Source organism: Haemaphysalis longicornis, unplaced genomic scaffold (assembly GCF_048455015.1).
Source record: "Haemaphysalis longicornis isolate Haplotype H1 unplaced genomic scaffold, Haemaphysalis longicornis Haplotype H1 scaffold_1, whole genome shotgun sequence".
Lineage (NCBI taxonomy): Eukaryota > Metazoa > Arthropoda > Arachnida > Ixodida > Ixodidae > Haemaphysalis > Haemaphysalis longicornis.
This window is the reverse complement of record NW_027526203.1, coordinates 131,351,372-131,495,550: the sequence shown is the minus strand read 5'-3', so window position 1 is coordinate 131,495,550 and position 144,179 is coordinate 131,351,372. Positions and strand designations below refer to the sequence as shown.

Sequence of the window (144,179 nt, the reverse complement as noted above, 5' to 3'; positions counted from 1 at the left end):
AAAGCAAATGGGAGAATGCTGTAGGTCATTGAAACAGATAAAGAATTTGGAAAGACAGAAAGAAAGTGGACAATTTTTTCTACATCCTCAACTTTCTGTCTGGCTTATCGGCGAACGGTGTGTTTCACTTTTCTGGAGAGGATAAATTACGGGGAAGCTATAAGCGGACAAGAAGGAGAAGGAAGACGAGCAACTTTCGGGCGCTATCTTAGCAGTACAAAGAAATTCAGTCTAATGTAAACACAGTTATTCGTTCCTTCCGACGGTTTCGTACTCCTCTCTTCCCCACGGTGCCCCTCGGACTCTACGCCGGCAAGCGTCGCACTTCGCCATTCATGACGGTTTGCTGTTTCGTCGCACCTACCAACCCGAACGTCGCAAGTGGCTCCTGGTAATTCCGCGCCACCTACGCGCAGAGATATGTGTCTATTTTCATGAAGACCCGCATTGCGCCCAGGCTGGTGTACCCAAAACCTACCAACGCTTGCGCGTGCGATACTACTGGCGCGGCATGTACCGTTTCGTTCGTCAGTTCGTTCGTTCCTGTGTTCACTGCCAACGCCGCAAATTTCCTCCCTGGCAAGGAATCGGAAGTAGGTAGCCGCGGTTACGACGCATCACCTGGACCTTTCAACACGGTAACACCATGACTGTGCCTCTGGGACGTTAGGTAGGACAACTCCGTTCAAGCAGCAAACACGTACTGTGTCCTTTCCCTTCATTTCGGGACTGCGACTCTTTCCCGTGTGTCCGCACTCTCAACCGAACTCTCAACTCTCAACCGTTGTCGCTATGTCGCAGTTTTTTTATTGTTCTTTAGTTCCCCAGTGTTCTTTGGTTTTTTTGCTTCATGTTGTTTGGGGTTTGAGGTGACATAAACGCAACGCCTTGTCCACTCAGCTTCTTGTGATAATTATTATTGTCCCCGAACCTGGCAGTATGTATATATGTATGTGTACGTGTTTATGCCTTGTGCATATATATCAATGTGGCTTTACAAGCTGTATATCACGATATGTGTTTTCCTCAGTAGGATATGAAATGTTAAGTATTACCAAGTGATCGTTTAGAATGTAAGCGTATGCAGATGCCTGTACTTTATCACGATTCCCTGTCTCTGTGCGTGCCGATATACCTGACCGTAATATTCATATCTTATAGTGTGTAATTTTTGTGTATGTGTGTATATTTATGTGTGTGCATGTGTGTGTGTGTGTGCGCGCGTGCTCGTGTGGTGGCGCTACACTGCAATTCGTGAGTTATTGTGCTCCAGAACTGAGTACTTATATTTCATTGTTGTTTTTGTCTGTCGTTTTGTACTGTTATAGTGCACCACCAAACAAAGCCTAGTGCTGTTGGTGGACACTTCCAAATGAATATTTTCCGCACTACTACTGTCTTTGCTCTGCTTCTGCTCTGCTTCTACTGTCTCCCGAGCTTTCGGACCTCCCCCAATTGCAGTAAAACACCGCTATAACGTTCCTCAGTGTGCGTTTCCTTGGCTGTTACGTCATCTTTGGCCGGTCCCGGCAAAGCTCCCATATAATCCCAATGTATGAGATCTCCGCCACTGCGACGCAACCACTGGAGTGTTCTCGTGCGATACGTCGCAGTATGGCACCCCGAGCCCGGAGGAGCAACAAGCGCCTACCGCCATTTCGAATTTTCACAAGCCTTGGCCTGGCTTGACTAAGGAACTGGCTGCACGGAGCCGCGTTGGTATTAGAGTCGTCGTCGCATCCCTCTGCATGAAGACCTTGGTGGCTCACGGGTCCACGTGTTTTTGTGCGAGGGGTTACGTGAAGGGAGGGTTTGAACACTCCCGGGGTTCTTCAATATACACCAGTTGCAAATGTTCACTTTTGAATACGGACCGTTGGAGAACCCCTGCTCCGTTGTATCTGAAGAGAAAGAGTGTTGAAACGGCACCAAGGTAACAAAAACTGAGCTTTCCTAAACATTTCTTTTCAATAACAAAAGAAGTAAAGCTTCCTTTTCAAATTAGCAAGCATTAAGTTATGTAATGTTTACTAATGTTTTGCGCAATTTTTTTCTGACTTACGACGCTACAGAGGGCCACCTCAAGCTCGCACTAAATGCCATCTTGAGGAAATCCTCGATTCGCCACGAGCAAGCCTACTAAACTGACTCCAACGGACGGAGTGTTCTTAGCGAACTGGGCTTTCTTTCACATCATAACACCAAACGCACTAACCTTAATTCCATGCAACGTTCCCACCAGCATAACAATCAGCCCCTTTCCAAGGCTTCCATCCAGAATACCACAAAGGAACAGTACAAGCAAGAACAAGATACTTGAGTAGGAAATTCACCAACTACACAGATGGTATTACAAAGACGCCGCGAAAAATCCCGACAACCAGACCCACTTTGCGGTGGTGGTAGGCTCTGGTGGCACGACTATCGCAGGACAGCTGCAGCAGTCAGAACAATAGACACTCATGGCGCAGAAGAGGTAGCCCTGGCAGCCACTACACCAGACAGGACATTATTACAGTCATCACCGAGTCCCAGCCATTATGCTTGGAGTATCTATCGGGAAAAATATTTCTACATGCACCCCCTCTACCACTACGTGTCAAATTCGACCAAAAGTTCACAATGTCTGGACTCCTAGCCATACCTCCCTCCCTAGATTGACGCGGCTTGCTCATTCCAAACAGTGTTTGGCGACACACCTGCAGCCTCCTCCACCAGCCAATCAGTTCTACGAGCGCACACGGACATCGTACGCCAGAAGGCGGGAACGGCGGTAGCCCCACCCCCTCGCCCTTCACTCAACATACGAGACACACGAATCTGGTGCCGAATTCAAATACCCACATGCACAACATGAGACTTCTACATATGATGTCCCCACACTGCGCTGCGCAACTTGTCACACACCGAACACCCTATCACCTCATGGGGGAGCGCGTTAACGTCCCATGCCACTTCTATCACCCACCTTGGCGCAGTGGGGGCATAGGCTGACCAGCTCTCAGCTCCATGATGCGGCATGGACTGAGGCCGAAACCTGCTTTCCTCTCCCCTCCCTTTTCCCCTTGAACAAAAAAATGGATGGTGTTTCTCCGCAGCAGTGGGGATTGAAGAAGCACATTGGTGTCCTTGTGGCCACAAAAACGCCGTTTTTCCCGTCGTCCTTGCTGCTTTACTTACTGACGCCAAAACAATTCCCCCGTTGACCATTTTATTATTACCAATGCCAAATGCACGGTGTAATGAGCCAAAAAGTGACCTCAGGTTGCCCAAAGAAACATTTTTATTCCTAATGAGAAAACCACTATGACACATAGTCGAGAAAACTTCTTTTGGAACCAAGTGAACAGAGTTTTAACAGCTAAGCTGATCTTAGTCGAGGCTTTCATGGTACGAAAAGTGGTAACGTGGTCACAGCGATGTGGAGAGGGCATAGCCTAGTGAGGGGGAGAGCAATCACCAAGCACACGTGCAGCAAGTTAAAAGAAGGCTTTAACGAGACGCTTATATAGGCAAAGCTTTACTGAACTACCGAATCTGACGGCAGTGTTTATACTTTGTCAACACTGTTGCTCAAAAAGAAAGCGTTAAGCATATTTGAGGCTAGACATGAATACATGTAGTATTTACATTGTTCGTCTAATTAAAAATACATGGCTGCTCGATCTTAGCAAAAGAAAATAAAAAATACGCCTGGAAAAAAAAACAAAAAGCGCTCGCGGAGCCCCTTGTGGCAGTGTTTCAAGTTCAAAAGCAACAAAATGTTCCAGTAGATGGCGCGAGCACAGGAACCAGGCAAAAATGAATTGGCACCATGGAGGAAACAAATCTTTCCTCCATGATTGGCACGAACGGAAGTCGATCTACTAGGAAGTTCTACGAAGCTTAGCCAATTGCGAACGCCAGGCAGCTTCAATGTTAACATCAGGGTTCGCGGCGTTAAATAATTTTCCCCCCGCTTCACCGCAACAGGCCTAGTGCCGTCCTATTCATAATAAATTTTACTACAACAACAACAACCCCCGCTTCAAAGTGTGTGTTCTGTATGCACCACCAGGTCGGTGGTGTTACTAAGACCAGGGCCATTTTCTTTCGCTTCTTTTTACTGCGTAATGAATTGGGGTGTGCCGTTTTTTCTGATAGATACGAAACACCAATTCACCCGCAATGTTTCAAAGTGCAAGGTTTCACAGTGTTGACCTCTACACTACGACACGCGCATCATAGCCGAGGTGTAATTGATAACAGCACGAGACACGTAAATCCAGTACACTACAAGTGCATAGATAACTCGCTAAAAATGCAATGTACGGCGTGTTTTATCCTCCACACCCAGATGAAATTTTTGCTGCTAGGAGATTATTTATTTGGCTGCAAATTTCGGGTCCGTTCTCATTTGATTGAGAAGAAAAATTGTTCAGGCGGGCTCGAGGACTTCGCGGGTTGAGACTGGAACAGCTGGGGAGCGCACGCATCTCCGGGGGGGTCGCATAACCGGCCTTCTGCATGACTATCCGCACACGCTGCGTCGCGCTCGCATGACCCCATTTCTTGGTTTCCACGGCGTTCGTTCATTGAGGTTGTCTACACACGGCCACGAGGAGAGCATCCCGAGGAGGGAGACTCCTTCCTGTAAACGCTATAGTGGCAAGGACGAGCGCGTGGGGGTTCCTGGCGCGAACGCTTGAAAGCCGAGTGCCTCTTGGCCGCAGCACCGCGTATCAAACATCATGCACACTAAATTGCACGAGCGTCTCCAAAGCTAGAGAGAGTGAATCCGCGATGCGTCGGCAGGAGTCGCTGTCATCGCTAACTGCACTTGCAACGCTTACAAGCGACGCCGCCTGGATAAGGGGCCGGTAGCCGCGTAGCTCTGTGGCCCTTTCGCATCTCCCGGACTGGAGGAGTGCGTCGATCGATTATTCTCTACTAACTCTTTTCCGGGACCACGGCGAGAGATCGGAGTACTGCCTGCTGTTCGACCGCTGATTGGCCTAGCGGCGATGACGTCATGGGGTACCGGGCATTATCGATTGGTGACGCAGGTGGGAACCCATATAGGGCACGTCCCTGGGCCTGGGCTCCACAGCTGACGAGAGACATGCCTGCCTCGGACTCTGCCTTGCCGCGACAGGTGAGTCCGGCTTGTTTTGGGAGCGAATTTCATAGCCATCCGTGCGTAGAAAATATTTCAACTGCAGCAAGTTATGGCCTTCGGCAGGTGGTCTCAGAACTGTTGCTAAGAGTAAAACAGCAGGAAAAAGGCGTAGGAAACACGAGTTCTGGCGAGCCGTTAAATGTTTTAACATTGTCCCATAATTCGAACAGATCTCGCAAATGTTGCCTGGTTTCCTATTTTGGCCAGATCCTTAAACATCAGCGTGGCTTTCCAGAAGAATGTGACAGCTAACAGTTGAGCGCACGAGGGGATCACTTGTAACGCAGTTCGGATATTCACGTCACATCTGGCGCCGTCCCTGAGGGTACATGGCTTCGCATTCTCAGGGCTGACGCTGCACGATGGTTGTATGTGCTGTGAATGCAGGCGGTTCATCGCCGTATACACCGCACCGATGAAATTTGTAGAACATGCGCCGCCAGAAGACAACGTGCTCATTGTATGCACGGTTATCACGTCGTGCCTAGAGTGGCACGCGTCCAGTGTTGCGCGTCTCTCTTTATCATCATCATCATCCTTTTCACCCTGGGACGTTTTCTTCCTGCTTCGGTTTCCATGACTGAGAGGTTTGACTAATCACCCTTGCTGGCCCCACATGCGTATACGCTGTGAGCGGGAGCGTGTTTTGCTGCTCACGTAATGGCTACTACTCGTGTAATTACCATGCTCAAACTTCTGTCTCTAACGCCTGCTTCCAATCGCAAGGCCACAACACATTCTCTAGGTCCCTCTTTATTCAGCTAGAATCATCTGAGTGATGTGATTAAGGGAATCTGTGCTTGTCCAGTATTCTGGAGGACTCTGGTGCGAATCCCACTCCGCGTAAAATTTACCTCATTTCCTTTTCAACTCACCTAGTAGATGGAACGTCATTTCCGTCATTCGTCGACTTTTTTTGCCGTCTCTGGGCCATTTTTCGTGCCGTGCACACGGATTTTTCGGCCAACGTCACTAACTAATGCTTTCGCATTAAAGTTGTGTTGTGCGGTCATTTAAGCACTGCTCATTGTGTAGTGAATGCGAACCTGTCTTCTCATATCATTATCTTCCTTTGTAATACCCGCTTATCCCACTCCCCCTTCCTTATATAAAAAGTTTATTCAAATCACTTAAAGTTTCCCTCGTTCCCACTGCTCGCACGCCATCTGTTATTGTAGGGCACGTCATTTTCTTTATCCGTTGTTTTCGCTTGTTTTGGAGCACATTGAGCTGGTATCTTAAGTTCTGGTGTGGGCTAACAACACACCTCTATTGTACCCCGTCTATAAAAGTTGCTTCCATTTCGGTAAAAACCAGCATAACGGGTATAACTAGTTAAAAGGACACTGGTACCTTAGGTAGTTTTGCTTGAAATATGCCTAAAGTGCTGATCGGGCTGAAGAGTGTTGACATGCAAGCAATTTCAGTAGTTAGGAATGGTGTAACCGACATCTACGTTGTGTTCAGGCACCTGTTTTTTTTTTTTTTTCTTTGATCATCCGTTGGTCATGCTGTGGCCGACTTGGCCGACCTGCCAAGTTGTCTTTCCAATTAATACTTCTCCCTCGCTCTCATTCGTTTCCTGCAGACGCCAAAAAAGATGTCTTCAAGCTGCATAACCAGTGAACCTCGCCGGGAGAACCTCGAGAAGTTGCACAAGAACTGTTTGTAAGTTTTGCTGCAAAGTATTGCAGGGGCGCCGTCCCGTGCCTCTAACGTACCTTTCCCTCGACGTTTTATGGATACGCACACATTTTAGTGTCATCACTCTATCCAGCCACTATGAGGAATTGTTTGAATACGTGTCGCCTGGTAGTTACTTATTTTTAACTGCAGTTGAACCTCGTTATGACGAACACTGATATAGCGAATTATCGGCTATAGTGAACAAATTGGTTGGTCGCGCTTCATCTATAACGAAAGTGAAACTGTGAAAGCCGGGCGCCCTGTCGGATATAACGAAGAAGTATTTGACCAGTAGGCTGAGAAGCTACTTTCAAAGACTCCCGACGTCCGAAACTGCAGAAGTAGGAAAGGCCCCTTTGTCCGTGGGCACTGTGTAAAACTTCATCCTGCTCAGTGCTTGGAATAGCCAACAGACAAAGATCACATCCTTCCTCGAAAAAATAGGAGCGCAGGCATGTTTTGTCAAATAAACTTTCTTCTCTGTTATAATTTCCCGTTTCATTTTCTGGTTCATTGAGCTTGAAATTCAACAAGGAGGAAGATAAGGGTCACCTTGTTTATAGTAGGCTCGAATATTAAAATAAGGCGTTTTTGTATCGAGGATTATTGCGGGAGACAGATTACCGATTGGTTTGGACCGATTTTTAGCTCTAGTGTTACAACGAATATCGGATATAATGAACCAAATTATTGTCCCGATACGAGGTTCGACAGTACTTCCAATTGGCGTGAACCTTTACTTTGAATATTTGCTGCAACGACATTGTTTTTTCTGTTCAGCAGAAAGTCCCGCAAAAGTAAAAAAGCGCGTATGTCGCGCTTCAACCATGTGCACCCTACTGAAACACTTGCAGCATACAGCTCGGCTGTCGCCTACCATTAGGCTCATTTTTTGGTTTGCATCGCAAGGCCGAGTCTGTATGAGCAGCGTACTATTGTGCTGCAAAACAAGAAACACCTTTTCCTCCTGTTTCGTTTTTCCTGTGTTCTATGGCGCTCTATTTAATGAGAAGGCATCACGTGCCTCATGAACATCACAAACCAGCGTCGTTTTGACCGTCCTTAGTGAATGGTATTTAGAAAGAATTTCATGTTATCGAGATCTCATTTGCCATCAGCAGTATTACTGCTGATAAAGCAGGCACCGGTATTTAGGTGGCCCACTCCCGAAATTCACTTAGCCTATTCCTCAAGCTTGGGTACACCGCAAGACTGACTTAGCACCTCCGAAATTCCGGTGGTTCACACCCGAAGTTAGCTTGGAGAGCGAGATAATTCTTTGATGCTAACTGGAGAGGTCAGCTCTGCTGGCGGCAGTGCTTGCTACGCCGGTGGATTCTTTCGAGTTGAAAGCAGGGAAGTAAAGTTAGGTGCCCGATGAATGTACATCATGAAGTAACTGTAGCCACCGCAGCTTTTATTGTGTCAGGTTTGGGGAGCTGCTTTGCGGAAACATTGAAGCAAAAAGATGTCCCTTCATGGGATTTTGTTAACGTTGCCATACAGCGCCGCAAAAGTGCGTGCTGCCAACCGTTGTGTCCCGTTCTCCGTTGATGATCGCAGAATCGAACTGCTTCCGGTGAACCTTTTGAGGAAGCGACCAACTCCATCGGTGCGGCCAACCCCCGAAGAAGCCAAAGAGTGGGCGAGGTCCTTCTGGCACCTCACGCAATCCAAATGTAAGCGACGATTTCGGCTGCGCACAAACTCACGCTAGCTGCTCAAAACCGCCAGACGGCGCAAAGCTGTTGGGCCCCGTGTACGTGCGGCGGGAACGAACAAGGGTGGTGGGATTAGTTCATCGACAAGCCGGTGCTTCGTCGGAAAGTGCTGCTGGCAGGTCGTACTTAGGGTGGTAGACACACGAGTAAATTCGGGCATAAATAAGAAATAAAGCACTTCCACTCAACGTAAAAGTTGTCAAGTACGGAGCAGTGATTCGCCATATACAGGGTGGCGCCTTAAGAGAGAGGGTGGCGCCCTCTTTGGACTAGTTTCAATATTAGCCTGGCGTTCATACCGAAAGTAGCCCAGAGACGGTGCCGCAGCCCCTTAAAAGGCCTATAAAGAGACACTGGATTGGGTTTTCAATAATTTGAGGTAATTAACGCGTTAATTTATGATGTTTTCTTTATTTTATATTGTTCTGTACTTATTCGAGGCTTAGCAAGGACAGCCTCCGTGCCAGCGGCGCAGCTCAAAGATCACTGCCATGGCATTGCAAATGAGTAACGTGTGCCCCTGCGACGCAACGGAATAGGCATCATCTTGGTAATGCGAGGGACCCAGGTTCGATGCCGACCAAGGAAAGCTGTGATCTTTTCGACGCCTCTGTTTGGCTGCCTTACGCCGTGGCTACAGTGGCTAGATTCCGTGACCCTGGATGAGCTACGACGACAAACCGGGCCCCTAAAGTGCGCCGCACTTTAGGGTGTATTTTAAGGTTCGGTGAATTGATTTACAAGACTGCTTTTGGACTTGGGGCCGCAAGGGGCAGCGTAATATTGGTAAAAATAAAGATAAAGATAAAGTTAATTTCCCCGTTTATACATTGATTACATGAAAAGGGCTGAAGAAAAGAAGCTGTCAAAGCAGCTTCACGGTCCCACCAGCCCCTCGGATACATGGCAGCAGTGGGCAATTAAGCAGAACATGTAGTTTCAGGCAACTGTAGCAGCCTTGCTACACACACACATACAAAAAAATTGAGTTTGAGCGACATCGCCGCCGTACATTGCAGCCTGAAAAAAAAGAAAAATAGGTGGGAGGGGTACACAAATATCGCAAGAAACAAAGCTCGCTTGGCAGGCTGTGTCGATAATATAGGTCGTATATACTGAAAAATAAAGAAACCGCCGTAGAAACTCTTATCTTTCCGCTGAGCGGCCTGTGTCAGGCCTATTCTGGCACAGCATGATTTAAAGTGCAACATTTACAATTTGTAGAGTATAGAAACTACAAAAACAAGAATCCGTATATGTAAAAACGGTGAATACGAGAAGAAAAAGACACCAAATGATAAGTACTAACATGGGCATATATTCTAAGCTCTCCTAGGAAAATTTTATTTCTGATCACCATTTTGGGCATGAAATTTACTTAAAAGACGCGGCAACATGTTCGATACACTTTGCGAACCGTAATCCGTACGATAAGTAGGCACCTGCCAGTGTTCCGAGTTTCAGCTGGCATAAGCAGGTTCATTAATACATAGGCCGGCAAGTGTGCATACATTATGATACCCTTTTTTATCTTTTTTGTACGCGTCAATCAGCCTCACGTGGTACATGTCAAATTTTTTTGTAGTGTTGTGCATTTCGAATAAGTGAGCCGTGTGCACCGTATAACCAAGATTGTGAATTGAGCGGAGCACCCTGTTTCGCAAAACAAATATTTTATGCTTTTTTACCATAGTTGGTGTTACTGATACTGCATGATACTGCAGGATAATGCTGCAGGGTGCAGTATCGCGTGATACTGCAGGGTGCATGTAATCGTTTCGCAGATGGCCTGGCGCTCTTCCACGTGTTCCTTTCGAGGGAGTACAGCGAAGAGAACATCGAGTTTTGGCTCGCCTGCGAGGAACTCAAGACCTGTCGGCACAACAAGCTCTCCATCAAAGCACAGCGAATCTTCGATGAATTCATAGCGCCGGATTCACCGAAAGAGGTAAGGCTCACTTTGTAAGCCCGCGCAAGGCAGGGTGAACCGCCAGTGTAAAATGAACCTACTGCGAGTCTGTGCTGAAGTGTTGGCCATTGCTAGCGTCTTTTTTGGTTTTCGCAATTACGTGGCTATGCTGGAATGGTGACCTTGGAGACGTACATGTACACTGGCGATTTAACTGCATTATAAATGGCGATGGGCCTTTCCTGCGAAAGTCGCCGAAAACAGGCTTTGTGACGTCAGGGGTTTACGCTAGGCAACGAACTACAAGATCACGCGTGTTTGGCTAAGGCATACGCTCGTCGACGTATAAAATCGGAGCACTCAGACGCCCAAAAGCACTCTCCATTCAGAAACTGTGCAACCTGCGGAGCGGAATTGTAGTGATGAAAACTCATGCACCACGCGCCAGCAAGCAGGAACGGTGGCTGTCGCTTAGTTTGACAGCCGCTTGTATACAGAGGGTTGCTTTTCGGCGTCTAGCCTGTAATCTGAAATAAACTCTTCCGGACTCGAACCAAGCCAGTGCAGCTGATCCAAAGATGCCGCGTGCACTGCAGCTGATTAATTAAGTTCAGGCCCGTCAATGCACCTGGCTTTTCAGCAGTCACTTCAAACGCGCGGCTGTTCCGTTCAATGTGTGTAGTTAAAATCCGATCTAGCGACGGAACTGCCAAATATTTCGTTAAATGGGGCTGCCATTTTACGAGCAGTTGATTCCATGAATTCGATGTCTAGAGGCAGGTAGCTGCATGCCAGCAGTTACCATGACATCGTCATTGCGGCGGCCGCAGCGCTCGCTTGCCAATAATTTGGCAATGTGCTAAAAGTCCGCGGTGAAAATAATTACAATAAAACGCTAGGAATCCAGCGGGAAAAGAATTTATTTCCTGACAAAAATGCCTGCGACCTTCGCCTGCATCCGCTTTGTTAGCATTGGGTGGACAGACTTTTCGTAGCATGCAAACGAATTCAACGCGTCCTCGGATCCTTCGTGAGCCTCAGCAAAGCGCCTGAGCCAGTCAATAACATGCGTACATCACCTGGCCTAGAGCGGGCACAGGAGCTTCAGCAGTTTCTGGGTCGTCAGCATCCTTTTGTGCGACGGAAACCAACTGCATATGAATTCTTCAACGTTCAAAACATACTCAGTGTCGGCGTCTGCGACTGCGTCGACGCTCAGAAAATTAGCAGGGAAAGCTCAGACCTGCTGCCACCTCGTTACGACGACCATGCTGTTCCCAGGAACTGGGCGGGATTTATTCTTCTTGCTCGTGTTGAGGACTTGCAGAACTCGAAATATTTTGTTAAATCGGTAATGGCGCTGAATATTTGGTTACTTCGTCTTCATAAAAGCACTGAGCCGTGTAGACACCAGCGGGTGAATTTGCATTTAACAGTTAGATCGGGAAATTCGTAAGATCGGGTTTCGTTAGATCGGGGTTTGACTGTATTTCTTAAGACAAAAAGCAATGCTGCGATTGCAGGTACTGCCTTTCTGAGATTTTGTACGAAATGCTCTTTTCGCCATTTGTGACTTTTCCATTGAAGCCATTTTCTTCTCTTCTCCCTTTGGGAGCCATATTTTTTATGATGATATATTCAAAACGGCTGTGTCCCTCCTAAACTTAGTGTCGACCATGTCGCCCAAAAATGGGTTCATTGGGTGCAGCGTGCGCGAAGCATTGCTTGCCTTTGAACGGCAAGCGAGTGAACTCTTGGGTTGCTCGCAGGTGAACCTGGACGCCCCCACACGCGCAGAGGTGTCAGCGAGCATCGCCAAGAGGCCCGACCGTGACTGCCTCGCCCTGGCCCAGCGGCGGGTCCAGGGACTGCTGGAGAGGGACGCGTACCTGCGCTTCCTCCAGTGCGAGCTGTATCTGGAGCTGTGCAGACCTTAGCAGGCCTCCTTTTCCCGTCGCTCTCCACTTGTGCCTTCTTCTCCCCCCAATAAAATTCCCTGTGGCCTGTCAGTGGTGCTGCGTACCGCTTTCCTTGAATGACTGGCTACCCACCTCTGCGTCCCAGTGGCAGTCGTCCGTGCCACCGCCGGCTACTAATGGCGGCGAGTACGTGTGAAAGAAGACGCCATCTCTCGATTGCTCCCAAAAGAGTCATTGCCCTCAGGTGAAGGAAGCAGTGACAGCATACGCACGGCGTACCTAAAGGTACTCTGAAATACTTCCGTTGAACACTGTCCCCCTTTCCTTCGCGTCCGGAAGCATTGTGGAAGCTACACTTACCTCCGGCACGCGCCGTCAATGCCTGATTTGCTCCTCGCAGGAGATACGTCTTACGTTTCTGCTTTGCTTTTGTGGCGATTTTTTTTAAGGTAGCTACCGAATGCTTTTACTGCTGCAACTGGAAGGAAGCCGGCCAATAGTCGCTGCACCACTGGAACGGCGTCATTCGAGCGCTCGAAGAACGCCAAGACATGGAAAGAAAGAAAAATCTTCTGTGCTAGTTTCTAAGTTATCTCATGGGCTAGAGCAGAAATTTTTGGCTGAGGTACTTCGTGACCTCCTATTCTAAGTGCTGGATGTGTTTGTCGACTACGTTCTGACGCATTTAAGATTTAGAAACAAGTTGAAGTATGTGTTTCAGGGTCCCTTTAAAAAAACGAGCAGAAATTCGGGGCCCTTCCACTCTGTAAAGAAGGATGACCAGCGAAGCTGGGCCCAGGCCAAGGAGTGCGCGAAGCAAAAACACGTTTGCCTTAAATGCCGTAAGGTGACCCAGCCGCAAGGATATCGCAAAATGTTGTCAAAAGGTACGTGTAAGACAGGCAATAAACACAGATATTTCGAACAGTGCTTGACGACTCCCAGAAAACTGCGAAGAGGCCGCTTAATTCTGTCCCTAGAATTCATTGCAAAGTCACAATATGTCTTTCAGCATGTGCGTTCTTGTAGACGATAATCAAATGACTTCAAAGGTTCACAATTATTTTGTCAACCCACTTCCTCAGAAAGGCGAAGCGTAAACGTACAGGTCCTCTATCCGCTCTCGTATCCGCATTTTCTACATCTCTACCTTTAGGCTGTAATGTCGTAGATGAATAGCCATTATGAGCTGGCTTTGCAAATGGACCGGACTGTCTTTACGTAAAAAGCGCAAAGCTCACCCACGTAAGTAAACGGCAATCTCAGATAAGGAATTTTTTCATCAACTCAAGAAACTACGCGATAAGCAGAGATTATATTTAGCAGACGCACCTGCCGTAAACAAAAAATGTAATTGGTATAAAATACGAATTTCTATAGCTCACTACTACTTGCTTTCACAAACCAGAGCGCGCACTTTGGTCTGAAGGGGGCGTCTTATTCCCGCGGTTTTCCTCCAATCATACGTTCGCAGTCACTGCCATGTTGGCGGAATGCTCCGTCTACTGTTTTTTGTCATGGCGCCCCTCAGTCAACATACCTGCAGTGTTCGGTCGTAGAAGTTACGCGTCGAATGGTTGTGCTGCATGCGACGACAAGGCTTCGTTCCTGCTTGCCGCTAACGGGTAATAATTTCAAGAGATCTTCGAAAATTTTTGTGCGCGCTTCGGAATCGGCACACTAGAGTATAGGAGGGGTCATTTGGGAGAGTTCATAGCATTTCAGTTTAAGGAGCGCAAATGAACAACGTATGAAGTTGGTGTTGTGAAGAACTGCGATGAAACACACAAAAACATTGGTTCTGATTAAAGCGAAGCTGTCTATAGCTAGGACCCAGGAGATCATCTCTAGAGACATACCGAGCCTAGACCAACAATTTTGGCGCGTAGAAAAATTCGTGAAAAATGAGAAAGGTCCTGCAGGGCCCTCTTTTTTATATGAGATGGCTAATATTGCCTCTGGAAAAATGTCTTCCAAGCAATGCTTTACGTTCATAGGCGAAGCAGGCTTTACGAGGAGCGGTGTAACCTTGGTCTTCGTAATTCAGCTGGTTTTCCCACATTGTGTTTCACAGTGGAGCATGGCCGTCTACTGAGGGAGTATGGTTACAGCCCCACTCTATCCTCCTCTCCAGTGTCACCGCCTCTTCCCTGAGTTCTGTATGCTCCGCGGAGTCTCCCTCTTTCCCGACATTGCGCAATGTCGCGCGCTCTTGTCGGGACACTAGCTACGCCGGAACGGGGTGTCCGGGCTCTGATGTTTCGTTAAATTCCCGCGTATACCTGCTTGCTAAACTGCAAATGTCGTTGAAATACAATAGTCTTTTGCCGCCACTGCCACTCAATTTTCCACTCCCGCCCTTTCGCTCTTCCGCTCCCAGTCTCATTCCTCTCACGGTGAATCCCATGGAAATTCGCTTAATGCAGTTCAGTTATCCCGCCTTCGCACTGCTCGCGCGCCACCTGTTGGGTTAGTGCTCATCTTTTTCTTTAACTTTTGTTTCTTGTTTCGCCTGCAACAGCGCGATCTCTATCGTGTTCTTTTAACAGCAAAGCTGTTGTGGGTCGACGGTTTCATGGGACGAGGTGTGGGAACGCGGGCGCAGGGATGTGTAGAGGAGGAGAGCAGGCGCCAAGCACACGTACAGCGTGCTTGGCGCTGCGTAAGCACAGGTGCAGCTAGCTTAGCTGCGGCAGTTGTACCTCCATGTGACTTTCTGCAACCAAAACCGCTACAATACAACTGTGCACCGCAGCTGACGACTGGAGCATTAATGCTTTCCGATAGTCAGTGCGCGGCAGAACAGCCTCCTGCCGCGGGGCTCCTTTGACGTGTTCCAAGAATGTTTTTGAGGATGCTTTATGTCAGCCACATACCGAGGAAAGCTCATTCATTTTTGTTTTCGAGGTCCGCGCACGCCAAGCGGTGCCTCAGGCAGCGTGTATACGCTGCCTTGGTTTCCTTGCGTCGCCCGGAGACAGTGGAGCACGCACAATGTTATGTCGAGGAGGAAAAGGAAAGCATGAAAGGAAGAAGTAAAATAAACAGCAACAAAACCAAAATTTAAAAAGCCAAAGGCAAAAATTATTTCAATAAATAATTATCCGGAAAAAATAACAAAAATCGGAGAGCGTCGTGCAACCTGACCTGCAGTACCTGCAGCGGGCGTCACCTCACTGAGCTGTGTGACTTGCTCCGGCCGGCTGACCACACCACGCCCAGATCAACGCCACAGGTAAAGCTGGAGAAGGGGCACCGCCAACTGTGGTGACGGCTTCGAGCGGGCACCTTGGAGCAACGTCAGTACTACTGCAGACGGCTCGAGCCTGGGCAGAGGGTGCTCGGCGACGTTTAGTGCGAGTACTTCTAGACACCGGAAGCCAACGGACGTTCATTCGTCAAGATGTGGCTAAGGCCCTCAAATGCACTGCTGTCGGCACTGTGGAGCTGGCGCTGGTCACGTTCGGCAGGGCGAAGGCTCGCAAGATTTTACCGTGCCGACCAGTGAGGGTGACGCTATACATGGACAATCTTGTAGAGGACTGGTCACTTTGGAAGCCTTGGAGGTCCCCGAGATATGTTTCCTGACCATTCCTCAGCTAGATAGCGCGTCTACAATCATCCTGGATGGAAATCGGTATGACATGGCTGGCTGACACCTTCCAGGCTGCAGTGGAAACCAGGAAAGATCAGCATTCTGGTTGAATCCGACACCTATTGGAAGGTGGCCACAGGTAAAATAGACAGAATCAACAAAGATCTTAGAGCTGTAGAAACTGTTCTAGTTTGGACGGTTCAGGGGATGCTCGAATCTCCGGAGTGCAGGTTAGCTAGCGCCATATGTGCCTGTCGGGTGGCACACGGAGGCATTTCGACTTCGAAGCATCTACTGTATGGTGGCGGAAGAGCTGTTGCTGATCATCGACGGAAATTGAAAACCCTAAGCCCCGTCCGAGCACTCGTAAGAAGACAAGCGCCAAGCAAGAAGTTGAAGGCGTAATGACCAACGAAGAGGCGCAGGTAACCTGTAGTGCTAGCCAGCTGACATCCGAGGGCGCAGCTACCCAGAAGACAATCAACTCGAAGGTCGCATCGTGGAAACGGGAATACACCGATATCGCTACTTCGGCGCGTGGACGTCAACCCAAGCGATATTCATCGGCGGGAAGTTCAAGAAAAGGGGAAGCGCCTAAGAAAAGTCATGCAGGTACCGGCGCTGCCTGTGCCGGCGCAGCCACCGAAAGAATGCCAGAGAAGCCGATCCGTTGAACAAGGCCCAAGAAAATATGAACCTGACGATTCTACGCCGAACCGAAGCGCAGCATCAAAAGCGACCGCCGCAAATGGGCAATCGAATTCGGTTAGTTCTGGGATCCCGCCCAAGGGGGAGGCGCAGACGGGATGTACACCCAACAAGTGCAGGTGGGTCACCAGTACGAGAAGGAATACTGAGGTCTACGCGGAACCAAATTCGGGCAGCACTTGAAAACAAAATGACCGGCTTACCAAGAGGGCCCTATGCACTGCCTCAAGCTTCAGGATAAGCCAAGAGAGCGCGAGGAAATTTGCGTCAGTGAAGCGGAAACCTCTTCAAGTGGCTCAACTGACAGCGGAATGCCGATTGCGACAGATAGACAATGTTCCCACCGTTGACTGGACGACATCGCTATCGTGATCCTGGGCGACAACGCACTGCGATTGCAATGGGATTTTGCCAAGTGTCACTGCCGCATGACAAGTTTCATGTGCAATCTTCCAGTGCAAAAACTGCACCTTTTTGAACTCGCCGTCTGACCATCTTGGGCCCGCGGGAAGATGTAGAAAAGGAAGAAGACGAGGAAGCGGGCGTTAGCACGCGCCACGATCATCATGAGAAGTTGTGGTTCGATCACATCTAATAAAGAAGCACGGGTCGCTCTGTCTATGGCTCTGGGTCGTGACTCGCGGTGGCTTCCGCGACACCGGCTACGGATGAAGATGGCTGATCCGAGCGCTTCGAAGCTGGCGCCACGGAAGCGTTCTTCCCTATTGGCGCAAAGGTCAAGTCCCGCCCACACGCCGTGTGCGGATTGGCGCATCGCGCGCTAGCCTCGTTCGCATTAGCCTAGCGTGCCTCGAAAAGGGCGCCTTTGATAAGTGCGCCTTAAGGAAGGTTCGTGAAGCGCAAAGCGGCCTTTTCTCATTCTGGTCCTTTTCCAGCACTTACGAAAGGCTTCCTTATGGTATAAGTTAAGTATGCTTTCTCATTCAAAAAGCATACGACGGCCAAGCTCCGCCTACTACAGCCGCTACCGTTCAGCGGGGTAAGTCGGTGGTCGGCAGGCATCGAATTGCTCCTCGCGCCGGCCGTGCCCGCGTCGCCACGTGCGCTTGAAGGGCAGATAGGGGGGTTCCACACACAACATGCTCGCTCACGACAATAATTAAAGATTGCCACCGACGACTAGCAACCCGCAAGCATTTCTGCGTGCGACGCTGCCGCGGCGAACTGGCCCGTCCGAGGTCGGAGAAAAGGCTTAGCATCGCCGCAGTTATTCAGACATCGCTTTGCGAGGCCGCGCCGACGATGATCCCCAGCGCAATCTGTACGGCCACGGACTACAGCACCGAGAACAAGTGGACGAGCGCTCTCTCGAGCAACGATCCGCACAAGCAACTCCTGACTGTCCAGAGGGCCGGCGAGAGGGCGGAAGACCAAGGTCTCTCACATATCCTACGCGGGTGTGGCCAGCGACAACCTGATGAGGACCCTTTTCGGCCATCCAGAATAGTCCCTCAGGACCTTTAATAAAGTTATCTGTCTGTCTGTCTGTCTGTCTGTCACTGCACTATCACACCCTTTCACGCATTTATAAACTGATTTTTAGCAAATTATTGTTCCGTTCTGGCGCCAGGCTCAAACGAGTTTTCACGGCCGGCGTGAGGCACGCACGCGTACTGGGCCGTGGACAGGGTTCAAGACGTTCTCGTTCACGTGGACGCTTTCTGAGCAGCAAGAAAATATGCTGAAAATATGCTGATTACCCGCGTAACAGGGACGCTTCGAATAAAAATTAGTGTAGAAAACGAAATTCAACCGCATCATTCGCACTATTTTTTATCTTGATGCGGAACTGCTATAAAAACACGTCGTTTTTTGCGATTGCCCCTGGCGTGTAATGCTGCGCACGTTAGCGGTTAAACTTCCAACTCCAACACCTTCATGCCCGGGATTTGCCAATGGGCTTTGCGCCACCCGCTAAGCCCGGGCTGCCAAGCAACCCTTCTTCCGACCCATTCCAGATGGTCCTCACGCGGCTGCGTGTGGCCGAATAGACTGCTACCCAAAATGGTTCTCACGCGGCTGCGTGTGGCCGATTAGGTTGCTACCCAACGGGCTTTGCGCCATCCGTGAAGCCCAAGCAGCAAAAGCACTCTTCCTCTTGTTGTGGTCAGAAGATGCCCACACGGCTGCGTGTGGCCGTCTAGGGTGCTACTGCTGCAAAACCATAATCACCAAAATCAAAGATCTTACTCACCGCCCCGCAATGGGGACAGTTACATTGCGTTGTACTGTGCTCGATGCTGCGTGGTCGTGCGCAGGGTGCCCTGCGGGAAGTAATGTAGAGAAAAGACAGTTGTGGGGTTTTAAGTGCGAATGCACTTTATAAGCGACCCTGAATTCCGGTGACCGCCGTCCGTCCACATAGCAACAGCTGCGGGTGCGCGCGCTCCTCGTCTTCCTTGGCAACGGGGGGAGATGGGCGCGCGCTGCCTGGCCGCTGACATGGCACATACCCACGTGGGGGATTGGCCAGGAATCTCCTCGTCTTCCTTGGCAACGGGGGGAGATGGGCGCGCGCTGCCTGGCCGCTGACATGGCACATACCCACGTGGGGGATTGGCCAGGAATCGGGCGTGAGAAGGGCTAATGCACCCGCTTAAAGGAGTACTGACACGAAATTTCAAAGCTGAGATCCGCTCTAGCAATCAAGTACAACGACAACACAAATAGGTGTCTGTGCATGGCACATACCCACGTGGGGGATTGGCCAGGAATCGGGCGTGAGAAGGGCTAATGCACCCGCTTAAAGGAGAACTGACACGAAATTTCAAAGCTGAGATCAGCTCTAGCAATCAAGTACAACGACAACACAAATAGGTGTCTGTGAATAAATGCATATTTCTTTCTTTGTAGTTGTGTGTGTGTGTGTGATCTCTCTTTCGCGAACATTACCGAACCGCGCAAATTCAACTCATGCATTCGCACTTTCACATTCTTCCCCTCGGGGAAATGCGGGGAAATTTTCCGAGAGAAAAAGAGCGGGAACTTTATTTTTGCCCAAACTGGGCAGGTAAGGGGGCGACAAGGAGGAAGTCACCTGGCCGTCGCCGTTATATGTTGGCCCGGGGCCCTAGCGGCATCTTCCGCCAGTTGCATAAGTAGTTGCACAGCCGCTGGATGAAAGGCGCACTGACGTGAATCGGCCGCGGAATGTGAGCTGCAGGGGGGGGGGGGGGGGGGGGGGGAGGGGGGGGGGGTAAATAGAATTTATTATAATCACATATCAGGGCGCAGCGACTAGTGGTAACAGCGCTGCCCTATAAGAACAGAAAATTATTCAATTAGTTTTCTTGTAACATGGCCATTCTACACACCGCACAAAGATGTTTGAGCCGGCAAAAAGCCCTACAAATCAAGTCACACAAAGTTCACCAGCGTTCAAAGAAAGAGTTCATAAACGATACTGAACGCAGTACATTGAAACGCTCAGGATGTTGCTCCTGACCACTATAAAGCGCGTAGACTAACGCAAAAGGAAGGCTTCTTCTCCTAGAGCTGCCAACTCGTGCTCCAAATGACTTATCAGAATCGACCGGACACGCCACAGCAGTGGGAACATCACCCGTTGCGGCAGGCTTCGAAGACATGCGGCACCACGATTTCTCCACAAAACAAAAGCACCAGCACACATCAGAAAGTTGACCAACACATCATTTGAACGTGTGTTCATTCGAAGGGTGAGTCCCAACAGCCTGCTTGATTTGATTGATTGTGGGGGTTTAACGCGCCGACGCAACGCAGGCGATGAGGCGCGCCGTAGTGGAGGGCTCCGGATTAATTTTGACCACCTGGGGATCTTTAACGTGCGCCGAAATCTCGTACACACGGGCGTTTTTGCTTTTCGCCTCCATCAGAAAAGCGGCCGCCGCGGCCGGGAATCGAACCCGCGACCTCGTGCTCAGCAGCGCAACGCCTTAGCCACTGAGCCACCGCGGCGGGTCCAACAGCCTGCTTAATACAGTCCAAAATGTTGCCGCTACACGACACTGAAACAAGGCATGTTCTCAGGGTGGCCGCAGTGCGGATACCGTGCGGAACGTACAACGCCAAATCTCGCCAGACGGTCACACGTCGGGAGAAATTCCCTGCCCCGTAACCATCTGAAATCCCGAACATCAGCCGGAAGTGCCGCCGAAGTCAGCTGATGCCAACGGACACCGCGTAATCTTCCTATCTATTGATTGTCTAATTGGGTTATTGCCAATTTTTCGCACACTTCGCTTGCCGAACTTTCCCTGAAACTTAGGCTGGGCAAGGAAGACGTTTTCTCAGTGTTTTGAAAACATAGACATAAAATTGGGGTGACTTCTCGGCAGAGGGACTGGCAATGCGTTCGTCATAAACCAATGAAGGGGAAGTTCCCAGAAAGTACTGTAGCAACGCCTTCCCTGGGTACTCGTCCGAGTCTACAAGGTCGATCACTGCGCGTACCGCCAGCACGCTACACAAGGTTTGCAAACAAGGCAGACTAAAACCACCCTTTGACTTGGGCAGCCTCAGCAGCGCTCGCGACATTGTTTCTGTTTTGCCCGCCCAAAAGAACGACCCAGACTTCGTGGCGAGCTGACAGGTGAAATGGCGCGGCGGTTTCGCTACGCGTGCTACATAAAAAAGCACCGCCGAGAGAGAGAGAGAAAAGACTTTATTGAACGAAACCGGCGTGCAGGGTTACACCGGCCACGCAGGGCTCGGTTTCACCCCTGTCGTAGACTTAGGTAAGAGTCCTAATGTCTTGGACGTATACCTCGGAGACTTGGGCCCGGCTTAGCTCCGGCTACTTGGGTTCCTCCGTCCTTCCCACCGTCCCTGGCATCGCTGCCGGGAGGGGTAGGCGGATTGGAGATCCCCTTTCGCCTTTGCTTCGCCAGGGCGTCTTCGAGCCGCTGGATCGCCCGTCGCTGTTCTTGGAGTTCCACGGAACCCACGCACACGCGCACTTCCGGAGGGTATGTGTCCATCGGGCACAGCACATTGCCCCCCCCCCATCGCGCACAGCACTGTTGCATCCCCACATTATATAGGCGAGCGTCGCTGTCTCCAGTTCACAGACGCTACACGTAGCACTCTCATAGAGTTCCGGGCACACGTGACGCGCAAGCGCCGGCGTGAGCACGGTCTCCGTTTGCAGTTGCCGGAACTTCGTTGCCTCGGCCCGGGATAATTCCCTATGCGGAGGTGGGAAAGTTCTTCTTTGGTCGCGGTGCCAGCGGAGCACCCCGCCGTAGTCGACGAGGGGCTCCGCTTCTTCTTCTTCGTCTTCCTCACCGTCGTCGACGAGGTGTGAGACGGACGACTTAATTATGTAGCTTCGCTCTGCGAGGGAAAGCCTGAACTTTGCTGCAACTGCAAGACGCTGCTCCGCGGTCTCAAGGAGGCGCTTCCACGTACTACGCGCCACTTCACCCGAGGAATGGAAAACCACAGCAAGTACTCGAACACCCGTAACCAATTATATATCGCCCACCAAGCCAGACGCAAATGTGCCGAAGCGCACCGCCATACTTTGCCCCTGTTCAGACGAGCTCCAGACAGCTCACCGTACTCATCAGCCGCATAAACGCTTGATAGCTCTCCACGTCCCGAATGAACAGGGACACATCGTCCGCATATGCGGACACCTTGACTTGGCCTATGCCTGGCAACGGAAAGCCGCGGATGGCGGTGTTTGCATCAATACGGCGAAGCAGCGGGTCGATACAAATGACGAAGAGCAGAAGCGACAAGGGGCAGCCCTGCCTTATCCTGCGGATGACAGAGAACGGACTACTTATTAGCCCGTTGACGAAGAGTTGAACACTCAGCTTCGAGTACAGCAGCTCGAGCATTGTAACAAAGTAAGCCTGGGCTTTAAGGGTGTCGCGAAGCCCATTGGAAAATCCCTGGCAAGAAGGATTTTAAAGCAAAGCTTTTTACCTCTACCCACAAGGGGTCTTTCGCGACCGTTGGTGTAAACAGAATCCCTGGTAGCACAGAATGTTGCCCGAACATTTCCACAACGTTTCCCCTTAACGTTGCCAAAACGTGGCTAATGTCCGCTTTTTTTAACGTTAGTGCAATGTTTCCCAGAAACATTGCGTCAACATGATATTAGCATTGCTCCAACATGGGGGCAACGTTTTAAGGGTGTTGTTTTGATGTTTGGATAACGTTGTTTCTGACGTTCGTCAACGTTGCTACACTCTTGGAGCAACCTTTCAGCCACGTGCGAGACACATTTGAACAACGTTATGAGATGTTTTCTGATGACATTGCAGCAACTTTTCAGCTACATTTTCGCAACGTGCATACCACATTTAAGCATATCCCTGTACCATTCGGACGTCGTGATAACATTGCTACAATCTTGCAGCAACTTTAGATCCACACTTTTAACATGAAGTTAGCATACAAAGAACGTTGCTGCAATGTTCAAGCAATGTTTTTATGAAGTTGCAATAACATTCCCACAATTTTGTGGTAACTTTCCAGCTATATTTTTCCAACGTGCGGGTAACATTTAGAAAACGTCGCTATCATGTTCAAGCGATGCTTCCTACAACGTTACCGCGACTTTACAGATACGTTTTTTTCCCCACGAGGGCCGCATCCGCGCACTGTTGATATGACGTTCAAGCAATGTTTCTCTTACGAAGCGATAATATTGCAGCAATGTACAGGTAACTTACAGTTACATGTATCTAATATACATGCAACAATAACTAGATGAAAATATTATAAGTTAACTTTTTCCTAGATAGACGATTGTTGACTGCATGATAAGCGAGCACTTCAAACCTCGTCCGCATAAACTCCTGAAAGGTATAAACTGGAATTTTAATGTTCATACATTTGATCCCTACACTGACCAACACACACAATTAAGGCAGTCCGGCAAAATAACAAACTAAGAAATGGCGGAATTTTAAAGCAAGGAATTCATGCCAGCTAGCGTAAATAACAACACTGACACTCTTTAAGATGAAAGAACATGTGCGTTTTATTTTACCATTAACAATCGATCCGAATACGTATGTGTTAAAGCAATTGAATTTCGCAAGTACGCTGTTTCAGCCGTTGTCTTCGTTTTTCTCCTCCTGGGCTTGCTTGTTCTTCTGCCTTGACAAGTCAGTTTGATGACATACTTGACGGCCATGAACCCAGTAACATGGGGTTGTTACTGCCACGCTTCTGCGAAATGAAAAAAAGCTGTAGTTTAGGAGAAGTTGCAAAGTTGTTACAGCATAGACAATGTCTGACCTCTCAGAACACCAGGACTTTTGGCATACAATATGGCCTCATCAATTTTCTTGTACTGGCACTTCAAATGAGGTTTGACTGCCATTCCTGGAAAACAAACAAAAGGGCATTGCTCTAACATACAGGGTGCTCAGAAGCTCACCTGCAGTTTAGATGACGCTTGCTGCCAGATGAGCTTATTCGTGTGTCAATGTTGTGGTGCTGGTAAATAATAAGGTATTTCTGAAACAAAACAGAGTGTATAGAAGTGGTTCAGAAAACTGAAGTGAAGCAAATTTTAGCTAATAGAGAAAACCTTACCTTTAGGAAGGAATATTATAGCAAAACAGGCCTCTTCCCTTTTCACTTTGTCTTGCTTGTTTAACTTTTTCTAATGCCCGTGCCAACTTTATGACGCACATCGCTTGAGTTGGTTTCTCAAGCATCCCTGGAAAACAGAAAAGGACAAAATACTGAATTATATAAAATACCTTACAGCTTTCTTTCCAGGCCATTGAGTAATTAAGTGAAAAGTCTTCAGACAGCTTGCCAGAGAATTTTCAATTAACAAGAGAAGCCGACCAACTGATGACGACGTGGTACGTCGGCAATCATTGAAAGAGGACGATAATTACCTCAATGCCCATAAACATAAAAACGCAACGAACAAAAATTAGTAAACAGGCAATTGTAAAGAAGGGAGACATATTACATGTACAACTAGATGAAATTACAACCGTGTATTTTCTTGGTTGCCTAATTGTACCTTTTGTTCTCGAATAATGTGCTAAAAACTGGCTTGAGCTGTTTTATTTTCTTATTTTTATTTATTTTTGATCATTGTATTTATTTATTTTTATTTGTCCTTTATTTTCTTTATATAGTTATAAGCATCCGACGTAGACCAGCCTTTCACATGGAGAATATGTGAATACTACAAAGACGTCAGGCGTTGTTTTACATCGTAAGATGGTTCGCATAAGCAGCTGATAACATATGGCTTAACTGCAACGCTAAATTGTGTTCTGTTACAGCATGCCGCCGAAACTCACGTGAAATTAAACATAACAAAGTTATATTTATTAGTTGTATTTTTCGCGTTCGTGAGCAGCTGCGGCGAGAAGTAAATTAAAAGCCAAACGTACATATCAAGGTTCTTGCAGAACATATATACACTCGATTTCAGCATCATAACAAAAAATCTACTACTGAGCGCCCACCTAATTTCTCATTATACTCTTTCCATAAAATTTAAACGAATACGTGTTCCCCTTTTACAACCGTACGCATTCACAAAAGCAAGGATATGCTTAGAAGTTAGAAATGGGAGGGCAATCTTTTTCCCGCTCTTTTACGAAGTAAACTGCATTCGAAAGAACGAGGCGAGCTCAGAAAATCGAGCGCTTACCTTCACTGGTCGGTTGCTATGAACTTTCCGGCCCGCAAATATTCGCCGTAACATGCGGCCACACAACAATATTTCGTATGACATGGTTCCTTCTCCATTCCGTTTGATTGTGAGGATGGCTGCTCCGTTCTGAAAAAAGCGCGCGCATTTCGTCCACTCTTCCCAACCCATCGCCGGCTGCCAGGCGCAAAGGAACAGGAGGGAGGACCCCTCTGCGAGGGGCGCGCACGTGTGCGCGTGTGAGAGGAGGGTATGACGCTGGCCAAGGACGAAAGCCTTTTCTTTCGGTCTTTTTTTTTTTTTTAATGCAGAGCTTTCTTAGCCTCGCCTCTTCCTGCGTCGGACGGCGTCCAGAGCTCCGCGTTCGCAGCAGGTGCGCCTCTCCTCCTTCCCTCCTCTCTCTCAACAGCAGCTGGCGCGAGCATGCGTCGTAGTCAGCCCGTTCGCTCCGTCGCGGTCTCGGCGTAACAGGTGCGTGATAGCAGCGCGGTGGGGCGTGGAAGGGCGCTCGCTGCTTGCGCATGCGCGCTCTCCCTCCCGTACTGCTCTCCCTCTACTGCGCGCGCTGTAAATATAAAGCGGCTAGCGGTCGCTCGTGCTTCAGTCACTGCGTTGCTCCTTCCTTCCTTGGTTGACGCTCGTTCCCACGTTTACTCGTGTCTGCTACTCCAGCATCACGGAAGAAGCGATGGAAGCAACACTGCCTTCAACCAGTACTGATGCCCCAATGCTCTGCATTTACTCGTGTTCCCCTCGCGGGAAGGCGCGGGAATTTTTTTTTTTTCGGCCATCCCCAACTTCGCGCTCGGCTGCTGAAACTTCCTTCGCGACACACAGAAGGGACGGAGCGTCGACGAAAACAAAAAATAAGGCATGCAGGAAGAAAGGAATGCGCGAGACAGCGTGCCTGATTCCCAGCACCCCGCCTTTTTCCGAGAACGCCTGGCGCCCTGTATATCGTTTCGCGCCAAGCAGAACGCGACAAGTGTTCGATGCATTGGAACCTCTTACGAATAAAAATTACACCAGGAAAAATCTGAAGATAGTGTGTGCAATGTTATAGGAAGGGAACAAAAGCAAAAATTTTCAGGTTACTTGGAAGGTTCGTTTGTATAATGAGAAAAGATCCTTGAAATAGGCCAATGAGCTTTCGTACAGGCAGTATCTCCTGGAAAATGGGTGTCACACCAGGGTTAGGTCTTTGTTTTGTTTTATTGTTTCATATATGTTACGACATCATCGTGCTCTGACTTTGGCGCTTGAGGTAGGTGAAATGTCTATGGGGAAGTTGAAATATAAAACAGCCCACTTCATGTTGTCTATTTCAAACAAAGGTGCAAGGTGTGGACTAGTTGGAACGTTCGCTGATCAGAGGGGCTATAACAGTGACTAAATGTCACAAGAAGGGGTCAATTTAAAGTACATGAACTTTGGGCTTGAATCCATTTCATAAAACAACCGTAATTACTGCGGCAATGTATATATGAAGGGAAAACACACGATTGTAATTAGCTGGCGACATGTATACGGCTAGCACACCCATATGATGCACAGAAATTTATATAGCTTGCATATAAGATTTCTCCAGTTAATTAATTTTTTCGAGCAATTATGAGGATCCAGCAACAAGGCAATGTTTGAGCCTTCTATCTAGATATTAATTTTGTCTAAGGACATACAGGCGGCAACATAAAACCACCCGGCCATGCATGCTTTAAAGGAGCCATAAATAGGCTTCCGAAGGTCGCCATTGTAATCGCGCAATCGCTAGAATACCCATTCACGGCAACATTTACCAAATATTACACCTATTACACCTAACGAATAAAAACATGAAGCAAAAATTTGGTGTCAGTACTCCTTTAAGAGAGAAAGTTAACAGTGCGAGTCGCTTGTGAAAACTTAGCAAAATGGAACTGGAAATTTTCCTTGTCGATGCACGATTACCTTTTTATAATGCAACCGTCTACTACCAAAGGAAGGCGCGCAATGTTTTAACAATAGGAAAGGAAAGTTGGGAAGTCATTTCTGGATGCTGTTTTCAGGCAGTTATGAAAGAAATGTGCGCGAACTTCTTAAAGATACGGCCAACACGTCGAATGAAAAGCACGGCGTATACCCGATCACTTTGTCTTTCCATATGGTGCACGTTTCCCAAAAGAACACATCTCCATTGTAAAGAGGCCGCGTTAAATTTCGGTATGATGTCATGGTGAAGTGAGCGGCTATGGAACGTAAAGGAAGCCAAGTCGGAGTAGATACCATTTGACGATGGCATAAAAAGCTATTTTCTTGTTTAAATTCCAGTTTATTTATTTATTCAGCAAATAATGATTGCGAAATAACACACGGCAATGAAACCCAAGTTCTCATTCGTGCCTCACGACGTCGAAATGCTGCGCCGTCCGTTTCACGCGCGCGTTGGGTTAATTAGCAGGCGCTGTGCATTTGGTCCGTTTCCTGGATATATGCGGCATGCACATGGACAAAAACGCACCCGAGTGGCATTTGTAAAAGACTCACGAAAACAGCCCGATAATGGCCATACGTGACAACGCACAGTTGAGGGTGAAAGCTGCGCGGCTTTATCGGTGCTCAGCAGCTGTGTTTTGCTCTTTAAGTTTAATGATGTGTTAAAATCGCCCTAAAATATCTGATTTGACTAATTATGAGGTTTCACGCGCCGACAATACACAGGCGATGAGGCGCGCCGTAGTAGAGGGCTCCGGATTAATTTTGACCACCTGGGGATCTAATTAACGAGCACCGAAATCCCGAACACACGGGCATTTCCGCTTCTCGCCTCCACACACACACACAAAAAGCGGCTGCCGCGGCCTGCAATCGAACCCGCGTCCTCGGGCTCAATCCTTGGACTCAGCGCTAGCACAACAGCCACCGTGCAGTTTCTAGAATAACTAAATCACACTATAAGATGAGACAATCGGTATACCAATTGCATGAACGACACGGCCTGCAGGGGCTGGTGCGAACCGTTGAGCGCACGGATGTTCCAAGAGCGCATTCGCAAAATGGCGAAGTTGGTTTCGTACATCAGTGAAATTCTGCTTAAAACACGCCATTATTTGGGTGTCATTTACACGGATGTCAGTTGATTTACACTGCAGGTATTGATTTTTCAGAGCGTGACTGTCGTGCCTATATAATTTGATTGGCTTTTTACTAGGTGTGGCACAGCGACGCTTCATTGCACACGTTCACAAATTTCGCGGGGACTGGACTTCACGGAAACGCGTCCATAGCCAACAAAAGCGGCCGCTTAGAGTTATTGTAAGTCCAATCTGTCCTCAAGAAACTCATGTGTCAGATGCACGCCGCCAAGAAATTTTTGCGTGTATACGTCGTATGCGTATATACCTTTAGGAAAAGTGAATGAAAAAAAAACGGGTATAGAAATAAGGTGCTTCGTTGTTGAGTCATATCTTCAAATTATTGTGAGCACCTCACCGTAAAAAAGTACAAATTTGTTCAGCAACTCCATAACAAAAGTGCGACTAGCACGACGAGTATAGAAAAGTCATGATTGCTTATGAAAGTGACTGTTTTTGAGCGATATTACGAAGGCTGAAGTTCAAACGGGACATATAAATGGAGCAGGGATAAGCAACAAGTAGGGGGCGATGGGGAACACAAACTTCTCGTTATTGTTTACTGATGAAAACAAATAACGCGCTGCAAAGATTGGCTTAAACTGAGCTTGCTATTCCGTAAAACTAAGAAGAAACATGTAGAATACAGATACAGTAATCCCTCGTTATAGCGAAGTCAGCAAGACGGCGAAAAATTTCGTTATAAGCGGTATATTGATTAAGCAACCACTCGAGAAAAGCTAAACCTGTTTAGCTTATTATACGCCACAGCTGCGAGGAATCAAACCATAATGTATTCACTGAAGCAAAACGTTATTCAGAGTAAGCTGTGGTGGCTGTTTTATGTTCTTGCCAGGCGAGAGCAACCCCTGCTACAATTTGACCATTTGACCAAGCAATGCAGGAGGCTATGGTCGCCGCCCACAAAAATTGGCAGCGGCAGTGCCCCTTTTATAGGGGGGCGTGCGGGCGTCACGAAACGCTATACGAGAGTTTTGCGCTGAAAAGCGACGCAGATGCCGTGGCTCGAGACGGAGGTTGTTTGTTGAGCTCAAAAAATAAATAAATAGTAATAATAAAAAGATTAACCGCTCATTGGGCGTACAAAGCACAATCATGAAAACTGGTCGGTTTCGCATTAGGGGCATTGCATGATCACTGGGAATTGTTTTCCCGAGTTGTGCAGCCGTGAAGTTTGCAACACAAGAGTTCTTCGGTGCCTCGTTGCCGGCGACACTGCCAATTCTACGGTTCGATTGCCAGTGTTCGTGCACCGTCGTGTCCACGCCCTTGACCAATGTGTTGCGACGAAGTTCAATGGCCCTACCACGCATTTGGACCATTTGCCCAAAATGGGGATCACCCGAATCGAGCATGACCGGCTCGAGAAAACCGCCGGCGAAGTACCAGCTTGTGTTGAACTGCCATGTTGACAGCCTGACTCGCCGCTGGGTCACCGCGGCACGGCGACGCCTCCGCTCGCCACTTAATTCGCTCTAAGCGGGTCAAGCTCTTCTGGCGCTTCGAGTAATGTGGCCTAAAATGCATCCGTTTGGGTTGGGACCAGAATAAATTTCGAATAAAGCGATGTTTCCAATAAAGCGATTTCGTTATAACGAGTGACTACTGTATTTATATTTATTGGACGTAGTTTTTCGATGATTATAATAATTACGCCTGCGTGACTAATAATAGAAGTTCGATTTCTTACACGTGGAGGAAATCGCCGCGGGCCCGTGTGCAACACGAAGAAATGCCACTGCCAACACGATCATTGCGGATGACGCGAGCTCAGGCACGACACTGATAACTTAGTGAGGCTAGAAAGTATTGGCTATGATCGGGAATCTGCCTGCCTGACCTGTTAAAATTCTGTTCTCCAACGTAAACGAAGCCTGTTTGTGTATTTTTTTAGCTTTAAAAAATGATACAGCAATAAATGAGTGTTTTTGTAAGTTTTTCCTGAACAAAAAAAATATTTTGTTCGCGCTCAACTTTCAATCGAAGGTGCCATATTCGTGGTATATTTTCATTAACACCAAGAACGGCGATGAGATTTACCCGCTTACTAAAAAAATGAAATAAAAACGAATTTCATTCATGGAACAGCCAGCGGGCATCTTGAAAAAATCACCGTCTTAGAACGGTGCAGCACCTGGCTTTAAAGTAATGCACGATGCGCGGAGTGGCGGTATTATTTTATTCGAGGCTGCATCCACTCTAAGATAATATTGTGTGATCATCCAACAAATGAGGGACTAAAATAAACGGATCTGCCGCCGAGTTTGGCTACGCCATCCGTCGGACCGGCACCACGCGTTTCTTTCGTTTTGAGAAACGTTCAAACGTTCACGGTTCCTTTTATATTTCATGGGGGAATCTACACGCTCAGCGTGACACTTCTCCACATGCATTTCTGCAGTTTTTCGAGAGCTGTGTTTCTAAATGATCCCACATCGATGTAGGGTTTTTGCGGTCTGCCTCTGAACCCCATAGGATATTCACAAATGGTCACAATATCCAATGTCATTTCAGGACATTCATTTGATGTCCATACAATGTTTCACCCAAGATCATCTGCTTGTGGACATCCATGCGATATCACTGCAGCTGTGTTATAACATCATTACGCGATATCGCTAGGACGTCCACAAATTTACATTTTTCCTTACACTGAGAATTCGCATTCATAGCGTGGTGTACATATAGGGGCCCCAGCCACACAAAGCGTGTCTTAGTTCAAATCTCCCCTCGTCCCCGTCTTTCCAGCTCCAAAATATTTTCTGGCCTGTTTCTAACTCATATTTTAAATGAAGAGCGGGTAGTTATTTGATTTGGAATTTGAGCGAAATCTGGTTTTCCTTTATGTTTGATTCGCGAATTGGATTCTATATTTTAGGCTGCTTGATTTATGTGGATGAAGAACAAGTGGGACTGTTGAGCTCATTCAGTTGTAGGTGAGCACTGGTACGGAGGCTGCAGTACGGAGCCAGTTACGGAGCCTGCTGAGTAGGCAGGGTTCTTGTCACTCAAATTTGATGCTTGGGATGCGAGCGGGGGCATTGCATGATGCAACCCACGCGTATGGGTATTGCTTGTTTGGTTCTTGCGCGATGGAGTGGCGGGCCTCGTCCAGTCTTGTAACGTCGGGGGAGATGAGGGTGACGGCCGAGCAATTTTGCAGCGTTTTACTGCATCGTGAATAGCCTCGTGGAGTAAGCGGTCGAAGGCTTTGCGAATGTTCAAAAGGACGACAAAGGCCACGGTTTTTGGTAGCCTTCGCGTTATCTAGTGCAGAGACAAGGTCGGCAATTGAATCCAATGGCACTGCGCTGGCGAGGAAAACCCGTCTGCTGCTCAGGGTTCAAGTTGCAGATTCGTGCATACTTGTAATTCGAGTCGTGCGAGCGCCATGGATTCGAGAATTTTGGAGGCAACGCTCGCGAGTGAAATAGGACGAAAAGAGGAGAAAAGTTTGGGAGATTTGTTCTTTTTTAGGATGGGAGGGACAAGTTGGAGGCCAAATTGAGCAGGGAGGGTGCCGGAAGACAAGTGGAAGTTGCAAAGTCAAGAAGGCGCGAGTGCTGCCTCTCAGCTACGGGCGCACTTTTCCTTTTCGCATTTTGAATGGCCCGCACGAGCTCGGCCTCCATGAAAGGAGCTTCAAAAGCCGTGCTCAGGGCGAAGGAGAGAGCCGGGGCGGGGGCGTCAGATTCTTCGTTTTGGGCTGCGGCAGGGTTTGCGCGAGAAGAGAAAGCTCGGCCACGTTTTTTCCCCTTGCGATGGAGCGGGCGAAGAGAGGGGGGGGGGGGGGGGGGGGAGGTTGTATGTCGGGGTCGCGGAGATGGCGCGAAGCAAGTGCCGTGCATGGAGGAAAGAATACTTTTCTTTCCTCCATGGGTGAGGCCTTCGTCCTGCAGTAGACAGGCTGACGATGGGGATTTCATTTGTGTGCGTGCGTGTGCGTGTGAGTGCCGTATTATATGCAGCTAAAGTACACGAGGCGATGGTACAGTGAACCAACGTTTTCTAAACCAACCTAATCTGAACCAACCTAATCTAAAAACATTGCAGTGAACTGTGGCTAAGACGTCCATTGGGCATAACCATTTGAACTTTTATAGGCGACGTAATTTCTCCAAAACATGGGTTAGTGTGGTGTTTCACATAATAAATAAGTGGAAAGCTGCTATATATACATTCAACATTCCTCAATATTGCGGCAACCTAGATAAACATGTACCCAGGCAATGTTAATTTGAAGGTTTTTCGTGAGCATTGCTAAATATGTAGAAACTGTACGTACGCGTTGATCACATTTAACCGCACTCCCGAAATTGATTGATTGATTGATTGATTGATTGATTGATTGATTGATTGATTGATTGATTGATTGATTGATTGATTGATTGATTGATTGATTGATTGATTGATTGATTGATTGATTGATTGATTGATTGATTGATTGTAGGGTTTAACGCTCCGGCCGACGCAACGCAGGCGATGAGGCGCGCCGTAGTGGAGGGCTCCGGATTAATTTTGACCACCTGGGGATATTTAACGTGCGCCGAAATCTCGTACACACGGGCGTTTTTGCTTTTCGCCTCCATCAGAAAAGCGGCCGCCGCTGCCGGGAATCGAACCCGTGACCCACTCCCGAAATTAACGTATCCTGACGTTACATGTACTATATCGCAAACATTCAAGTGTGCTGTACGGGATCATTTGAATTTTTAGGCAGTTTATGTAACTCCACGTGAAATCGTTTATCATCATAAATATGACATTTGCCAACATTCGGCAACATTGCTGCAACGCGAAAAAAGCGTGTAAATGGCAAAGTTTTTCACGCGTTGTTTTTAAACGTTGCATGAAAGTATCCAACGTTGGCCCACATTTGGCAACATTGCTGCAACGCAAGAAAATGTGCATGTGGGCAACATTGCCTCTGCGTTAAACGTTGCGTGAATGTTGTTGGATGCGTCCAACACTGATTGTACGTTGGCCCACATTTGGCAACATTGCTGGAACGTGAAAAAACGTTCATACGGGCAACGTTGCCCATCCGTTGTTTGTAAACGTTGCATGAATGTTTTTGTATAGGTCCAACGTTGGCCCACATTTGGCAACATTGCTGAAACGTTAAAAAATGTGCATACGGGCAACGTTGCGCATCCGTTGTTTGTAAACGTTGCGTGCATGTTGTTGAATGTCTCCAAAGTTGGCCCACATTTGGCAACATTGCTGTAACGTGAAAAAACGTGCATACCGGCAACATTGCCTATACGTTGTTTGTAAACGTTGCGTGCATATATTGTTGAATGTCTCCAACGTTGGCCCACATGTGGCAACATTGCTGCAACGTGAAAAATGTGCATACGGGCAACGTTGCCTATACGTTGTTTGTAAATGTTGCGGGAATGTTGCTGAATGTGTCCAATGTTGGCCCACATTCGGCAACATTGTCACCACGTTGTGTAACGTTGCCTAACGTTACACAACATTGGCAACACGGCAGAAACGTTGCGGCAACAATTTGTGTTACTATGGATGCTCCCGCTAACAAGTAAAAGAATTTACTGGCACCGCCAGGAACCGAACCTGGAACTAATAGAGTAATGAAACCCGTTGTCTTACCGATTTAGCTACAAGCCCAGGCGGAGACGGGAAAGACAAGTGGTGGTCTCACCAAACACATCTACGGGTTTACCCCCTGCATTCTCGCTGAATGCCACGTGATAGTGTCACGCAACCTCACGCGCTGCTTTGCGCTACGTCCACGGCACGTCTAGTGGCCCTGTGCGCGCCTTGCGCGTGTGCTAGGAGTTACAAAAATTAAAGGAAGCTCACACCAACGCATGACATCTCACTTCTAGTACACCAGTGTGCTAAAGCCTGTGGCCTCCAGTGTTAACGCAAAAAATCACAGCTCCTTGTCGTCCGCCCTCACGCCAAACGACACATCAAGGAACACATTCAAATACTCCTTGATGGCCAGGCCATCCCTCCAAGCCCCAGCATCAAGAACCTGGGACTACATCTCCAGGCCAAACACCAAGAGTTGCAGCGCCTCAAACACAGCATCAATCAAATCATACACATGAACAGGCGAGTTGCCACCAAGAAGCGAGGCCTCGAGGAAGCCGATACTTTTCGATTAATTCAAGCCTTTGTCCTCTCGGGATTCACTTACACCAACCCCCTCCCCTGTCTTCTTCTCGGCAAGGAGGACATAAAAATGCTTTATATAATGATTAGAAAGGCGGTTGAGCAAGCCATTGGTCTTCCCATGAGTGCGTCCACAGAGAGGCTGCTTAGCACGGGTACAGTGCTCTAGAAGGTTGTAGTGGGTTCACTGCCCCACCCCTCCCATACGGCTCGCTGTCCCCGCTGATGTTGATGGCGGCGGCGGAGCCGCTAGAGGCGCTGCAGTGTAATCCTCCTGACGACTCTCCCGCCTCCTCCAGCCCCGCTCTGCCTCTGTTTTCCTGCGCTCGAGTCGCTCGGCTGTTCGCAGCAAAAAAAAACGCGTTTTTATTAACCAGTGCAGTGGTTTGCAGTCCTTCGTGGTTCGCCCAACATGCGTGTCTGACAGATAAGAATGCCGAACCGTCGCCGGAACTTCTGTTTCGCGCCTGGGTGCCGGACAGGATACAGCCGTGTAAAAGATGCGCCGAAGGCGTCTCTCTTCAATGTCCCGCGAGACGAAGAAAGAAGAAAACAGTGGGAAAGAAACCTGCACCGTGCGGATAAAGTTTTGGACGAGACGTGCGCAGTCTGCGAACTGCATTTTGAGCCACGGTATGTAATTAAGGATTACGTACATGTAATCAATGGCTCAGAGGTGCGTATTCCGCGAGGTAAGGCCAAACTATCGGATGATGCCGTTCCCACGATTCTTCCGAATCTTCCCGCCTACCTGACAAAAACAACCCCAAAACCAAGAAGGAAGAGAAGGTGTTCGGGAAGTGAAGCAACGACGAGCAGTGAAAAGAGACGGAAGACGATGGACTCTGATCCGTCGGGGCCGTCGACCGCTGGCGCCAGCGCCCATTCCACCGACGAAGCAAGTGAAGCAGCAGCTGGATTTGAGGGGGAGCCGCATCATTTGTCGTTCTTATTTCACCTCAAAACTCCTTCCAAATACTGGTCTACCCATTACTTCCCGGACTTGGATGGTGTACTGTATTGTACCTCGGTTTTGGAGCAGGATGCGGTCGTCACTTCTGAAAAGGTTGTGATGTTCGTCTGCGACAAGCCACCTGATGCCCACTGTAAGGTGTACCTGAGAGGGCGACTGGTACATGAATGCTTCCCGAGATCCCAAGCAGAAGCAGAAAGCCTATTAGAAAAGGTGGAAGCCTTTGAACTCTGTGTTGGAGCACTGAATGCCCGAGACTACAGCCCAGCCTTCCTAACTAAAGGAATCCAGAACCAGTTGACACTCAGCCAAGGCACGTACTACAACAAAAACTGCCTGAGAAAAGTAGAAAGCAAAGGTTAGTACCATCACAAGTGCGTTATTTCTTCAGATCAATGAGAGTATTTGTCTATCATTTTGATCCCTTACTACAAATTTTGAGTTTAATTCACATGTCATTTTGTTTACAGGTGGACAGTGTATCAGCTGCAAGTACCTCCGTAAGGTTCTTCTGACTCGACAGTCCAGGATCAAGCGAGCACCTGCCAGGACTTTACAAACCGTTTCCCAAAGGCTGAGATGTGCAGTCCGAAGAAACAGGCGTCTTTCATCACGAATTGCCACTATGAATGATGATATCAAGAAGATGCAAGCACAAAATGCTCTGGTTGCGGAAGAAGTTCTCGACGAGTACATTTCAAAACTTCCGGAGAAGCAACAGGAGAGTGTGAAGCAATGCTTCGCAGCGGCAAGAGTGAAGAAAAGGGGCTTCCGCTATAGCAAAATGTGGATTCTAGAGTGCATAATTATGAAGATGAAGAGTGCCCGCCTCTACGACCACATCAGAGACAATAACATACTTGCTCTTCCAAGCAAGTCCACGCTGAAGCGGTACATGGCTGTCTACAGGAGTGCATTTGGCTTTAGCAAAAAAGTTTTGGAGCAACTCAAGCAGAAGACACAAGATATGGACTCGTTTAAGAAACATGGTGGCCTGCTTGTTGACGAGTTAAAGGGACACTGAAGTGAATTTGTCAAGCTCCCGTTTTTGCTTGCACTGCGTAGACTGGCTCAAATTAGCACACTTTTCATCGTTTATCCGGTTGACAAATCGGTAATTATTTTACAAAGCGCGAAAGAAGAAAAACTACCATGCGCGGTTTGCGGTGGCCGCACCAACTAAAGGCTGTGACGTCAGGAGGGGGGGCACCGTGATTGGACGATGCCCACGGTTAGCAATCAAAAGTTTGGGTTTCGGTTTCGGTTCTGTAAAACATAACCAATGGCTTTGTTGGATGGGCATTCTCAATATTTCAGTAATCATCGTACCGCGCTTCTGCCATGTTGTCGGCTGTAAAATGCACAAGATAAGCCTCCCAGGACGGCTTGTAGTCGTAGCATTCACTAGCCGAGACCTACGCAGTGCATAACGCCCTCCGCGTACCCGCAGACGCCCAAATGTCATGCGCTTTTCCCCCATATTTGGAGCTTGCCTCCCTCATGCCTGTATCGTAAAAAGCGTGTTCGCACCAGGCCAAGGGTCTGTTCATTCTGTCCTGTGCCCACTGCCTGCAAGCAGTCGGTGCTTATGGCAACAGCACGCCAACGAGAACTCGCTAACGCGCCACTGCCAGCCTGCGCGCGTTTTGTGAACTAGTTCGTGTAGCCATGAACGTTGCGGCCCCAAAAAAGGTGAACTCAATATAGAAAACATCGGCGGAAAACAAAGAAGTTAACTTACAAAAAAAAAAAAAAGCACGTACCCGCGGGGATTCGAACTCATGACTCGCAAAACATTTGCCGTGAATTCCTAGCGCCTCAGACCGCTAGGCCACGGAGAGGGGCGGCAGTGCTTTGCTAATATAGGGTATATATTGTACAACCAGTTTACACTTTTATTTAGTTTTGGCATTTCAAGCCGCTTAGGTGACTATTTGTTGTACTGCGATCGTGCAGTAAGCGTCGCCCGAGTTTCCACAGTAGCTCACGTCTAGCAATTGCATTTCGTAGACGGAAAAGCGTTCGCAGATGCGTAGTCGTGCTGCTGACCGCTGTGCTTGTTCGCCCAGCGCAAAAACGTGCTTCCCGCGCCCTAGTTTTACGCTGTACGGTAAAAATATCAGTTGATTTTATTTGCTTAGTACCTATATTGACTTCGCTGACTCTTCTCCCGCCTTCAAGAGGCCTTATATTTTCCTACTGGCGTACCAGTCAGCGAAGCGTCGCATGTGCAGCGCTTGTGTGAAGCGACCTTGACTTGGAGCTAGATACAGTGTGCAAACAAACCAAGTAAAGAAAGGCACATTCTTCCATTCACAAACGTGTCCTGGCTTCGTTTCAACTAAGCGAACGAATTGCGACCAAGCAATTTTTTTTAACCTCCTTGATTGCGACGACCCGCCGGCGGCCGGCGGACGAAACGCTGGGCCGACTGGCTCTGTCGGCCGGGGAGCCGTGCAGTAGCGCAGCCGTGGCGCAGCCAATTGCCAGCTCATCCCCTCCTGACGTCACACGAAAACGCCACAGAAAATGGGCGAGCGTAAAGAGAGGAGGACAGCGTTTTTGAATTAGTTTTTCTACTCAATAAAATCGCGTAAACGCGCCTAGAGTGGTCGAAACATGGCCTGGGGACTCCGGACTACAATTTGCGCTAGTAATCCCGCAATGTTTACATATCACTTCAGTGTCCCTTTAAAGCTGTCAGAGCACTTGTGCGTGAAGCAATCCGGCCACATAGAAGGCTTTGTAGATTTAGGAGATTATACTTCAGCTGGAGACAAGCAAGTGCCATCAGACCATGGGATGGTAATACTGTTTGTGCCATTTGTCGGCAAATGGAGCCAGGTCATTGGCACGTTCGCTACACATGGAAATGTTAAAGGAGACTTGTTGGCACAGATCATGGTAGAAGCCACAATCTTGGCCGAGAACAGTGGTCTTTTTGTGGATTTTATAACTTGTGATGGCGCCACATGGAATCGTCGGATGTGGAAAGTATTGGGGGTTCAAGGCACAGCAGGCGACGTGAAGTGCAAGGTAGAACATCCTGTTGATGCCACCCGGTGCCTACACTTCATATCAGACTTTCCGCACCTCATCAAGTGTATGAGAAATGGCCTGCTGGACTGTCGATTCAAGACTCCTGACGGGCACGTAAGGACATTTTTCTTTACTGTTGTAAAAAATTGAGACTATAGTTGAACTCTTTGCATGTGAAGTTTCTTTATTCGTGTTCATTAATAGCAGAAATATTTATTTTTTCAGGTAAAAATTCAGCACGTCAGAGAAGCGTTCAATATTGATTCAAAAAGTGTCACGCTCAAGGCTATGCCAGGCATCACTAAGTGTCATCTGCAGCCAAACGCATTTGAAAAAATGAGGGTTGGCTATGCATTCCAACTGTTTGGCGACAAAGTACTTCAAGGCCTCCATCTCTACAAAGCTGAAATTGAGGCACAAGTTAAAGACACAATTGGTGGCACACAAGATTTTTTCAGGTAAGAGGTTAGCTTACCTAACATAGCCAAAAGGTAACAATATATTCTGAAGTCGTCGTGCACTGTACTCTTTTCCCACTTTGCGAGGAAGGCATGTTGTGTTTGTTTGAAAGCTGCATGGACGGAAGAGTTCATGTACCTCAGTTAATGAATACATTTCGTAGCCCAGTTATCAGTGTATACCTTGCATACCTTACTTGTGCTGTCACAGGTACGCTTTTGGCCTTTAATCGTTTAATGTGAAGGCCGGGGTGTGCACCTAGCTGATAGAAATACTAGCCAGGGAAAAGCTGTCGGCCCTTTTGCGCCAGCGCTCAGAGTTGCGTTTAGTTGGTTGATTTTTATTAGTGGTGTGCTTTAGCTTTGGCAGCCACGTGGCAGCAACGGCAGTGCACATATTTGTGTTTCCTATAAATATCTGTTTATAGCGAGAAATACTGTGATAGCGCGTTTACCATTAAAAACTGACACAGTACACAATATTTTATATTGCAGGAGAATCAATGACATCATCAAGGTTATGACGTCCATGTTCCCGGCTGAAGCTTTGCGACCAAACTCTGCTGGCAGTACTGCCCTCTCGGACTTCCTGGAGTACCTGACAGCCTGGGAGCAGCATGCAGGTGGAGACGGATTCCTCAGCGATTCTACAGCTACAGGCCTTCGGGTCACTCTGTCGAGCACACTCGAGCTCCTGTCGTACCTTACCTCACTAGGGTATAAGTTTATAATGACGTCGCGATTGAGCCAGGACCCCCTGGAAAACGTGTTTGGCATTGTGCGACAGTCCTCGGGCTGTAACGACCACCCGACACCAAGCCAATTCCTTGTTACGATGAACTGTTTGTCTTTTTACAGTTTGGTGAAGACTGTAAGATATGGCAATGCGGATCCATGTGCTATCACAGCATTGTTGGATGTTGAGGGGGGTACCAGTGCTCCTCCTAGAAGCAGCTTGTACGACCAGGTAGATGATCTAATTGAATCCGGTGACTTGTCTGCAGCAGAAACAATTTTGTCATGTTCACTGGACCATGACCAACATGTCGAAAGAAGCGACGCACGCCTGATCCACTACATAGCTGGTTATGTTGCGCGGAAATGTGTGATGAAAATGAAGTGCGAGCATTGCATGCAGCTTTTGACGTCATCCACTAACAACGACAAGCTAGAACTCGCCAGGCTTACGCTTCATAAGGATAAAGGAGGCCTTCTCTATCCTCACGGTGTCCTTTTTCGGTTTGTCCGAACACTAGAAAATTTGTTCACTGAGTGCTTCAGCAAGACAAGACTGCACGCTGAAAGTATGCTTGATATACTCACCCTAGTGAAGGCAAGGTGCACCCTCAGCGTTGGCTGCAGTAAGCATGCAGCTCTCCTGACGAAGGAAGTGATCAGCTTTTATATCACAACACGGCTTCACTTCTTCGTCAAGGGATTGAACTCGGATAACAAAACGAGGAGAGAAAGGGCCAAACGCAGAAAAATGACCAAGACCTCGTGAGGCAAGCTTGCAAGGAACCAGACTTTTTCCCTGCCCTTCATTCTGGGTAGTGCCAAAAAAGCACCCACTTGTATATATTTTATCGCTGTAAATAAACTGTTTGTATTCTTAAGCATTGCAGACTATGTGGTTTCTATTACTCAAGGCGCACCGCTATGGGTAGTTGATTGGTTTAGGCATAAAAGAAGACTAATATAAAAAGAAAAGTACCCGTGGTGATTGAAAATACCTAAAGAAGCACCATCCCACAACGGGCCCTAGATAGGAAACGAAATAGGTTATGCCATATTTTACAAACGAAATGCACTGAGACAGCTGTTATTCCTCAACGCGGGCATGCCCGCGCACACCCAGACAGGCGCGCGCGCACAAGCGAACTGGTCTGGCAGCTTGTTGACCGACGTGTGCTGTCGTACTTGGCCACAGCACAAACGGTTCACAAACGTAATATTTGCACGGATTATCGATGTAGTAACTGTCCCCGGATGATCATGCTATGGACAAATACGACAAAAAGCATACCGGGCGCAACTTTCCAGGTAATTAACTACAGCGCCCACGCACAAAAAAAAAAAAGTCAGTTGCGTCAAAAAAAAAAAAACGACCAGCTAGCGTCGCTGCGTAGGGGTTAAAACATTGAAAAGAACCACAGCTGAAGATAATACAACGACCTTCGCATTACAACAGAATTTTCGATATCCAAAATGTTATTCAACGAATTTTCTCACTGCTCGTGTATGAAAACTCCAGCCGCTTCAGCCTTGGCAAGCTGCGATCGTTCAGGAGGATGGCCCTCTCGCGCCACCTGCCGGCGTCGACATGAAGTGCGTCAGCAAGAGACGGCCCGTGAACACACTATAAACTTCTAGAAAACTTCTAGAGCACTGTAGCACGGGACTCTACAATATGGCGGAAGAGCTGATAGAGGGCCGTCTTTCTAACCAGAAGCTCCGAATGAGCAGAACTGCAGCGGGTCGCCGCATCCTTCCCCAGATTGGCTGGGCAGCACACAATGTCACTCCGCTTGAAGTACTCCTGGACTTTTGGCGCCAAGAACTAAAGATGCTCCCTTCGCTTAGAAATATGAACCCCCCACACGACGAGGCTCGCCCACAAGCACGGGCTCAAGCGCTCAGCACCACCGTAGGTGGGGATCATGCAGTTATCCACACAGACGCCTCCCAACATCGAGGGCAGCAGTACGCCATCATCGTGGCTACCTCCAGAACCAACCTTCTTGCTTGTTCCTCCCTGAAGACCAAAGACATGACGGCAAGAGAAGAGGCAGCCATCGCCTTGGCTCAACCAGGGGTTCGTAAGTTAGTCACCGATACCCAACAAGCCTACTGGAATTACCAGTCGGGTTTGGTGTCCCGACCTGCACTGCGTGTGCTAAAAAACTACTCCCCAAATTGTTCCATTCAGCTCATCTGGACACCCGCTCACGCTTCCATGGAGGGCAACAAATACGTCCACCAAGCCTGCGCTTTTACCCCCCGTGCTATGGAGCTGCATGAGGACAGTCAGCCGCTTGTCTCGTTCAGGGACATAACCCAGCAGTACGCCTTCTGAGACAGACCCTACCTTCGCCTTACCCTGTTCCATAGAACAACAAACTACCCTGCGGCTCATGCAATCCGGCTCCTTCCCACACCCGACGCGTCTTATTAATGCACCCGAATCGCTACGACGCTCAATGTAAATGTTGCTCAGAAGTAGGAACACTATGCCACATAATCGGGGTGTGCGACTTTAGCCCTTAGCATCCTCCTCCCTCTCCGTGAACTACCGAACAAGAGCAATGGGACATGCTGCTGTCCAGCCCCTCTCTGCCTGCCCAGCTTCAGCTAGTGGACAGTGCACAGGCGGCGCGGACTGAATATGGGCTACAGTGAAGAAGGAAGCCCTCCCCTGAGCCGCACTCTGGGCCGTTCAGAAATCTGAATAGAAGTATTTTGTCGTCGTCTCCCCCCCCCCCCTCCTCCTCCTGCTCCTCCTCCGTCTCTGCCGCTGATCTCGTCGCCTCTGTCCGCGACAGCAGACACGGAGAAGTGAGATCGTCTAACACCGGGTTTGAGCTTTAATTCTATAAAAAAAGAGTTTCCACTCATGTGCTACACCAATACAACTCAGCCAACCACCGTTCATTCATCTAACCTTATCAAGAATATTTCTTTGAAGTAATAGAGGCTGTGGTTAAGTGCATTTCACTTCTCTCTGCTTTCACTATTTGTAGAGCGACGTGAGTGAATTTAAGTGACGTCGCATGGGTAACCGTTGTGGGTGCCGTTTACGCAAAGAGAATTTATTAAAAACTAGTTACAGCTAGGACCCTCTGTAGTTAGCTACTACACTGGTCGACGGGGCACAGGATATCCGCAATGTGCCACAGAGAAAAGGAAGTGAACATCACACAAGTTCACAAAAAAAACTAGGTCCGCCGCACCGAAGGTTCTTTACAATAATGTCCGTGGCACGAGGTTCAGACACCATAGTTCACGCGAGGTTGTCAACATAAAAACCACAACAGTTCACACACATATGTTCTACTCAGTGCTCATATCTATGACCGTACAGAGAGGCAAGCTCAGCCAGGCTGCCTAAACTGCGCCTTGGCCTCTAACCTACAACTCCCTTCAGCACGCAAAAAAAGTGTTACACCTTATTAATAAGGCACGATACACCATTGCACGGTGTTATTGGCGACCTTGATGAAGCGAGTCGACCAACGCATGAGAAAAGATTCTTCACCCAGCGCCACCAGCTCATGCTGCAGGTGCTCTATGGCCATTTTCCGAACGCGCCCCTCCGAACGCGCCACAACAGGGGATACAGGGCACGCTGTGGTCGTGCCTGCAAGGCGGCTACACCTCGCTGGCGCCACACAACAAAGGCGCCCACACGTAGCAGAAAGCTGACAAATGGATCTTTCGATTTCGTGTGGGCTCCCAGCCTAAGCTCAAACATTCTGCTGATTAAACCCAGCATGTGGCGGCCACACGACACTCAAATAGCATGCTCTAGCGTCTCAGTGCGTCCGCATTGCGGGCACCGGGCAGAGCGAACCACACCAAATGCTGCAAGGCGGTCACACGTTGGCAGGGCTCTCCAGCCAAGCAGCCACCCGAAATCAGGAACGTCTGCACGAACTGTTGCCAGCGGGTCCTGCGAGACCTCTTTTTGCCAATCATTCAACACTTCCTCCACACTTTTCGCAATGCATTGGGATGCTAGGGGCCTCTCCTGAGTATTCTTCCCTCCATGGTGGCTGCATTGGGGCAGCATTTGGTAGCGAAAACAGCCGGACTTGGAAACATTAAACGAGCCACTGGGGTGGGGGAGGGGGGTAAAATATGACACGGCACGAAGTCGACATGTTCCTATTATGAGCCTGAAGCCATACACAGAACGTTACGTTGTTGGCGGATGAAACGGATGGATGGAGATTGGTATGAAAGGGGAAGGCAAGGGGGCGAACAGGTTTCCTAGCGGGGAAACCCACCCCCAGGGCCCCCCGAGCTCTGGATCCGTCAGTGCCGCCGCATGAGCCGCGCTCGTAGAGCGATATCACAGAACAGGGAGGATTGGCGATATCTCCCTCTGGCTGCGCTTGTGGCGGGCTGTGTTCTCTTTATTCAATACACTCCCGTGGCCCTCAAATTGATCAGGGGCTTGTTTCAAGATAACACAGACGCTGCGCTGGACGCCGTATTTCCCGTCCCGATTACAGGTGGAGGGAACACGATCGTACAACTCTAGCTGTCGCGTCCGGAAAACAGCTGAAGTAATGTTCACCCAAGTTGCCAGATGGCAGGGGGCGAATTGTCGTGTACAAGCACTTGGGGCCTGGGGGATCGAAGCAGCATTATCTGCTCCCGTTTCCGACGGTGACAAAGACGCTCTGTAACGGCTTGACGGTGCCGTGCCCGTATGCGCAGCTCGAGGGCCGAGTTTCTGCCGCAGGCACGTGTTGCTTTTGCCTAGCCAGAAACGCGCCGGTTTTATCTGGCATGGCTCAGCTCTTAGCCACAGGCGTTCTAGATACTAAGGTCCGCGCTATGCTGTCGTCAGAGCGTTCCCGTTACATGCTGAACACTTTGAAAGGAGGCTTAGTATGGTCGCGAAAGAACGATAAGTTGGGGATGTCAAGTTCAGGCTCTTTGATTGAGGAGGAACACTTCATCCCGGTGTTTTCGTTTGTGAACCCCCTGTTCGAACTGGTGGACAGCGCAGTGGCATAGCCAGGGGGGGAAGGAGGGGGGGTGTTTGGGTGGTTCAAACCCCCCCCCCCCCCCCCCCCCCAGAAATTTTCACTGCACCCCCCCCTCCTCACTCCGTAGTTTTTAAGGAACCATATTATGCCCACAGCGCCACGCATAGTGCCTCGCTTTCACCAAATTGGCGAACTTGCCAGGCTCACAGCAAGAGAAAATTATGAATGACGGCGATTTTCTTGCGACTTTCGGTAAGATCTCAATCAAGGTTTGGGTTCTAGTCGCTGTTGTGATCTCCCGGCTCGTCTAGTTCACCTCCCTCACGCGGGTTCCTCTATCCGTCCGTCGCAAGTTCCAGTGGTGTAGCCGGGGAGGGGCTTCAGCCCCTTCAGCACACAGGGGCTTCAGCACACAGGGGGAGGGGCTTCAGCCCCTCCTCCCCCCGAAATTTTGCCGGCCGACGCCATGCTGCCTGCTATGCGGCCATGGTACGTCGCCTGTGAACAAAGGCGCATATCCTTCGTATGTGCCACTATTAAAAATATTCACAACCCAATGCCTGTCCCAACGCATTGGTGCTTGCATAAAACGAAGCGCCCGGTTCAGGATAATCGGGTTGGAGGGGTGCAGCTCCAAAAGCGATGGCAGCTGTCTGGTACGCTCAGCGCACGGGACGCCAAAGGCGTGCGTTGTGTCCCTTTGTGTGTGGAATGTGGCCACACAGGGAATAATTGGCCGGCTGAGTCGTTCTCCGCAGAGGAGATCGACTGGTCACGGAATAACCGGGAAAGCAAGGATTGGTCCGCACTGACGTACTCGCGGCGGAAAAAAAGAGAGACCGCCCGCCATTGATGGGTGAATACTGTTACGATAAAGGGCCAAAGGGAAAGGACGATCTTTGTATGTGTAAACATGCAGAACCACGAGCAAGCGGCGGTGGTAGAGAGTCCTGCAAGTAAACTGAAGAAAGCGATGGGTCTGCGTGTTGAGCAAAACATGTGCTTTAGCTGGATGAATGTCGTGGTTGGGCAGAGGGCCTTTGTGGATGAGGCGCATAGCAAAGTATGCTCCTCTTCTGGGCGTCACCCCTTCATTCTTTTTCATGTTTCTGTGGAGCCGGGAGGGTGTTTTCGTAGGATTATTGAATGGGCTCAGCTTGCGCGCACTGCGTGTCCCCTTCAGAAAGTGGTGTTGCAGACAGTCCTTTTCCCCTCCGCGATTAGGCAGATTTTCCCACACACAGAATAGCTGGCCAGATATACTACCGTCAGGCCGACCTTTCTGTGTTTATTTCATTTCAATAAAATTCCTCCTCGTTCGGCGGTATTTTTTGCTAACCTACGAAACTGGGGAACAGGGAGTTGACGAAAAGGGCACACTGCGGCTTGCGGAGCGAGTTCCGGACTTTATCATACACGTGAAGGCTTGACGGTCACCAGCCCTAGCATGAGCAGACGGCGCTCGCGAAATACCCGATGGTCATCGTCGACCTCAGTCACAACTAAAGCCCCTCCATTGCGTCCACAGCCGCTCTTTGCCTGGGCGGCGGCTGCCCACAGCAGTGTATATTCAGGGGCCTGAGTCACAACAACGCCGACATGATAGAACGGTGCAAGAGAAGGGCCGAAGCGCCCATGGCTTTGGGAAGCTCACACTCGAAGTGCCATGCAACACACAAAAGAGGCCGCAATTGTAAGTCATTTTCTTCCCCTGACCCCTCATTTATCCTTACGTGATCACTGTGTCTTTTAATATTTAAATAATCGCTTCCTAATATTTATCACAGTACCTTTATGTTTGCGAGCCAAAAAATTTGTATCGTTTTATTTATAATGTAATATTTGCGTTTCAAATGGCTGTTGAAAGGAGTGCCAGCTATGAAGCGGGTAGGTAACTTGGAAAGAGGGAAAACGTAAATTCTACTCATATAAACGCCTAAATATCCTATGATGCACAAGGGTTATCCTATATCCTATGATGCACGAACAGGGTTACTCAAAGCGGATATCGGGACAATGTTAAAGGAGCCATGAAGAGAAAATACAACTTCGTTTAATTTGAAAGAACTAGGATTCAGTATCTCACTCAGTTCCACAGCCACAAAAGATGTTTTCTTAACGAAAAAAAAAGCAAGTATTTAAAAACTTTCAAATTTTGCGCCACAGTGACGTGTTATGAGCAGAGTGACGTCATACGGGCCAACAATAAAATATAATTTTCAGTGCGTTAACTGCACGTTAGCATTCATGTGATGCGGTCAAATGGAACTAGAGGCCCCATTACAGACGTCCGTGTCGTCGCGACAGGTCAGTTAGGCGGCCGCCAATCGCACAAACAAGGTTCCGTGACGTCATAGAAAGTTGAGGGAAATTGGCTAGGGGTTCGCGTCAGTTTCATACGTTTTCTTTAATATCTCCGTTATTTGTTCGAAGATTGCGATTTTAATAAACCCAACTTGTATTTTGTCTTCTTGACTCCTTTAAGTACATGGAGAGTTACCGCTGTCCGTGAATTACGTGAACAGTACTTGAAGAGTAAAAATATATTTGTTCTCGCTGCAGTTTTAGTAGTTTGCTTCATCTACAGGCACGCAACTCCAAGTGAGGTAGCGGCTGTCGCATAGTGCATGTGACCGTTATCCCGTTATCGTGACTTTTGTTATCCCATTTCACACCACGCGATGGGGCGTAGAATGCTTATCAGCAAAAAAAAAATTTTTCTTCTGCGTTTTGAACAACAGCAACTAAATAATAAAATTTTATTCTTACGGCCTACGCAATTTTATTGCGGATATGTCACACTCATCATACCACACACGTTGAAATAAAGAAAGTAATCACATGAAACTGTGCTCATTTAATGCAATGCTTGTACAAGGTGACTGTGCGTGCAGTATACGTACCGTATCACGGGCGAAGGTTTGCACCACGTGATCTGCGGATTTTTTCCAGTTTGAAACTTCATCTGGCACTAAACAGGGCCAATCGAAGGTCGATAAATGCAAAGTTATCAAACGGTTTTGTTTTTCAAACCAGCACCTTGCAAGGGGCGCGCAGTGGTGGGCCCCAAGATCGGTAATGGTGTGCCCCACGTACGTTTCCTTCAAGCCGGTTCCCAGACAGTTTATCAAACGCCGTTTTATCGAACGCCGTTTTATCGACAAAATGCCCGTTTTATCGAACGCCATTTTATCGAATGCCGTTTTATCGAACCCCCTAGTCCGTTTTATCGAAAGTGTGGTTTTGCGGTTCTCGTTGTAATTGTTTTCGTTGTGATTTGCGGAGTATATTTTGTTTAACTGGCTATCGCACTAATCTAATCTGCAGATAGCTTAATTCTACGTTGTCTCTGCCGCGCATTACATTCAAAAACCTGCCTATACTGTTGACGCGTCTTTCACGTGTTTTCGATTACGTTTGTACCATTAGCATTTCTTTTAATTTTTTTTAAGTCTTCATTGATTTCCCTTAAGCATCTATGTCCCCCTTGTTTATACCACAGAATCTGCCACTATAGAAGCAACCCTAACCCCGTGTGCAGTATTCCTTAGATCAGTGTATTTAGACTAGTGTTGCCAAGTATATCCTTTGCGCCAAGGTTCATCGTTACGTGATCCATAGTCTTGTCCTCCCCCAATTTTTCCAGTCACGTGGTTTGCTGGTGACCCCCGCTTGGACCATGTGGTCACATTCTTTGCATCTGGAGAAATATTGTGCCCAGAACTTGGGAAAGACTAGGGCTATATGAATGGAACAGGTAGGGGGGTGTCGACAGTGAAAGTGAGGCCCCAACAGAGGTGGTGTAGTCTAGCACAGCTCATCACAAGTGAACCCCTCACAGCCAACTCGCCATAGGTGAACTCGTCACGTATGACATGTCGTCGTACGTCATGGACAACTGGACAACCATGGACAACCATGGACCATGGACATGACATGTCGTACGTCATGGGCAACCTAGGACAACTGGACGACCCGCCGCGGTGGCTCAGTGGCTAAGGCGTTGCGCTGCTGAGCACAAGGTCGCGGGTTCGATTCCCGGCCGCGGCGGCCGCTTTTCTGATGGAGGCGAAAAGCAAAAACGCCCGTGTGTACGAGATTTCGGCGCACGATAAAGATCCCCAGGTGGTCAAAATTAATCCGGAGCCCTCCACTACGGCGCGCCTCATCGCCTGCGTTGCGTCGGCGCGTTAAACCCTACAATCAATCAATCAAGGACAACTGGACGATCGCCCATCCATTCACAATTTACGCTTTTCCTTAATCATGCTCAAACAAACAAGAAATAGAGGATTTCGTACAATTCCCTACTTATGCATCAACACTCTCACGCCGCGCGCTCCTACAATTCACCAACCTTGAGGTTCTTTGGTGGCCTTGGAGGAACACGCCAGACCAGACAGCGTATTTTTTGTGTGTGCATTGTTCAGCTAATCGCACAGGCCATATCAGATTTTGTTTGCTCGTTCCTTTTTTTTTTCAATTTCGCATTTTGCTTTCCAGGTAATCGGTCGACGGCGCTGTATTGAGTAGACCTCCACGATTTCTTTATTTTTGGTGTTTACTACTTTTATCTTGGTGTTTTTTATGTTGATAAATAGGTAAAAGATTCCGGCTAAAAACCTCATACATGCTGGGTGTAATGGGGGGGGGGGTGAGGGGGGAGAGATGAAAACGAACCAATCTGTAGTATGGTGACTAATTTTGTAACTAACTTTTTTTTCGTCAGTTCTGACCAAGGCTTCGAGAGCAGTAGGACAAGGCTTGGAAACCTCTTAGTAACTGAACTCAGTGCCCATTAATAATTAGGAATGCAGAAATCAGGAGAGACTTTTGCTAGCGTTCCAGTTAGGTTTTTGACATTGGACTCACAAGCACCAAGAAGTGCCTTAATTATGTAGAACATACGCGGCGAAATAATTAAATTAGATTAGATACAAAAGCGGCGTGTACAAAAAAGTACGAAGGATATCGAGGCATCCTAGTCCATACGCCACAATGCCGTGATATGCTTCGGATCAGAGGGTGAAATAGAGATACAAGAGGATTCCTTACCGTACAGTATTACCAGCGCAATGAACAGAACAAAATTTGTGGAGACAAATTTCGCGCATCACAAAGGAAGGAAATAAAAGACTACAAATTCAGTTACATAGACTCGCGGTGGAAAGATTTGCAAATTACATAGCGAAGAGGAAACTAAAAATGTACTGCAAGTTTTGTTACACAACAATGCCGGGAAAAACACTTTCGATAAAACGGCTTCGATAAAACGTCCGTCGATAAAAGGGCATTCGATAAAACGGCTTCGAAAAAACGGCGTTCGATAAAACGGCGTTCGATAAACTGTCCGGATCCCCTTGCCCATTTGAAGACAAAATACAACCTTGTTGAATCTGAAGGAACTAGCCTTTGGTAACTCACTCAACTACATTCCAACCCCAGAAGACGTTTTTCAACTGGAGCAATGCAACAATTAAATATCAAAAATTTTCAAATTTCGCGCTGCAGTGACGTAATATGGGAAGGAGTGATTTAGTACAGGCCAGCACTAAAATGTAGTAGTGAGTGTACGTGTTAGCAGCACGTAACAATTGAAATGATGGCATCATTGGAACTAGATGATCTCTACAATTGCACAGCCATGTTGATTGGCTGTGTCTTAGGTCGTTTGACGCCAATCGTAAAAAGATCCTGTGATGTCATAGAGAAATTGCCGGAAAGTGGGTGGGGAGTGGCCGCTGCTTCATGTTTTATTTCATATCTCGATTATTCGTTTGAAGTTTGCGATAAGATTGGTATCATTGTTATCGGGAAAACCAAACACGTATTTCGTCTTCATAGCCTTTAAGGGCGCCTGCAAACTACCTCGCTTTTTCTCTGTCGGGGGGGAGTGGGGGACTTGAAAACAACTTTAGCCCCCCCCCCCCGCCCCCCCCCCCCCCCCCGGAAAAAAAAAATCCTAGCTATGCGCCTGGGACGGCGGCATTGTTCAACCCGGAGTTTACCCCCGTTCCCTGGATTCTCCAGCCGCCACAGGGACGATAGCTCAACGTCTGCAGTGGTGTCCCCGAGTGAGTGGCCGAGTGGCCTCGGCTGTCAGGTTGGGCACCGTGTATGGTCCAACCCAGACCTGTCTCCATGGCTGTGAGAGAGAGAGACAAATTCGTCCCGCTGCTACCTTATATCCGACCCGATCAGCACGCTAACATGATGCTCCTAGCTGAAATGTGGCCGCAAACCGAGCATCAGCAGCAATTTCACACTTAGCAGCCATTGTCTGAAGGAGTTCTTCGCTTACAGGCGGGCTTGTGACGTCACAGATGTCAGGGACTTCGAGGCCCTCAATCCTGACGTGCTGGTCATTGTGCTGACATTTAAGTGTCAAGGAGACTCATTTGCACGCAACAGGTGTTATCGGGCGAGTGCTTCCGAACGTAGCAAGACATTCCACACCTTCGACGGGACAAGACAGTGCTCGGGACACATCACGTCGGGTTAAAGTCGCTGACTCCCAGTATCCACCAAAAAGTGAACAAGCAGCTGGCGGCTCTTGCCGAGGCCGCGTGCATAGCCTGTCTGCAGGAGTACTGGCATAAGTGCTGCACCACTGGTCGATGTTGATGTCACCGCGCTGGCTGCATCGCACCTTTGCTGCGATGTAGACCCGAGACTTGGCTAGCAGAAGAGAGACCTTCCACTGGGAGCTGGATGTCAGAGACATAAGGTGCTGACGTGAACTGTGCCTGCAGACCAGACTGTTTGGCAGATCTGCAGTGTCATTCGAAGTGGTTGCACTTTCCACCATAGAGTTTCTTGGTAAGTATACTAGAGAGGAAACTGCACCTGGGAATCCATGTCGTCGTCGGGTGTTATGGGAAGACCACCGTTTCTGGCTTGGGCTTGGCATGAGAATCAGATTCTTATTAAGCGGTTTTTGGGATTTGCTTTCACTATGCATTAACACGTCTACAAGGTAGCCTGTTGTGTGGTAGCCATAAGCCGTGGCAACTGCGTGTTTGGTGAAAGAGCAGGCAGTACTTTATCGTACCTAACCAACTTGGTCATGCTGCAGTTGAAGGAATGTGACTGAGCGGGTAATATGCCACCGTAGAAGTTGTAGCTAATGCAGAAAATAAAACATCCTTCGACAAAGACCAGATACAACAGATGCGGGCGTCTCCATCCGTCCCATCTTGTCTTCGCTTGCGACAGTTTAACGCCACGTCTTCCTTTTTCTTCAAGTATGTACCAACTCGCTTAGAAACAAGTTGTGTTGAACTGTAGCTGACAGTCGGTGCACCGGTGCGCCACAAAGGCAACATTTTCACAGGCACGCTCAAAAACATTTACAAGCTCTTCAAACAACTGATTATTTGAAATAATGGTAAAATTAATAAAATACAAGTCTCTAAGAAGTCTACCCAAAAATATTAGCATTATTGTTAACTACCAGCCATTTTTACTACAGTATTCTAGCTACTGTATTTTTTCTACCAGCTTGGTCTGCAGAATAGTACACACAACCGTTCCTGCAAAAATTTGCTTTATTTCCTTTTTTCTTAGCTTTAAAACAGCCTGTTTTATTTTCCACATATATAACAACACACCATTTTTGCGTTTTTGTGCACTATACGGCCACTAAAACGTTTCAATCCAAGCCAATGATGAAACGAAGGCGAGCGCATGGTATAATGGCGGCCCATGACGACACAGACAACCTTGATGTGACCCGCATAGAAGCAAGCGCGAGATTCCTCTTTACTGTAGATAGTAAGAAACTATGCTACAAGCCTTCAAAAACATTACATTTGCAAGCTGACCCAGTCTTAATGATTGACTTTATCCAAGTTTTCTCAATCCAAGCGAAGAACAACGCTTGCTCACCGCTCTATGAAACTTAGAGGCATCTGGCCTCCACCATTTCCTTTAGTTTCGTACCCCATTGGATGTATCAATTTTTTTTCCAATTCCAATTGTCTAATCCCCCTCCCCTAGACACCAAAATTTGCTAAAGTGTAACATGGCGTCTTTGTATCCCTTGTAAATAGAATGCGTGTTACTACCACCACCACCACAGCACCTGCTTGCCAGCAGTCGTTTTCGCTTCTCCACTGCTGTGCAGTGGGCAATAACATGGTCCAAGTTGCAAAGATGACAATTAGCAGTCCCGCAGGCAGGGATTGGGCACCGAGAGTGATCGCCATTGGAGGACTGACGAGTAGAAGCGAGGACCGAGCCTCCTGGACGCAGCGTGTGAACGGCTCGGGACGATCCGATCGATTCTTTTCAACCTGGGTGTGCAGGAAGTCGAGGATCACTTTGATTCCCCGGGACCCGGTGGAAGGAGACCTGGAGACCACAAATGTGTCCTGTTGCGACCCTTTCAGCTTTTGCCGGTACAGGAGGCCCAGATCGTGTGGCAAGGTCCATAGTAGGACGCAATGGAGTGCAATGGAGTATTGGTCTGGGGAGATCCCTAGGCCCTCCAACGCGTTGATGTGAAACATGGCTGTCGTAGAGGACCCGCTAGTTTCCGGCATTGGCGGAACTCTGTATTGGCTCCAGGGCAAGCATTTGTCCAGGTGGTTGTCCACAAGATTTTTATGCCCAAATCAGTTGGTGATTGCCTCGACGGTGAAATCATCAGCCAGTCTGATGACATCGATGGCGTCCTTTGCGGGACCGGTAAGGTACGCGAGCAAATACTGAAACTTCTCAAGGTGTGGCAAGGTTACGTTTGAGTGCAGTTGGGTTCGAGCAGCTGGTGGCACTTGGTGCGTACAGGAAGTGGTGGCCTTGCACCCACTACAGAGGAACGGAACCTCACCTCCCTTCTTGCTTCACGCTGGTTGCGACATCTCATTCACGCCCTTCTTCACAGGTGTCGCAAGTACAGAAATTTTTTTCCGTGCAGTCGCACTGCCACCACTTGGAAGGTGAGGGTGCATACTAAGACAAGGAATAAGTGCGCTTAAAAAGTTGCTACAAACGACGCTGGGGCTCCCCTATTGTCAGTTCAGGCAGAGGAGGATTCTGAACATTGCTGTGATTTTTTCTTGCTTCCAGCCGCTGCGGCATCGCTTCCACGCCCTTCTTGACAGGTATTCTAATCAAGTGAATTCCTTTATCCATGGGCCACACTGGCGCAACTTGTAAGACTAGAACGCATACCCAGCTTCATAGAACTGCAGCAGACAATAAAAGTTTTAAGCAGTGTCAGCACTGCCCCTACCTGCGCCAAGAATGACCCCGAAAATTGCGGCACTCTTTTGGGGCTCATTACAACCACAGCATTCACTGAAAAGAGTAGTGGGACCATGTCCGCTTGAACTAAAATGTGATTTCATTTTCTGCCAGTGGAAAAACCCAGACAGGCATCCAAGAACAGAGCAGTGTACGGCAAGGCCGCAGTGTTTTATTGCAAACCGTTGTCAAACCAGGCAGGGCTGTCACGCTGTCTCTTCCTCCAGGCACGTGAGGGTGTCACCTTGCTCAGTCCCGTGCCTGCACATACACACACACACACCTTTCAGTGCTGCTGGTGACACCTCTCTGGTCACTCCCAGCTTGAGCAGTTACGCTCGCCTGTCCTGTTTCGCCGCTGGCAACAAGCTGAGCTAGCTCTTACCTTGGAGAATATTCCCGTATGAACCGAAACGTTTTTATTTATTCTTCACAGTGGTGGCCCTGTTTCCATTTCTAAGACAATGAATCAATGTCGTGAGCTTAGACCTCGTCCAAGACAAATTTAATTACAACAAGCACGGGGTTACCAGATAAGACATCCTGCAATGTGTCTTATTATGCACATTTCTGCAAAGTGTGCACCCTTTTTTGTTCCACAGCTGAGCACTCAACCAAGACATGCACGACCACAAGGTGTGCTGCACATCTGGCGCAGAATGCACCACTGAGAAAGAGGTGAGGAAGCGTGCCCAGTGTAAGGCCAATTTTTAGGGCCCTTTTATTCTTCCTCCTAGCTGTTCTTCCAATTCTAGATTGTTGGTAGTCTACTTGTTGCATTTTGAATGTGTTCAAGGGGGTCAGCCAACAACAGCTTGCCATCATAGTAGCTAAATTCATGAACATGCAGTGCTTTACAAGGCCCACTGCTGGTACTAAATAATGCTGTACCAAAATGCTGACAAAAAAATTCCTTTTCATTTCTGCCATAAAATGAAACTTCACAACTGGTGCTGCTTTACTGAGCGAGCTATCTAACAGCGGTGGATAACAATGGTGCCCTGTGACTTTAATGTGATTGCTACTGATTTCAGTGATAAGGGCCATAGTTACATGTTATAAGATCAGATTGCAACATTGAACACAAGTTTAAAAACCGAAGGTGTCTTCTATTGACGTGGAACGCCAGAAGCTGTTCACTTGCCAGTTGGTTTATCTTGAACAGCACTACCAGGACAAAGGGCGGCCAAAAGATTGTAACTGCCAACTGACATACGGAGTTATCATGCATAACCAGATGTATGGGTAGCTTGTCCGAAATAAACTTCCACTGATAGTCTTGTCCTCCTTCCTGTGTCCCCGTCTTGTTAGCGCTGTTCGAAATGCAACCTTATGAACGAGCTTCCCTTCCAATACTACTGCAGTTTGCTTTTGATGGCGAGGGATCAATTAACTGTGTATTTTTGGAGGTCTAGGAATGTTTAGTAGCAAAAACATACAGCACTACTACACAGCTACTGAGATGTCTTTGTTGAGTAAAAGCTACGTCACAAAAGCTTGCCCATCTTGATTCTTGGATTTCTGCACATGACTAGTAATCGGGTGCGAGCATGCTAGAATGTAACCATTACAAGCGAGAAGGTGGCACCCTCACAGCAAGCGTGAAGCCCAAAGCAACGTCGCTATGCTCATGGTGATGATGGTTGGTGTTCAATAGCACAAGGCCAACTAGAGCAAACAGGTCCAAATCAAAAGTTATTTAATGAGTCATGTAAATGGAAATACTAAGATAAGTCAGTAAAAGTAAGCATGAAATGAAACAAAAGCCAAAAAAGATATGGCCAGGATGATTATGCGCGATATAAAAGGAGCTGTAAAAATCTGACCTCTGCTAAAAACTTGACAACACATTTAATAGAAAACATTGGGTCGTCTGCTAAAAATAATAACGAATGCAGTGGAAAGTGTCATCTGCATAGTTCAGGGAAATGTTTGTGTAGTGTTGTGTCAAGTGCCTTGCGTGCAATTAGGATGTGAACTACGATAGGCCCTCCCCACACCGCTTACACAGCGGTCTTGAAGACCCGGTGAGCAAGTGTGAGTACGTCGTGTGTGTGTGAGCCTGCTAAGGCAACTTCCATGTGCCTGTTGTGTGAGTCGGCTGTGTATCGTTCCAAGTGTGGTCCTATTACGCGTAGTCTGTAGTCTGCCTGTTTGCGCCTGTCTGTCTGCCATGTTTTATGAAGGTGTTGTCTGATGTGTGGCTTGATGTCAGCTTAGGGTACTGTTGCTACGTCTACTCTATTCCAGCGTGTAGCAGCTGCAGCCTTTTCAGCTGCCACCTCGTTTCGGCTACGTTAGAGTAACGTCGCAACACTAACTACGCGCAATCGACAGAGCCGCAATGAGCCATGCAATTTCTATGGGCCTGTAAATGCAGTGTGAGGCCACCTCTGACAACGAAACAGACACAAAATAAGGCCAGTGTGCCCACACTGACAGCGGATGCAAGGGGGAAACAAGCTAGGCTGACCCCCAGCTCTGCTGTTCCTCCAGCCTTGCACCACTAGTGCAAGGCCTGCCTTTTTTTTTTTCTGTTTTAGTAGCCCACAACGATGACGCGCATACGCATGCGCCCTTTGTTCCCACATTCCAGCAGTCGCGAAAGTCGGCTTCACTGTTATAATACCCTATCTGCAGTGGTGCACCCTTTACAGGCGGCACAGTTTTTTTCTTTGTATTTTTTTCTGCTAACGCCACCAAACCGAGCTCAAGCTTCAAGAGCTCTGCTGGTAATAAATTATGCCAATTCATATTGTTTTAAAGATTGTGAGGTACAAAACATCTCCCTGCATGTAGATTCAAGTCGATCCGTGTAAACGGGTAGAAAACACTATGAAAGCTGGAGATCTTTAACGCTCCTTTCCTTAAATTGAGGTCTTTTGCACCCTTCTCCTCAGTTGGAGGTCTTTCATACCCTTCTTAGTTCCCAACACCCTAACTTGTAGCTTTACACCCATGTGGCAAAACGGGCGTTGAAATAACGACCACCTTTCTTGGAAGGTGTCAAAAGGGTGTGAAATATGTTTGGCGTTTATTGAAATTTTATTACTTATTGAGCATAATAAACACCTAACGATTCAAAAGTTCTTGCAAATCTGCATGCTGACTTGCACATGTTCACATTAAAATGTGTAATTCCAAAATTAGCACTAAAATATCTGATTTTTGTGAGAAGCCCACCGACTCCATCACAGGACTTTCCTCTGGTGGCTAAAAAGCAAGAACAGCAGATGTATTTCTACACAAGTATGTTCCCACTTTCCTGTTGGTTTTCTTGCTAATTCATTTGCGGTCCAATTGTGACGTTACAGATGGCTGGCGTTGTGCTCATTTTATCGTAAAATAAATGTTAAAGCCCCGCCCCACTAAGCGACAATTTCGCTGAAGCGAAGCCAAACCGGACAAATGGTTTGTTGTGGCGAGGACTTTGCTGCATTGACTCCTATGGCTAGCTGACAAGGAATTGGAATCATTCCTTTGAAGCAGAAATTTCGTTGAAGCGGACTGTGTTTTCGTGGGGTTCAACTGTGTTAACTTAAAATTCAAGGTGACATTTCTCTATCAGAACCACATGGGAAGCACCTTCATATGCAGACCAGCCAGAAACGTGTGATAACATTTTTTTGCACACAGCGATTTATTTTTTGTAGGAAGAATTACAGAACTTTTTTTGTTATCATTTCCCACAAAAATTTATTCTGGCCCATTCTTTGTGCGTATTGCAGCAACTGATACACTGGAAACAGCAGTCAACCGCCTACTGTTCAGGATGCTGCAGCATGTGCTAGAGCGTTGTTTAGCAGCTTTCTTGGGGTCCTAGGGGCGGGGAAGCAGCCCCAGTCGTCGTGGTACTTGCCTGTCGCAGCGCTGAGTGATGAGCTGGGCGAGCTCATGGATGCGCGGGTAAGGCCCAGGGTTCTGCACCAACTCTTCCAGCATCTCCAGGCCGCCTTCTTCCCGCACCAGAGGGCAGTACTTGTCCGCTGCATGCATAAATTCACTCCATTGGAACGGCACTCGCTGCCCCATCCCATTGGCACTCAAGTTCAGAACACAGAACACGACAATAAAGGTTGGCTCTGCTGCGCACGACACCTACTTTCAAGCTTCACCGCACGGAATGCCTGCTCGGCTTGGCTTTCCCACGTAACACCGAAGCTGTGCAAGAGAGCCTGACATGCGCAGGTGTTGCGCAAAACAAGAGCACAATGCTAACTCCCGTGGGTGTTAGGTGAAGACAAGTTTCACTCAGTTTACTTGAATGAAAGAAATTTTGCGTCCCCAACGAATGCACACCCACACTGCCGACTCCAAGAATTGCTGATGGCATGAATAGATGGCTGTAAAAAGCCTTTGGCCAAACTTACGGTAGACGTGAGTGAGATTGGCCAGGGCCCAGACGGCCCAATGTTGAGCCTCTGGCGTGTGTTCACATCGCAGTAGCCTCAGGATGGGCTCAAAGGACCTGCACACAAGTGGCCGCCCAGGCAACTGTCACTGGGGGGTGTGTGGGGTACTGGGGTGTACGCTCTGCGATAAACCTCAGGGGAGTTTCTTATTTCAATACTGTTGGTAAAGCAATCATCTTAACAATACAGCACAACAGAACTTAACAGAACGCAACAGAAGTGCGAGGGAGGTAGTAATCAATTTGGATTTTGTTTTTAATCTCGTGTTCTTTGGTACAGTAGTTATCAATTAATTATCGGGTCAACTGTTTTTATCGTAAGCGTGTGTATGCCTGTTTACAAATATGACGTTTCTGTAATAAAGGTTCAGTTGGAAATCGGCGATCGTCCTGTGTGCCTCTGCGTAATTCCTTGTTTCTGTTGTGTTTTATTGTTAAGATGAATCACCAACTCACCCAATACTGCACTCTGCCAAACAATTAATCTTTGGCACTGTGTGCGCCCGAAAGGCACGAAGGGGAAATCGTTGAAAGGTGATTCGTCAGCAAAGCTTCGTTACCGCTCTCGAGAAAGAATATTGAACCGCCAAGATGAAATATGCCTAAGTGCACGCGCAGGGACATTTAAATGAAACCTTCCCTTATTTTTTTTTCCCAATCAATTTTTGTGCGTTTATATGTCCTTCTGCGATCAGTCTAGCATACATCCTGCCTGCCTCTCTCTTCCATCTTGTCTACCCCACAGTGTTTCATACTAATACATACATGAGAGGAAAAACTGTCGCCGCAGATGTGTGCCATCATGGGAACCACCTTAAAATGGCCACTTAGACAAAGTACAACTTCGTTCAATTTGAAAAAAAAAAATTAGCCTTTGATAAATAACTCAGCTCTATTTCAGCCACAAAACCGGTGTTTTAACTGAAAAAACTTTACATTTTAGGTCGGTGGCCGCACGAAAAAGATCCTGTGACAACCCAGAAAGATTGCCCTAAAGTGTCTGGGGAGTCACTTTTGATTGATTGGTTGTAGGGTTTAATGTGGCGACGCAACGCAGGCGATGAAGCATGCCGTAGTGGAGGGCTCCGGATTAATTTTCACCACCTGTTGGGGATCTCTAACGTGCGCTGAAATCTCGTACACACGGGTGTTTTTGCTTTTCGCCTCCATCATAGGGAGTCGCCACTGCTTCATCTGGTTTCCTTATATCTCAATGATTTGTTTGAAGTTTGAGTAAAAAATGGTGTCAGTCTTATTCTGACGAGGCAATCTTTCGAATGAACCAAACTTGTACTTCGTCTTCACGGCGCCTGACAGTGTTTCGTTCTTGCTTTGCCTGGATAGCAATGCGACAACAAATGCAACAATGAGGGCAACACTTTTTTTTGCTCGTGTTGCATGCTCCCACAAAATAAGCCTTTCATCAGCTGTACTTGTCAGCCCTTTTGCCGCCCCAGGAAACCCTGGAGTGGGCGACCCATGGAGGAGCCACACTGACCGGTAGTTGATGTTGCGCTTGGTGGCCAGGGGCCAGCGGTCGATGGCGCGGCGCATGCGCACCAGCGTGCCCTCGCGGCAAATCGCCCGGATGCCATCCCAGCAGGCCTCCCCGTCCGACAGGATGTGCGCCAGGATGCCCGCCGCATTGTAGCTCACCTCGATGCCGTCGCTCTCGCTGTCCAGCAGCTCGCTGCAGGAGGGCAGACAGAACAAGTATACTACCCTCCTCTTCACAGAGCGCTTTGGGAGAGAGCCCCGGCCCGAGCTCAGGGCATCCTGCAATGAAGCCTTTCCTCGTCATTAAAGCCTCCCAAACTTGGTTTGCCTGCCCAATCTATCTAAACATGAAATAAAATCGGACACTTGAAGTAAAAGTAACCTGAAGGCTGGTGTGTAAGCCCAAGTTAGGATTGTGCATAATACAGTAAAAGCTCGTTAATTTGAACTGCAAGGGGATGCCATTTCTGAATTAATGACACTTTCAACTAATGAACGTCAACAGTAACAACAGTACACTGCCAATGGGAAGCCGTAGGGCGTGTGATGCCTGACACGCCCTACTCATGCCTGACAAGAACGTCAGACTTCTCACCAATTTGATTGATTTACGATTGCCAGCTTCACGGCGAAAGGAAAATTTGGCCGCTTCGCAATAGCCAGAGCCACTAAGTACGCCTTTGTTTAAAGACACTAGCGCTAGCCACTACAGCTACACTTCAGAACAACCCTACAACGCATGAACGACACAAACAATGCAAACACAATGGACGGGGGGGTGTCGATGGCTCGCCCAGCATGGCGTGAAGGCCCAATCACGATAGGGAGAGCGAGGTGAGAAAAGGGAAAAAGCTGCCCGCTGCCCGTGAGTGGCCAGGCTAACCCACTTTGAGGGGTGTGGTGCCGGCGGAATTTCTCCTCTGCCCCGAGGGAGACCCACTTTAGGGGGGGGAGGGGGGGGAGGCACTTTGGCGGCATTTTGCGTTCGATATTATCGGTTGTCGCTGGTATTTTTGTTCGATATATGAGTGTAGCTTTTGCTATATATTCTCCTTGTAAATGCACCATGTCCAGAAATAGTTTGATATAAAGGATAAAGGATATAAAAGATATAGTTCATGATTTCGACTCGGACCAGAACGAGGGGTGGAGTGGGATATGTTGTCTGTAGAGTTGGGGAAAATTTTTGTCATGCTGTGTCTAGTCCTTGCATTGAATTACAAGGTGATTAACAGATAGGTGCTCTTCACACCTGCTGCACAGGAGTCTTGATGAGCCAGTGAGCAGGTGTGAGTGTGTCACGTGTGTGGCCTATCCGTAATCTAGCCAAGGCGACTTCTGTGCATCTGTTGTGCGAGTCAGCAGTATTTGTCCGAAATGTGGTTTTATTACCTATAGTTTGTTTGCCATGTTTTACCACATCATTGTTTGATGTATGGCTTCAGACCGGTGTAGGGTGCTGTTATTATGTCCGCTGCATCTGTGAGCGCAGCAGCAGCAGCGGCCCTTGCCTCTGCCACCTCATTTCCAGCGATCCCAGAGTGGCCTGGGGCCCAACTCGGTCACATCAAGATTTCATTCATATGCTGACATAATGGTCCCAAGAATAAGATTCATGATGTGGTTTTTAGAAGTCTTTCAGGGTGATAACGCACACACAATGCCAAGTGAATCAGTGTAAATGACAGATTTCAGAATATGATATTCAACAATGTGATTTACAACAAGTAAGATTCCATATGCCCCTCCACTTTGAAAATGTTGCTACAGTGGCACCCTGACAATGCGTCCCCCGGTTTTATGACGACCCGCTTCTTATGACGGATCACCGCAGTCCCGGCAAACTCCCAATAGAAACAACGCATTAAAAACCCTGATTATACCATGCTCCAGTTCACGCAGTCTGCTTCATACGACGGATGCTGGCAGGGATAAACCGGCGTTTTTCCCACCTTTTTCGCCACCTCGTCTCAAACTTATTTCATAAGCCCCGTTTGGCGCTGCTTGAGGAGCAAAAGTAAACAGTGCACAGCGGGCTCCTCCACTTGCTGAACAGACTCAAGCACGCAGGTGAGAACTGGTGGATGAGAGCCTTTGAAGGTCCATGCGGCCTTCGCAGGCTCCCGTCGCGAATATCAGACATGCATCAGAGTAGAGGGAGTGTTAGGTTCGAGTAACTACGGCCCACATGCATGGTAGACATGTGTGCCGTACCTGGCCATCAGCGTAATTGGCTGAACCGTAACTGGCCTGGACCTGCCGGGAGTGCAGGCCAGTTACCAAACCTCACTACAGCTGTTGCTCACGGTGGAAATCGACTGCTCTGGTCAATCGCTAAGTCACACATGTGCTTAACTTGAATATCTGTCACTGTGGCCACAGGGAATTCCCTCACCAACACCAACGGAATACGCAAGCAGAGCCGCTGAAACGGCGCCGGCATCCACACTGGGGTCAGAGGAAAGAGGCGGGCATGCGAGGGGCATGCCCTCTGGTATCTTCATTTTCAAAGTATCGCAGGAATGCTGCTGGCCAAGATGGCCACCCCACAACTGGCCAGGCCCTGCACATGCCCCCACAGTGTGCACTTCAATGTGGCGTCTCATTAGTTTCCCCTCCCCCGATCTTTCCTGAAGGTATAAGAAGCTACGCTCACGACAATGAACCCCTGGCCGTTAGTCGGCGCTATTCTCTCTTCCTTTGTGCCACCCTTGTTCATATTGCGCTTCCTAGCACAACCTGGCCTGTGGCCACGCATGCCAGGTGCTAGCGATACCACAGCTGGAGCCGTGATCACCAAACCAACAAAGGCACACTGCTTTGACTGTCACGGGTTGGCAAGTTTGCCCCACAGTTGGTGCAAACACCCACTGTCTCTGGTAAGGACAGGAAAAAGAGAGAGCACGGGGACCGCACACCATCCCAGAGTGTACTCAGTGCCCAGATGCAATGACGAGTGCCTTCCACTGGACGCGCGTTCTGCACCGCACTGCCGATCGACTGCCCTTGGGACTCACCTGAACACCTTCAGGTACTCGTCTCGCATCAGGCGTGGCCGAAGGTCCCGCACCTCAGCCACATTGCCCTGCACAGTGATGGCACGCCGCAGGTAAGAAGCACTGCCCACCCGTCTAACAAAGGCCTTCCCTAGTGGGTCTCTTTGCAGGGAGCTACACACAAGAGAAGACCCATTTTCGGCCCTGATGAGCTCCTGTTTGCAATTCCAGGGGACCAGAGCAAAATGCGTGCCACAAGCTGTGATGGGCGTACGCTGAAATGGCTATGCTGCTGCTGCTAGTGGAAGCCCGATTATACGTCCACCGGTTTTACGATGGATCACCGCAGTCCCAGCAAACTCCCCATACAAACAATGCATTAACTCTTTCGCTACCGCTGGAAAATTGACTAATTTTAGGGGTCCAAGAAAACATTTTTTTTCCTGCTAAAAAATTGGTTAGGCACTAATTGCATGACCACAAATGCAGATTATTTAACGGCATGTCCAATAATACCAGTTTTTTAAATGTTTTTATATATCATAGTTGTAAAAAACAATATCAAACGCAAATGTTTTGTCAAGTTGTCGAAAAAAAAATGATAAAAAAGGAGTTGTGTATATCAAACCACCGGTAGTAGAAAAAAATTAGAATATACATTTTGTAGGAAAACATTTCAAAAACACGCCCTAGAAAAAATGTCGACTTGCGCGGAACAGTTTGTCAGATATAAAAAAAAAATGTTAGCATGCACGGTGCTCGTGTCATGCAGTGAAGCCCAACCTCCAATTCAAAATGTGCATTTTCGCGTGGTTTCCTGGAATAAATCTGGCGGTTTGTCATTATCAGAGGCACCAATTTGCCCCCACATAACGTAAAAACATCTTGTCAATAGCTGACTTCGCATTTACAGCGAGCACAATATTTGGGACAAGCACGCGATGCGGAAAAAAACATGCATGAAGTTGAAAACGGAACGCCGTGGCTGATGCTTGTTGTCGTTCACGGTCAGTTATCTCTCAAAACATAAAGCTGAGCTTTATTACCATCTTCTTACTTGCAATTGTAGCCTTGCTCGCAAAAATGAGGTACGATGAGCTAGAATCGTGCCCTGCGATCTTTGGCCGAGTAGCAGTTGCGCGCTGAAAAAGATCAGCACAACGAGCCTCCTCTATTGCAGTGCCACCTAACATTTTTCAAATGAAACAGTACAAAAACTTATCAGAGACTCCATCCGAATAGACAGTTCAACTAAGCAGCAACATTAGACACCTGGATATACCCTCGCATGGAAACAAAACTGGAAGGCGAGCAGCTGGCACTGTAAGGCCGGTTTGAAGTGCTGTGCTCGGCGGAACAGATATCTGGCGACTGGGTGTGACCTTTTGACTTGCACCTGAAGTTCTTATCGCAGAAATCGGGTTACGGTGGAGGGAAATCAGGAGCGCCGTGCTTTGTTCGAGGATCAGTCGCGGACGCTTCGGGCGCCATGGCAGGTACCCTTGAAGTTGGGTAACTGCGTAGTAGCGCTAAATATGAATTTCGCGATGCAGAAACGAAACCGAAACTGTTGTAAACTGTTTGCGAATGGTCCTGGGGTAAGTAGAACTACCACAGTACCTAGAACAACGTGCGCAAAGGCAATAAAACTGCCTAAAATCATAAAGTAGCTTTGCAACCAGGCACTGCTTGACATTTTCAGCCGATTTCTGGGATTATTACTGTCATAGCGCGAACCTGACGATTGAAAATCGTTTCCTAGTTCCCCATTCACGCCCTGATAGCAAAAAACAAGCGCTGGTGCAGAGTAATTACGAGTTGCACGCATTCTTCATTGGTAGCCGTGGCGCGCGATGACCACGCCCCTTTTCCACACCCAGGTGATTCAAAAGTGTGTCAAAAATCACGTTTCCGTTGCGAAAACGAAAACAAAACTGATTTTGAAAGGCCATTTTCTGATCTAACTCCGAACAGCTTTACTTGTTCGAAAAACACCTGGAACGTTATGAAAAAGCGCTCCCAAAAGTATCGATCAAATTGATCGATTTTGATAGGTGCGGTAGCGAAAGAGTTAAGCGCACGAAGCAGACCATGTGCACCAGAGCGTTATATCATCAGGGTTGGTGATTCAACGCTGGAGTGCATGCGCTCCGCTTCGTACGATGGACCCTGGTGAGGATAAGCATGTTTTCCCCACTTTTTATGTCGCCTCATCCCAACCTTTGTTTCTTAACCCTTGTTTGGCGCTGCTTGATGGGCACAGGTAAACAGTCTGCAACAGTCTGCCCAACCCCTCGCTGAACAGGCACGCAGGTGGGTACTGGCAGGCCCGCCTTCGACAGCCCTACGCGAGAGCCGAAAACCAGTGCGCCAACTACAAAAGTCAAAGTCCAGGTACAGAATATCCGTTTTTGAGCAAAAACATATTCCACGCTTTTTAGGGGTGCAGCACCTTGGGGGGCCCAGGACGTTGGCATCTCCTGTCACTGTCTCATGTTGTCACGGTAAATCAAGCTGCCAACTGATGGTCAAAAAACAAGTGTATAATAAATAAAACCAGTTCAAAATAAACTAACACGATTTGAACTCAGTTAAAATACAGGAGTAATCAGGAATTAATTGCATTCATAACAGAAATTTGTTAAACTCCCTCTCTAAATTGGTTTTGAACACCTGGTTTTCTCCCGTAAAGCATACGTCTTAGCACGCTGCGGAGTGTGACACGAGGATAACTCATGGCCAGTCTGCCTCTTTAATTGCTTAAATCCAGTTCAATGCAAGAGAGGGAGCCGCCGCCTAAGCAAGCTCACGATTGCTCCTCCCACCGGCACTTCTCCGGCGCTCGACAAGCGCGCCGTGTGGCGAGAGAGAGAGAGACTTAGAACCTTTGAATGCACTTATACATTGCATGCTTTGCCCCTCCCCAGGTTTCACGATAGTGGAGATGGCCCGGGATTTTTTCGAATTGTTTCCACTGCTCTTAGGTTACGCCTACCTATTCCTGTAACTGAGCACTCCTTCTGAAAGCGGTCACGAATAAAAACTTCTAATGCTCCACAATGGTGAGGGGAAGCTCAGCGCCATCAGGTCCATCCAAAGGCAAAAAGAAGGGCATCAAAATCTTTATGCTGGAGCAAAAAGCAAGGACATGGAAATTCATGCGGCCCAATGCAAGAGGTGCGTAAATATGGCACATAGCACAGAGAGACCATCCAGCCATGCCACCAGTACACCACCCATGTTGCCAGGCCGGCACGCTGCACTGATGGTAGCCCCAAGTGCGCGGGGCTTGGTATGGGCAGACCCGGCAGCAGCTGGCTCAAAATGGCTGGGCTCAACCACAGAAGGGACACAAAGCATCGTCAGTACCCCAACACGAAACGCTCAAGGAATGTCCTCCCTTTTTCCGCCAGTCACAAGAAATGAAAAGTGACCCGTGTGGCACTCACCAGCAGTCCCATCATGTTCCGTAAGAGTTCAGGCTTGTCCGGGAAGCTCTGCAGGAAAGAAGAGAGCAGCTCTACTTTCGGGGGAACTCGAGCCACAGCACCAAAACCCACCATGTGGTCACGGCTCGAGATTTACACAGCTCTTGACATGGTCTAAAACCACAGGCCAGCCTTGACAGCGTCTCATGGTGGCAAACCACAACCAGGGGTGCACGAGAATTTCATTCGGGGGCGGACACCTCGGCTCGCTGCGGCAAAGAGTGCAGGTGCAGCGAGCAGGAGCTCACATGCGCAGGGACTACAGCGTACGGGAACGCTCAGAGGAAGTGCATTTGTTGTTGCCACTGATGCCAGTTTTTGTGCTCAGCTTTTTTGAGTGAATCCTATAGCCATTTTTGACATTCCATCCATGGGAAGTGCATTCGTTACACAGTCAGGGCCACTTCAAGAAACTTGATCATCAAACTGAATTGCTTAGTTACATTTGCACGTTGCAATAAGTAGAATTTTCAGAATAAGAACTCAAGACAATTTTCTAGTTAGCATATCAAAAGCTCAAAGTAAGTCGAATCTGATTAGTAACGAATAAAAATTCAGCAAAAGGCAAGTCATGGTTTATAAAAAAAAAGTGTGTGATAAACATTTTCGGCAAGAGCGGAAGTAGTCATGGAGTTTTCCAACTCATTCAGCTGGATCTGCCCTCGACGCTTCAGCTCGGCGACAAGCACACTGCGAGCTACCCACGATAGCAACAAAAATGGCACGTCAATGCCAAAAGAGCACGACTTCGTGCACCTTAACAAATGCATAGGAGCATGTGAAACACTACACATTTCGAGCCTTGCAGCCTTTAACCAACAACTTTTTCCCTTTTCCTCCGTACCAAACAAAAATGGAAGTGGGAGTTTACACGGTTCTACCTTAGGTTTTAAGGTCTCCCCTTTCGTCGTGCCTCCCTTTCTCTCCATGCAAGGGACACGGTGTAACACATCTCGTACCCATGGCAGCAACTGAGCTATTTTTGGCTAGCACAACCTAGTCCACTCATAACAATATTTAAGTGCCAAGGAAATTCCATCGTTTTAAACGATAATTGTTATGAGCAGCACCCATCCTGAACGTTTTTGTGTCACGCCTGCGTGGCGAAGCTGACGACTGGTGCCGGGGAGTGCCACAAGGTCCCCTGTCTGAGCGCTGAAACAAGGACGACTTTCTCCGGTTTCCTACTTTGGGGCTCACCTGGTGTGCCCCTCTTATCTGAATCCTTTCCTTCAATTATGGCCGTCCTGGATTGTTTATCTGCCTTCGCATTCCCCTTTTCATCAGTCCCCTCACCTGCCACGTAAACTGCCCCATAAACTCGCTCCCATGCCCTGTTGGCCCCTGGCACTGGACCTGGGAACGCGTCCCAACCTTCGGGCATCACCCAGGGTCTGAGCTTTTCCCCCCAAGCAGAGTGCAGGTCTTTTGGGAACTGTCCAGAGGAGATGACTGATGCAGCCTATGCCGTTGAAAAAAAAAAACACCCTCACCCGCAGACACTCGAGGAACAGGGCCATGCCCCCACCATCCAAGAACCTGGCACAGTTGATGGGCGTCTCGTCTGGAAAACAAGCGCAGCAGCATAAGTGCCATTAAAGAACACACAGACTTCCCACTGAATTTTGCCCCCAGGGTGGGGCACAGAATAGCAATCGATTAACACAAGTGGCCCCCACAGAACTGCGCAGTCTGCAGGCACACACCCATTCCTTTGCCCCCATGAAGGCCAGCACCTTTGTGGTCAGAGGGAGGGAGGCCATGCCGACACCACTGCACCACAGTTCTGCACGCGTGCACTCACATCAGTGTCCAACAACACTTCCATCTTGTGCTACACACGGACGATACTTTAACGAGACTATCAACCTGAACAGCAGTATTTTTATGACAGCCTTTTTCTTGTTGTCAATCACATTGTCAGGGGTGAGACAGCCCAAACAGATTTGGGAGCAGATTTCGGAGCAGCAAAATTTCGGTTTTGGAGCAGAAGAATCTTGATTTGGAGCAGTTAGGTAGATTTAATACACCGTCGTGTGAGCTTAAAAAATCATTATTTCAGCTATTTGCAGGGTCAAGTGCACATTTTAATCAGTTTTGAATACACAGAACACTGAAAGAGCATTGCCTGAAAGAGTTTTTAAGAGTATCACAAAGTACTAACTGCACTACCTTTTTCCTAACTGGTGATATTGTGTTGCGGCTGCACGCAACACTGACAACAAAACTGCCGTTAACATTAGAGAGTTTTAGCAGTCCGTCTGTTCTGTTGGTTACTTTGTTACCGGGTTTACCGGAACCGGTCTGCACCTGTGCGCGCGGAAGGGCGAGGAGGCGCGGACAAGGCGAAGGCAGGCCCGCGGAACTAATCCCCCTACCGCTACGAATGCCCAAGTGCCCAGACGAGTCCCCGTCAGCACGGTAACTACGTACACGACGGAACAGACGGACTGCTAAAACTCTTCTCAAATTTAAGGGCTCCGCAATTGTGGTGTTTTTTTGCCGTTTTAATGCTAAAATTATTATTTTTGTAATCCCAGGCTGCGTTGTACGAACGACTGTAGTCACGGCAACAGTTGAGCTACTTCGAGCTAACGGTCGCATAGCCCAACCAGCCTACCTGTTTCAGTCACCGGGGCGCAGGTTCACCCTATGGTCATTTGAGTAGCGTTACTGTTTAGCCACCTAGATTTTGGCATTAAATTTACTTTGCATACATCAAGTGTTATAGTCGCATTCTATGGCAACAGTGTAGTCCTGCAGCTATTGGGCGCTGCCTGAACAGGTCGCGGCGCCGCAGCACAGCCCGCAACTTTCGTGTCAGCCGTTCCATCCCCGAGGCTCGCGATCGCGCTTCGAAGCACAGCAACACCTCAGCATTTTGTAACACTACAACGAGCCAAAAAATTCACTTCACGAACCCGATTATAGACGCGCCCACCGCGTTTTGCAACTCAAGGACAAACCATGCCGAAGTCGTAGGCCCCACATTTCAATGAACTTTTTTTCGAGCCGCGCAACTTCCCGTAATCTGGCACCAATCTCAAACCATATCCCCGCGTTAACGTCACTGTTCAGAGCCACAACAGATAGGATGAATAGACTGGAACCCAGCTGATAGCACAAAATAAACCAGGGAAAATATCGGCGATGCGCAATGAGCGCGTTGGTAGCAGCCAGATCAGGCGGCGGCCATGTTTGTTGCCACAGCGATGCCTAATCGAGAAGGCCGTTTCAGCGAACCCGGACGGAAATCGAATCGAGTTTTAGAAGCTATCGCTTGCTTCGTTTCAGTCTTTCTGTTTGTGCCATTTCTGTGTTTGCGATTGACCGACGATAAAAGCGGTGACCGGGATGCTGGAGGCTTTCGTCCCCGCCGAAACTGACATGAGCATCAAAATGCGTGCCGTTGAGGCTCTTCTGGAGCAGTTCGGCACAATTTTCGCCATTTTCGTGCTTTTGGAGCAGCTTGGCGCAGGAAAATGGAATTGTATCAGAAAGGCGCAAAATGCGCAGCTGTCTCACCCCTGCATTGTTCAACATCAGATTCCCAAGTCCATCATCAGCAGATTCCTTGAGTGTGGTGTGTGCACAATATCACCCACAGAGTCATCCAAAAAGCCCGTCATCAATCTCATTTTTAATGCCATTACGCCCACTCAAGCCTAAACTGCATGCTGGCTTCCCAGCCACTGTGTAAGCACTGGAAACTGGGTGGTGGATGAACAAGCTGCTACGGCTGCTCTTAACTCTTTCGGGACCGCCGGAAAAAGTGATGAAAAAGGGAGGTCTCGATACAAATTTTTTATTACATAAAGCAAAGGCACCATCCTGCCTTAGCATATACCCAAATGCAGCTAATTATATGTTCTTTGACATACAATACCAAGTTTTACTTCAAAACTGACGATAGAACCATGAAAAAATCTTAAAGTAAGAACTTCGTAAAAAAAACTACAGAAAAAGATAGAAAAAAGCGTAAATATAAAAATATTAAAAAAGAATAGAATTATTTCAGGATATGCAAAATCTAACACAATGCTTTGTTTCTTCATTGCGAAAGTTTGATGCGGCTAGCTGTAACTGGTTTTTTGATTTGTGTGTGATCTCTTTGGCACTAGGGCCATGGCTACGTCGTTGCCCAGGTACACGCCGGGCTCTCCTCTCGGCGAAAACTTGATCCGTTTCTGCGCTGGTGGCAGGAGATCACCACCCTAGCGAACAAATATAAACCAGCCAGAACATATTTCGAGCGCACATACCTACTCCAGAGCCAATTGAAACCGAAACCAACACCCACCTTTGAGCGCGATTTGATGTTCCAGGCTGATCGACACCTGAATCCTCACTCGAGCTGAAATTCGATCTCTAAAGCCGCATTCTGACTCTTCACTGCCACTCTCATCGTTAAAATCCACAGTAGAAGGCGAAGATATGCCAGACGAGACGAGGCGGATTTCTTATCGCGCGAGTATGACGCCATGTTTGTTTACATTCGAAACCACTGCCCGTCAGAATAAAATATCTGACGCGTTGCCGCCTGGTGATAAAAAAAGAAACTTCACAAAAGAGAAAACTCCAGTTTTCAAACTATCTTCTAGATGTCGCTAGGTGTTCCATCGAGCGAAAATTTGTATTCTGCAGGCTCGCGAAACCATCGATCATATGTGATCGATGGCCTATGGAGCGGTCCCGAAAGAGTTAAAGGGACACTGAAGCGCATGTCAATGTCAAACTTCTGTTTTAGTTTGCATTGCATAGACTGGCTCAAATAAACACTTTTCATCGTTTGTCCGGTTGATAGATCAGCATTGAAATTTTAAAGCCTGAAAGAAGAAAAATTACCACGTGACATTTGTGGCAGCCGCAACAACTCACAGCACTGAAGCGCATTCGAGTTGCGATGTGATTGGGCGATGTCCAGGATTGGAATTCAATTCAAACCAGTTTCGGTTTCGGTTCTGTGCAACAACATGCTTGGCATCCGTCGTTATAGCTGGCTGGGCATTCTCGATATCTCGGGAATCGGCATACGGCGCTTCTGCCATGTTGTCGGCAGTAGAATGCGTCAGATAAGCCTACCAGCACTGCTTAGAATCGTAACGGTCACTAACCGAAGCGTACGCAGTGGCTGAATACCCTCCACATCATTCAAGGTGCTCAAGTGTGAGCGTTTCACCCCCACCTTTGGAGCTTGCCTGGCTAATCCCTGTGTCGTAAGAGCCGTGTTCGCACCAGGCCAAGAGTCGGCTGATTCGGCACTGTGCCCGCAAGCAGTTGGTGCTCATGTCAATGCCACGCCAACGAGAACTCGCCAGTGCATCAGTGTCAGTCTGCACATTCTGCCAAGTGGCTTGTGGAGCAATGAAGGTTGCAGCGCAAAATGGTGAATTCAATATAGAAAACATTACCCAGTACAAAATATCAACACTGAAAAAAAAAAAAGATAAAACAAGTCCTATTGGGGATTTAATCACAAAACAATGTACACAGTGCTTCAGCCCACTCAGCCATTGCCACAGCACTGCTAGGGACAAAAATATAGTAGTATAAAGCAAACTGGAACCCCACTGATTTGTCCCCATCTTACGACGACCCACTTCTTACGACGGAACGCTGCAGTCCCGACAAACTCCACATAGAAAATAGCATTAAAAGCCCCGAGGATATGACACTCGGGTGCACGCGGTCCCGCTTCATACGACGGACCCTGGCGGGGGATAAACTGACATTTTTCTCATCTTCTACACAACTTCACCACCTCGTCCCGACTTTTCTTTATTCTTAACCTTCGTTTGATGCTGCTTTGATGTGCAAAAGCTCGCTGGCAGGCAGGAGTTAACCAGCCCGCCAACCGCGAAAAGTCAAAGTCCAGACAAGTGGCCCGCGGGACTACCAATTCAAAGCTACCATCGAGCCGATGAATGTAAAAACACATACGACTAGGCTTGTGCGAATATTGGGGGCTTCGAATATTCGAACGAATATTTTAGTATTCGAGGCGAACGAGTATCAAAACTGCGTCCAAGTTTCGGTTTCGTTAGGAAAGCCGCAGTGCCACTGACATCAGGTCTACATCTTGACTACATGTGGAGCCAAGACAAGCTAAGCCACATTCAAAACATTGTAGCCTTCTAAAGCATAAACTGCATGGGGCGTTTTCTGCTTGCGGAAATGCGCCGCGCACGTCACAGGCACGCTCACGCTGCCGCGGAACCACTAGCACGCTGCGCGCGGTGCAGCCAGCGGCCGCCGCGAAGTGGTGTTGGGAGCTCGAGCGAACGCTTCTAAGCACTCTCCAAAATGCCGCTCAAGGCACGCGCAAAGTTGCTTGTGCGGTAAAGGAGCTTATAATGTGGGCAAAAACTGTACTATCAAGCGTGACCCGCATGGCGCGTTTTTGCACGCAATTCGGGCGCAACAGCGTTGTGCGTGCGAGTTTTTGACGCCCGCGTCAACGATTCTGCGCGCGCAGCACCTTCTGCCTCACTCAGAAAATGACGCGCGTTGCATGCGGCAGAGGGAGGAGCTTGACGACATGTGCCAATGGGGAGAGAGAGAGAGAGAGAAGAAACTTTAATGAGCAAAGATAAATTGTGGGGTGGCTTCCTAGTCCGGAATCCCATGGGCCGTCCTGGCTCTGTCCGCTCGGTCAACCAAGATCATCTGGTCGTCAAGGCTCGAGCTGGACAACATGCTCTCCCACTGCTCCCGGGAAGGGTTGGGAATAGGGGGAAGGTCGGGGTTTCGGTCGCACTCCCAGACGATGTGGTAGAGGGTGCCTGAATTGCCGCAAAAAGCACACTCCGGGGAGTATTGTGTGGGGAATAGATGATTTAATCGTACTGGATTTGGGAACGTGTTTGTTTGAATTCATCTTAATGTGTTTTCCTGCATTTTTGACAAACTGCGTTGGGCGGGGGGAAAGGTCCTTCTACCTAATTTATAATATGCGGTTATTTCCTGGAAAGTCTCAATCGGCGTTGGACTCTGCTCCTCCTCTGGGGCCCGGTTGGTGAGCGCGCAGGCCAATGCATGGGCTGTGTCGTTGCCCGGGAGATAGGAGTGGGCAGGGGTCCAGACGATTCTGACCGTGCGAGAGGGAGGGGTTTTGCTCAGGAGGCGCAGTGCTGTTGAAGAAACTGCTCCAGCCGCGTAGCTTCTGCATGCCGCTTGACAATCAGTGATTATCGTAATCGCCGTGGTTTCCGTTATGGCCAAGGCAATCGCCCCTTCTTCCGCTTCCTGGATAGAAGGCACGTGCGTCACGGCGGCAGTTTCGAAGCGCTCGAGACAGCCGTCTGGCTCCGCCAGAGATGTTTAGGTTTACCACACCAGCAGATATTGCATGGGCGCTTTTACTAGCGGCGCGGATAATGTTTTATAGTACCATTTTTGCCCACATTATAAGCTCCTTTACCTCACAAGCAAGTTCGTGCGTGCCTCGTGCGGCATTTTAGAGAGCGCTTAGAAGCAGTCGCTCGACCTCCCGACACCACTTTGCGGCCGATGCCGTCACCATGTTGCCGCCGCCTGCCGTGCCGCGCGCAGCGTGCAGGTGGTTCCGCGGCAGCGTCAGAGTGCCTGTGACGTGCGCGGCGCGTTTTCGCGAGCAGAAAACAGCAGCCCGGGCGTTCCTGAAGAAAGAGCAACAAAGAGGGGAGAGAGCCCGTACGTCGCCGTCGCTTGCTCGCTCGGCGGTCGGGCGCCTCGCCGGCTCGGTCGTATCATCCGCCGGGCCGCGCAAGTCCGTTCGTAAGAGCCGAAATTTTTCCCATTGCAAACAATGTAATTTCGCCGGGACTTATCAGAAATTTCTATTATCCTGCAATTCGTATCACCCAGAAACCTATCATCAAGATTCCACTGTATAGAACTTATTTAATGAAGGTCCCGCCAGGCCCGGAAGCTCAGTGTCTCACAGGAAGCTCAGTGACACCTGACAGCTATTCGAATTCGCTTCGAAAGTATTCGACCCCAAGGACTCTTCGCTTCGAATTTGCTTCGAACAAAAATACCACTATTCGCACAAGCCTACATACGACGCACCCCAACATCCGCTTTCTTCGCCCACTCATTCAAGTTTCTTTCACAACGCTCTCTCGCCCCCTTTCTCTGCTCTCTGCTCATCAGTGTCTCAAAGCCGCGTTGTCGCTCCGCTCCTCTCTTTGCCACCTTTTTTCCATCGCCGTCTCGTACTATCGTTCGTTTTGCTTGGCCTTGGCAGTTTCACACTCTCCCCTTTCCCTATCTCAGTTTGCTCAACCACGTCAGCCTTACCTCACGTGCAGTGCGCGAGGCTCAGGGCTGGCGGGCTATAAATAGTGTAGGATGGCACGGGGGTTGCGTAGCACGCGGTGCATGGCTGGCGGGCTAGCGCAGACACTGTGTAGGGGAGGGGGGCACCAAATAGGCGTTTTTTTTTTAAACTTTGAATTTCAGTTAGGCGTTCGCTAATTACGCGATAATGCACTAAATATAGTTGTTTAAATAAGTCCTTAGCCCAACTGTCGCGCGAAGCCGTCTATTAGCACGACATTTACCCATACCCTGATCTACGATACCTCGGTCATACAACACTTTCGCGCGGTCCCTTGAAAGTCGTATTATCGGGGTTCCATTGTATATATTGTACAGCCTGCGTTTTTTTCACATTCCCAGCAGCTTAGATGACTCTTTCTTAAATGACGCTTGTGCAGCAAGCGTACCCCAAATACCGACGAATATCTTATCTCTAATGACTGTATTCCTTAGGCAGAAAAGTGTTCGCAGATGTGTGGTCGTGCTGCTGACTGCTGCGCTAGTTCACCCAGCGCAAAAAAATGCTTCCCGCACCTTGGTTTTACGCTTTACAATAACAGCTTCGTTTTTTTTATTTCCTTAGTACTTATATTACCTTGGCTGAATCTTATCCCACCTTTAACTGGACTTAGATTTTGTTCTAGCATACCACTGATTGAAGCGTCGCATGTGTGCTTGTGTGGAGCTACTTTGACTTTATAGACTTCACTAAGCTTGATACAGTTTACAGACTAACAACTAAAGGCCCATTCTTCCAGGCAAAAATTGTGTTGTCGCTTAATTTCAACTGAGCGAACCAATTGCGATGACCTGTTGGTGGCCGCCCGACTGACTCCGTTAGAGAGTCGGTCAGCGTCGCGCAAAATGTCATAGGAAATCCGCAAGGAGGATACAGAGAGAGTGGACAGCACTTTCTAATTATTTATTCTACTTTATAAAGTCACGTAAATGCACCCAGGGTGGCCGAAACATGGCCTAGGGACTCCAGACTACAATTTGCGCGAGTAACCATAACCACGCAATGTTTACAAATCACTTCAGTGTCCCTTTAAAGGAACGCCCAAGTAATTTGCATTGTGGGATTGCTGGAGCAAATTAAGTATGGAGCCTCTAGGCCATGTTTCGACCGCTCTGGGTGCATTTACATGACTTTATTTAGCGCAGCAATCAATTGCACTGCTGTGAGCAGGAATGATTCGCCACTTGACGAGCCCACTTGACGTGTTCACTCGAAAAAAGGACAGTAGCTGGCATTAGTGTGCCGACTACCAGTGGCTGAATGCGGTCATTGAGACAGTTGTGTGCCCCTTCCCAAGCATAGATGACATCGTGCTGAATCTCGGTGGCGCTAAATACCATATTTACTCGATTCTAATGCGCACTACAGCCTGGGTCCTGTCGTTCCAGGACCACCTACTATCTGCTGGTGGGGCGGCCAGCAACAACCCTGGCAATCACCCCATCGCTTCACAATGCAGCATAGAAACCATCCCTGACACGAGTCCTCATATGAATGGGTAAAGCGGGTCCAATGCCACAGCAGAATCTAGACCAATCGATGGGCAGTCAGTTGTCCACCCTTTTAAAGGTGCACCACCCTTTTAAGGGGCCCACCTGTCCCACCTTGGTCATGCCCCCAGAGGAGTGGCCTGACTCGGCTGCCCCAACCCAGGCCTGCCGTGCGCAGACTGAGGACACCAGGCAAATCCCCACCCTCGCCTATACATACCAGTGACGTTCCACATGGTGCTCCAGGCCGTCTCCATCACCTCATCCGACGTGCTGGTCCTCAGGCGGCCCTCGATCAGTTGCAGCATAATCTGCGACACAAAGCCCGCTTGCTAGTGCACTCGCTCTTCGGGACACAAGGCTTGCACGAAGCAAAGACTACGATTACGCTGCTTCAGAGTAACTAGTTCCTGTGCCTACTTCAAGGCCACCCCATCCTTCAAGCCCCTTCCGGTAGCATGAAAGAATCATCTGCCCACCCATCCTTTTCCTTTTTATTACGAGGTCCCTAAAAGGGAAAAGTGGTCCCTATTGGTAGACTGCAGCGCCACAAATAGAACCACACCACTCCGGGCAGCAGCAGCAGTTGCTTAAAAACCCAGGCAATGGCAAAAGTGCGAAAACAGGCATCGCTGCTTTATACACTTTCTCCCCACACTAAAGATTCTGAATGGTGAAACGCAATTGGTGGAGCTTAGCGCTGTGGATACTGTGATTTCCGTGGTGCACGCATGACAAGTGTGCAAATGCGGAAGCAGGCATGTGGACTGTGCGAGGTTCTCCCGCGCATGAATCAGCAGGAACGCAGGAGCTCAGCAGGAGTGCTTGGTAAGACTGTGCGTGTCAGACGGACGCACATGCACACTCACTGCCATGGGAACAGAAACTAGAGCTGCAACGAGATATGCGTGGACATCACCTGCCTCCAGAATGGGAGAGAGCGCTTGTGCGGCCCCTGCAACGTTCGCGGCACAGGACTCCGCCCCCACTTCTGTCGCCGGCAACGCAAGTGAACCCAACACCCCCGAGGTTGGCTGTTCTAGTCTGGCCTTGAGATGCGCCGAATGGGATATACGTGGCTCTCAGATAAGCCGATAAAAGTTCCAAGAAAATACCGGCTGGTAAACCTGCAGTGTTTTGAAAAGCAATGCACCGAAACTTGTCGATACATTCTTCAATACAACTAAGAAGCAAGTTATGAGGCAGCGATTAGTACAGGTCTTTTACATCAATGGAAAAGGAGTACACATGCTTTGATGAGAACGTGGGGAAACAAAATCTAGAACATCATGTGAATTTTTCACAAGAAACAGATCATCTACAGTCAAAAGGCCAAGTTTAATTCGCAAAAAACGATGCTATGCACTTCCGCCAAGTGCCGTTTTCTGAAATAATCACTCAAAAGGGTTTTAGAGGCTTGTGGGTTTTTGCACTGAAGAATACTTTTTCCTTTTCAATTCAAGAGCAAGTGAAGCTGTTTATTCAGCATTCAGACGTCATAAGAATGCTGTAATTTCAAAGGTTAAATCTGAGGTGAAAAAACTGTGCTTAACCTCACTAGGGTGGTTAGCAGCATGGCTAACTCTAAAAAGGGACTTTCTAGAGTCTGGGCAAAAACCCAGAAGCCTGAAAAACCCTTTCAGGTTATTTGAGAAACCAGCCCTTGGCATAAGTGCATAGTGTTTTTTTTTTTTTTGAAGCGGATGATCCATTTCTTGTTATAAATTCACATGAGGCTCCCGAATGGCCCCTTGAGGCTCACAGAGGGGGACTCCTTAACAGAGCCTCATGTGAGCCAGCCTTGACAAGCTCAGTGATGGAAGCGGCATTTTACTTCTCGGAGCAGCTGTTGGAGCAGGCAAAATTCCAGTTTGCAGCAGCCACAAGCCACTTTGGAGCAGATGACGAAATACTATGCTTCTATACAGTTATAAGGGTGGATATAATTCACAAGAAAACTGCTAAAGTTTCCAAATATTTATTACGCACCATACTGCATGTAAAAACCAACGATCAAATGCAGTAGGCACATTCATTTCAAAAACCAGAACAAGATCTCTGTTGCCTTCAAATTTCGGATAAAAATACTTGAGGTACATCACTAAACTGTCCTCGTTTTAAAACATACATTTTCACTCGCAGCCAAAAACTAAAACAGGGTAAACATAATTAGACCAAAAGGCACAAAACCACAGTCATCTTTACGTCATGTTTTAAAAAAATTGAACATTTTAACTTCCGGGTTTGTCTGTATATGTAGTTCGGGTACACAACAACGTTGGAGTTGGACCGATGCAGCATGTAATTGAAAATGATTGCAGAAAAAAGTCTTCAAAAATATAAAGCCGAATAAGACTAACTCTACAATGTTAACAACACTAGTGTACGCCACAAAGAACTGTTCATATATTCTTTGTGACAAACGTGGCAATGCCCCAGGGCGGCCGTAAAGCCATAAAAAAAGCCATGGACGATCACAGATAAAGAAGGCCATGCCTACAGATGCGCAGACACATCGCAGCAAACTCGGTTTACAAGCAGGTTTGACTTGGATGTTTGAATAAAGGTGACACTGTTCACAAGTTTACTTTCAGTTTCGGTTTTGCACCAGAGAGTTAGAAGTGCTACCACACACTTTCGAAATGTCCTTTCGGCGCATGTTTGGAGCAAAAATCTCTTAATTAAAACGACAATTTGGAGCAGCATGGAGCAGAAGTTTCGTCTTGGAGCAGTTTGGAGCAATTGGAGCAGCACTTCCATCACTGCAAGCTTGCTACACTACCAGCTATCTCAACGAGCCTCACAGACTGCCCGACAGGCTTGGTGCAAATGCAGGGACTGCCTGCACCTCTTCATGCCCAAACCATTTTCACGTGAACACCACATTATCACACTGCTGAAGGCCCAACGGGCAGCGGTGCCTTGGGTCCTGCCCGTCGCACTCAAAGGTGCCGGCTGGCATTGCCTTGGACACCCGCTTGCAGATTGAGTTCCTGCCCCCAGATTACGCCGCTGGAGGATACAGGCCAAGGGGAGCACATTCCGTCTTGGCAAGGGCTTCACAATCGGGCTGATCCAAATGCCTCGAATGTCCAAAAAGTGTTCCCATGAGTTGGAACTGATTCCCCTGGGACACTTCGCGCACACAATCTGATTCCCGATAGCAAGTACCTGGCCAAACTAAAGTGCATTGGCAAAAGCCGCAATGCTGGCAGAGTGGCAATACATTACTGCCCAGCCCTCCCATACAGCTGAACCTCGTTATAAGAGACACTGATGTAAGAGACAAATGGGTATAAGAGACACTATTCACCCACATGGTTGGCTGCCCTATCTTTCCCATTAAATCGACCTCTTTTATAACAGACATTGGATGTAGAAGATTGGTTATAAGGGACAAGTCATCCTTGAAGTTTAATCAATACTCTCGCTTCTAACAGACATTTTAACTTCAGATGCAGTGCCACCAGTCACTAATTGCAGTTGCTTCCATTGTGGAAACACAGGTGGACGACAGACAGGTGCAGTCACTATCTATTTTAACTTCAGCAAACACAAAGTGGTTCAGTCAGCTATGAAATGACAATGAGAAGACCTGCCAATGGAAATGCAACTGACAGAAGTAGCTGAAGCTTACTGCCATTCATTGGATGGAGCGCGATCACACATGCGGGCTCTCCTACTCGCGTAGCTCCCAATCAGAAGCACTGCAGACGTTGAGCCCTGCAAGCGTAATGAATAGCCTGAGCACACAGCGGAAGAAGCTGTGCGCTCTGGCTATTCATCAGGCTTGTTAACTCAACACCTACGATTCATCTTCCAGAAACAAGGAAAGGAAAAAAAGCTTGTAGAATCAGTTGTAAAAAACAGTGTAAATACAGTCATGAAGCAAACAAAGTTTCATAAATTCTGGGACCAAACAATAATTAGAATGAATCTTTTGAAACATGCTGTAGTGTTCTTTTGAGCTTATTGTAGTAATACAAGTGCCCACATTGAACTAGGGTCTGATTAGTAAGTGAAAACATGGTACCCTGCTTATAAGAGACATCTCGTATAAGAGACAGAAACTGCTCCCCGGTACGTGTCTCTTATAAAGGGGTTCAACTGTATATGGTCCTGCAATGCGAGGGCCCCTTCCACCACTGCAGGATGTGGGAACAAGGCCTACAAATCAGAAAACGACGACACAGAAGAACGACGGTTGGCCGAGCGTCGTCTTCCTTCTGTGTTACTCGCGCTCCATTTCTTATAACAAGTTGGTGCAAGTTCACAAGGTGGCAAGTTGGCAAGGTGGCAAGTTGGTGCATATTTCTTATAACACATATGCAGGGGTGAGACAGCTGAATCATATTTGGGAGCGGTTTTTTGAGCAGCAAAATACCGATTTTGGAGCAGAACCACCTTGATTTGGAGCAGAAGAACTACATTTATTATGTCCCCTTAGGAGCCTAACAAATAAATTTTTGGGCAACTCTGGGTCGAAAGTGCAATTTTTAATCGGTTTTGAACGTACATAACAGTGAAACAGCCATTCAATAGTTTTTTCTACCAGAGAATCACAAAGTACGAACTGCACTACCTTTTTACAAATTATTTTTAAATTCTTAGGCTCCATGCATAGATACCGTGTGGAGAGCCGTTGAAAATATCGAACAGAAAAACTAGCAACCGTAAGGCATTTTTATTATCACAAGAATGCCGAAATTATTTTTGTAATCCCAGACTTGGCTTTACGCACAAGTGTAGAGCCACAGAAAAAGTTGCGCGAAGCGAGGTGACAGTCGTCGCACCCCACCAGCCCTCCGATTTCAAACCCCAAGGTGCATGCTCACTACGATCGTAATTTGAGTAATGTTGGTATGTTTAGCCACCTCCCTTTTGGCATTAAATTTCACTTCACATAGATGAACTGCTGTGCTCCAATACTAGCGTGCAATAATAGCCCGTCCCGCTATCGGACACTGCTTGAACATTTGCAGCGATGTAGCCTGCGCCGCCACTTCTGCAGTGTCAACTGTCCCATTCCCGCCACTCGCAAGCTCGCCGTCAAAGGCAGCAATAACTCAGCATTTTATAACACCACAATGGGTCCGAAATTTAACTTCAGGCACACACCGCGCCTCACACTCAATGCCGAAACACGGCGAATTCACGGGCACCAGGTAGTTTTTGATGAACTTCCGTCTTGCACTTCCCGCGAAAGATCAGACGACTGACGGTAAACCCAGCCACCCCATAGCCAAAACCACGGTAGAAATAGGCGAAGAGCACTCAGCCTGAACCACGCGCAACTGCCTCGCCCAGCGGCTGTTTTCCAATCTTCACCACACCAAGATGGTGGCGCCGAGTAATGTCGTTCCAGGGATAGTTTGTCGCCTCAGTACACATAAGTACTTTTTTTTACAGGACTTTGCAGTGGATGTCGATGGAAAAATTTTAAAAACTCACAGGATATAACAGGTGAAACCCAACACTGTGACTATTATGCCATCAGTAAGCATTCTTCCCCACAGAAACTGACAGGAGTGTAAAAATCCTTAGCTCTCAGACTGTTTTGGAGCAGTTTGGCGCAATTTTTGCAATTCTCAAGCTTTTGGAGCAGCCTCGAGTAGGAAAAAATATTTTTTATTAAAACTGCACAATATGCGCAGCTGTCTCACCCCTGCAACTTGCCCCAACTTGCCCCACAAGGTGGTCTACTGAAGAACAAGGCCATCCTGCAGAACCAACCAGTGCCCACCAGCCGCTGTTTTAAGAGCGCCACAAGCCACGCTGCAAATCCTCCTGCCTAGTGACAGTTTCGTGAACCTTGGGCCATGCAGTACACAAAGCAAGACTTCACTGCCTCCTGCAGCAAAACTACAACATGCACATTCATCAAGACTTGCTTGGCCAAAGAGCAGGGCTTTTATGGTTACTTCATGTTGGTTGCATGCGTTGTCAGTGCATAGCTTAAAAACATGCTGCATGGGACCAGTTAAAGGCCAACTGCAATGAAAATTTGCCTGCCCCAAATTCTGTTTCAATGTGTAGTATACAACACTACAGTCTCCCGTGACCTAATTTCAGACGCGTGTGCAGTATATTTGTTAAAACCACTCAAAAACACGCCGCTACGGCCGACAGTCCCTAGCGGAGTCTCAACCCAACCGTTTGCGACTGCGGTGAATTTCTGGGTATGATGTTAGAGCCCATGCTGCCATCGTCCATCCTGTCTTAGTAGCCCTTTTACGTGTGGCCTCAAGTAAGTGAGCAGCGTAATTCATGCCATTTGTATGAATAATTGCTTTCACGCATTTCCGAAATGCGAGAAGCTGAAGGAGCTGTGGGTTGCCGAGACACGAGAGAGCAAAGAAGAGAGCCAAGGCTGGTCAACGCGAGGCGATGCACCGTCAGCAAGCGAAGACGGCAGCTGCACACAGGCTGATTTCAAGGTCGCGACAGTAGACTCTACGAGGGCCTGATATGCCAGCAAAGACACTGCAGTGTTTTCGTCACTGTATAGCTTTTTATAAAGGTGGGCATCATTAATTATCCAAAGATTTGGTGCGGGCATCATGCTAGCAGGAACAAAACTTCCTGTGTAAACAAAAAATAATAGAACTCTGGATTTGAACTTTGATAATATGCGCTGAAACCAAATCTGTACACGCTAGCCGATGTTTCACCGCTTTCCTCCCGCAGCAGCTTTTCTTTGTTTCCTTCTCTCACAAATGCAAGGTGGTTCGAACAGCACAGCCAATATGCCCAGTGCGGGTGCCCATCGAGCACTCAAACACTGCTGTTTGTGCACCTATTTTCTAGCTCTCAGCTTCACGGCGAAGCCTCGCAATGCCTGCATTAAGTTTTTACGGGACAGAACTATAGGCGGGTCTCAGCCGCTCACAGTGAAGCAATAATGGTTGCACCAACTTCCCAAGCCCTTTTCGCGCGTTTTTGAGGTTTTGAAGAAAGGGATGACTCCAATCTGGAACGTGCGCCGTCTTCTTGCAGGCCACCACGGGCAAATCCGCCGGCTGCGCCCACTCAATTCCTGAGTCTAACGTCACTTCCGGCTGGCTGCAATGGCCACCTTTTTTTCCAGTTTCATTTTGGAAAACACCAATTTTTAACTTTGTTAGCAAAGCAGTGATGCATAATTGGCCTCCATATTTTGCACTTAGCATCTTTTGAAGAATACTACCAGAAAATACCGTATTTACTCGCGTAATCCTCGCACCCCTAATGTGAGCCACCAAAACTTGGATTTTTTGGTTCCTCGCATAATCCTCGCACCCCCAACTTTGCAGCGGCGAAAGTTGCCTGCTCGCGAAACCCGCATGGTGCACGCGCTCTCCAACGCGCGCCCTCCCCCGCCGCCTCTCCGTTCGGTGGAGAGCGCTGTGTATCCAAGGCCATCCAGGCGCCCTAACAACCTGCATGGCTACTCCCTAACAGGCGCCCTAACACGCTACTCACACTGTCCTTGAGCCGGTTTCGCGCATGTTTCGCGTGCGCGCAACTAGACGGTGTTCGCGCAGCCTGCTGTCGTGTCGTCGTGTCGCCGTCGTGGTCCCGCCGTTGAGCGGCAGCAGTCAGTGAGTCACTCGCGTCAGTGGTGGATAGCTCGCTGCCGTTTTGAGAACTTTTTGATCTAATTGTTCTGTGCTTGGTGCCGCTTTGCCATGGGGAGGAACGCTAGCTACACTGCCGCTTTCAAATTGAAAGCGAAAGAGTACGCGATCGAACACGGCAACCGTGCCGCAGGCAGGCACTTCGGCGTCACCGACGTGCGTTACTGGAGTAGGGCACGCACATACGACGACGAGATAGGGCGCGCGCCAGAAAGCAAAGGCGGCAATTTCATGATCGCTGATCGATGGGAGACTGTTTACGTTGCAAATAATAAAATAAAAAGAAATAGCTGCTGTTGGCAACACTGAGCTTACCTATACAAAAGCTACATTTAGCGGGATTGGCATAAGGCAAATTGGCAACACTGTGCACCGGATTTTTTTGTTTCCCGCATAATTCTCGCACCCCTAACTTTGCATTGACTTTTCCGCAAAAAAAGTGCGAGGATTATGCGAGTAAATACGGTAGTGCATTTAAGGGCCCAAAAATTTTGTTGCAGTTGGCCGTTAATAAAAATCTCAAGATTACTCCGCAGAGCTATTTTGCTGAAAACTAGTGCCGGCCACTGGGCATGCCCTTGAGCAGTTTTCTAATTGGTATTAATTTCATGATAAATAGTTCTCCAAAATAGATTTCTTGTCACTGCAAGAAACGACGGCTCTGGGGTGCCTGAGCCACCGCCTGTCAGACGGGGGTCCACCTGTAACAAACTGTGTTGTGTGCAGTGGTATGGAGTGCGTGAACAGTTCTAAGAAGTGTTCCTGTCTGTCTTTACCTGGTTAAGACGGAAAGCCAGTGTTCATATCTAGTACACTTTGGTCACTGTGTGCCGTTCAAAAGGCGAGAATGTGTTCTATGGGTGTCTCCTATCTTCAGCCTGTTCTATTTTGCTGCAGTGTAGCTGCCTACTGTTTTGGCTTAAACTGCATGGAGTTTGTTGCCAGCTTGTGCATCTTAATCGTGTCACCATTTCTCACAAAGTTATTTCCTGGTACTAACAGATTTCAGGTCTTCACACGGCACCAAAGTTACACCCATGAACTTGCAAAGGGCAGGAGCAGCTGCATTGCTATCTGCTATCGCAACACCTACGATACGACAATGGCCACGAACCTTCCCAATGCATACGTGAACATGATAGATTTGATGAGCAAATTAAACCCTGGATTCTTCTGATGCTTGCCTCCTCAAGGCAATGCTGCCACGGTACTCAGGGAATCTGTATATGACTGACCTGGGTGTTATCTTTTGTACAGCACACTCAGCAGACAACATGATACCATGAGCTTCTGCCATTGAAGATGCTTGAATTACTGTTCAGTGTTCTAGAGGCTGAGCAACACACGATACTGCAGAGAAGGATAAAAGCATGAGCCCATGCAGGAGAACCCATGAGCACAAGAAGCACCTGTCCAGCGGCCACCAAGGCCGTGTGTTCACTGACGTGTGCCCACCCACAGCTCTCGTCCTGGCTACATTCCCAAATCGCTCGGTCCCGTTGACGCTCCCACTGGGTCCCAATTTTTGGCTGAGAATGTGTAGGGACCACAGTTTGGTGCACAGAACAACATGGATCCAAGCAGCCGGGAGGCCAAGCCTTTGGGAGGTCGGGCACAACCAACGAGGAACCTGCACCAAGGTCCCCGCTTCACTCGCTGAAAATAGCTGCGCCGAAAATAGCCCGCGTATCGCCCTGTCAGCTGGCCTCGAGTGAGCCCGACCGTCGGGGCTGTTCATTTTTTCTCTCCCCCACAGCTCCACCCCATCGACTGGGTCGCAGCGCCACAACAATGGAAGGGGACAGCCCGTAAGGTGTCCCCGTCTTCAGGACGTCATTGGAGCACAGCAATAGCGGGCCTGTTTGCTGTGCTCCAATACCCTGGTTTCTGGGGCACTACCTGTGGTGTTCACAACCTTCAACCACAGGCAAAAAGCCTCGTGCGCCAACTCTCGGCTGCACACGGAGTTTGAACTGCAGACCTGCCATTCCATTGCAGCCAAATGCTACAGGAAAGGCGCAAACAGGCCGCTAGCACCCCAACCACAACTATTAATTAATAACTGCCAACGACAACCCTGACTTGGGCAAGCTTCCGGTCGCCCTGCGTGCCGACGTACGCACCCGGATAGCACCTTTGTCGCCCACGAGCAGCTTCTGGTGGCCGTCCACCTGGCAGGCGAGCGAGTTGAGCAGGTAGATGCCGATGCGCTGCACAAACTCATCCTGATCCTCCTGGGACACGATGTACAGCAGCACATCCACCAGCCGCTCATAGTCGAACAGCTGCACAGGAAACGAGGGAGGGAAGGGCCACTGTCTTCGCATTTCTCGCACTCGGCTCACACCCGTCACGTACTATCCCGCTTCAAATTTACACTCAAGTTGAGCAGCGGGGACTCTCAACTTTGCCATTTATGTCCACGAAAAAGGGGTTGCAAAACAAGTTGAGTTACTGTGGTCAAGGCGAAATAGTTCAGGCGAAATACGTGACCCTTAAACATGTTGGTCAGTACTTTTGCAGTGCGCCTTACCTACAACAACATAAATGACTCGTTTATTTTCATTCATTCTGAAAAATTCCAAGTTATCTAAACCATTAAGCAGTGCACCCTTCCCCGAAACATAATCAGAAAGCTCACCTGTAGCAAACTGCTATAACTATTCAAACGCCAAAAATAAATCTATATTTGCTATTCAGCATAACGACCATCTGAAACTGCACTTCTTACAGCACTGCTTTTCCCACTCCAAGCTTCAACACGAGGTAGCTTACATAAAACGGCGTCACCACAGCTAACTGTAGCCAGCATTTCCCAGATACATTGGACTAAATCGCAACTGTCTGCCTGGGGGAATTGTAGATGCCTTTTGCATAAAAAACTGTCCTGTCAAAGCACTCCAACTACACGGAATTATGGTTCAACTTACGCTGGAACTAATAATAATAAATGCACAGTGCAGACAACTGAGCACTGCTTAATATGCAGCCTATGCCCGTTACAACAGACCCTCTTAATCCAGAAAACAACGTCCACTGTAGCCGAAGTATGCAGTATCCAACAGGGGGAAAAGGGAGGGGCCACGTATATGAGCGCATAAGTGGGTAGTAAAGACGCATGATAAGCTCAGAAAATAAAGCAGGAATATAGCTAGGAGCAATTATTAACCAGCTCTAAAAATCAGCTGTGGCCATCAGAATTAGGTAGGCTTTTTTAAATCCCCTCGTGACAAGGCAGGTTTACCCGAAAACGTTCCGTCAAGCAAATCAGATCACTGCCTACCGTTTCCCCAAGGCAGCTTCCACATTTTTATGATTTTAGTCTGCTCATTGAAACAGCTGATACGAAATCATCGGATGGACCGCTGTGAAGTCGGAAGTTTGACCAGACTGTGCACGGCCACCGGCAGATTGCATACAACAGATGGGAACCAACTGCTCCATTACTTGAGGCATTTCTTACCTTTTTCACCGAACGGAACAGGAGAAAGACCGCACTTTATAAACTGAACTGGAGTTCTTTACTACATAAAAAAACTGTGATGAGGGCAGACTCGACTAGAGGTGCACCACTTGGCGTATTCAATAATGCTGTTGTTCAATCTCACTGAAGTTGCGTTTATGTTCTTGACGGCCCGCCGGCCGACCGTCTGCTTAGATAGGCCTGTACTTCTGGCGATGTCGGCCTGTTTTACGTCACGTTCGACAGTGTTAATTATGCTTAGTTTATCCGACAGTGAAATCAGCTACCCTGCCGCTCATTTCGCTAGTCGCACACACACACACAAAAAAAAAGGCCACTGGCACTGGCTTGGCTGCGCCAACGACCCGGCTGCTAACAATGTTACCAGACAACAGTTTTCTTGCCAAACTAAACAAAGAAAAAGCATATCAGGTGCCGGCCCCGCAGAAGTCCGCTGTAAACATTCAGTCGAAATAATTTTCACCTAAAATTTAGTCTGTTGTAGCCGATAGTCTGCTCTAGCCGGGTCCGTAATGAGTGGAGTGGACTCCATTTAAAATGCATGAGGACCAAACAAACCAACAGAAATGGTCTGTTGTAACCGGAAGTCCATTGTTGCCGGATCCGCTGTAACGAGTGGAGCTTAGAACAATAACACTTTCACCATTTACGATTTGCCACCAGATATAGATATAGATATAGTAGATATAGTACCAGATATAGCACAACATATAGATATAGCTTTGCCTATACAAGCTTCTCCAAGCCTTCTTTTAACCTGCTGCATGTGTGCTTGGCGCTGGCTCTCGCCCTCGCTGCACTATTCTCTCTCCACATCGCTGTGACTGCGTCACCACATTTCATCCCATAAAAGCCTTGACCAAGAACAGCTTTGCTGTTAAAAATGCACACTACACAGTGCCCCCCCCCGCAAGGTGACCATGGTACAGAGGCGGGGTGTTCAGGGCCCCGCACAAATGACAGGAGTGAGCAGGTGGCTCGGAACTGCCCCCGCCAAAGCAGCAGCAGCAGCAGCAGCAGCAGCCCCGTAGCTACAAGCTGCCTCTGGCCCTTTGGATGCCCTCCGATGGCCAGCATCCTTGCGACCACAAGAGGCACTCACCACGTCCTGGGGAATTTTGAAGTGGATCATGGTCAGGCAGCCGTTGCGCAGCATCTGCACAAAGGAGGACGTCATGCAGCCTCCACTGCAGGGGCGCTCGGGAGAAGCTGAGAACACCCGCGACGGACAATCGAGACACAATGCCACATGCAGACGGGGCTCCCTTGGCGAAGGATGGGGCCGCAGAGAGGGCGAAAGAAAGGCTCATCAGCTGCCTGGATGGCTGCAGGGCACAGCATGTATACTCATCAGACCCTGGGGACGACATGCACATCTGGGGAACAGCCATGCCAAGAGCCACTAGATCAGGCTTCAGAGTATCGGCACTCTTTTCTCTCACTGCTGAATGCCGCTGACAGCGGCCATTGGTCGAACCACGTCACGTGGCATTTGTTTACCCCGGAAGACCCATGGGCGCTGCCATTTTGGTGCCTCTGTGTTGCCGCATGCACGTGACCTTCGATAAATCGTAATTTCCTGAGCGCAGTGCAACTGTATGACCCGTTCAGAGTGAGTTTTTAAGACCAAGACAGAGTAGAGATGCCGTGCTGCCCTGCACTGGGCTGTTTGAACCGGTCGGAAGGTGAAAAACGCCTGCTTCGGTTCCTGCTGGGATAGAACGACAGTGGCCTAGCGTAAACTACAGCCACTAGAAACGCGTAGCTTATTTGGTGGCTCTAGCGTAACCGAGCCTGACCCTGTCACACCGGCGCGCTGTCTCAAAATCCTCGAAAAGTAAACACAGCTGTCCTGGTTCCCAGGCAGCACCCGGACCAATTCCACTCATCAATGTCGGCCACAATAGAGCGCATAAAGCTGGCCACCCTGGCGTCAGGCACCGAAATGGCTGCCGCCATGTGTCAGTGCCGTTACTCTTGAGCGTAGCGTATTTAGTGGCTCTAGCCATGCCCTTCCAACTCTCACCCTTTACCCACTGGCCCTGGTCCTTTGTGGCACGCCGCCTCTCATTGTGATGCAAGCAAGCCGCCCAACCAGGGACGTCAATGACTATGCACTGATTGGCCTATGCACAATGCTCAAATTGCTGGAGGGGGAAAACCTGGCGTAAATGGCTGTCAATGCAAATGTGCCACCACTGGCAACCCCTCCCGGTGTCACTGAGGCTGGCCGAAGAGCAGCAGCACTGACCGTGGTGTCGCTCCGGTGGTACCCCATGGCGTCCAGCAGGCACTTGATGATTTTCCTGCAGGCGGGGCAACAGAGCACTGCTCACACCCACCATGTGCTTTCTGCTGCCTCCTCCGCGTTGAACATCTCAAGTCCGACTCTCAGAGGGTCGGGAGTACCCACCCAAAATTTGTGCAACCAGAAGCAAACCAGCCCTGAAAAGCCCACTGATCCTTCATTATCAAAGGTGTGTTATGACATCTCGCTCTCCCCTCGTCCTGGTGATCTCCACACGTTTTCCCCCAAAGGGGTTGATGCTATCTTTTAAAGCGTCATGGGGGAGGGGGGGGGGGGGGGGGGGGTTGCAAATAACACCAAGGTGTGGCTTAGCAACAAAATTCTTCCAAAGAACAGCGGTTACCTGGCAGTGAGACCTATACACTCGTGCAACTTTTACATGCAAAACTATGGCAACACGGCTGCAAATGGATTGCGCATTACGAAGGAGGAGGGCAGAACTGGCACACTTTTCACCATGAATGTTCACGCATGTGTCACACCACATTGATGTCACCAAGTTGATAACTGAAAGGTTGGCAAGACACCAATTACAAACCTTTTCTTTCACTGAGCACACTTTTCAGCTAACACATCCAACATGAAACAGTTATTGTTCTATTCTAGAAAAAACACGCCACTCGATTACACACAACTCCACTGACAGCCACTTTTCCAGAACCCCTTCTACAAGGCACTCGCAAGGCACTCGACAACCCACAACGCATTTTCCTGAACTGCACAGACAACACATCCCGCTACATGCATCATACTTCTTGGCCGACAACCCAATGTTTTCTATTAAGGGGGGACGCGGCTTTCAACTTCGGAAAAATGACCAAAACATCGTTTTTTTGAAACCCACATATTTGGCTTCTATGTTTCCTATTCTATGCGTCTGCAAAGTTTTTAGGCTGAAAAGCGTCGCGAAGTGGCATAAAAAAATACTTTTGTCAGGCGCGGTGACAAACTATCACCGCAAAAGGGCGAAAAAACGGCAATTTTCGGAGCGCTATATCTCCGCAACGGTGCCACCGGGTGCGGCCATTTTGATATGGTTAGATCGGCCGAGCGATCGTCTTTCCGGTTCCGCTCGTCTCTTTTATCTTCGTTCATTCACAAACGCACAAACGACAGAAAAGAAACGACGCACAAACGAAGCTAGAAATAGATGCTGAAGTGCTATTGGTCCTCCGGTCGGGGCGCAGAACTACGACCCTCCTGATTGGATGTCACGGGTGCAACGCAAGATGGCGGCCGCCTGAGCTGCGTAGCGAGCGGTTTGACTTCATTTTCGCCGCTTCGCTCGGCCGAGTTTCTGTTCAATCTATGGTATTCAACACGGACGTTATCGCGGTGGGAATGCCGGAGATAACGAGCCAGATTACGGGAAGTTGTGTGGCTCAAAAGGAGGAGGTCATCGAACGCTTCGTGGTGCGCGTGACTCTACCGTCGCCAGACCCCGGAGGGTGACGCGGTGTGCGCGCTTGCGATAGCGGTTCGTGAAGTGAACTTTTAGTCGGGTTTGCGATGTTTACACGCTTAGTTATTGCTGTGTTTTGACTGTGGGCTCGCTAGCCTTGAGAAAGAAACTGTCGACGCGTCAAACGCTGCGGCACGCACGGCATAGCCGACGCGCATTGGAGCAGCACATGACCGGGCAACTGGTTACGATTGAACGCCAGTAGTTGTAATTAATGCCTGCGGCGTTAGATTTAATCTTAAAAGCGACCTGACCAGCCATATAAGGTATAATCAAAGTTCGATATGTCGCGGTAAGCGTGCGCTGCGATGCGCGCGAGCCATATCGCCTTTCTTGCGCAACGTTTCCCGTGCACTTGTAATTTTCATGCAAACAGGTTTGAGTTAGCAATATAGGAATAAAAATATGTTGTCTGCATTAAAAATGTACGTTACTGTCGCAGCATTTAACAGTGATTTTTTAGTGAAATTATTGATACCATTGCTTAGGGCATACTGGCTTTGCTGCGAGAAATATTGGATGCCTTGAATGTCAAATGTAGTAAAAAAATATGCTCTTGCATTGAAGTTGGGAGTTATGCAGAATACTCTACGAAGCTTCAAAGTAGCTCATTTTCATCCTTGTGGTATGCAAACTTTTGGCAATTGAACACCTGCACGTATGAGTACTAAGTTGCTGTGCCAGGCAAGGTGATAAAACATAAAAAAAGCCAAAAATGTTCAAATTTAAGTAAAAAAAATGCTTAACTTGTTGCCATGGTGACAACACTGCAAAAGGAGGCTGTTCAGTGCGATACAGCCAACCAGCTAACCTACTTTGCATTGAAAGCCCATTGAAACCCATCTCCCCCTTCGTTTGGTCTGCAAAGTGGGGTATGTACTCTTCACAGAGGAGCTGAAAATGATGTTTTCTGGAAAGAGAAAGGCTGTAAAAGGCACTCCAATTTCAAGGCAAGGCATTCCAGAAGCCCCATGTTCAAAAGGACATGAAAGGCTACAACCGTGACGACTTTTGATAAGTGAAACTATGTTGCAACTTCGGAAGCCGTTTTCTCAAAACAGTTTTTTTTGCCACCTGTGTTGCTTGCACCAGGGATTTCTTTGTGACCGCTGGGTCTATTTTGATTCCGTTTCTTGCATTACATTCCTTGATGAACAGTTCAGGTCGTGACACTCTTGGTTTTCCAGATTTGTCTTTTGTGATTTTTTTATTCAAATAATCGTTCACAGTCAACATGCCTATTGCACATTAACCTCTAAAAAAATGAAAACTAAAAAACATTGTGTTGTAAAAAAAAAATTCTAAAACTGTCACGACCTCGTCCATTCATTTGGGAATGCAAAGCACTTCGAACAAGTTTTCTATCATGTTTTATAAGCCGCTCAAGCTCGGTACAAGTGGAACAGAAAGAAAACTTAATACATAAAAAAGTCATCAAAATATTAGTTTGAAATTTTTATGGTGTTATCACGGAAGCATTTCCAGTTGCTGTGCCAATTTTCATCAAAATCCACAAAGAAAAAAAAAAGTTGATTTGAAAGCCACGTCCCCCCTTAAGCACGTATTTCAGTTTTCAGCCGACGTCAAATTTATACAGCTCCTCACATATCATGCATATTCATCCTGGCCCTATACACCAGCCATCTTCGTTGCCTTTTTATTTCGTCTCACTTTTGTTTTTAGTGATATAATTTAGTATTTACAATTACATCTGTGTCACTGAATAATTTTGTCTTTGGCGCTCTTTGCCCTGGTTGGCCTTTCTTTACTATTCTACTCATTACCAATCGCAGAAGATTTTTGCACGCCGTTCCGAGAAATGGAAACACGGGCGAATCCGTCTGGAACTGAGCCAGAAAGGCTGCAGTTCCTCTGCGGCACTAAGCATAAAGGTTAGCTTTGCAGGCAGCAAAGGATCACGGATGGCTGTTTCAACCACGCCGTAACTGGTGCTAGGCGGTCGTGTGATAGCATTTTGACGCGACTCAACGTACACCTTTAGGTACGGCAGAACCTCAAGGGCCCTTGAAATTACACACACGTTTTCCAGCCACTGCACAGCACAAAACTTCAAAGAATAGATCAGGGGTGGAAGCAGGGTCTAGCTTTTTGGAGCAGGCACGGGAGCAGCAAAAGTCTTATTTTGGAGCAGCTTTGGAGCAGCAAAAATCCCATTTTGGAGCAGGTTTGGAGCAGTTCAGGGGCTATTTCGGAGCACTTTTGGAGCACACTGACTGCTTTAAATCATGCGGCTGAGTGCACTTTTAAGAGCAACTAATCCAAAAACTGCATGAAAAATAGAATTGGACAGAATTATTTAGCAGGAGCGCAATAAATCAAATAGGAGCTAGCACCCTTTACTCGGGACTGAAACCTGCTTTTTGCCAATTCCTTTAAATGTAGCGACTTTCTGGCTTTTATTTGTATAATAATCAACACTATGTTACTAACGGTGGCTGCTTTTTTAAATTTTTTGGTAAAGTAGCTTCGAGCTAAAACAATCGCGAGCAGTGGGCCGCCCCGCTGGCGCCGTCGCCGCAACCGCGAAATCAGGCGTAGCGAACGTGCCCTACCCGCGCGGCACTCACCGAGCGTGCATCGTCTTTCATCGATAGGCCCCAACACGAAGACGGGCGCCGTACAATATGATGCCGTATTCGTAGCAAGCTGCCGCCGCCGCGTCGACCGAGAAGGCAGGCATCATAGGCAGGCAAAGGCAGGCAGCGAACGAAGACCGCGATTTCACGACGCCTCATTTCATGGTAGTCGTGAAGGCGAAAGCAGGCACGGCATCCCATCAAGACTCCCGCTTTCACGGTCGAGTCGGGCCTCGTCGGCACGCGAACAAGTACGGCGGCTGTGTGGCACGCGGCACGCAACTGTTTTAGCTCCACACCACTTCTTTTATTAAAGCAGCGCGAAAAATTCGGATTCAAAGGAACTTCTGATGCAAAAGGGCCGTTATTAACAGCGGAGCTGTGGTTACTGGCCGTAAGTTCGGGGTTCGTGCGCGCCGAAAATTCCCACCGAGGAACGCTAACGCGCACGTGTCCCGCAGCTCTCGACCTGACTCGACAGTGGAGAGGAAAGTGATAGAGGCCGCCGCAACACTAGAGGAGCGTGCGCATGCGCTCAGTATCGTACAATAGCCCACGCGCGCAGCGGCTTCGCAGTTCTCGGTTCGTGCAGCTCCCGAAAAATTAGACTTCAATCACCAAAAACTACTGTGCGAAGGATGTGCGAAGGGGTCGTTCGTCTTACTTCGAGCAGCTGCAAATTCCAGAGGCCATGCCTCAAGTTATAACACTAGATAACTGTTCAAAGTACTTTTACTCATGCTGGTGACAGCCTTTTGGGAAAGCCGTGGCGATAACAACATTGCGATAAACTCCACGAGGGAACCACGAGTGCACTAAACTGCCGTGGCTATGGATGCGGCGTAGATGCGGCTGCGTCTATTATGATAGATAGATAGATATGATAGATATACTGTTGCCATTCCCTTTTAAACGGGTGGTCGACGGGGAATCCGGCGCTCCGGAAAGCCAGCGCTCAGTGTTGCCCGGATGACGACAAGACTCGGCTAAATTTGGCGTTGTGTGCTCTCAATGGACAATAATCGCACAAATTGCCGTTTCTGCGCAGCTTGGCAAATTGGCGCACAATGGCGCAGCAGTTCCACCCCTGATAGATGTTGCTCTGGGTGATGCATGTGTATTCAGCACGTCAGGCGGGTACACATTTGAACAAATGGTACATAGCCTAGAGAAATCCTACAAGTTTCCACCTTGTTGCCGCATGTCCAGTTTTGAACACGCTGATCACAATATGAAGGCCACAGCTCCTAACTTCGAGAATCTGTCGGCCGCCATTGGAATCGCAATCGCAGAGAGAGAGAGAGAGAGAGAGAGTGGAATCGCAATCGCAGAGAGAGAGAGAGAGAGAGAGAGAGACTTTTATCCTGCTCAGCCCCTTGCGGGAGGCCCAGCAGCCAAGGCGCTAGAGTCTCAGCGGCGGGCCTCAGCCAGTGCCTATGTTGCCAAGCTCAGCCGGTGCCTATGTTGCCAAGTACACATTTGAACAAATTGTACATAGCCTGGAGAAATCCTACAAGTTTCCACCTTGTTGCCGCATGTCCAGTTTTGAACACGCTGATCACAATATGAAGGCCACAGCTCCTAACTTCGAGAATCTGTCGGCCGCCATTGGAATCGCAATCGCAGAGAGAGAGAGAGAGAGAGAGAGTGGAATCGCAATCGCAGAGAGAGAGAGAGAGAGAGAGAGAGAGAGAGAGAGAGAGAGAGAGAGAGAGAGAGAGAGAGAGAGAGAGAGAGAGAGAGAGAGAGAGAGAGAGACTTTTATCCTGCTCAGCCCCTTGCGGGAGGCCCAGCAGCCAAGGCGCTAGAGTCTCAGCGGCGGGCCTCAGTCGGAGCCTATGTTGCCAAGCTCCCTCGCCTCAGCGACCCGTGCGAGAATGGCAAAGTCCCCCTGGTCCCGTACGCCCCGACTACCCGACGCCCTCTTGAGGGCGGGCCACTGGTGCCGGCACGTTCAGAGCCAGGCGGACCAGCCGAGAGTTCTTGCTTGATCTCATGAAGAAACTTCACATTAACTTTTAGCCCGTTCATTGATATCTGAAGAATTTCAAACTGTGCGAGTCTATCTATGGCCCTTTCAAATGCGGACACCAATTCTTCGACCAACGTGCAACCAAGAAAGAGTGTAGCCAGGTAGTGCGTTTCTCCAGAAAGGACTGCTCGGGGGCATGGAGGTTAAGAAAAAGCAGAAAAACGTCACAAACTCCTTCACACGAAAGTAAGAAAAGAAATAAACAAAAGCTTTTATTTTTGTGCTCAATACTTGGTCTTTGTTGAGTCATACAAATTTTGAATGATAGGAATATCTTCCGTGGTCCCACGAGATTCGTATCATCGAGATTCCACTGTACATTAACATCATTTTTTTGTGCGGCAAGGTCATCATTAAAGCTAAAGTATGCTATATAATGCAGTCACGAGAAAAAAGTTGTATGCACGATGAAATGTTGATGGGTAAGCCATTATGTGCATTAAAAATAGTAATTGGCTGAAAAAACTACGAATTCTATAATAATTACACGGCATAGAATTTCAAAAGAATATTTCTAGAGATGCAAACATATCTAGCTTGGCTTACTTATCACCACTCACCTTCGTATGCTGACGCTGAAGTTGGGCCTTTCATCCCCCTTGACCAGGTAGAAGAGAGAAGCACTGGTTGGAGAGAAAAAAATGCGAGCCACACTGAGAAATTCACATACCATATTTAATAGGCTTGTGCGAATATTTGGGGGCTTCGAATATTCAAACGAATATTACAGTATTCGAATTTGCTTCGACTCGAATTTAAAATTTCCGATATTTCGAAGTATTCAGGGTGAATGAATATGAAAACTGCGTTCAAGTTTCGGTTTTATTAGGCAAGCCGCAGTGCCATTGACATCAGGCCTACATCTTGACTACATGCGGAGCCGAGGCAAGCTAAGCCACATTCAGAACGTGTTGCCATAGCCCTGCATGGCGCGTTTTGGCACGCGATTCAGACGCGTCGGCGTTGCGCGTGCAATTTTTTTGACGCCCGCGTCAACGATTCCGCACGCGCGGCAGCATCTGCCTTGCTCAAAAATGACACGCGTCGTGCGCGGCAGTGGGAGGAGCCTGGCGACTTGCGCCAATGGGGAGGCGCACGCCTCATGGCGGCAGTTTCGAAGTGCTCGAGAGAGCTGGCTGGCTCCACCATAGATGTTTAGGCTTACCACCCTGGCAGATATTGCATGGGCGCTTTCACTAGCGGCGCGGATGATGTCTTATAGTACCGTTTTCGCCCACATTATAAGCTCCTTTACTGCACAAGCAACTTCGTGCGTGCCTTGAGCGGCATTTTAGAGAGCGCTTACAAGCGGTCGCTCGAGCTCCTGACAGCACTTCGCGGCCAAAGCCGCCGCCGGTTGCGCCACGCGCAGTGTGCGGGCGGTGCAGGTGGTTCCGTGGAAGCGTCAGCGCGCCTGTGACGTGCGCGGCGCGTTTTCGCGAGCAGAAAACAACAGCCCGGCCGTTCCTGGAGAAAGAGCGACAAAGAGGGGGGGAGAGAGCCCGTACGTCGCCGTCGCTTGCTCACTCGGCAGTCAGGCGCCTCGCCAGCTCGGTCGTATCATCCGCCGGGCCGCACAGGTCCGTTCGTAAGAGCCGAAATTTTTCCCATTGCAAACAATCCAATTTCGCCGGGACTTATCAGAAATTCGTATTATCCCGAAATTCGTATCACCCAGAAACGTATCATCAAGATTCCACTGTATAGAACATTTTTTCAAAGGTCCTGCCAGGCCCGGAAGCTCGGTGTCTCAGTGACAGGAAGTTCAGTGACACCTGACAGCTATTCGATATCACTTCGAAAGTATTCGACCCTAAGGACTATTCGCTTCGAATTGGCTTCGAACAAAAATATCACTATTCGCACAAGCCTAATATTTAATCAATAATTTGCACCCTCGCATTTGCGCACCCTTCAGCTTTATCCAGTGAACTGAACCACGGCTACCGAGCATGCAAGCACATTGGCGTCTCCTTCCCCACGCTTCATTTGTTTGCGCACACAAACATTCAACAGTGAAGTGAATTTTGTCAGCGCTGCAGTTTTGACGGCATGCACCGATTTCTAAACTCTTCTGGAGCTCAATCAAAACTGGGCAGCACCACCGACACGTGCAGCCTACTTACATAGCGCGGGCGCAGCATACCAAAACAGCAGCATGCACACACGCTTAAGCACACGCTTACTTACGCCGACACACTGGCTAACCGAACGGATTGCGCAAACGACGGAGAGTCCCCGTTGCATCAGTCTCACTTGGGCGTACACGTTGCAAATCACTTGCTTCGTTTGTTTCGATAGCATTTGCTTCTCGAGCTTCTTACAAATCCTATGCGTAGAATGAAGTGGCAAGCTGCCGAAGGCCGTTAACGAGGATGCCATGTTTTTTATGGAAGAGAACCATTGCGACGCCAGTGGCGACAGCTGTAGCCAAATATATCCAAAAATCTAAAAAATATTGCTCTTTGTTTCATATATTCTGGCTAGTAATTTAGTGGCATTGCCACTCCGAAGCTAGAACATAAGAACTACATGTTTTTGAATTGGTTAGGTTACAGCCAGCAAATTATTTTTGTTGAACTACTTCCAGGTGCGCAGTGAAACGGCGTAGTTCAGCTTTGTAGCCTTGACTGCATTGCCACAGAAAGTTGTCCACGAGTATAGGTGAAGCACTTATAGATGCTCTTGAAAAAGACGTGCACCAGCTTCATGTGCAGCAAACAAAGCTGACCACTAAGTATAGTACTATGACCTAAGGTTTTGATCTCTGTTTTGTCTTTTTTTTTTGAACAACCCACTTATAACAATTATCGGTCATAATGATGGGATTTCCTTGGCAGTTGGATGTAGTTATAAGTGGACTAGAGTGCAGATACCTGCCGGCGATCTGGATGTGCTTGTGGCAGGGGTGGCGGGCCATGGCGGCAAGCACAACGTCGAGGGCGAGCCGAGCGTGCGTGCAGGCTTCGTAGCGGAACACGTGGAACAGGTCGTTGAGCACACGCTGCAGCAGGGCCGGCCGTGCCTGGTACATTTGTGCTGCCACCAGCACCTGCTCCTCCGTCGCATCCCCCGACACCTGCGATGAGCGCACCAGCCGCTTGAAGAGGCAAACTATACTTTCAAGCCCCCTTACCGGAGGAGGGTGCACATGCCCTTCAGAAACTGTTGCTACCACGTGAAAGCAAGTTTCCTAACTAGGACATGTTTTCTAGCGCAAAAAAGATGGGAACTTAGAGAAGAATATGGACAGGAAAAATGCTCCGTATAAGAGAAGAATACGGTGGGAATACGGACAAGACAAACGCTCCATGTTAGAGAAAAATACGACGGGACAAACGTCCGTATTCTTCTTTAAGTTCCAGTCTTTTTTGCGCTAAAAAACATGTCTCATTTATCCCAGCACCAACTTGCCCAACTTTCCGCACTAATTCCCAACTAAGCAGAAACCTTGACCATTTAAAAACCACAAGCTGCCAGGCTGATGTTACTACCTATGCGTTGAAGGCTGGCAAAAAGCAACAAAGTGCACATTTGGATCCCCAACGGTATTTTCGAAGACACACTGAATTATGACGTCTCATCTGTAGAACATGTGCGACGGTCTGGCAGAAAAAGCGAGACTCAGTGGCGGCTTGCACTTGATAAGCTCTGCCCTCAGTCCTTGGAAGTGCACCAAACTGTGGGAACTACTACTTAGCACCGTGACAGCAGCAGTTGGGCAAACCAATACCGAAGAGACTTCCTATACACAGCACCAGGTGGCCCGGAGGTGTTATGAAAACCTGTACGCGGCACAGGCACTTGTCCGTGTTCCCTACCGTATCTTAATGGGCCTTAAACACAACTGATAAACTACCAGAACCACTACTGATCTTGGAATGCCACCATGAAGTCGAGCACTGGCCCTCTTTATATTTTTGCTAAAACTGTTTTCAACAAGTCTTTTTTCTTTGCTATCGAAAAATCAAGTAGCAATCTATTCTTAATTAAAAGAACAATGATGCCCAACGTTTTCTTTCTTGCTGAACAATGCTGAGAAGTACGAAGTATTGTACCAGATTCAGTTGTTTGGGATGGTTTTGCACATATAAACAGCTAGTTCAAGTATTTTTTTTTAACTTGCGGCTGAACTGAGGGAGGTACAGACAGACAGACAGACAGACCAAAAATTTACCATTAAGCCAGATTTAACCCTTGTAAACCTAGCCACCTCAAGCGAAAGGTCTGCGTCACTTTGTTTGTAAAGACTATGCACACAGTGTTTCCTAAAAGTTAAGCTACTGGTAACTGGATTCAGCCTGTCACTTGCACTGAAGCCCATGCACAGACGGCCCAGCCGGCGTGCCATTCGTGGCCGGACAGTGACCAAGCACTGGCAAAAGTGGCCGTCAAACCGTGATCTCTCCACGTGGCATGACGTCACACTGGCACTCAAGGCCATTGTGGCACGACCTTGCAAGGCACGGCGTAGTAGAGCTACTTTCATTCTAAACTTCAACAACAACAACAAAAAAAAAAGGACCGTGAGGCCATCCTAAGGAAGTGCTCTGTCCAGGACGGTAAGCACAGGTGGGAAGGATGACCGTGGCGTACAACAGTATGAATGTACAGAGTGCCCACAATTCCCGACCACTGCCACTGCCCAGTAGAAATGTCCTAAAGGCATCAAGAGGGAAAATCAGGCCAGTCGGTTCAGGGTCACGCTTGAACAGTGCAAAAGAAGAGACGAAGAACAGGCGCACACAGGATGAGCGCTGGTCCTGTGTTCACCAGGGCATACCTAGCAACATCATGGATCGGCGCTCTTTATATGCCCTGAGACATTTTGCAATTCCAAACTTTAAAGGGACAGACAACCGATTTTTGTCGCGTATATGTTCTCTAGCTCATATGAAAGCCAGCGTTTTATATAGCCGGGTAACCACAAGCAATTTTTAAACAAACTGGCGGAAATAATTTTAATTTGGCAGCAAACTTCCTGAAATCGGAAGGGTGGCGGTTCGTAGTGTTGAAACTTGACACTACGATATGTGTCCCTGTCACGTGACCTGCAAACCTAGCAGCTACTGTAACTGCTGAAACGTTTATTTACATATTGAAAACCTTTCAACGCAAGTATTTGTACAAGGTTAAATTGTATATGTATTTCTTAACATTATTTTGAAAATTCTAAAGACACGCCACCCGCCGCCGCTGGGTTGCTCTCAGTGTGGCTAACTGAGCCACCATGCCCCGAATCAACGGCAGCGTTCAGTAAACAGACCCAGCGAAGGAGCTTTGACGATTCTGTCTGAGTCAGGGGCATTTGTTCTGCCAAAATATTTGATTTCAGTCTCCAAATACGCCAACGGCAGCTTAAAAAAAAAAAAAAAAAAACATCGCGCCCGGGGAGAATTGAACTTCCCGCCTCCACAACGTGAAGCCAGATTCTACCTATCGTCTATCCCAACAGATGGCGCATTCGTGCAAAATAGACCGTTGCATTAAAAAACACATAAAGGAACAAAAAAGCCTGCGATTCAAACTTTTTTAGCTGGGAACAAGTTTTTAAATATCGTTTTTTATTTCGCATACAGAAAAAAGTATGTTGCCGAGCTACTCTATGTCATGGTTGCCAGCATTAGTTTTGAGAGGGACACGTACGGCTCGTAGATAAAAAAAAATCGATTTAAAAAGTTCTAGAGCGTTAACAGCAAAACCGTTTCTCGTCAAGGTGCTTTAAGTGATGCCCTTTCATTTGGGATAGAGAATATATACTCGACAAAAATCGGTTATCTGTCCCTTTAAAGAACAGCCGCAATAAGGGGCTCCACAAGTCGTAACGTAACAATCTTGGCGGCCAGTGTATGCTCAGCACAAAGCGTTGAGCGCACTGTGTCAACTGAACGCTCAGGCAGGTTCAGAACCTTCTCAGTTTCACGCCCTTTCTGGTCGTTAAGGTGTGCAGTCATGCACGCAGAGCCGCTCTGAGAAGCCTCCCGTGATGGGATCGAAGGCCACTGAACATTGCAAGCAGTGCCCGATGAAATCCAGGGTGGTAGAACCATGCCCGTAAAAACAGTCCTCGTTCCTCGCTGCCCTCCACACTGTGGGTACGTGGTATTATGGCGCTATTCTACAGTTCTACTTGGACACCACGATTGCTTCTTCCGGTGGGCACACGTGCTGCATGCAGAAAGGTGGTCGCGCTTGGCACCAGTTTTCTTGGCAGTGTCAAATGGGGCTTGCATTTGACTTCCGCCAAAGAGGTTTTTCTATGTGTTTTTAGACATGTTGATGATCTTTTAATTTTACTCGTTTTAAAGAAACCAGTTTTTCAACTACCCAGACACCGCCGATGTAATAATTTCAGACACTCTTAATCACCACGAGAAGGGTCTCTGTCACAAACTCGAGCGTACTACGCCTAAAAGTACCGTATAATTTTTTCATTTTATTGTACAGCGCCTAATTCGTGTTAAAGTCGTCCGATTCATTTAGTTTGGTTCTATTCGCCCCGAGAAAATGCTGGAACTCCCTCGAATGAAGCGGCGGTAACGCGACCACTCGCCGGCTCGCCAGCAAGAAAATACCAAAATAAAAGCTCCGCCGCTCAGCTTTCACCGAAGCTTCGAGTTCTTTCGAGGGGGCGCCCGTAGCCTTGCCAGTGCTAAAGTGCACCGATGATTCCAGAAGGGAGAAAGAGGGAAGTTGTGCCCTTGACGGCGGCTGGCGCGTTGTGTGCTGTGCCCTCTCTCTCCGCGCCGGCAGAGTTATTAAAAAGAGAAGCCACGCCTAAGCAAACCAGCTACGTTTGGACGTCGTGATGTGACAACGGCTTCTGCCAGTTTGTGCACCACACCATTGGCGACCCGCGCCCTGGAGTACTCCAACGTACTCCCGGGCCTCGAATCACTGTGATCGTCTCGGACCGCCTGGCCTACGACGAAGCCACGCTTCACAGGTAGCCAAATCACCTCCGACAGCGGTGCATCGTCCGGCCCGGTCGGTGAATATTGTGGGACTCTGTCTCTTATATGCATCGAATTGTTTGTCTCCTTTTTAGTTAACTGTTCCACTTCGTAATATCTATTTGTTAACGCTCCTGACTGAATCAATTTGTCTAATTTTGAACTGTTTCTTGCATTTGTATTCGATCTAAGTTGTCTCTCATTAACATTACATTACCTCGTGCTTGTGCAGTGTTTTGCCTGTCTAAATACAAGTCTTTGTGCTGTTTTCGTTCAAGGCTCTGACTCATTCTTGCCGCTCTGGTCGGCGAAAGCCGCACATCAGACGGCCACCCCCTTCGTCACCTGTGCCCTGTAGATTCGGTGGGGTTGTTTGCCCGCTTGAGTCGACTCCCCACATCTTCTAACAGCACACCCAATTAAGGAAACGGTGACAGTCTCGCATTTCCGCATGAATTTCCCATTCATGGCACCCTGCAGTTTCCAGATTTCATTACGTTTTTATCCGACCAGATTTCTGTGTGCTTGCAAATTGCCGTCTGTGTCTGCCCACTGCAAGATTTTAGTCAAAAGGGCTCCTGAACAGCTCAGCTTGAGACTTCCGGTTGGTTGGCCACCCGAGTTCTGTCTTGGTGGGTGTGGTGAAAGCCTTGATGCAGAAAGCCAAAGGCCACGTACACTGAAAGCCGCCCGAATGTCCTAACGCGAAGGTAGTATGCACAACTTGAAGAAGGGCCCCACAAAAGCTTGGCCGCCTACCTGGAGCAAGCAGTGCCTGTGCCCGGGGCAGGAGAGTGAGCTACGCGATGCCCCTTTCGCGACTTTTGAGGAGGCCCAGATGCCTATGTAACTGCGAGTACAATGCGTCCCTACCCGTGCACTGTGGTCAGTGTAAGGAGCAAGAGAGACTTCATCATCAGGAAGAAGGGTGAACAGCGTGAAAGCGACACCCTCCTTTATGGCAATGAGATGGACTGCTTAGAAACTTCACTCATCCAGGAATGGCCTGTGTGATCCTCTCATCTGGGTTATTCAACTGCGTGTGCCCCCTGCGATAAGAGAGAGTATTTATACAAGACCATGCCTCAAAAAAATCCTGCTAGGAGTGAGCGCTTGTCCCACTGTCCTATTTCCTTGTTGTCCTGTTCTTCGTGCGCTAATTTTTTTTTTACAGCAACAATGTCTCTTACTGAAGTACATGCTTGCACTTACTATGGCTGTGAGAGTTTTTAAATTACTGCTGTACTGAAATATATGTCATTACTTTGAAGGCATCACAGCTCTGACCCGAAGGGTACGCCAGGTAACGTAACTGCCCGTGGGACATTTCCACTTTGTAGAATAAAGAACCGGGAACACCATGTTAGGGATAACTCACTGAAGCAAGGGTAATGTGGCCAACAATGGCCCTTGCGTCCATTTGGTCACATCAACGGTTCCAAAAGGCGCTACTACTGGTTTTCTTTCCAATCGGCTCATCTGGTTACTCAAACAGCATCGGAATTGTGTCTGAGTGGGCCACTTACACACACATGTTCTTTTGCGCGGGTATGGGCGTGTCCTCCGCTCCCCGAGTGCTCAGGGCTGGAAACACAAGTGTCATTGGAAAAGAGAGCCCCCCCCCCCTCTCCCTCGTGCGCTACTCACCCGGGTGGCCGGGAGATTGGAGCGGTAGCACGCGTCAAATGGGGATCCATAGAGGCCCAGGAACTCCAGGGGCCGACTGGTGCGGCTCCAGAGGCCCAGAATCGCCTTCCCATGTCTGCAAGGGGAGAGGTAAGGAGAGTCATCCCAAAAGAACGTTGGCCCAGTAAGCTGGTCGTAGGCACAGGTGCCCTCTACACTGGGCACCAGCCACAGAAACTGCCCCTCCAAGGCCCACCGGGGGCCTCCAAGTGCCCACTCAAAATACCGTATTTACTCGCGTAATTCTCGCACTCGCGTAATCCTCGTACCCCTAATGTGAGCCACCAAAACTTGGATTTTTTGGTTCCTCGCATAATCCTCGCACCCCCAACTTTGCAGCGGCGAAAGTTGCCTGCTCGCGAAACCCGCATGGTGCACGCGCTCTCCAACGCGTGCCCTCCCCCGCCGCCTCTCCGTTCGGCGGAGAGCGCTGTGTACCCAACGCCATCCAGGCGCCCTAACAACCTGCATGGCTACTCCCTAACAGGCACCCTAACACGCTACTCACACTGTCCTTGAGCCGGTTTCGCGTATGTTTCGCGTGCGCGCAAATAGACGGTGTTCGCGCAGCCCGCTGTCGTGTCGTCGTGTCGCCGCCGTGGTCCCGTCGTTGAGCAGCAGCAGTCAGTGAGTCACTCGCGTCAGTGATGGATAGCTCGCTGCCATTTTGAGAACTTTTTGATCTCTTTGTTTTGTGCTTGGTGCAGCTTCGCCATGGGGAGGAACGCCAGCTACACTGCCGCTTTCGAATTGAAAGCGAAAGAGTACGCGATCGAACATGGCAATCGTGCCGCAGGCAGGCACTTCGGCGTCACCGACTTCAGCATGCGTTACTGGAGTAGGGCACGCACATACGACGACGAGATAGGGCGCGCGCCAGAAAGCAAAGGCGGCAATTTCATGATCGCTGATCGACGGGAGACTGTTTACGTTGTAAATAATAAAATAAAAAGAAATAGCTGCTGTTGGCAACACTGAGCTTACATATACAAAAAACGACCGCTACATTTAGCGGGATTGCCATAAGGCAAATTGGCAACACTGTGCACCGGATTTTTTTTTTCCCCGCATAATTCTCGCACCCCTAACTTTGCATTGACTTTTCTGAAAAAAAAAGTGTGAGGATTATGCGAGTAAATATGGTAACCGCCTCCCGGCAGCAATGCCCGCACTGACCACCAGTCTTCCCAGTTGCAAGCTTCTTTTGATGGGGACCCCAGGTGCCAACAAGGCTGCTGCACCATTCAGACGCCACGCCAGCACCCTGGCTGCAAACCCTGTTCATGCATCGCTACAGCTCAACATCAAACCCCATTTCATGAAAGCCCGACTAAACTTTGGCAGAGTACAGACTAGCTTGGAAATGAAGCTTCCTTAAGGGGGGACATGGCTTTCAACTTCGGAAAAATGACCATAACATCGTTTTTTTGAAAGCCACATATTCGGCTTCTATGTTTCCTATTCTGTGCGTCTGCAAAGTTATTTCGCTCAAAAGCGTCGCAAAGTGGCATAAAAAAATACTTTTGCCAGGCGCGGTGACAAAATATCAGCGCAAAAGGGCGAAAAAAATGGCAATTTTCGGAGCGCTGTATCTCCGCAACGGTGCCACCGGCGCAGCCATTTTGATATCGTTAGATCAGCCGAGCAATCGTCTTTCCGGTTCCGCTCGTCTCTTTTATCTTCATTCATTCACAAACACACAAACAGCAGAAAAGAAACGACACACAAACGAAGCTAGAAATAGATGCTGAAGCACTATTGGCCCTTCGGTCAGGGCACGCTAAAACGACCCTATTGATTGGTGTCGCGGCGGCAACGCAAGATGGCGGCCGCGTGAACTTCGTACCGTGTGTTTTGAGTTCATTTTCGCTGCTTCGCTCGGCCAAGTTTCTGTTCAGTCTGTGGTATTCAACACGGACGTTATCGCGATGGGAATGCCTGAGATCTTGAGCCAGATTATGGGAAGATGTGCGGCTCGAAAGGCGGAGGTCATCGAACGCTTCATGGTGCGTGTGACTCTACCGTCGCCAGACCCCGAAAAGTGCACGCGATATGCGCGCTTGCGATAGCGGTTCGTGAAGTGAACTTTTAGTCGGAGTTGCGATGTTTACACGCTTAGTTATTGCTATGTTCGACTGTGGGCTTGCTAAAGAAACGGCCGACTCATCAAACGCTGTGGCGCGCACAGCATAGCCGCTGCGCATTGGAGCATCACATGACTGCACAAACGGCTATGATTGAACGCCAGTAGTTGTAATTAGTGCCTGCGACATTAGATTAAGTGACCTGACCAGCCATATCAGAGATAATCAAAGTACGATATGTCGCGGTAAGCGTGCACTGCGATGCGCGCGAGCCATATTGCCTTTCTTGCGCAACGTTTCCCATGCACTTTTAATAACCATGCAAACAGGTTTGAGTTAGGATTATAGGAATAAAAATATGTTCTCTGCATTAAAAATTTACCTTTTTGTTGCAGCATTTAACAGTAAATTTTTTAGGGAAATTATTGATACCGATGCATACATCTATGGCTTAGGGCATACTGGCTGTGCTGCCAGAAATATTGGATGCCTTGAATGTCAAGATTAGTAAAAAAAAATGCTCTTGCATTGAAGTTGGAGTTATGCAGAATATTATACCAAGCTTCAAAGTAGCTCATTTGCATCCTTGTGGTATGCAAACTTTTGGCAATGAACACCTGCACATATGAATACTAAGTTGCTGCTCCAGGCAATATTATAAAATATAAAAGAAGCCAAGAGTCATTTTCAAATTGAAGTAAAAAAAAAAGAGTGCATCACTTGTTGCCATGGCGAAAACACTGCAAAGGGAAGTTGTCCAGTGCGATACAGCTAACCAGCTAACCTACTTTGCATTGAAAGCCCATTGAAAGCAATCTCCCCGTTTGGTCCACAAACTGGGCTATGTACTGTTCATGAAGGAGCTGAAAATGATGTTTTGTGGAAAGAGAAAGGCTGTAAAAGGCACTCCAATTTCAAGGCAAGGCCTTCCAAAAGCCCCATGTTCAAAAGGACATGAAAGGCTGCAACCGTGGCGACTTTTGATAAGTGAAACCTATGTTGCAACTTCGGAAGCCGTTTTCTCAAAACAGTTTTTTTTGCCACCTATGTCGCTTGTACCAGGGATTTCTTCGCGACCACTGGGTCTATTTTGATTCCGTTTCTTGCATTACATTCCTTGATGAACAGTTCAGGTCGTGACACTTTTGGTTTTCCAGATTTGTTTTTTGTGACTTTTTTATTCAACTAGGCATTGACAGTCAACATGCCTGTTGCGCATTAACCTCTGAAAAAATTAAAAATAAAGATATCGGGTTGTAAAAAAAAATTCTAGGACTGTCACGACCCCGTCCATTCATTTGGGAATACAAAACACTTCAAACAAGTTTTCTATTGTGTTTTATAAGCCGCTCAAGCTCGGTACAAGCGGAACAGAAAGAAAATTTAATAAATTCCAGTTGCTGTGCCAATTTTCATAGAAATCCACGAAGAAATAAAAACCTGATTTTGAAAGCCACGTCCCCCCTTAAAGAGGAACATTTCGTTCTTTCAATGACGCTTTCAGGTGCCTATGCAGCATCTTGGCATAGTGGTAGGACATTTTTCAAATCAGTTCCCCCAAAAATCTTCTTTTTTTCAAATAAATACTTTGAGCTTTTTTTTTTAAGTGAGCACAATACCTGGTCCCATCAGTGCATATTATGCCATAATATCAATCTACACAACCAGTGATACCCAAAATTGTCCAGGATGTGTCGCAAACACTTGCATTTTCCCTTCCACGCCTCACGACAGTGGCCATCCAAATCGCATGAAGCGAGATATCATTTCTCACCACAATTCCACTTCCAGTGTGCACTGGGCGGGCAGAAGTCATCCAATTAGCTGAGCACACGTGATGGTTGTCGATACATTGCGTGCCACAACAGTGTTCATCTGCCACAGTGCAAGGTCCGCGGCCACGAAAGAGCTAAAGGTGATTGCCCCCACGGCATCCACTTCAAAGTTAGGGAGTAGCCCAGCTGTGAGGGTGGTGCCAATGAGCACCGAGTGAGAGCGCTACTTGACAACACGATCATCCCCATCAGAACTCGGAGAAGAGGAGGAGGAGAGGAATACGAGGGAGGTTACAGTTGGAGCGAAAAAGGGTTAGTGGGCCAGACACTGCCAGCGCCTGTTGAGTTACTGAGTGCCGAATCAATGCCCAACAATCTGAAAACTTTTGTACGGCAACTGCTACTCTACCAGTGGAGCGAGCATAATTGTCTGTCTTTTTTGCATACAGTACACTCCCAGAGGTAACCGGTTTGTTAATGCACCCCTTGGAAGCAGACAACGCTTGATGTTTACAAAGAACCTGCCACATATCAGCTAGATTTCTCGTGGGCAAGCATTGACAAATAGATGCATTCAAAGTTTTCTATTGCCACTGTGGCTTAACAGTAATCCTGGTGCACATGTTTTGTGCAATGATGTTTCAGTTTAGGTCACTGAATTGGACAAGAGCCCCGCTGGAAACAGCGAGGCAAACACACAGTATTAAGGGTGCTTCAAGAGGCGACACGCACAGAGCCCCTCGATCAGACAACCGCACGGCGGCCACGCAGCAGTGCTGGAGGAGGTGCTCACTCGTAGTCGCCCGTGTCCTCGCCAGCCAGGTTGGTGCCGGAGAGGTCGAGCGAGGCAAGCTTCGGCAGTGACTCCACCAAGGTGGCCAGCCACCGGTCGGGGTCCTTGTACCAGCCCTCCTTGTCGCTGCTTTGCGACAAGTCCAGGTGCCTGCACAACAGCGATGCTCACACACTGGGGCGAACACTGCACGAGCCCTGGCAGCAGCGAGCAAGCTGGAGCCCTGCACTTACACAAGGTGGCCGGGGAGGTGCTGCCACGAATCAGGGGGGATTGCACTAGCATCACAGCCCCGGCAAGTGGACATGCACGTTTGCGTCTCCTCAATCGCTCCCCACATGCCAGCTGGAAGGCACTGCGTGGACGCTGGGGCAGCACTGGCTCGGCGCTATGCAGTCTCACCAGGGACACTTGTTGCTGCCCTTTTTAAACTTTGGCTGAAAGCATCGACATACTTCCAGCTACCGTATAAACCGGAATATAGGTTGAGTTTTTTTCCAAAAAAATCCGCACAAAAGTCACCCCTCGTCTTATATAGCGGTCATTGGCAGAATGTAAATCGTTGTCTGGCAACAATGTGCAAGCGTAGTCCGTCGCCATCGCCATTCGTGTCGGACTGCTCTCTCGCACTATCAGGCCTTAATTTGATTTCGCTTTTCTCTAGTTTTTCGTATTTTACTCGTCTATTGTGCGTGCGTGCGTACATTTCTGTACGTCTCTGTTCCGAGATGAGTGGCGGCAGTCGACGCCAGTTCACCGCGGCGTTTACGCTGACGGCAATTAAGTAACCGAGCAGAATGGGAATATGGCGGCGCAACGCCAGTTAGGCGTTTCGGAGAAAAGCTGTGCGCGTGCAATCCCCGAAACCGATTGTTCCGTGGACGTCAAGCGGTGCACCCCGAGATGGAGAACAAAGTGGCGGACTTCGTCGGGGAACTTCGCTCACGATCGCTCCGGAGGCCATGCGCGGACCGGCTCCGCGAACTGTACAATGAGTGGATAGCCGGCGACAACAAAAAGACCCATACGGGCCGGTTGCGACCGTGTCAAGCTGGGTGTCCTTCTCTGGGCAGTCGCTGCCCGACGACATGGTTACACGAGCGTTCAGGAAGTGCTCCATCAGCAACGCGCCTGATGGCATGGAAGATGACAGTGCGAAGCAGTCATCCTCGGACGACTCTGAGAGCTCCGACGAGTGATTTCGTCAGGCATAGTGAGTGGCAGTGACGGACGGGCGTCGAAAATAAATATAGACATTGTGAGTGCGCTTCTGTGCCGACTTATTTTTTTTGTCAACTTTTCCCACCTCAAGGTAGGGGGTCGACCTATATACCGGGTCGACCTATAATCCAGTTTATACGGTAGTTTCCCTAGTGAAAATGAGAAATGAAATTCTAGCAATGTAGCAATCTAGATAGGAATGACAGCTTCTAGCGAGAATAAGCCAACAGCCAGTTGGTAAGGATAATTCCCGGTTAGCAACATCAGACAGCTTTAGTTTCTCGTACGTAGAAGCAGGGCCACCTTCTTTTGTCTGCATAAGAGCACATGCCCTCCATCTACTTTTCCCAGCTCTTATTTTTCTGCTATTCACCTACCCTTCTTGACTGCGATTTCATTCCTTTGAAATTACCGTCCCTTTCAGCTCTAGGGGAGCTCACGAAAACTCTCCACATAGCATTCTCCCGAGGAAAGTAGGCAAGCTACTGCAACTTGTTCCAGCCAGCAGGCCCTATTTTCCACCGTGGCGAGCTGATCTAAACGTGTGCAAGTGTTTCCTTTCCGTTCAAAATGACCGGAAAGCGGACACTCCCGTAGGGGTTTTCCCGCACTTGACAGCCTGATGGTGGAAAGAGTCTTCTGACAAGAACGTCTTCGTGGGCTCCTCTTCGGGTGCACAGCAAAAACTCTTCAATCACTCGGCCGCTCCCATCGGGACACCTAAAGCCCACAGAGGATGGTGAGCACTGAAGCGCGAAAACAACAGAAAGTTGCTGTCACCGCCGTTGTCGCCTCAAGTTCCAGCTGGTTGCGTAGCTGCGAACCCCTCCCGGATGAACAGCAAGTTGCTCACTTGAACCGCCAACGTGGCCCCATATCACTTGTTCAGTCACTTGCTGTTTGTATAGCTCTAGGAGCTGGCCCATTAGAGTTTGTGGGGATCGCGACTTTCACGCGAACCCCTTTCTGGCTAGCTTCCCATCGCGGCCGGCGTGCACACGCGCCTCGCTCACGCAACGGGAACCATACGAGAGGGCGCCAGCGACTGGCAGTTTGTTGTCACCTTGGCGTTGACCCTTTTCCCCTCTGCCTTACCCGAGAACCAGTTCTTCCTCGATACTAGCGCCACCAAAAGGCGAGGTGTGGTGGGTTGTCGGATGACGTGAGGACGCTCTCTTGTCTTGGGGATCCGGTAGCGCGCGGACGTTTCGGCGCGCTGCTCCTGACCTGGGTCCGGGCGAGCTCGGAGGACTGCACCCGCATTCGCACGCGCAGCGCCGTGCTGCTCCGGTGAGTCTCACCATCTCGATCTCTAGCGTGGTTTAATGCCTCGCTCCCAGTGTTACCGTTATGGCCTACGATTAGACTGTATGCACTATATTTGATTTGCACTTTGCAATAAATGCTGTCATTGATGTTTTGCCCTCGCTGCCTCCTGCCTTTGTCTGTCTCCGCAAACACCGGACCCGTCCGCAGCTGGCGCTGGCAAGGCATGTTTGCTGAGCGCGGATGGCTGCGGGGTGGGAAATCACTAGTGTGTGAAATGTAGAATCCCACAAGTTTCAGGCCTGGTTTTCTGTGGTCGCTTGTGAGGGGGAATGAAAAGCGAGAGTATTGTTACTAGTCACTGCAACCATGTGACTCACTGCTAACCTTGGCAAGATAAGAGCCACGACACCTGATGGCTGGCTGGTGCTTGGCCTGTCCTTTCTGCATGCGGTGCACTGAGGCCGAAGAGTTCAGGGCTCGCTGCTCAAGCGGGTTTCTTGGAGACACACACCAGCAGTGCTGTATGATCCCACGGCACCTTCGGAAAGCCATCCAAGTTCTACCAGCCCCCCGCAATTTTACTGCAGTACGCCACACAAAGCCACTGCTAGTACTTTCAGAAGCTTGTTGCTATAGTGCCAGGCTCATTAACAGCCACAGCATTTTCCAGGAGCCTTACAGAGCTCCTGTGGGCTTGTACGTTGGAGTGGTTTGCAAGTCACACTCGTCGTAGAGTTTTCTTTCCTTTCCCATCTCAAAGGATAGAAAATAAAGGCCCCTGGGCATGCCTGATGCTGAATGTGGCTCCCTTGTGTCTATAGCCTCCTCAGAAGGCTTTTCTGTTGGGAGATGGGGACCTGAGGACTTAGCAAACCTCAGGTTCTCCTTTGAAGGGGAAATTTTTCCAGCCACTGACACCCAGTAGGCTGTTTTCTGGCTGTCATATGGTTGAGGAGCAGCAGCTGGCCCTGTATGCCCCTGGGGGGCCACAGCTGTCTCCTCAGGTCTTTTCAAGAAGGTGCCGGATAAGACAGCTACTGCATGTGGTGCCACCCCCTCACACGCCACATTGGCATACACTACCTTGTGTGTCATAGCAAGATGCCTGCATGCTCCGGGCACGTGAAGTTTTTCTTTATATTCAATGCAATGATTTTTTTTTTTCCATTGCTGATATCAGCATGAGTATGCAGCAAAGCCACCCCCACAGTGGAAGCAGCTGGAAGGTGCAGAAAAAGTTTCTGAGGCATGGTCAGCTCTGCTGAAGAATCCTGCATGTCTGCTTACCCCTACAGCTCTGCGATCCACGGCCAGATTTCTGACAGGTGTAGCACCGATGCGGGTTGAGGATGTACAGTCAGACTCGCACTTCTACGCATCCGGCTTTCACAGTTTCTGGAAGAACTGTCATGCCAAAATGAGGACGATATGCTCTGTTGATGTCTCCTCATTTTACCAGCGGATGGTTGTTTGCTGTATAACGACATTTTGCTCATAAAAGTCATTTTCAGAAAGGAGCTCATTGTCAGAAAAGTCAAGAAAGTCTGCCTCACTGATGACACCAGGCATGGTGTTTGTGGAGTGGTGAGTGATCAATTGCAGGGGCATCGCCAATTTACCTAGCTTTGAGTAGTTTGTCGCACTCTGCTTTGCCTTTGACTTTGATCAGCAGGTCGCCATTTGGCACTTGGAGACATGAAAAGGCGACATTTTTTCTCATTGTGAGGTTTTTGTTACCAGACTGCATGATGTGAAAATGTGGAAAAGTCCTTATTTTCTTTTCCAGTAAAAAATTAAAAGCGTTTTTCAGTGCGCCCTCTTTTCACAGAGCGATTGACGAAAAAAGGGTTGGAGGTTGCCAAACACCACGTATGTATGTTGCTCATGTTAAGGTCCCATGAATGAACAAGCTCAGAATTGTTAAAGGGACACTGAAGTGATATGTAAACATTGCGGGATTACTAGCGCAAATTGTAGTCCGGAGTCCCCAGGCCATGTTTCGACCACTCTAGGCGCGTTTACGCGATTTTATTTAGTAGAAAAACTAATTCGAAAACGCTGTCCTCCTCTCTTTACGCTCGCCCATTTTCTGTGGCGTTTTCGTGTGACGTCAGGAGGGGATGAGCTGGCAATTGGCTGCGCCACGGCTGCGCTACTGCACGGCTCCCCGGCCGACAGAGTCAGTCGGCCCAGCGTTTCGTCCGCCGGCCGCCGGCGGGTCGTCGCAATCAAGGAGGTTAAAAAAAAATTGCTTGGTCGCAATTCGTTCGCTTAGTTGAAACGAAGCCAGGACACGTTTGTGAAGCGGGATTCACACGACGGAGAAACCCTCTCACGGAGGCGGACGGATATGTGACGTCAACAGCACGTGACCGGATTATCCGGCCTGGCGGCGCATCCACACGTGCGGAGCTACGCGGAGTGCCTAGCAGACGACAGCGCCGAGGAACAGGTTCCATTCCCCGCCGAGGGCCACCGCCGTCGAGCGAAAACATGCGGAGGATTTTCTTTCGCGGAGCCACCGCGGGCTATCCCCACCGAGGGGCGGAGCCTAAAACCGGTCACGTGAGCGGGTCCCGCGGGCCAAAACGAGAGGGTTTCTCCGTCGTGTGAATCCCGCTTGAATGGAAGAATGTGCCTTTCTTTACTTGGTTTGTTTGTACACTGTGTCTAGCTCCAAGTCAAGGTCGCTTCACACAAGCGCTGCACATGCGACGCTTCGCTGACTGGTACGCCAGTAGGAAAATATAAGGCCTCTTGAAGGCGGGAGAAGAGTCAGCGAAGTCAATATAGGTACTAAGCAAATAAAATCAACTGATATTTTTACCGTACAGCGTAAAACTAAGGCGCGGGAAGCACTTTTTTACGCTGGGCGAACAAGCACAGCGGTCAGCAGCACGACTACGCATCTGCGAACGCTTTTCCGTCTACGAAATGCAATTGCTAGAAGTGAGCTACTGTGGAAACTCGGGCGACGCTTACTGCACGATCGCAGTACAACAAATAGTCACCTAAGCGGCTTGAAATGCCAAAACTAAATAAAAGTGTAAACCGGTTGTACAATATATACCCTATATTAGCAAAGCTTTCGCGTCCCGCTCCGTAGCCTAGCAGTCTGGGGCGGTAGGATTTCACCGTAGATGTTTTGCGAGTCACGAGTTCGAATCCCCGCGGGTACGTGCTTTTTTTTTTGTAAGTTAACTTTTTTGTTTTCCGCCGATGTTTTCTATATTGAGTTCACCTTTTTTGAGGCCGCAACGTTCATGGCTACACGAACTAGTTCACAAAACGCGCGCAGGCTGGCACTGGCGCGCTAGCGAGTTCTCGTTGGCGTGCTGTTGCCATAAGCACCGACTGCTTGCAGGCAGTGGGCACAGGCCAGAATGAACAGACCCTTGGCCTGGTGCGAACACGCTTTTTACGATACAGGCATGAGGGAGGCAAGCTCCAAATATGGGGGAAAAGCGCATGACATTTGGGCGTCTGCGGGTACGCGGAGGGCGTTCATGCACTGCGTAGGTCTCGGCTAGTGAATGCTACGACTACAAGCCGTCCTGGGAGGCTTATCTTGTGCATTTTACAGCCGACAACATGGCAGAAGCGCGGTGCGATGATTACTGAGATATTGAGAATGCCCATCCAACAAAGCCATTGGTTATGTTTTACAGAACCGAAACCGAAACCGAAACTTCTGTGATTGCTAACCTTGGGCATCGTCCAATCACGGCGCCCCTCCTCTCAACGTCACAGCCTTAGTTGGTGCGGCCGCCGCAAACCGCGCATGGTAGTTTTTCTTCTTTCGCGCTTTGTAAAATAATTACCGATTTGTCAACCGGATAAACGATGAAAAGTGTGCTAATTTGAGCCAGTCTACGCAGTGCAAGCAAAAACGGGAGCTTGACAAATTCACTTCAGTGTCCCTTTAAGGACAAGAGGGAAAGCGATAAGTTGCTAGCAGTAGTTTACAAGATCTCTTGTGCCAATTTAAATGTGTTTATATCGGCAAAACAGGACAATTTCGGCGAGGAAGAGCACTGTGATGTAGCCAAAGAAAATGAACAGCGAATGCACTAGCGTAGGATGCCTGCCAGCGCAATCACCGCATCAGTTGGCATGACACTGCTATCGTAGCGCAAGAACAGAACTTGGCTCCCTAACTTTTCCTCGGGTCACTGATCATTCAGGGCAGACCACATGCTGCCAACCGGACTACGGGCAACTTCCCTGCCATCTACTTGACACCACTGTACCACATCTTGTGGATATAAATTGCCAACGGCCCTGTATCATTGTAAACAAGGAACCCGTATGGGTTCTGAAACATCAAGCATTTCATTTTAAGTGCAGAGCACTTTAGGGGCTCACCCTGTCGTCGTAGCTTGCTGGCTGGACACAAGTAGAGCTACAAGGCGTTCTGTCGTAGCGGCTGTCGTCGCGGCGTAACCCAGAGGCTTTGAAAAGCCAAGCGGTTTATATAGTCATAAGCGTTCGTAACTCGTGAACCACTGGCGCTTGTCATACATCTCCCAGTTGTTTAGCGCAAAGAAAACTGTAGGTACATTTGAGGCAAAATATATGTAATCAACCGGCAGAGCCCGCGTTCATTTAGTTAGGAATGCTCATTGGGTTGATTTAAAGGGGCACTGACACAAAATTTTGAAGGCGAGATAACTTCGGAGATAGATTGGTGGGAACACACATACATCATCTGCAAAATATCAGCGGCGAATACAGCCTAGAACATATTTAAAATCAGTTTTGAAGTGTGCGAAACGCAACCGAGCAGCCAGCAGAGGACCACGCGCAATTGTAAATAAACAACATCCAAACACGTCACGAGTTTGTGTTTGCCGCTTCCGCACTACCGGCGTTTTGCGCCGGCTGGCCCGGGATAGCCGCTCCAATCGGAGGGCCGGAGGGCGGAGCTTCTGCTCTCGAGAACGAACGACCCGATCGTTGGCGGCGGAGGCGCCGTGATTTCGTTAGCTAATCGGGCAGCTGGCCGCGACCAAAGTTCTACAGCGATTCCAGGCACTCTGTTTCTATTACTGTTTATTACCATTGTATGCGAAAACGCGCCGGAGGCACGAAAAGCTCACTGAGCTAGCCGCACGGTCGCTGTGCAGGCGGCGGCCACGGCCGCGAAGTGGCCCAGGCCGGCGCAGGTAGCTCGAGTGATAGCTTGTTACCGCTGCACGAAATTGTCCCCAAGTCCCGACCATGGTGGCTTACGTGAGAAAGGAGTTAATGATGCGATGGCGGGTTGCATTAAAAATTGTCATCTGCACCGCTTACGAGAGCGGCACTCGAATATCCGCCGCAATGCTGAGCCGAACACATCTGTAGGCGGACCTGTAGGCAGACCGGCCGGCTGCTCCCAGCGCGCGTCTTGCCACCCACCGTCTCGAGCGTCGCGCGTCGTTCTTTAGCCGCGGTAGCATTTGCACTCGCAGCGCCTGCGTCACATCCACGGTCACTTTTTAATTAAACGCCTCACGAGATCAGTACGTGGGGGCATTCGCAGAAACTGCCGTCGATGCGGATTCGACAGTGCTACGGCGGCTCTGCTCTGTGATATCCCTCCGACGGTCACGTGGTCAGCTTTGTTCACACAAAATCCACAAAATCCATCGTTTCGCGGCACTCGCTGAAACCGAAACTGCGACTGGCCGCATTGAAAATGCCTCTAATTAAACAACCGTCGCACGCTGAAGCAAATGAGGTTTCTACAGGTTATAAGTGGGTCACTAGCTACTTATCGCAACAAAAAAAAACAAGATGCAAAATTTTTGTGTCAGTGCCCCTTTAAGCGAAAAAAAGTGGCAGTGCAACGCCGGCATGTGCGGTGAGAAAAGCATAAAGAGAACAAAACTCCCGCTGGCGCAGTTTCAGGCAGGGGGGCACGTGAGCACTGTGAAGGCGGGAAATTTGAATTGCATAGGGTGGTAGCAGTGAGCGGATAACGGCGCTACAGCCCATTATGGCGAATCACTGCTCTGCACTTCCGACAGCTTCCACCTTGAGTGGAACAGGTTAAATTTTATTTGACTAGGTCAATAACTGCGATTTTACACTGGAAAAAGCATGCATTTATGTCAAGAGCCATGCAGCTGGCCACCATAGAGCCGTACTTGGGAACGCGAACCCTCGCACTGGCCACACTTGGCCGCCACAGGGAAAAGGGAAGAGAGGCCTCCCACCTGAGGGCCTTGAGGCTACAAAGGGCATCCAGGGCCAGGTCGAGGTGCGGCACATCGGCCAGGGATAGCCAGGCCAGCGAGGGAGCGAGGGGTGTGAGGCACGCCAGGTATCGCGCCAGGGGCCCCTGGCACTGGGACAGGTCGAGCTGGCGCAGGCAGCTCAGCTGTGCCCAGCGCCCGTGCCGCGACAGCAGCTGCCCCGCTGCCCCGCACAGCCGCAGCCGCTCCAGCGACCGCTGCTCCCACACCCACCACAGGCCCCGGGCCCAGCTGCAATGTGGGCGGGGCCAAGGGAGGTGCAATCGTCGCAAGCTGCGCTCACCCTGCTGGCTCTGCAGCGGGCCTGACACGGTTCTCGGAAATCTTTCCTCCATGCTTGGTGCAAGTTAAAAGCAGAAACGCCGTGCGAAAACCAGCAACTGATCTCTTCATTACTGTCCCCAAAAAGGGGGGCTCACTTGGATTGCTTAAAGTTTTCTTTTTCTTTTTCTTTTTTTTTTCAGAAAAAACTGAGCCATGGGGAAAGCTAGAGCCAGCCCTACGATGTTTGCCAGTGGAACCACTGACTGCCTACTGCCAAACGCCGATTCACGACAACGATTCGGGGTTTAATGGCGCAAGGCCGACAAAGGCAAAGATCGTCATGGCAATGGTGAAATGAGATGAGAAGGATTTGTAATACAGGCACCAGTTCAAGAAACCTTACTAAGGGAGTTGGTGTATAGGGCCATAATTAACACAGAGTGACTATAGGCACATAAGATGTAAAAGCCTCAAGCTCCTCCACGTTTTCCAACGGGTCATGAACACGGGTGAGGTTATGGGCAGTATAATATGCATTTTAAAATGTCAACATCTGCAAGGCAACTAAAAACTCTTTTTTTGTAAGAGAACATGGGATCATCCGATTAAAATAGTGATTACCCCCCCCCCCCCCCCCCACACACACACACATCAATGATACTGTGGCTTGTTTGTGTCAGTCAGCAGTTAATAAAGGGGGACAACTGCTCTTAAAACAACTTCTTTTCATTTTTAAGCAAACTCTGTGAAACTTGTCAGACTCTGTTTTTTTCCCACTGATTTCAAATATGCCATCTTATTTTGAGTCAGCCAATTAGTTCCCAAGATAATTAGAGATAATTAGTAATTTTTGGAGGAACAATAGACAAAGCAGTGTAGGCCATAAAACTGCAATCTGTGTTTTCCAATTCTATGAACCCTGGTGAATGCAATAAGAGAAGCGGTTTTTAGATGCACAGCTTGTAACTAATTTTGCAGCTCAATAAACTTTGGCGGCACCAGTGGCAAGGAACCATTTCGAATGCCCATTTCAAACACCCAAGTTTAACGAGCTGTAAAATTAGTTCCAAGCGTTGCATCTAAAAATCGCTTCTCTTATTACATTCACCAGGGTTCATAGTATTGGAAAATATAAAGATTGCAGTTTTATGACCAACACTGTTTTGTCTATTGCTCCTCCAAAAATTACTAATTATCTCTAATTATCAAGGAAACTAATTGACTGACTCAAAATAGGATGGCATACAGTAAAATCTTGATGATACAAATCTCACGGGGCTACAAAAAATATTCGTATCATCTGAAATTCGTATGAACCAACACAGACAAAAAAACTGAGCACTAAAAAAGTTTTTGTTTATTTCTTTTCTTACTTTCGCGTAAGGTAATCAATGACGTTTTTTCTGCTTTTTTTTAACCTCCATGTCTCCGAGCGGTCCTTTCTGGACTTTCGTATCCTCACTCGTGGTGCCCATGGAGCATTTGTGCACGCGATTCGTGCGAGTCAGCGTTGCGTGCGCGATATTTTCACCCCAAGGATGGCTTGGGTTCTGCGCACGCGCAGTATGGCACCCCAAGGCGCTTGGGGACCCCAGAGCATTGGGGCCCGCTATTCTAAAGCTCCCTAACGACGCGCGACACGCGTGGCAGTGGAAGGAGCCTGACGACTTGCGCCAATGGGGAGGCGTGCATCTCATGGCGGCAGTTTCGAAGTGCTCGAAGCAGCTGGCTGGCTCCGCCGGAGATGTTTAGATGTACATGGGCGCTTTCACTAGTGGCGCAGATCATGTGTTATAGGACCGTTTTCGCCCACATTATTAGCTCATTTACCACACAAGAAACTTTGTGTGTGCTTTGAGCGGTAGTTTAAAGAGCAGTTAGAAGCGGTTGCTCGAGCGCCCCGCACCACTTTGTGACCGAAGCTGCCGCCATGTTGCCGCGGCCGGCCGCGCACCTCGCAGCGTGCGGGTGGTTTCGCGGCGGCGTCAGCGCGCCGGTTTGTTGCCCATCTAATTTTTGTCTAATACCCCTGCTACACTAGGGTCCAAATGTCATTTGAACCAAATGTCATTTGACTCAAATGGGTTGCTTCGAATGCCATTCAGAATCCGCTGTGCTACACTACAATTTCGATGGCATTTAAAAGCTTTCACAACTGTTCGCTGTGCTGTGGTGGCGCTGTTGTTGCTTCGTTCCGCTTTCGTACACTAATACAACAATCAAACTTAGGAGCAGTCTGAGGCAGTAAAATGATATCAAATTAGAAGAGACAGCAGTTTTGACTCTAACGCGAAGGCTGTTTGCATTTTTTTTGTTTTTTTTTTTGCAACTGACCCACTGGTTTTGAGTGTATGAAAATTAAATATGTTGATTTCGTATTTTAAGTAAATAATTAGTGACCAAAGTTCCACAAACAACAATATTTTGTTTGTTTTACGTACGGAAGTATTATATTTTTTATTGCCGATCGAAGTCGCTGCGTCCGAGAGTGCTGGAAATGGCATTTGAAATCCCAAATGTCTCTCTCGGTGCTAATTTGGCTCGAATGTCATTTGAGCCAAATGTCATTTGAAAACCTAGTGTAGCAGCACAACTTGGCATTTGAGTCAAATGACATTTGGTTCAAATGACATTTGGAACCTAGTGTAGCAGGGGTATTACAGAGCAGTCAACTCGAGAAAGTAAAAATGTCGCCAATTTATCACTGTTCCGAGGAGCTTACATAAACAGCCAGTCGAGGCGATAGGCCTGCAACTAGCGGCGAGAAAAAGCTGATTCAGCCATGGCTGCTGCGCATCCACATGGCCCCTGAAACAATGGCAGCCGGAAAGAGCTCTTCCAGGCTGGAGGACCGCACCTGGCGTCGTCCTGCAGCTGGTGCATGAGGTGCATGGGCAGGGCGAGCGCGCGCAGCTGCTTCCCGGCGATGGCGGGACCGCTAGCCAGCAGAGGCAGCACGTGGGGCGTCAGGATCGTGCAGTTGGACACGTCCAGCTCTGTCAAGGGCTGAGCCCCAACCAGGACGACCAGCTGGGCATCCTCCAGCGAGGGCGCCCCCACGGGCACCCGCAGCCGCTCCAGCCGCGTCCAGCCGGGGGTGCCCCCCGCAGACAGCAGCGAAACCGCCGCCCGCCACGCTGGACAACAAACACAAGGGGCCTCCTCCATCACAACCTGGCAGCAGGGCGTCCCCCTGGAGGACTCAAACGGCCCTCCTCTGCTGCTACTCCACCCTTATTGGGCGGCACAGTTTTGCCGCTGGCTGTTGTGTGCGCTGGCAGCGAGCAGGCACGGCAGATTGCGCCTGGCACTTTTTGCATGCCAGGCAAAACAGTGCACCTAAAACGGAAAGTGCCTGAAGGACACCCTGGGCCACCCGTACTTACTCTTCAAAAACATACTCAAGATGTCACACATTCTAGTGCAGCCAAGTGTAAGGGGCAGCGATACACGCACTCCTTCGGCATATTCGGCACCCATAAACAACTGCTGCAAGTGCAGGGGTGAGACAGCTGAATCAGATTTGGGAGCAGTTTTTGGAGCAGCGAAATCTCAATTTTGGAGCAGAAGAACCTTGATTTGGAGCAGAAGAACGACATTTGTTATGTCACCTTAGGAGCCTAAAAATCCAATTTTTGGCAACTCGGGGAAAGAAGGGGGGGGGGGGGGGCACTTTTTAATGGGTTTTGAACGTACATAACACTGAAACAGCCTTTCAATGAAGTTTTTTCTACTAGAGTATCACAAGGCACGAACTGCACTACCTTTTTACAAGCCATTTATAAATTCTTAGGCTCTATGCATAGATAGCATGGAGTGCCGTTGAAAACATCGAATAGAAAAACTAAGCAATCGTAAGGCATTTTCATTATCATGTGAATGCTGAAATTGTTATTTTTGTAATCCCAGACTCGGCTTTACACACAATTGTAGAGGCATGGCAAAGTTGTGCAAAGCGAGGTGACAATTTTCGCCCCCCCACCAGCCATCCCATTTCACTCTCCAAGGTGCACATTCACTACGATCGCAATTTTAATAACGTTGGTATGTTTAGCCGCCTCCCTTTGGCATTAAATTTCACTTCAGATAGATAAACCATTAGTACTAGCGTGCAATAATAGCCCGTCCCGCTATCGGCCACTGCTTGAACATTTTGCGGCGACGTAGCCTGCGCCACCACTTCTGCAGTGTCGATCGTCCCATTTCTGCCACTCGCAAGCTCGCTATCAAATGCAGCAATAACTCAGCGTTTTATTATAACACCACAATCAGTCCGAAATTTCACTTCAGGCACGCACCACGCCTCGCACTCAAGGCCGAAACACAGCGAATTCATGGGCCCCACGTTGTTTTTGATGAAATCCCGTTCTTCGAGTCACGCAACTTCCCTCAACAGATCAAATGACTAAATGTAAACCCAGCCACCCCCATAACCAAAACCACAGTAGAAATCGGCGAAGAGCACTCTGCCTGAACCATGAGCAACTGCTTCGCCCGACGTCCATGTTTTCCAATATTCACCAAACCAAGATGGCAGCGCCCAGTAATGTCGTTCCGGAGATACGGCGCTCCAAAAATTGCCGTCTTTTCATCAATTTTCACCAGTAGTTTGTCGCCTGAGTACACATACGTATTTTTTCGACAGGACTTTGCAGTTGTTTTCTGTGGGAAAACTTAAAAAAAAACTCACAGAATATAACATGTGCAACCCGACATGGTGACCTTCGAAAAACTATTTTGGGGACAATTTTATGCGGGTCTTTTTAGTGAATGATCAATCACTTAAACCTTTACAAACAGAATCACCTTGGGGTTGCTGGAAAATTATGCCGTCAGTAAGCATTTTTCCCCACTGAAACTGGTGGAAGTGTTGAAATCCTTGGCTCTCAGACTGTTTTGGAGCAGTTTGGCGCAATTCTTGCAATTTTCAAGCTTCTGGGGCAGCCTGGCACAGGAAAATAAATTTGTATCAAAAGTGCGCAATATGCGCAGCTGTTTCACCCCTGCAAGTGGTACAGTATTCACAGCACTTCCAAGATATCTAGCAACTTGCCTTTAACCGTGGCTTTCTGCGGGGCATACTTAAAACAGCACTTCTCTAGTGCACAGGAAATCTCAACGAATGACCAGTTAACTCTTCCGTTGGCATGCCTATTCAAAATCGTTCAGTGCCCATTGCACCGCTCATAATTACTCTGCATCAGCGACGGGTTTTTGAGATGAGAGCACAAATGATGAATCAGAACACAATTTCCAATCATCGGGTTTGCACCCTGGCAGTAATAATCAGTGAAGCCGGCTGAAAATATCAAGTAGAGCCTGTTTGTAAACTTAGTTTTTGATTCTAGGCAGTTCTATTGCCGTTGCGCTTGTTGCTGTAGGTCCTGTTGTAGTTCTAAGTACCACAGGTCCGCTCGCAAAGTTAACGGCAGTTCTGGTTTCGTTTATGCATTGTGAAATTTATACTTGGCGCTACCATGCAGTTATTCAACTTCAAGGCGATATGTCATTGCACCTTGGTCACCTGCTACTGTTGTTCGAAAAAAGCATGCCGCTCATGCTTTCACTGCACTTACACCTGATTTCTGCCATAAAAGCCCCAGCGGCACGTCAAAAGATAACACCTGGCCGGCAAATGTCACTTCAGGCAAGGACAGTGCTTCAAATAAGTCCTGCATGCTACCAGCCGTTCACCGGCGAGTTTCAGTATTTATATGGGCATTTCTGGTGGTATAATGTTGCTTCAAAGTAAAACTGCCTGTTCTGGCAAAGTGTGCAACAGTTTCAGCACTATTTCTTCACACAACCGTGTTACCAAGAGTGCTCTGTCATCGACTCAAAGTAAGTCCGGCTGGGCATCCCAGACTACCTGCCACAGGTGGAGGGTTCGCCCTCCTGCGGGTACACCCCAACAGGTGACAATGTCCATTCGCGCAGCCACCTCCAACATGCAGCCAGGTTCACCGAACCAGGGCTGCAGTCATCCCCGCCAACTTTTCCCCTCCTCTCTTGCGCCAAGTGAAATGGTCCCACGTCCCGAAATTCTCAATCCTGGTGGAACGGCAACAAATGAACCAGGGTCTCCCAAAGCATACCCTTGGGCCCCACCAATTGCTGCCCTCAGACGACATCACTTCCAGGTCGACACACATCCCACCTATACGGGGAACGAATGCACGAAGCGGACGATGCGCACTGGTGAGCACTCGGCACAGTAGCCGCAGCTCACCTGCGGGGCCCTCCTCGGCAGCCAGGACCAGGAGGCGCTCGCACAGGGGTGCCGGGATGGGGAGATCCGGCTCAGCCAGCTGGGACAGGTAGTGCAGGCAACGCCGGGCGGCCAGGTCCACCAGGGGCTCGGCCGTGTACGGCTCCCACACCGTCGGGAAGCCCGGTAGCCGGGGTTCCATGCCTCCTCCCGCTGTCGCCGCTCACCACACCACCATCACCGCAGGGAACAACCCTGGGGGGGGGTGCCACAATCCGGCCCTGCTCACCTTCTCCCCGCATACTATGCCATACAAGCAAATGAACCACGTTCTTTTCGTCAGAAGCCTGGCCTGCCTATTTGCATCAGTCCCGTATTTTACTGTGGACAAACTGACTGCATTCGATCACACCTCTCTTCCCCAGCTCATTTCCTTATTGACTACTCTCCGATTAGATCGCTTTAGCATATGATGGCTTCACTACCTCCTGTCCTTCCACCAAAATGTACAGCCATTCATAATTATTCAATGTGCTACCCAACCTTTTGATGTTCTACAAGGCCGCATGCAAAGTCCTCTGCTTTTCCACATTTTTTTTTTTTTTTTGCGTTCCCAAAAACACTTCATCCTGCATTCGACTTCCTAGAAAACAATGCGTTTCCCCATGAACTGTCACAAAGGTTCACTGACTTCATTACTACTTTGATTGATTGATTGTGGGGTTTAACGCGCCGACGCAACGTAGGCGATGAGGCGCGCCGTAGTGGAGGGCTCCGGATTAATTTTGACCACCTGGGGATCTTTAACGTGCGCCGAAATCTCGTACACACGGGCGTTTTTGCTTTTCGCCTCCATCAGAAAAGCGGCCGCCGCGGCCGGGAATCGAACCCGCGACCTCGTGCTCAGCAGCGCAACGCCTTAGCCACTGAGCCACCGCGGCGGGTACTTCATTACTACTTGCTAAGTGGAAACTTAAAAACTGAGTTATGAGAAGCACTTGATTTGAAAAGATGGAAAGTTGGGTGAGTTTGCACAAATTCATTTCTGATTCAACAGAGCCTGCAGATGAGGACACACCCCGTGCTGCTCTACAAACCATGTACCTACTTTAATGTTTTTAGTGCAGTACCAATACCGAGCACCCGAGGAAACTTTCACAGCTCAGGAAAATTTGTTCTGAAAAACACAAAAGTTGGCTATCACCACGCCTGCTCTCGTGCTGCAAGCTCTGGGAAACTCCTGGTTTTGGTCACATTGCGGCTGCTTGTTGCCACGATCGCCTGCTGCTGACACTAAGCATTACTTTGTACCGAGTTTAAACACACATACGTCACTTTCTTGGCGAAAGCTTATTTTTAAAAAAGTTTTCCCGGCTTTCGGGCGGCTTTACATTTGTAAAAAAAAAAAATATCTTGAACCAGAGTGAGACAAGTCAGTGTTGAAAAAGCCGGCACATGGCGACACTATCCCCCCCTGAAACACTCCTCCGCCCCTTCCAAGTTTCCCCGACACCTGTGTCTACACCGTGCATGTCCGTGCCTGAGCTTCCGAATGTCACGAAAGTGCACACCCTCTGCCTCCTTCTGCCTCCTGGCTTCCCACGGGCCTTCATCCCTCGAAGGGATACTACAGTAAAAGCTTGTTAATTCGAACCACAAGGGGAAGCTAACGCAGTTCGAAATAACGAAATACACTGTGATTGAAAAGCAGTAGGGCCTGTCAACAAGTTAATGCTTTATAGAGTGCGTTATTGCATTCAGACTTTTTATCCCTGAAGGCGACAGCCAGCGCTGTTTCCTCGAACGAACGAATGTAGGGGAAGGCATCCTCTTGGCCTTCTTCAAAATAGGAGGTGGACAGACGGCATTCCCTCTAACCATGACTTCTGAGCGGACAGCTGCCCTGGTACTACGTCCTCCTCCTTGTCATCACTGGCAGTGCAGGTTCTGCACTTCCTACCTGAGAAATTATGTCCTTACCTGTCAGCGCACCACGTACCACTGAACTCGCGCACACAATGACACAGCCCGCAAAGGTTACTTCTGTAAAATACGCCACGGGGTGTGTTCAGATTGGTTTTACCAGATTGCACCTGCTGTCTCCGTTCACCTCTCCATTCCCGAGCTGAGGCAGCCCCGTGTGTAGTCAACTGGGGCATTTCTCCAGCCATTTGGCAGGCACCAAGTGGCAGGCGCTGTGGCTAATAGTTCGAATTATCTGTGGCGGAACCTACTCGCATTCCAATCAAAGGGCTTTTTATACATAGACTTCTATGGAGACTTGCCGGAACAAATCGCACAGTTCGAATTATCCACGAACTTCAATTATTGAAACTGAAATTAATGAGCTGTCACTGTATATGTGACGTGGCGCATAGACACAGGATACACCCGTTCTGGGCCCACCTACGTCCTTCTGGGGTGACACCAAAGGACTGTGGGTAGTCTTTCCAGTGACTAGTTGAGTTGCCTCCACAGTGTGTAAGTGCTTTATCATGCACGCGTGGCAAGATGTAATTAGACTTGGTTGCTGGCTAGTTGGTTCATGATCTTTGAAAAAACAAATGCTGTGCGAACTGAGGAGGCCAGACACAGGAGGGTAACATTTTTTTTTTTTTTTGTTCGCACAGCAGTTGTTTTTTAAGATTTTTTAAAAATGTTACGCGAGCATCCTCTAGTTTGCTCCAACCCCCTCGAAAGTGCCAGGACCTTTTACCTATTTTAATGTAGTAAGGAAATGGTCCCTTCTCTATGGGCTTGTAACGGCATCCCATTTTAAAGATGGATGGTAAGGGTGTGCAAATATTTGAAATTTCGAATACAAATAGAATACTGTCCTTATTTGAAGTGTACTCAATTCGAAAAATGCATATTCGAAAGTTCCCGAATATTCTGCACGTCCAAATATTCTGAAAAAGTCGGGCAAGTAATGTATTAAACAGGGTGTTTTTCACCTGTTTAAATATCTCGATGCACTCTAAGATGATGCGACCAAATGCATCTTCCTCACTTTTCTATGTAGTTTCTCAGACTATTTTTTCTATTTTACTCAACTACATAATTGTTCAACTAGATAATTAGCCAACTTTCGAACCAACGAAGCTAGGCAAAAAATCCCAATTAGAAAGAGTGGTTTTCCAAACGTCAGAATCAACAGTTTGTCTTTCTATCCATGAAGTATTCAGTGTTTTTCCGCTTATTGAAGATGCCCACCAAATACAAAAAAAACACCCCGTGACATGCCGGCTTGCGCGTCTTGATTGCACCGCTGTTTCGCACTGTTCCTGAAGATGTAAGTATTTTTGGGCAAAAATAGCCACACCCGCAGAAGAGCATGTGCAACCGCCCCAGTCTTTGAGGGGGAAAGTGACAATGCCACTGTGCTGCCCTCGTTGGGAAGACACTGGAAGCTTGCAAAGCCGCCTTGTTGAATGCAATGGTTCGGTCATGCCCCCATGGAATTAAGGGGAGTGGATGCTGTCGGCAGGTTACCCTCCATTTCGAGCACTGCTGAGGAGCCCCTGAGCACCGCACCGGGTTCAGAGGGGGGCTGAAAACAATGCAAGCCCCACGTGCACTTGGACGCTTGCGCAGGAAGGAGGCGGCTGCTACTGCATCCTCAACAGTGCAGTGCACAATGTCACACACTTGGTGCCATGCTGGGACCAAGTTGGGAGAACATTTGCACTCCCTCACGGTTGGTGCACTACAAAGCTTGTAATGGCTCCCTGTGTTTAAAGGCCTAAAATGATATTGTGACACGCACACGTGCAAAATTTCCCCAGCAGTGGAGAAGTGCAGCACACCCTCAGTTGCCCTTTCGATAAAAGCGAAAAGCTCAGGGCACGGTGATGGTGTGGCTGCACTGCGTCAGTCATTGCGTCAGCCAATGTTAAGGTTTTGTGTCTGCAAAATCTCCATTTTCTCCCTTTTCACTGCAATAAAAATGTCGTATCTGTTAGCCAGCACTCGTGCTTGCGCATTCCTTTTACTCATCCACGTGGACGCACTGTTTGTTGTCACAATGCAAGACAAATGGCATTTACCATAAAGTTCCGAAAGAACACCCACCCAAACTACAGAGATATCAAGTGAAAAATACAGGATGGGCGAACTTATGGGTCAGGTGCGAAAAGCTACAATAAATTGGCCGCACTGCCAATGAAAACTGCGGAGATATCAAGTAAAAAAGCCCAACAGGTTGTGTCTCTTCGGTTCAAAATTGAGGCATTGGTGGTGTTCACAGCCGCAGGTCGTTTTCGCGGAGGGGGCTCCCCGGGCTTTCGAAGGCGTCGAATCTAGCGCAATTTTAGGGGGTGGGCGGTCTTTGGGATCTTTTAGTGAATTTCACCACCCCTAAAGGATGTGGGCGATGCTTCGGGGGAGGGCGTTCTCTCGGGACTTTACGGTAGGTGTGAGGTTTGGATACATTTCCCTGTGTTACACACTCCACATGCGCACATTCTTGCGTGGCTGCACCCCCCCAGCTGCTTGCTTATTCTTGTTTGGATGCACTTGTAAGGATAAGAAGTACAACTACAGCCACCAAGAAGCATCAGCTAAATTGGCCGTTGGCAATATCCCGCAGAGAGTGTGCTGCAAATTAAGCCATTCTGAGGCCAGACCCGCACTGTCCCAAGGAACTCATTGGGCCCTGCTCACTCAACTGACAGAGATGTGCCCAGGGAGCACAGGCCTCACACCAATCACCCCATTCAGAAGTACAGCCCCGCCTGCATGCATGGCAGGCGAAAAATTGCTTCACAAGCTCGGCTTAAATACGCCGCACAAAATTCTTTGCAGCACCGCCTCAGAGCCGATTCCCCCTCCCACCTTTGGGACCATTCAGTCCAGGCACATTTGTTCGCACTACTCAGGCCACCACAGTCAGAGAGTGGGATGCAGAGGCACAAACCATCTGCGTTACTTACAAATAAGCACCAGCTTTTCAATGAAGCCATTTGTGCAAAAAGCCATATTTTACTGAGGGTTTTGAATCTACAACGACCTCGACTGGGCACTGACTATGTGGTAGCTCTCTGGCAAGCTTTTCTCCCAGGTGGGTCCAGCATACATTTCTCGTGCAATTTCTTGCTTACACAGCTGGCATCCTGAGCTACATCGATATCATTCGCTGCTCTTACGCTGCTCTACCCAGAAATGGGCAGTTTTACTGACAGCCGCAGTTGTAACGCTTTTTTGCAATGCCTCATTGAGCACACAAGCTCGTGCCCAGCATTGGTGTCCATAGCAGCAAAATGGCTCTTACAAAGGCCGATGGGGCTATGATAACACACAAGTAAATCAGTTAGCTTACTAACGCATTAGCACCCGTTTTACCTTAACTAATTATTCTCACTTGTCAAGTGCAACCTCTACGAAACTCGCCAAATCTACCCAGTAATTCTTTGTGCAGGAAAGTAGGGAAAGTAGCTTAACTAAATCTGTGTCACAAGACCAACTATTCTAACCTAATTCAGGAAAACAAACTGCCATTTAGTTTGTCATGCATATCACTACACACCAATCATCCTTACATGGTTAACGTTCTGCAATGCCGTACAAATCTATTTTTGATTCCTTGATTCCAAAAACGTTACACTGGTGGAACCGCCACAATCACCAATGCGCGCATCTCGAGCAGCAGCTGAGAGCTATTTTTTCCCCCAGTAACCAGTTTTTTCCCCGCCGTGGCGGCCGCTTTTCTGATGGAGGCGAAAAGCAAAATTGCCCGTGTGTACTAAATTTTGGTGCACGTTAAAGATCCCCAGGTGGTCAAAATTAATCCGGAGCCCTCCACTACGGCGCGCCTCATCACCTGCGTTGCGTCGGCGCGTTAAATCCCACATCAAGTCAAATCAACCCAGTTTTTTTTTTCCCCTTGTTGTGTACACACATGCACTGCACATTTCCTGGATACTTCTTTCTTTTTGGTGGGTGCATTCACTTCATTTATTCACCTCGTATTGCCTTCTTTTTCCGAGTACATGCATTTACATGCACTGTATAAATTCTGCACATTTTGTTTTGGTTTTGTGTAACCTGCATTTTTTTATAACCCAAATATTCGCCTCACGTGCAACATTTCCCTTTCGTCATTGCAACTAAAGCCCTCCCTTTCATGATGCTCTCCAGGCATTAAAGGTAATGAAAAGCAATCGAGGAAAAAAAAAATAAGAAAATATGGAAGTGCATGGGAATCAGACCCTCTGGAATGCGAATCGAACATTCACCCCGTACACCTCCTTGGCTCCTCAGCCGACAAAACATGAACCTAGAGAATGTGGTGTGGCCTTCAGCTTGGGAAAAGCATCTCCAGCCCAGAGCTTGACACTGCTTGTCATTTCATTCAGCTCAGCGAATGTAGGCTGATAAGCCTGACCCTCTAAGGTGGGTGTTGCAGTGCGTGCGCAGCACCCTGAATTCACGACTCATGGGAATGCAGCGCTCGGGAGTCCTCGGACAAAGCAGTGCCACCCTTGACCCACACACTGGCTCCGACGCACCCCCTCGTGCGTGAATCGAGTTCTGCTGTGCAACAGTCTCCAGTGCTCCGTGCGGCAGTACCTACCACACTGCTGGGGAGCCCTCACACAAGCAACGGGGCTGAGACAAGGGACAAGACGGCCACACACTCACGACTACATTTATTGGAACGACCAACATCAATATGTACCGCTTACTAATATTATACCAAGGGTCCCGGTGCAGTATCAACTATGGGACTCTTGTCTGGATATATCTACCCATGTAACCTCCCTCTTTTACAAGAGTCAATAAACTTCTTGTTCTTGTACATATGCACAAGGCAGCCGGTTCTCTTCGGTGCATCATCCTGTTCATGCTCCTTCCTGTACAAAGCAATGGAAGGCTCGCTCCCACATCCATTAGCCACTGTGTAAATGACCGCCTGAGGGGGCACCAGCTGTCCATGAAAAACAAAACAGGTTGACACCTTCCCCACCACTGCTTTCCTTGTAAAGACAAACCATGTCAGCTGCTCTTGAATGAAACAAACGTGTGGCGCAGCAGCCAGGAGCAAGTCACTGGCGAGCTGATAGAGGGCTTTTTCTTATTTGCAAGAAGAGTAAAAATTGTATCAGTGAGCCTTCTGTTAATTTCTGCGGGAATGAGCATGAATTTTTAAACAGGATGATGCACTGAGAAAACTGGCTCCCTTGCACAAGAAGCAGTATATATTCATGTTCTTTCTGGTAAATTTAGTTGCGAGTCTGCGCCCACCCTGTCTCACATCTTAGTCCCGTCTGCTATGCGCAGTTTTTCTTGAAAGTTGCGACACAAACTAGTCCAACAACATGCTTAACGGAGTCAACCCACCCCACCGAGGCCATGGAAAGGCAATGACTATGCACGCGACCTCGACACATCAAACAATGAAGACATTGTGGATGTATACCGTATACCATGGACAAAATGACTATGGTATGCTGCCACCTTGGCGACAGTGCGAAAAAGCAGGAAAAATGAAGTAGGCAAGACAAGCGTTGCCAAGATGACACCGCACCAACTTGCCCAGCCTGCCACTCTCTTATGGTATACAGCCAACATGCTAATATTGGACCTTCAAAAAGTAACCAGCACCAGTTCAAGCACAAAACATGCAAAAGCGAAGCAGCGCTAAGCAGTGCTCAGTAGGACATTAATGCCTTTGCATTCACAACTCATTAAAAATGCGTAGGTGCCCATTTTCGATGAGAAGTTCATTGAATTGGTTAACACTGGGTCCACCAAGCTGAATTCATCGACAAAATTATGGTAAAGCAAACTGCAACTTTAAAGGGATTTGCAGCTCGAAGTGATCTAATCGTAGCCCTTTGGCAATGCGTACCTACACTGGCGTTATAAACGAAATGTCCACCTGATTTGCATCAACTGTATTTGTACCGTGCACTAGGGCTCTCTCTTGACAACCCAGCAAACACGCCAACTTGTGCAGCTACGAAGCGCCCGTGGCCTGGTCTAGCGTCCCCATTCACGCACGAGTGGCTCCACAGCTGAGACACCACGAAAACAGTTCACCACGCTGCTTTGCCACTGACAAGACGAAGCTCTGCGACGACCAATGCGGCTGGTACGGGCACGGTCGCAGCTGGGCACGCTGCACCGCCTGTTCCCCGGCGGACCCGTTCAGAACGCGCTCAGGTGACACGAAAGGCGAGAAAACGAATGGGCATCTGGCTCCACGGTGTTTCACTAGTGCCACAAGGCTTTCGGAGACGTGTCACGACCGGGCCTTTCCGGGGCCTGCGGGGTCACAACGCCTCCCCGAACGCCGCTAGCAACAGTGCAGGGGCAACGCTACATGTCACACGGTACTGCGATTTCGGGAGCACGTAACGCCGCACCGAAACCACCGCAGCGATACTGCGCAACGAGCGGTAGTGCATCGAATCACCTCTGCTCTGCTGCCTGCCAGAGGGCGAAAAGCTAGGAGCGTTTCACTCGCGCACACCACAGGCAGTGCCTCCGTGCCACAGAACGCGGGTGCCCAGTTCTGGCATGGAGGCGGCTGAGCGTCGCGCAAGGAGGCTACCTACCGGTCCCCGAACCCAGGGGCCGCTGAAACCCTCTGGGACGTCGTTGGCGGCGGCACCCACGGGCTGTCGGGCACCCTGCAAGGCGAAATTTGAGCTCTGTTCCAGATTGCAGTTCCTTCTCGCGCTGCTGGTGAGCCCAGCGCTCGCACTCGTGACGGCTGTCGGCCACCAAAATCGAACACCACACCAGGGTGGCCCGCTGCTTCGCGCAGCGGGCCAAAGTTCCTTCGGGACAGCTGCCCACCCACTTCGCCGTGAACGCCGCAATTTTGGCCCCTTCTCAGTAAGTTGGACGTCGCTCGCACATAAACTTTCATTCAATTAAACTTTCTTTCTCTTATGATGCGACCTCAAGAGACACTCAAGTGAATTTGTCAAACTCCTGTTCGTGCCCTGCACCGCGGCTCAAATAAACATGCTTTTCATCGTTTATCTGTCGCAAAAGCAGAATTTAATTCATAAAAGTGGAAAGAACATTGAGGCATTAGTAGGACACTGTAGGAAAGAAGAAAAAAAAATGTCTTCCTACTCGGACGTCTCGTGCGAACATTTTTTTTTTTTTTTCAAGATTGCACGCTGTTCAATGCAGAAATTTGGCCTGGGGGCTAGTTTTATTGGGAATAAATCTACAGTGCCACTGTAATAAAACTTCGGCATTATAAAAAGCGCGAAAGAACGAGGACTCAAAAATTCATTTTTCTATTTCGCGCTTAGCTTGTCTAACTTCGCACGCCACGTGCGAACAACTGTTCTTTTTTTTATTCTGCACAAATCGCCATATCATTGCACAGCGATTTTTTTTTAATTGCGTCCTGTGCGTTTTTTGCGCTCTTAAATTTCGCCAGATAATCGGCATTCATGGAAACGACATTCGCAGATCAAGCAATGTTCCAAAAGTTCGGCACAGCTGCAGGGCCTTTAGAAATATTTTGAATGAATAATACACGCGACCGCTCGAGCATGGCAGTTAGCTACCATTCTGGACATTTTCTTTGTCATCTACGCCGATGACATTACAGTCTGGTCGGTACGAAGATTTGAACAGTCAGCAGGCGGGCGGATCCAGGCGGCCCCACAAAACTGAGCAATGGTGTGCCACGATCGCGTTGACCCTATCAGCTGCAAAGACGACCTCCATGTCGATCACAAATAGATGGGGCCGACGCCGTCTTACGCACACGCCTACCAACTAGACCTTAAACGGCCATGCCCTCAATCCCGCGTCGTCAATGCGAGTGCTGGGAGTAGAACTTGACGCTTCTGGGTCCGCGGCTCCATGGATCCGTTCCGTGCGCGGTAAAGCCGCCAAGACATTGCACCTCTTTCGACGGATCTCCAAAAGCACCGGTGGCGCCTGTATAGTCACGTGGCACGCATCCTAGTTCGGTCTGTATTGCAACCTTGGCTGATATACCAAGCCGCACCTCACTCGAAGGGGCTGGGATCTACTGAAAAGTCTAAACCGTATGCGGGTTATTACAGGCCTGCCTCGACTGACCCCAATTCGGACGCTACAAGCGGAGGCCCAGCTGAACACCCTGGACGAGCTCTTTCAACAGCGGAGGAGTGCATGTCGCTTAAAAAATCAAATAGTTCCCGTTGCTGCAACAATATTGGCCCACTACTATGATTCAAGGTCACCTCCTATATCACAATAATCACCTGACCTTCCACCTTATATCGAAGCCAATCCACAGACAACCGGCCACTTACTCGGACACGCCGCTTTCATAACCAGGCACTGCAGCCCAACCCCCTTCCCTCGAAGATGCACTGCAAAAATAAGAGACGCAGGAATGGCCCAAAACCTCCTGCACACCAGCCTTCGTGCCCCACTCATCTGGAAATGCAGCAGACCTGCTCATACCTAACCGAGGTACCTTTTCCTTCAACCATGGCAGTACTTCTGGCCATCCGGGATGATCTATTCTCGTTAGAGCCTCGACCTCCGCATAAACTCGGCGTCCTGCCTTCACCTGTGCACAGACTCCACACAGGCAGTTCGTGAACTACGGCGCTTCGCCAAGTCCCTCGACTTGACCTGTGATGTGCATCGTATATTGTGAACTCCGTATTGTGGAACCAACGATCGCCAACTGCTCACACGGACACTGACGCGGCCTGCCATCCCCAGAGGGTGACGCCGCTACCCCTGCTGCAGTTACCGAAGAGTGATACCCTCATCATTCACAAGGAATCTCTCCGGCGCTCCACGTGTGCCCTTCTTCCTCCGCGTGGATCGGACTTTCCTGGCGGTTTAACCCGCCGCGTGTAGGTGGCGCTCCGGAGAATCCGTGTGGGCGCAGTTTTGACCCCGTCGATAAAGGCCTCATGGAGGACGCAAGTTTCCCTAGAAACATGCCCCTTCTGTGAAGCCCCTGCCTCTGAAGCGACTCTGGACCACCTCTTGGGGACATGTCCGGGTCTCCAGGCAGCACGAGTTCTCTACATGAGGGCCCTCGGGTACCACCCAGGACGACCACCTGACCTTCACCGCTGGACGTACAGTCCCCATTACCGGTCCCTCCTTTACTCCATTGCGGAGACGGGACTGCTGCATTTCATTTAGTCTATGCCGAAGGGCGTACTTGCGCAATAAAAAATAGTCTCCTGTCGGTTATAGGCATAGAGATAATATACTGTTATAGGGCTCCTGCGCTGGAGTGATGGTGGTGGTGGTGGTGGTGGTGGTTGTGATGATGATGATGATGATGACGACGACGACAATTAATGGCCCTCCATTTGTATCGGGACGTCGGTTGTCAGCAACCAACTTGCCTGTCTTATTCCACTTACTCGCCCTTCTCTTAGCTAATCGAATAGATCCCCCCCCCTGTTTTAAACTCTCATCGTTCCCAACCCCCCTTTTTTCCCCCGCTGTTCTAAATTCTCCTCCGTATGATTACTCCGCTTGCGTATCCATCCCTCCTCTACTTTTCTTCCACCACCACTCCAGTCGCCTCTTCGTCACCTCTATGGCCTTGAAGTTGAGGTTCCCCCTAGACCCAAATTCCAAAGCCTCCGCCAGCATCGTTTCACCCGCACCCCTCGGTAGTCGTACCTCTGTGCAGCCCCTGACAATATGGTCTATAGTTTCCCGATCACTGCAGCAGCATGCACATGTTTCATCCTGCTGCCTGTAGATACCCGCGTGTATGCCCGGTTTCTCAGGCACCCCCCGTGCTTCGAAGAGCAATCCACTGCCGTATTGCCATAGAATCCTTCATTCTTAATTCCCAGTTTCTCTGTACTAAGTCTCCAGGGTTTTTTTCGCTTCCATTCTCTGTGCCCACTTTGTCGTCTCTGCTGCCTTTACCTGCTTTTTAACTGTTGTGCAAACCCCACTTTCCCCTACCGACTTTCGGTACCGCTTGGTCAGCTGTCTGGTCTTCCGTTTCCACAGCGTGTCCATGCTCCTCATATGCAGGTACATAAACTATCGAGGCATATTTTTCATCCCCCATGTCACGAAGTCGCTCCTCAAATTTTATCTTTCTTTGCGCCTCCCTTGCCTCAAAGGACGACCAGCACATATCACCCTGTAGCGCTTCATTTGTAGTTTTGCTGTGGGCCCCTAGGGACAGCCTACCTACTGCCCTCTGATTTATCTCCAGGCCCGCTTGGGTGTTTCATGCACAGAACCGAATTTCCGGTAGGTAGTCCTGGTACCATGGCCCCCTTGCAGACTCCCCTTACCACCTCGTATTTGTTGTAGCCCCACAGTGCTATATGCTTCATTATAGCCGCGTTCCGTCTTCCTTTCGTCTTAAGGTGAGCCTCATGCGCACGCATGTAAGCTGAGCTGTTGTTAAGTCATACTCTTAAATATTGAGATTCTTTTGCCCGTGGTATTTCTACTTGTTGCGCTGGTACTGTGTTGTGCTCCGTGTAATCGTTAAAGACCATGATCCCCAATTTTTCTCTGCAGAAGGACAACCCTATAGGGTGCGTAGCTCCTTCACCGCATATATCCATCAAGCCCTGGTTGCCCGGCTGTCCGCCATCAACAGTATGGTTGTCCGGTTGTCCGCCACACGGTTGTCCGCCACCCGGTTTTCCGCAATCCGGTTGTCCGCCATCAACAGTATGTCGTCTGCATACATTAATCCTGGAACCCGTTGTTCCACCACCTGCCCGTTTTTCATGTATGATAAGTCGAATCCCAGCTAGCCTACTGGCCCCTGACTTCCTGTCTAACCTCACCATGTAAATCATGAACATCAGTACAGAGAGAGGACATCCTTGTTTCAAACCGTAGGCTTATTGTATGTTACCCCCTCCCACACTATTTGCACTTGGTTCTCCCGGTATAGTTCCCTGAGTAAGTTAATAAATTCTGCCCCCACTCCGCCGTCCTCCAGGATATTCCATAGCCGCTCCGTCTAGGTTGTCATACGCTACTTTAATGTCCAGAAAGGCTAACCACAAAGGTCGGTTTTGCATCTTCGCCACCTCTATGCATTGGCTTATTACAAACAGGTTGTCATCTATTCTGTCCTTTCGAAACCCATTTTGAAGCTCCCATAGTATCCTATTTTATTCTACCCACTACTCAAGCTCCAATGTCAATACTTGCATTCTTAACCATTACATCACTGACGTGACGGTGACTGGCTTGTACGAGCCCAGTTTAGTCTTGCCTCAGTTGCCCTTGCACACTAAGTTCATCCTTCTCGTTTGCCACGTGTCCGGTACGGCCTTTTTTCTATTCCTGTGCTCATGGTTTGTGGTAGCTTTCCCTTGCTCCTTGGCCCTAATTGGTTGATCAACTCCATCGTATCCCATCCGTGCCTACTGCGGTATTTTTGGAGACCTTTTCCTGTGCTTTTTTTTTCCACTTGAGCTTGCCCCCATCTATCTGCAGACCATCCGGCCTCCCCGTCGTGACATCTCTGTGACGCTGCGGAGCCGCTTCATCTACCTTAGAGAATTTCTCAGTGAAAATTTCATGAAGGTATATGCCAATGCTTGCTCTTCCTTGAACATCTACCCCTATTAGTTTTTTATAGTACCACTTTCTGTGGGTCTCATTTCCCTAATGTCCGCACATGATTACAAAACTTTTTCTGAGCGTCTCTACCCCTCCCTCGTATACTTACGCCACCCATCACTCGGTGTGCCCCTCTATTTTCGCCTGCACTAAATGCTGCACTTCCACTTTTCCTTGCTTATATTGCTCCTTTTTAGGTCCACCTCCTCCTGATGACCCCCTGCCCTCTTGGCCTGCCTGTGCTCCCTAGACGCGTTTTACGCCTCTCTATAGCCTCCTTGATTCCTGCGTTCCACCAGCTTCCAGGTGTTTTCTTTTCCTTCCATAGATTTGCCCTCTCTGCCTTGACTATTTCTTACTGCATAGTTTTGATGAGCCTATCATATTCCCATTTTCCCCCCGGGATGTATTTCTCTCAGCCTCTATTCTTACGGCTATGACCGCAATTTGTGTACCCGACAGGTCGGTTCGGTTTTGTGCCCCCTGCAGGCCCTGCAGTTTCCCAAACATCGGGTGTATACGCCTCGAACTTCGCGATGGCTGCGCCGCCTGTCGCCGCTTCTCCGAGATGTCTACGGGATGAGCGCTGGGTGTCTAATAGGGGCTCATGCAATGTTTCGGTTCTCTTCGTTTCTTTTTGGCTTTCCGCGCCCTGAACAACTTGTTATGGTCATGTCTGTACGCAAATATACGCTTAAGGCACTTCAAAAAAGCTGCGGTTTGGTAGAGTGCTTGAAGTTTGAACACCAACAAAAGCTATCCGGGGACGCGGTTCTGCCCGCTTCCTTACCGCTCTTTCTGACGGCAGCGATGTTAGCAGCATATCACCATTGTTACCTCCGAACACGTCAGGCTCAAGTGAATTCTATTGTCGCCTCGACGTGATATTGGCACAGGGAGCGGTTGGTTTCGTCTTGCAGCGCATTCAACGAATTCGGCGTCGTTTCGGATATATACGTCATCGAAAAATCTTTCTCGAGTGCGACCAAATACCTGACAACCACTTGTGCCTTTAAGGAAACATAAGCGCGAAAACGTTAAGCATAGTGCAAGGCTCTGCGTCGTTAAATATGTGCACACTCAGGCCTTATAGCAAAAACCAAGGAGAGTTCATGATACCACGGAATCATAAATGGTCTCCAATTCGGGAAGAAACAGAATAGCTCGTGCGGGAATAAAAAAAAGCCAGTGAAGCTTTGGAAATGCTAAAGTCGTTGGTCTAAACTAGAACCTGACAGGCCTCAACAGCAGAGTGTGGGAACAAAATGTTTTTCGTTTCGTTTTTTGTTTCGTTCCATAGAGAAAAATTCCGTTTTGTTTTAGTTCAGGAACGAAAAATATAACGGTTCGTAACGGTTCATAACGGTTCGTGTTTGCGCGAAAAAAAAGGAACACGAATTAAAAAGAAAAACAAAAAGCGATGTTTATTGGTTTTTGGTAAAAATTAAAGCACTCACAACTGCACACAAAAACTGAAGCACTTCTTCAGACACATCTTATGGCACTGAACATTATCTCAGAAGCTGAACGTCCTCAAGTGTCACAGCTGCACACAAAAATTCAAGCACTTTTTCATACACATCTTATGGCACATGAACATGACCTCAGAAGCTGCATGTCCTCAAATGTCACTCGCAAGTACACACAAAAATTGAAGCACTTCTTCAGACATATCTTATGGCACTGAACATGACCTCAGAAGCTGCACGTCCTCAAATGTCACTCACAAGTGCACACAAAAATTGAAGCACTTCTTCAGACACATCTTACGGCACTGAATATCACCTCAGAAGCAGCACGTCCTCAAGTGTGCTAGGTGAAAGGCGAGAACTCTGGTCAGATAAAATAAACTTTAGCGACGAGAATGCCCGCTCCACGCTGACTTGGGTGGTTGGAGCACCGAGTGCTACCTGCACTAAAGCGTACAGTTCAGGTTGGCGTTCTCTGCGCTCTTCCCAAAATGCCAATACATTTGCGGTTCTCGGAAGACGCGGTTCCTTTTCTAGCCTTTCAAGTGCGCCCGCAATGTCGAGTGTGCCTAGCTCACTTGAAGAATTACGGTGCACACCAACCTCTGCTTCCCTTTCCCTTAGAAATGCTTCCAGGGCGTCTTCGGGTCCTTTTGGTACTGCGGCGACTGCGCCAGCTTGGTTGATGCTTTCATCCTGCTGCTTACGCTGAAGGCCTACAGTCCGTTGCTAGGTTTTCGCGAGGTGCAGCCTTGCCTGGATTTTTTGCTCGGTGGTGAGAAACAGGCGATAGCGAGGGTCCATGTACAGTGCAACAGAAAAAATATTCGCGCCACACAGGTCTCGCTCCCTCTTTTGCATGGACTGGGCCAGGGCCTTTGCCAGTGGCGAGGATATCCTGGAGGTGTCCATGAAACACGTCAACCATGTGCCGTAAAAGTCCCCAATGGTCAGCTGTTCGGACTGGAGCGTCTTTGTGGCCACTTGTGCCGGCTGAAGGGAAGCCGTGAGCATTTCCACTTGGGCCCACGTGCTCTGTGTCCAGCGCACGCGTTCTTCCTCTGATAGAAAAGTCTCGGCGAATGACTTGAGCTCTATCAGCCTGGCCAGCATGTTAAACGTCGACATCCACCTTGTGGGGCAGTCTATGACGGGCTTCTTTAGCCCTTGCCTCCTTATCAGAGCCGTGGCACTTTGCACGCGGAGTTTCTTTACAAGTGCGCGACACTCTGCAATGATGGTGCATGCACGTGACTCTCTCAAAGCATCACTTACGGCCAACTGAAGCGTGTGCGCTGCGCACCTGACACCTAACAGAAAACCTTCGTCCGCGCCCGGGAGCTCAGCATCGTCTGAGTTGTCCAACACAGAGAGAGAGAGAGAGAACCGCAGGCTTCGAATGCGTAATCACCTGCGTCGGCCTCCTTGTCTGAATTGGAGCTTTCATTTTCATCGTTTTCAGCATTTCGCAGGACACATGGGGAGGGGGAAAGAGTGGGCCGCTTAACTATCGTTGTGTCCTAATGCAGAACAAAATCAAAGAATGAACGTTTCAGTAATTACACACATAAGCTGCGCGTTCAGTGTTTAGACTTCATCAAAAGTGTTTAAACTTCATCAAACAGCTAATCACTATCACTCGGCGGACGCATTTTTTGTAGTACGTCAGGGCTACTAGTTCACAAACGTTCAAGGTGTCGTTGGAAGAGTGTAGTATCTGATAAGGCCATCTGATTTTAGTTTGTGCTAGTTTAAGCAGGCTCCCTGTGTCATATGGTGATGTTTCCAAGAAGCGTGTAGTCGTGCACGCGGCTGATTATATAAGCCCTTCGTCGCGCTGCTCGCGGAAGATTTTTGTAGCAGATGAATGTTGGCGAGCACTCACCTCAGGACAAGACGACCCAGCATTAGATCATTTTGTGGAGTGCTGGTCCCCGGGTATAATTTTGTATTATCACCGTACTTCTTAAGTAGAATGTTCGTGAAATTCATGCAACGTTGCTTGTCCATGGCAGTGATCGATACCCGAGGTGTGATATTGGCAAGCGTAACTGGCGTGCTGTCAGGTATGAGTGCTCCGCTAGATTATGTATGTGCACAAAACCGATTTACATCGTAGCAGGAAAATCCGAGGAAACGATGCTTACGGAGACACTTGTGTTCACTGCCCAGACTGTGACCTCCTTTCTCATTTATGCTCATTCTATCCAACCATACGTAAAGTCTTTCCGAGAGGAGGTAGCAGTCAATACTCGACTGTCTTCTACCACACTCCCACGTGATCTGACCCCCGCATTTTTGTTCCCTATTTGCTATGATCAGGTTCTGGTCCTCACACGTATCTATCATTAGATTTCCGTTGCAGTCTGTGTATCCGTCTAGATATACAATGTAAGCGTTCAGGTTCGCTACCAATTGTACCTCCCCGGATCGCTTCAATGCTCGATGTCCTTTTTTAGACACGCCACCAATTTTTCATCTTGTTCCCTACTCTCCTTCTTCGTCCACAGGTACGACACTCCCAAAGACACCTCACTCCCCCCTACTATCCTTTTCACCCGCACATGTTCTTTACTGTATTCTTTCACGTCTTTTCCAATTAGCCCTCGTCGTATAAGCATTCCCACTCCTCCGCCTTTTCTCCCTTCAGCCGTCCTATTGCAACCTTCCCATAATACTCGTCGATTATCGGAGGTTCTTCCAGGTCCCGTAGGTGCGTCTTGGTCACGGCGTATACCCGGATATCTTCCTCTTCTAGCTACTTACCTCCACCCGCTTCCCTTTTTCCTGCCGTCCTGAGTATTTCTGTACGCGATCTTCAGTTCTACCCCTCTCTTCTTTACACCCCGTCATCGCCCCTTTCGTCTGCCTGCACCCACCTGTACCGACATAGCCATCTCCCCTTGCTCGCTGCCTACTCCATGTTTGCAAAGGCCTGTGGCTCCCCTAAAAAAGCCACTGCTCGCGCCGCGTGTCGTCGCCTGATGGCTTCTCTCACATGCCTGCTGAAGTGAATTCCGTCACGCTGGAACGCCGATTTCCAGCCCACCCGTCGGACATCAACTGTTGATGTCGACAACTGTGAAATTCAGTGTCTTGCTCAGCTCCCGTATGTGTCGGTTTTCTGCCAGCATTTCCACATGCACTCCTAGCGCAATGATCTCGGGTACTGTGCTCACGACGACCTGCACATTTCGGCACAGCGTTCTGAGCTCCCTCGCCCCCTTTTCCAGCTGCTTCCGAACTCCAGCGACACTTCCTTGCAGAACGTCATTGGTCACTCCGAGGTTCTGACCCTGCATATTCTTACACATCTTGTCCCTCGCTTTCACCGAACTACCCTGACCGTCTGGCCAGGGAACACGCCAACCTGCACTCTCTCGTCCCCACTCACTCGTCCTGGCGGCTAATTGTCATATCATTGTTCTCAGGATAGTTTTAATAAAACAAGAGTTAGAGCCGTTTTCTTCAATCACTCTCCCTCCGTAGATGGACATGCTTCACTGTGCAACACTTAATTTGGCAAAGCCTTCTTAAAAACAAACAAACAAAAGGGTCATGGTTTGGGCCTGTTGGTGATGCCTAATGGAAACTGAAAGCGCAAAATAGACAAACAAAAACAAAGCGCAATAAACAAACAAAAAAAGAAAGCTTTCACGAATTTCTTCAATGTGGCTTCACCTTTAGACACATGTGCATTGCTGGCAAGACATTTGTTAGGGGAAATATACGCCGTCGCATCAACATACACATGCCCTAAGGCGTTCTTTTTTTTTTTTTTAATTATAAGGTGGTGTTACGCTCGTGTGCAATTCTTGTCTGCATCGCCCAGTAGTCGGAGATGATGCGCAGAATATTAGCCATAGAGAGCTTCGCTGTAAAACAGAATCTTCGTTCCTTTGCAGCGCCGCTGTTTGAGGCCCCGCGGCCGTCCTTTACTATTATACACAGCCAAATCAAACGAAATGAAGCGACAAACGAAATGATTTTTAAGAAAACTGAGCAATTCGCTTCGCTACAGAGCGGCGGCTGTTCGTGCCGCACTGATGTTATTTTTGTATAAAGGTAAGAAGAAATATATCCTGGCTGAAGAAGGGCCTTCAGTGAAATACCTTCAATGGGATGTGCCGACCGAAAGCATTTCTGCGCTCATGAATCATAGCTTAAAAAAGAAGTTCAGCAAAAAACAAAGTCCACGCTAACTACACATTGAATATGTGAGAGTTTATTCGCACCATTTACGAGAAGAAGTAACGGGGTGAAGTACTCAGCGGGAAAAATGGGCCAGACTTGAGCAAAGTGACCCAACTGGACAGGAAGACATACGGGTCCTCCTTTTTTCTCAGCAGTGAATTACTTTTTAGATTTTGGGTCTGTTTTGTTATAATCAAGAAGTCATAACTAGCTAACCAGAATGTTTTCAACACGATAACGTTTGTTCCCTTGTTGTGTCCACCAAAGGGTTAAAGTGGCCATAGGACAAAACGAAAGTTTGGTTCAAACGAGAGATTGCCTCGTTAGAATAACAGACACCCCTTTTTTTACGTAAAATTGGCTCAAATAATCTATATAATGCGGAAAACTCAAAATAGACGTGCGACTTCCCAGCTGCTTTCGCGCATTGAACTGGTGACGTATTATGGGCAGCCGTTGCGATTGCCTGAGGCTGACAAAATTCAACGCGAATTAAACATGAATTATAAGGTTGCTTAACGAGATTCTTTCGCTTCAATTTAGTGCATAATATTTTTATAACAGTAAGAAGGCTAGAGTAAACAATATGGGAGCAACGAACGAACACGTGAACACAGAATCAGTAGTGTGGCTCTGTGGTGGCCGGGACTGCTTAAAGGAGCCATGAAGACAAAACACAAGTTGGGTTTATTAGAAAGACTGCTTAGTCCCGATAACAATGATA

The 144,179-nt window shown here is 48.6% G+C and overlaps 2 protein-coding genes and 1 long non-coding RNA gene across 5 annotated transcripts; 1 reads left to right on the top strand and 2 right to left on the bottom strand.

Annotated features, from left to right (window-relative positions):
* The first annotated feature begins 4,949 nt into the window (after positions 1-4,949).
* LOC144165932 (regulator of G-protein signaling 8-like) lies at positions 4,950-12,471 on the top strand. The gene is made up of 5 exons (XM_077695640.1): positions 4,950-5,134; positions 6,747-6,826; positions 8,408-8,523; positions 10,350-10,513; positions 12,244-12,471. Exons 1-5 carry the CDS (start codon positions 5,012-5,014, stop codon positions 12,409-12,411), a joined length of 651 nt encoding a protein of 216 aa, XP_077551766.1. The 5' UTR covers positions 4,950-5,011; the 3' UTR covers positions 12,412-12,471.
* Positions 12,472-23,692: 11,221 nt separating this feature from the next.
* On the bottom strand, positions 23,693-25,449 carry LOC144165921 (uncharacterized). Its single transcript, XR_013321537.1, has 3 exons — positions 25,341-25,449; positions 23,954-24,380; positions 23,693-23,884 (listed from the first exon to the last, which is right to left on the bottom strand). It is a non-coding gene; the product is annotated as an uncharacterized LOC144165921 (long non-coding RNA).
* Positions 25,450-54,191: 28,742 nt separating this feature from the next.
* On the bottom strand, positions 54,192-133,082 carry LOC144180118 (protein zer-1 homolog). 3 transcript variants are annotated; one of them, XM_077708514.1, is made up of 20 exons: positions 132,803-133,082; positions 124,266-124,499; positions 120,894-121,173; positions 117,734-118,003; positions 109,044-109,193; positions 104,353-104,467; positions 98,629-98,831; positions 96,313-96,375; positions 89,605-89,659; positions 88,456-88,509; positions 85,993-86,154; positions 76,474-76,564; positions 71,629-71,796; positions 67,937-68,007; positions 66,405-66,452; positions 62,977-63,044; positions 59,961-60,152; positions 58,422-58,519; positions 57,911-58,037; positions 54,192-54,312 (listed from the first exon to the last, which is right to left on the bottom strand). In XM_077708514.1, the coding sequence occupies exons 2-20, from the start codon at positions 124,444-124,446 to the stop codon at positions 54,258-54,260; spliced, it is 2,451 nt and encodes an 816-aa protein (XP_077564640.1). In that variant the 5' UTR covers positions 124,447-124,499; positions 132,803-133,082; the 3' UTR covers positions 54,192-54,257. The 3 variants fall into 3 exon arrangements, with proteins under 3 accessions (XP_077564640.1, XP_077564646.1, XP_077564651.1); XM_077708520.1 differs by lacking the exon at positions 132,803-133,082 and adding an exon at positions 132,150-132,554; XM_077708525.1 differs by lacking the exon at positions 71,629-71,796 and having other exon boundaries at positions 132,803-133,070.
* Between the last annotated feature and the right edge of the window lie 11,097 nt (positions 133,083-144,179).

Bases quoted from the DNA above. Each gene is read 5' to 3' on its own strand.
- LOC144165932 (XM_077695640.1), top strand. From the start codon at position 5,012: ATGGGGTACCGGGCATTATCGATTGGTGACGCAGGTGGGAACCCATAT. The intron at 6,827-8,407 runs GTAAGTTTTGCT...TGATGATCGCAG, and splicing joins AAGTTGCACAAGAACTGTTT to AATCGAACTGCTTCCGGTGA. The intron at 8,524-10,349 runs GTAAGCGACGAT...ATCGTTTCGCAG, and splicing joins GCACCTCACGCAATCCAAAT to ATGGCCTGGCGCTCTTCCAC.
- LOC144180118 (XM_077708514.1), bottom strand. From the start codon at position 124,446: ATGGAACCCCGGCTACCGGGCTTCCCGACGGTGTGGGAGCCGTACACG. The intron at 104,468-109,043 runs GTGAGCACCTCC...CTCCCCTTGCAG, and splicing joins GAGGACACGGGCGACTACGA to ACATGGGAAGGCGATTCTGG. The intron at 68,008-71,628 runs GTGGGGGTGAAA...CTTGTTTTCCAG, and splicing joins TAGCCAGGCAAGCTCCAAAG to ACGAGACGCCCATCAACTGT.